The 107,366-nt window shown below is 38.5% G+C and overlaps 1 protein-coding gene across 1 annotated transcript; it reads left to right on the top strand.

Annotated features, from left to right (window-relative positions):
• Positions 1 to 42,083: 42,083 nt before the first annotated feature.
• Positions 42,084 to 106,113, top strand: SPMIP2 (sperm microtubule inner protein 2; the record flags this gene model as incomplete). The annotated part of the gene is given in 5 exon segments (XM_081077360.1): positions 42,084 to 42,147; positions 76,975 to 77,207; positions 85,731 to 85,789; positions 105,894 to 106,080; positions 106,084 to 106,113. Coding segments are annotated over 5 exon segments (573 nt in total).
• Between the last annotated feature and the right edge of the window lie 1,253 nt (positions 106,114 to 107,366).

The following is a 107,366-nucleotide window of genomic DNA, read 5'->3' as shown; positions in this document are numbered from 1 at the left end:
AAAAGAAAATAGAACTGGCCAAGCCCTTGAGAGTTATAACAGCCATCTTCTCTGTTTTCCTTATACCAACATTTTACTTATCATATAACATAAATAGGCCTGGTGCTAAGTGCTGGTAAGACATTTAAAACAGAGTTCAGTTCCACCTTATGCTTATCTCACCTACAAGGAATGAGCCTGTGGCGTCATGGTTGTCTGTAAGAACCAGGAGATAATTAAATAAAGTTAAGGGCCAACATAAACCCACAATACTCCACCCTGACCTGGCCATGTGCCTCACAGACACAAAAGAAATAGGGACGTCAATAAATGCACTTTTATAAGGGCATGGTGGAATACATGATATTAATGATAGAGTAGAAAAACCTTGGAACCTGCTCTCAGACAGCCCTGAATGTGAAAGCCTGTTCTGATATACACGAGCTTTGTGACTTTGAGGAAAGAACTTAACATCTCTGAGCCTTAGTTTCTACCTTTGTAAATGTGGTTAGTCATATCTTCCTTGACAGATTAATAGGACCAGGACCCAAAACAGGGTTTTTAAAAGTAAACACTTTTCTCATCTCTCCTCTCTCCCTAAAAAGAATACCATTAAACAAGCATATTTATGTGGCCCTTCAAGTCTTTGGGGAAGAAAGATTTTAGGTCAAAAATATATTGATCTAATAAACTTTATATATAGAATTTTGAACTTAGAAAATTAAAATAAGTTTGAATTACTTTATGGTAGATAGCCCAGAGCCTAGAAGGCAAATCATTTTCCATCTGGGCCAGTGGTTCCCAGCTATGGATAATCAGCATCTTTAAGATGCTGAGAGTGCTGGCACAGCTGGACAGAGCTGGCAGTCTCCAGAGATTCTTTAGTGTCCCCAGGACAGAATAGGAGCTGCTTCTCACACGTCAGACCTGGATCTGATGGGGCCTCTGTCTGTATCAAATAAATGAAAGACTAGAATTTACTCTTACAAATATTGAACCTATTGCCAGGTTTATGTCCATTTTAAAAAGTAAGCGATACTTGCCATGGACTAATTTTTAATGCTATTGTCCCATTTTTTAAGTGTCAGAATTATTGATTTCACATATAAATATGTTTCATTCTACACATAGCACTCAAAACACTAAATCTAAAAAATGTAAAATCAAATCAAAGGAACCAGAGAGATCCAATTTGATTACATACGTAGATAATAATCACAGTGGTATGTGGAGGACATTTACAACTGCCAGATTTTTAACAGATTTTAAAACCAAATCAATCTGTGCCTTACCCTGGCCCTCCATGGACCAAAGAATGATGCCCAAGAGGCCTCTGAATGCCCTCCACCCATGTGTTAAGCTCTCATCGTGGAGGTTCTCAGGTCTTCCTTACTTCTTAAATTTGAAACATCAAGTGCCAGAATTAACCATTTGTCGGTAATCAAGGTGACTTTTAATCCTATGCCCTAATTTCATCTCTATCTTCAGTTGCTGAGGCATGTGACATTTCCTGAGAAATGTAATTATACGAAATGTGAATTCCAGCCGAGATAACACCTCAGACCTCCACGCTTGGTCACAGGACATCTGCACATAGATGTACACAGACACCTCAAAATACACATGTCCAACAAAAACAAATGAAGTGCGTAGGGATAAATCTAAGAAGATGGCCGGGACCAGTTGTGTTATGCCTCTCAAGAGCTGGATACAGAAAACTGCAAAACTCTGCTATAAGAAATCAAAATTGTCTAAGGAAAATGGGGAAGTATACCATATTCACCAATTGGAAGACTCAATGTTAAGTCAATCTTTCTCAGTTTCATTTATCAAATCAATGCAATTCCAATCAATCCCAGCGAGCTTTTTTTGTAGATATTGACAATCTAATTCTAAAATTCATACAGAAGGGTAAAACATGTCTGATATAAAAAAATAAAGTTGAAGGACTCACCCAATTTTAACACTTTCTATAAAACCACATCCATCAAAACAGTGTGGTGTTGGCCAAGATAGACATATAGACAAATGGAACGCAATAGAAAGGCCAGCAATAGACCCACAGAAATACAGTCAACTGATTTTTGACCAAGGGGCAAAGGTAATTCAATGGAGATAGGAGTCTTTTCAACAAATAGTGCTGGAATAATTTGATGGCCAAATGAAAAATCAACATGTTTGAATTCGAGCTCAACATCTTTCTTTTGAAATCTTTTCTACAAATATTCTCGTATCTTGGAGAATGACATCACCATCCACCCAGTTGCTCAGGCAAAAAACCCGGAGTCATCTTTAACTCACTTTCAGTCCCTGAGTTCAAACACTTATTAAATTATGTTGAATCACATATCCAATCCTCCCCACTCCCTCTACTGACATTGACCTCCTTTAGGCACTACCACACACCCCCAACCTTATCTCCTATTTCCAGTCCCCTCCCCCCAAATGCCTCCTAAAGAAAAGCATGGGAATTTCAGAGTGTACCCATGGACGTAGCAAAGGGAACCATTGTTTCCCTGCACACCACTGGCAAAAGTGGTTCCTTGTCAAGATTTTTAAAAAGAACATGTTGACATGATGGTTTTTATGATTATGATGAAAAGATGTCTCATTTAGCCATGTTGAAGGAAGGGCCATAAGTTGTGTAGTGAATGCAGGCAAAGGGTCAGACCTCTTTATCCTGCCAGGTGCCTCTATTCAAAGGGCACGCCCCACCCCAGTGGGTGCCTGGCCAGTGCCTCGCCCTCACCTCTGGCCAGCTCCCCTCCTACTAGCAACTGCCTGGGCCTTTGCAGTGATCCTTTGAAAAAGCATATCTATCATTTAATTCCAAAGCTTAAAGTTCTTCAGTGTCTTTCCACTACATACTCCATTAAGTACAGGCCCCCTTGGAATGTATTCAAGAATCCTAAGTGTTCTGGCCCTGATATGCCTATCTGGTTTTCTCTCCCACCCCTTTTCACCCGCGTAACTTCTACTCCAATTATTCGTAACGATTGGGCTTATGAGGATCTGCAAATTCCTTAATGCCTTGCATAGGCACCTCTTGCTTAGAAGTCTCTTCTCCACAAGGTTTGCCTGTGAAATTCCCACCCCTCCTTCAAGAACTTCCTCAGCAAAATCGGTGCGCAGATGATGTTACATAACTAGACAGAGCAAGAGTCTGAGATACCTGAGTTGTAACCTTGATTGTGTCTGGCCACATACCAGCTGTTTGTCCAGAGGCAACTCCAGACCTCCTGGGAGCCTCAGGGCATATTGCAAATGGAGGCAATATTATCTAGATAACATATGGGAAGCCTCTGGGAGGGGAGTTTGTGGCAATGGCAAAAACGTTCTACCCTCATAGACTTGCTAAAATTTTTCACCCAAGATTCTTATTGCTATGTCCTGCATCTTCCCTACTGGTAAATTGGATTGGCCTCTGCCAACTGTCAACCTTCCCTTACCCCTCCATCAGGATACCTATCGTATGTAGTACTTGCCTGGCATATGACCTCTATTATTATTGTTTTACAATCATTACTTATTCTTGTATCATTATTCCCTGATTCCTCACCTCCTCCCTCCCTTAGGCTTCCTACTACATGCTACCATAGAGCTTACACCTACCATTATTGTAGTACGTTTTATATTATATTCTAATCGTGTGCCAAATGTCGGTCTTTCCAATGACTCTGAACTCCTTGAGGACAGGACCTATGTATTTTCATTTGAGGATATTCCAAGTCTAACGCTGGCCCTGACACAGAGTAGGCAGTCATTGAATTTTAAGTATTCGGATGAATTAAGGAAGAAAATACATATTATCAATTAGGAGAGTAGAAGAAATATTGCTTTATTAATTCCTAACAGGTTCTGAACTGCTGGAAATGATGATATAGAAGAAATTCATCAAAAGAAACCAGTTGGCTTTTAAAGGGATAGACTTCCTCAGAAAGCTATCGGCATTGGGCCAGTTGGCTTCTGGGGTTGATTGAACTTAGGTCTTTGTGTTTGCCTGTGTATGTGGCTGAATCCATTTATCTAAAATATAAGATTTAAAATGGTCTTTAAAAACTTAGATTTCTTTGATTGATCTAATAAATCAAAGCTGTGGTGTCCCAAATATCTATACAGCCCCAAAAAATAAAAAACCCAGAAATATTAGCTCCATATAATATCAATTATATTTCTTTTGATATTTTACATTCTAGTTTTGATGATTATGTGGGGTTTTTTTTCCCCAGAAAAGTTGAAAGAATAGTACATACTTCAACACATTTTTGTCACATTTGCAATCTCTATGTCTACCTCTGTCTCTTTCTCTTTCTGTCTTTCCATATATGTACACACATAACACACGCATTTTTATTTTTTGCTGAACAATTTGTAAGGTACAAACATCATGACACTAAACCCGATGACATTTCCTACATAATCACAATACCAGTATAATTCCTAAGAAATTGAATTCAATAGTATCCAAAATTCATTCTATATTCAAAATCACGCAATTGTCCCTAAAATACTTTTTTATTGTTGCAATGATTCCAGTCAGGGTTATGCATTTCATTTGGTTTCTTTTCACTTTTGAAGGAAAGAAAAAGGAGCAGAAGTGGACTCATCTTCATGCATTGAGTGAGCAAGGAAATTTAGACATGTTCTCTTGTTGGGATGCAGACTAGTGACAGCTTGTAGGGTCCCCAGCAAACTGGAGACATTTAGCGATGTGTCCATTAGTAGGGATTGTAAAGTATCAGAGTATACCAAATAGATGGACTAAACAAGTATTTAAGGCATCAGCATAGCAGGGGCATTAAAAAAAAAGATTTTGGAAGGATTCAAAAGAAAGGAAGGATAAATGGAAGGGAGGGAGGAAGAAAAGAAGAAAGAGGAAAAAAGGAAACAATATAAAAAAAAGTGTCAGAAAAACAGAATTTGCTAGACGCTATCTTACAAATTAGTATTGTTTTTTTTTAGAATCTCATATAGGGGGTGGGACACCATAAATTTTTCATTGTGTAGGAGTTCTAAGGATCTATATCTAGGCCATGTTAGCTGTCTCAGGGGTCTATGGAAAGAAAGTGCAGCGTGATTTGGGGGCACCTGACCTCACCAGGAACAACTATGTGTTCTGACTGTGATGTGAATCATCTTTTCTTCTTCAAGGACCATAATAGGAGGGTGATGTCAGCCAAAAAAGTATCTAAGTTAAAACGTATGCTCTAAAATAAAAAAAACCTAAATATAATTTTCCTTATATAATAGTCTGGGTGGTGGATTGTCTCCTAGTACATACAGAGTGGTCTCAATCCTGTGTAACACTCAGGTGTCAAGCATTGTTCTGGTTTCTACAAGGAAGTTTTATAGCACAAAATACATTTGATAGCTTTGCCTTCCACATATCTAAACTAAATGATTGCTCATAACTCTATAGAGAGAGTCCATTCATTTTTGTAATTGTACCTCTCCTCTCAGCATTCCTCCTTATTTCACACAAAAAGATAACTTGTTCTCATTTGTATTCTTAAATTTGTGGATAGCTAATTTATAAAACACAACTTGTACATGGATCTAATTCTTAGTTTTTGAACCAAGCAGCTTTGAAGAACTTCAACCTTTCCTTACATCAAAAAATGATACTAACATTTGCAACACTTACTTGTACCTATGTAGTTACACTGGGGAATGTCATCCCCTGTGATTCCAGAAGCACTTTAAAAGTAATAGAAATTACAATGCACTCTGGAGAGATGTATGAGAATATTAATTAAAATGAACTTGTCCTAGTTTTCATCGTTTTTCCCAGAATTGAGAAGGATGATGAGTATGGCAGACTGACATGTTGGCAAAATATGACTGCTCCTCAAAGCGATGGTTTTAAACGAAGTCTTATGAATCTTCAGAAAAGATGATTTCTAGTAGAACATAGCAATTTTACCTCAAACATTATATAAGAGTTTATAGTTAGGATACATGAGGGACTCAGCTGAATTAATGAAAAATGAAAGAAATAAGGCAATTTCTGACAGTGACTGAGAAATCCGTCGCGTTTTATCTCCCAAGGTAGGGCCTATTCATAGTTTTACATTGATGTGCATACATAATATGCATTAACCTTAACAAGAGTTACGCACATCCTTTAAAGAAGAAAATCACACCATTTGGAATCTATCTCCAAGATGATTAATACACACTAAAAAACTACATTTATATAGAAATATAAATCTAACAAAATACCAGGAGCCAAGAAACTCAACTTTGATTATGCTGTTAGGTACTGAGACAAACTGAAGGAGGTGGGGAGCCAGGAGATTCACAAGTTTAATTTCTCTTTTTTAAAAAATATTCTATTAAAATGTAGCTAACATACAGCATTGCATTAGTGTCAGGGGTACGCCATAGTTATTCAACATGTATACACCTCAAGAAGTGATCACGATGGTAAGTCCAGCAACCATCTGACACCTTACCACGCTATCACAATATGATTGACTATATTTCATAAGTTTAATTTCATACATATAAGCACTTAAGCTGTTGAATTGAATCAATGATTTACCTGCCAATTTACAGCTAGAACTGTTCCTGCAACTTCATTTTCCAGTAATGATCAGATTACCTACGTTTAAGAAAATGCATAGGGAATAGCGTCAATGGAACTGTGGCAGGTATATACGATGTCAGAGGGGTCGTAGGTTGGCGGTGGGGGGTTATCACTTTGTGAGGGGTGTAAATGTCTAACTATAACATTGTTTTGTACACCTGAAACTAATTTAAAAACTGGAAAAAGAACACAATTATAACCTATCTAAAAGAAAAAAAATTAAATGCTAAAACAAGAAATTGACCAAATAAAACATGAATGATACCTAACTTTACTAGTAATCAAGGAAATAAATAAGATGAAGAAAACATCAAATAGGCAAAAATAAGTTTTTAGATCGATGTGTAAGTCTGGTTCCAGCCAGGAAAACACAACCTATGCTACAGAGTTCAATAGAGGGACTTTCATACAACGAAGTTGTTGCAAAGCTGTAAGAATACCTAAAAAGTGCAAGAAGAGGACAATGAGACACACCAAAGATTAGCAATAATAGGCCCTTTCATGATGCCAGAGACTGAAGATGTCCTCCCAAAATTCCTATGTTGAAACCTAATCCTCAGTGTGATGGTACTTGGAGACGGGACCTTTGGGAGGTGGTTAGGACATGAGGCCAGAGTCCTCATAAATGGGATTAGTGTCCTTATAATATAATTTATTATGTGTAAATTATATGTGTAAATTTTCTATGTGCAAATAAAAACTAGTTTTGTTTTTTTAAAATGTAATTGAAAAAATTTTGACTAAAATAATACATTATTTATGTGAAGATAATGTTACAGCACCTCCAGCTCATCACCAAATACTGTTCCTAACTTCCCACTCCCAGCCTTTAGTCCCTTCATCTTTTCAGAGCTCATATTTGGTCAACCCTCCTACTACTCACTCAGGTCCAAAAACAGAACAAAACTCTCTCTCTCTCTCTCTCTCTCTCTCTCGTCCTCTCTCGCTCTCTCGCTCTGTCACACACACATACACACACACACACACACACACACACACAGAAGGTGAATTGTCCTATTTAGATGATTCTTTCTTCTGCTTGATTTTTTTAAGTGTTTTTTTTCTCCTCAATTACAGTAGAAACACAACTTTTAAAGAATGCATATGGAAACTAGGTGGATTAAATGACCAAGTGTTGAGTCTCAATAGGGACTTGACAGAAGAAGAGGAAAATCAAGATTCCAACATTATATACACTTTGATTCCAGGCCTTCCTTCATTCATCATTTCATTTCCAGAAATTAGTTATAAGTACATAATCAAGAGTTATTTCCAACAATATTTACAGTAATTTTTAAAAAGTGGTGACAATCTAAATATTCAACAATAAATGGTTTACTAAATAAATTGTGCTAAAGCGATAGAATACTATGCAGCAATAAAAATCACATTTTTAAGATTATTTAGTAACACGAATATATGCTGACATTATATTTAGTGAGAAAAAAGTAAACCCTCAAATCTGAATTTATAATTATACCACAATTTTGTTAAAAAATACGTATATATTTATGTTATATATATATACACACATATATATATGTGTGTGTATATATATATATATATATATATATATATGGAGAGAGAGACAGAGAGAGAAATAGAAATAGGGACAATTTACAATTTTCATGAATTTACTTATATAGAACAGCAAACTAAAGCAGAACCTAAAATGAAAATCTGTATGCACTCCTATGTTTATTGCAGCACTTTACACAATAGCCAAGATACGGAAACAACCGAAATGCCCGTCGGTAGATGACTGGATTAAGAAGCTGTGGTACATTTATACAATGGAGTATTACGCAGCCATAAAGAAGAAAGAAATCTTATCATTTGCAACAACATGGATGGATCTAGAGAACATTATGTTAAGTGAAATAAGTCAGAAAGAGAAAGACAAGTACCATATGATCTCACTTATATGCGGAATCTAAAGAAAAGAATATGTGAATGAACTAATCAGAAACAGTTTTGGGGACACAAAGCAAAAACCGAGAGTTGTTAGATGGGCGGGGGGGGGACAAGGGGAAAGGTGAAGGGATTAGGAAGCAGCCGGTAACCACAAGATGGCCTCAGGGTTTTTTGAAAATTAATTTGGGGAACGTATTCAATAATGTTGTAAAAATTTTGTTGGGTATCCGATGGACATGCGTCCTATTTGGGAGACCACATCAGGGATACTGTGGATGCCTGATCATGGCATTGTACACCAGAAGCTAAACATTAATGAATGCCAACTATAATTTTATATATATAATGTGATGGCTCAGTGTGAGGTCGGAGGGATAGTTGATGGGGGGAGGGGGGTTCACAGTGTGAGGGATATAAATGATGAACGTCTAAGTATTACCTTGTCGTGTACACCTGAAACTAAAAAATTAAAAAAGTTAAAAAATAAAAAATAAAATAAAATAAAAAAAAAGAAAGTCAGTATTCCAAAAACCGTGCTTTAAATACATGGCAGAACTTTGGCTGGTAATACCAACCAATGACTAAGTCATGTTTGAATTGTTTTATGACCACAGAAAAAGTAAGAAAGATTATCTTCTTACCTCCAGTTTTTCCTTTGAGTCCCACCCATACAATCCTCAAGCTTTTTTGTCTCTTCACCCTCATCCATTCTGCACTAAATTATATCAGGCTTAGGAAAAGTTCTCCATAATTCATTCAGCCTAAAATAAAAAGTGCTGGTGAGCCTAATCAAGTACTTCCACCACAGGTATTTGCATTTTAATAAAGAATAAACCATGAAACCCCCAATGTTTCTCAGCTGGGGTATTGCTTGCTTTTGGGGCAGGGCAACTCCAAGACCAACAGGAACTCCCTGCTCCCATCACCTTGAAAATCAAAAGTCAATGTAGAACCAGTGTCATCATCTAGACGCCTGCTGATTGCTCAGGATAATAAATTCATTCATCTATGGATAGTCCAGGGGACCTACTATAGGCCAGGCACCATTTGGGGATTTCAGAGTAGCCTTTGGTGCTCCTGGCAAGACAAGCATCATGGAATAAAACCTATGAAACACTGAAAACTTCATTTAACAAAAATGATTCACATACTGTTCATTTGAAATTTCCCCCTCTACTTACTGGTTGAATTTTGAGTCAAAAGCAAAACACAAAAATAAAATAAAAGGTTAGATTTAACTTGGAAACACTTGTCCCACTAGCCCTCTCTGTCTTCTTTCACATTTCAAACACTGTTTTTAGAGAGACCTTGACTGTTGGTGGTGTTGTTATTTAATATGGACTTGAGACTCCTGATTACATCCCCTCTTTAGTAAATGAACAAGAAAATGAAAGTGCCACCTGCTTGCTACCACAATAGCACTGTTTTGCATATCTAAGTTTCAGTAGTTTATTTGAGAGGATGATGCTTTGTTCCATTAAATTGGAGCCTTTGGGTTGTTGTTTTCTTCCCCCCCCTCAGATGTTAATCACCATCACTCTGTTACTTAAGAGGTTTTATCTAGGTAATTAAAGATCTCTTCATATCGTGCTTGAATATAAAGTCTTAAATGAGTCATGCAGTGGCCTTTGGTGGTCTGATTACGTCTGTTTCCATGAAAGAAATTATATTTCGATACATTTTCAAACCGTAAAACATATTTTGATTATACAGTCTTAACAGAGCTCAATGTAAATAGCATTTAAGCTTATTACATAATGAGGATAAATTACAAAACTCAAACTTTGGTTTAAAAAACAAAGAGGCAACTCCCCCCATCCCAAGAAACACTCTCCTCAGAGAAAAAACTCACGAAACGAAAAACTGTTTAAAGTATTTATTATTGTTTATATGACATCGTTTTTTTATGGACCTCTGGATTTCACCCCTACTTTTCTGATGTTTTAAATTATTCTAAAAGAAACTATTTTTTCTTAATATACTAGTTGTTCCATTAATAATCTAATAATAAGACTGTATATATATTTCAACTAATAGAGATAAGAACTACAAAAATAATCAGAAATAACTGTGCAATCAATTATAGCTTGCTGTATGCTGTATTATAATCTTAATACAGCATACATTTAAGCATATAGCTTAAAATAAACATATTCAGCCAGAATTAAAAGAATAGGTCAGGAGAGTAATGGGAGTCAATAGTCTATAGCCATTAGGATAAGAATTAGAACCAGACAGATCAGAATTTGAAAATGATGTTTTACACTTAATAAGAAGTGTGACCTTGTTTTATTAACCCTCTTTGAGCTGCAGGTCATTCACCTATAAAATGTGGATAATAGTACCTGAGTCATAGTTGTTGGAAGAATTAATATGTGTGAAGACACTGTACATCGTGTCCCATACATGTTGTTAATATCGTCATCATCATCACCATCATCATCGTCATCATGCCTGCCTTTAACAAAACTAGAAGCCAACTATGGGTTTAAAGGCCTCGTTAGGGGCAAAAATTTCTCAACTACATGAAAAAAATCAGTCCCGCTAACCAGGGCTTTTTTCTGTGATCAACTTTTAAGCAGAATTTTTAACATTAACTAGTGCTCATGGATGTTCCTAGCTACAAACCCAAAGCACTCACCAAAAAGCTTTCAGAACTTGAAAAAAAAGAAAGTGAGTCAAATTATATTCTGCTTGATAGTCCTGACATCACTATTTTGATTAGATCTAATCATTTGGAAGTGGCTGATTTGTGTATAGGGGAGGTTGCAGAATATTGGTCTTTGACGCATCTGTTCTGCAGATACGATTGCTTTGGTCTATCCAGGGCTGGCATGTACGAAGTCCAAGTGACCAAAATTAAAGCACAGGATTCAAATCCAAGTTAGTCAGCCTCCAGAGGCTTTCATTATACCACACTGCTTCTTTGAATTTCTTTCAAGCAGTATAGTATATAACACATAATACAATATTTTAATTATTATATATTATATAATATATACTAATATTTATTGGATATTCAATTGCATGGTTGTTTCTATCATATTAAGTGTGTGTGTGTGTGTGTGTGTGTGTGTAAGGCTGTGTTGGAAATTTCCTGTTTGTCCCTCCAGATCCTTACCCTTTTCCACTCTGACCTCTGCACTGGTAGGCTGACCTGTAAGGGATGCATCAATGTTCTCCATTGTCCAGTGGCTTCCAGATAGGTTCAACCAATAGGGACAATGGAGACAATAAGAGATCGGAGTATTTATTCCCCATATCCCTCTCTAAGTGGTCGCTGTGAGAGGAAGTAGGCCATATCCCTTGACTAGACTTAAGATGGGTAAGGCCCTTGCTTTAACTGTCCCCAAAGAATTGCATCACTGGTTTCCTGTCATCCTCCTCACACCTTTGTAAATAGTCCCTTTATTAAGACTTGTTCAAATGAGCCAATATGAGCATCTCATGTTATCTGTCCTGCCCCTTGGATTGCTACAAATGCTTAATAGAAATGACATAATAGACTCTGTAGCTAATATTTTCATCTGCCTCCCAACTTTAATATTCTCCTTCCTCCAGAGAAGTTCCTTCCTCTGTTGGGATTGTAAAATATACGCCAGTTCCACACTGCCTCACTGCAGCAATCACCCCAGGACCACGGTGGGACGGTTGTGTTAATACTGCCCCCGCCCAGGAATAATGATTAGCTCATGTGGTGAAGCTGCACTCTAAGCCAGACAGTAGGGGTTCTTCACCCAGATCTTCCCAAATTAGAGAAAAAGGTTGCCCTATTGCACAGTTCTTGGACCAACAACTATTAAATATGACCTTGGGGGCCATCTGTGGCCATCTTTCCTATTCTCAAGTAGCACGTTCTGTAGAATGGAGCTCAGCAGAGACAAGTAGGAATGAAGGAGAGAAAGATGACACTAAGAAGAGGTTCCTGGAGTCGCTGCGCTCATTTCCAAACTCTGAGCCCCCAGTCCCTGCAGCTCTCTTCAACAATCATCTTCATCATTATGTAAACACATTTACTGTATTTTCTTTTTGCTTAAACTCATTGGAGTTTCTGTTACATGCAAATAAAAAAAATACTGATTAAAACAATGGCAAAACTTTGTAAACATATTATGTTTCTAATATTTGAATCCAACGGCTTTGAAGAATTCATCAATGCTGGCAAGAAATGGATGAGAAAATTCCTGATCCATGTAGACATCAAAATCAGTGGAACTTTTTATTACCGGAAGCCTTCAGAAAGCCTCTACTGAAATTCACTTCGCTTAAGGACATATTTTGGACATACTCCTAGTCCAGATTATTTCCCAGAGGGGAAAATGACAGGGTAGGGAGAAGAGGAATGGTAATGGAGTGTGAAAAGAGGGGAGAGTTTTCATTTCCTCTCATTTTTAAATTCACAAGTATGGTTAAGTATCGGTGATTAATAGTGGTGCTTTGGTTTTACTACTCATTGTGGAATTTTACTTATTTATTTTTTTGGTTGAAGAGAGCGTGATGGAAAAATAAAATTTATTTTTCCTATACAGAGTAACTTCTCGCCATAAGTGTGACATTGTGGGGATTCTAGAAAAGCACAAAGGTATCACAAAAGACAAATGGGGCATATACTCCATTACGATAATTTGCTATGTCTTAACAATACTTGTCACCCACTTCCTTTGTGAGGCTAACAATGTCCTTGAAAGATAGGAGAGGTCCACAAATATTAATAATAGTGTACCTTCCTACATTTAGAAGTAGTGAGCTAACTCCACTCACTACTTTTTATTGTACTTTTTGAAGCACATCTTTTCACTAAATTCTAACTCTAGTTTTAGAGCCTCTAAATCATTGCTGGTACAGTGGTTCTCTGAAAAACTTGGGACACTGAAATAAGAATTTATAACATTAATGATGAACATCATTAAAACCCCATAACAGAAAATAAAATATCAAGAAATAACCACTAAGGAGGGTTGGGGAATATTGGAAAAATATTCCCCAAGGAGAGGACAGGCAAGCAAGACATTCAAATTGAAGTTGTCCTCCATCTACCAAGTGCTATTTTCACTCTCAAAACAAACATTTGTGAAACCATTTGGAACTTAGAAGGAAATGTTTCTAGGGAAACAATGTTAAAAATGGTGGGTGAAAAAGGTGAAGGGGATTAAAGAGTATACACTGCCGGTTATAAAAATGGTGATGGGGATATAAAATACAGCATAGGGAATATAGTCAATAATAGAGTAATAACTACAGAGAGTGCCAAAAAATGTATACACATTTTAAGAAAGGAAAACTGTATTAAAATTGTAATACTCAATATATACCGATAACAAAAGGTGAATGCAAGTCACGTTTGACTTCTGCAATTACAAGAGGTGCTCAGAGTTGTTACCACCAGCGTCCAGACACTTCTGATTATGGCGAACTACTGCTTGAGCAACGTTGACCAACGGTGTCCACTTGTATACATTTTTTTGGCACCCCTGGTATGTATGGTGCCAGGTGGACACTAGACTTATTGTGGTGATCACATCGTAAGGTATGTAACTGTAATCACTACGTTGTACACCTGATTAATATAATATTGCATGTTAACTATAATTAGAAAATAAATTTTAAAAACGTTTGGCTTTCTAGCAGGCCCTACAAGCCTACTAACCTCCAAATAGCTGCACCAAAGAACTCTAGTTCCCTATTGTTCCTGAAAAGCAGCGACATTCCAACCTGCAACCCAGGATGCTGGACTACCTCCCTATTTCTCAAACTACCATCCAACACAGCCCCAGTTTGGAAAGTCAGAGCGTAACCCTCTAGTCCAAGAAAGAAAGAGAATTCATTCCCTCAAGGTGACAAAAGCAAAAAGAGTTCTCAGGTAGCTAACGTTAACAGGAAGGGGTCAGTGACTCATATTTTAGGAATGTTCCTAAGCTAGCTTTCAGGGCTTGGGAGGGGCCCACTTCCGGGCACTTGCTTCATTTTCTTTCACAATAAGATTGTCATTGCTGCACTATGTTTGGCTCAGTTTAATAGAAATAGCTGTGTTGCTTTCTTCTGGGCACATGATAACATCTATACATCCCAGGCTACTCCTCTCCCCTCTCCCCTTAGCCTTTGTCCTCCACAGAACCTCCGGAGAAGCGCAAACCGGGCAGGGAGAGCAGAGGTGCCAGAAACCATGCGCACGTTGCACCAGCCACCCACCTCAGGATTCTCTGATGACGTAACCTAAGCACAATCTCCTTTACATTATTCCAACAACAACAAAAGCCAGAAATAACTCGACTAATGTTTTAAAAAAAATCGAACCTCAAAAGTCTTTCTTTTCCCCCCCAAGACACATTAGCATGCAAATGAGTTAGCAAGTAGTCACTAACAACTTTTTCTGCTGCAACATTATTGGCTAATTATATCAATTATTGCATTCTTAGCCTATCAGACCGTGCTTTGATCATCCAGAGACAAAAATGTTTCTTGGAACCAATCCACGCGGCAACAAATGGAGTCTGTTTGGATAGTTCTTTCTGAAAACCATGTTGCCAGCAGTGCCTCATCACGGCTGACCACCGAGGCTTGGCATGGAGCGAGCGTGAATGGTTACAGCACACCGTGGAGAGGTCTTAGCAGTCCTCACTTGGCAACTCGCCCTTCTAAGACATCCATAAAAAGGAATAATCATCACATAAACCTGTGTTCTCTGACACACAGAGTTATCACTCTGATCTTGCAAATACTAGAAATTCTGATAATATGGGTATGCACACATAAAAGTGATAAAAAGCCTGTCTCTGTTTTTAGAGCACCCGTCCCTATACACTGTATTACATTACAGATTGCCATATTGACGACAATCTAGTAAGACTTAATGTATGAAGAAGCCAAGAAATATCGACAAAGTTAGCAAAAGATTCACATATCTATCATTGGGTGGATATGAATAATTTAAAGTTCTTCCAAATCATGTGTGTATCTGTACATTTGAAAATGTCCAGGGATCATCTGGCATGAAAACTTAATCATCATTCAGAAAAGTTTTCTCCGTGTAAGTCAAAGCTTTGTGAACTATTAAAACAACATATGCTTAGAGTGGAATTGTCAAGATTATACCAGACATTATGATGGTAATATTAGAGTAATATTAAGTTAAAAAATAACTTAAAACATATTTACATCTGATCATTTGCCAGTGTCTGTATTACCTTTGAATCAATTAAATGACTCCATTATAGTCACTGTATTATAAATGTACTCATCATTACATCGTGGTTTTAAACAATTGGATGTCACAAACTATTGTAGTTTTTGTATCTGATGATTTTTTTCTCTCTCCCAGTTTTTGTACAAATATTGTATTTATGTTAGGGCATGGTAATTCAGGTTAAGGGCTGTTTGTAACGAGAACCATCTGTCCTTTTCCCTCATCTGAGCCCTTCTGCCAGGATTAATTGTTGTTTAAAAAATAAAAAGTGAACCACCTCTTTACTGGTATTTTGCAGAGGTTAGCAGTCATTGCCTTCTTTGAGAGTAATGGTGCTTAAAAGATTACATGCTTTGTTCTCTGTGGCACGAAACAGGCAATCTCTGCTATTGTGGTTCCAAAGCTTCCAGTGAACTGTGAGAGACAGTTGGAAGCCACAGAGTCTAACAAAATGGAGACCAAATGTACATGGCTAATTAAGAATGTTACACTTTGTATTAAGCATCTCAGGTAGCTGCTTCATAGAGAATTAAAAAACAAACTGAAGAAACAACACATATGTGTTTACCCTGATAAAGATTCAAAAGAGTATAAGAGAAAGGCTGATATGGCATCAAAGTATATATCAATGTTTGATAGAAAGTAAGTTGAAAACATAAATCCACATTGCCTAAAGACCTCTGCCACTGTTTAATTTCAAAAGCATCTCGAGAGAAAATGAAAGAGGCCCGAGCTGGGATTTAATATTTTATTAAAAGGAAATGCATTCCAGGAGGGACCGACATGGGCGGTAACCCAGGAGATGACAGGTCTGCTCAGAGGTGCTACATTATTAGCTCTGAAGAGGTGGCTTCCAAAAGATCTAGTTCAGTTTGAGTAAAAGATTCACCAAGTTGTATTATAATAATGCTCAAAAATGCTGCACAGCTATTTATTTAACCAGCATTTATTAAGCACCTTCTATGTATCCAGAATTAAATATAGAGAACGGGAAGAAGACGCAAAAGTGATGAAAGATATCGTTGCTATTGTTTTTAATCATTAAGGAACTTTAGTCTAGTTGGGAAACTGAGACATGAAGCCCAGGACAAGCAAGGATTAAAGATAGTTTCTAGAGATGTGATTTGAAGGGCCACAAAGGCTCCCCTCTTTTCTACAACATCCCTTCCCTGAGTCTGTCGATTTTTCTGAAGTCCTCCCTGGTAGAGCCATCCTTCCAGTTCAGGCTTTCTATTTAGGTGAAGATGTGGAACACACACACACACACACACACACACTCTAAAGCCCCTGTTACAATATACACGTTACTTAGAAGGCCCCATACAGTTATCAAATAACATTTCAGTCTTGACATAATGCAAAACAAAGTTCTGAGGTAATGAGACACAAGACCTGAAACAAAAATATAGGTAAGGAAGGAAAAACAAAATGGTCCAGGATAAGACATGGGAAGTAGCTAAGGAGAATAATAAAACTGATAAAGTGCATTCAAATGACAGGTCCAGAACCTCAGGGCATTTCAATGCCAATGTGATAAAGCTGGACTTTTACTTAAGAAGAATAAAGAGCCAGCCGAGGGAGGTGATTACCAAGAAGAAAGTGTCAGTAACCTGGCAAAAGTCGTCAAATGGGATCAGAAGAGATGGAGACGATCAATGCAAAGGCTATTGAGCACTTCATGAATAGAGACAAAACACCTGAATTAAGTGATATTATAATAAGAATAAATTAATATTGTGGAATAAATATCACAAGCCATCATAACAGATTGGATATGAGAATTGAGGAAAGAGGAGCAATAACGATAGCATTGAAAGATATAGGGACACTGGAAAGATACCTAATTTGGCCACTGGTGGCAGCATGGAAAGGTGGGGGAATTGGTAAATGCCACTTTAAACACTTTTAGTCACACATTCAACTGGACATTTCCTGTTGCCTGATGACCCAGGAAGGGATCTTTTGCCCACATCTACCTGGATATGGAATCCTGACATGGATTTTTATCTGAGAACTTTAAAACAATTCCACTGTCTTTTGCCTGCCGGTATTACTGTGAAGAAAGAAGCCTGGTATTACTCCAACGGAATGATCATTCCATTGTCAGTAATTTGTCTTTTTCCCTAATTACTTTTAAACTATTCTCTTTGTTATGAAATATCACTAAAATGTGTTTGTTTGTTTTTTAATTAAAGCTTATTGGGGTGACAATGGTTAGTAAAGTTACATAGGTTTCAAACTAAAATGTATTTTTATTTTTCCTGCTTAGGGTTCACTGTGGCTCATGAATGTCTTTTAGCAATTCCAAATATTTTTCAAATATTACCTCTTTAAAGGTTGCATTTCTCCTATTCTCTTTATTCTCTTTCTTAAGAGACCCACAAGTTTAAAGGGGGTTGTAAGTTAGGTCTTTTTTATTTTCTTCTCCACCTTAACAGACCTCTCTTTTATATTTTGCATCTCTTCACTTCTCCAAGTTATACTATAGTATGGATAATTTCCTCAGACCTAACTTACAGTGTATCAAGGCTTACTTATGCTCTTCAACTTTTCTGTTGCTATTTTATTTCAATTACTTCTGTTTCTCATTTATAGAATTCCTATTATATATATAATAGGAATATTATATATAGGAATAATATATATATATTATTAGGAATTATATATATGTATATATTCAAATCTACAGGTTGGTTTTTCCTAGACTTTTATTTTCTTATATTTTAGAGTGTTTCTTTTATGCCTTTACTCACATTATATTTATTTCATAGTCTTTATCTAACACTTCCATTATCGAACAGTTCCATTAGGAAACCAAATCCTCCTAATTGCATCTGCTGATGCTCAGACATGCTGAACTTTTTCCCTGTATGTTTTGTATTCAGGAATGTGTGTTCGTCTTCAGCAAGGGAATCCCTCCCAACCTGAGCTAACAAGCTGTCCCTTCAGAACCATTCTTATGTTTGCTTCTTCCAGGAGCCTTAGGGTTATCACAAGATAGGAACAATTTGTATATCCATTTTTCGACTTACAGGTTATTGGCCCAGGCAGACAGTGTGTTTCAGCATTCAGCAAACCACCATCTTCTTTCAGAAATGAAGTTTTTAAACACTTTGTTATTACATTTTTGGGGTAATATTGGTTAATAACATTATATAAATTTCAGTTGTACACTTCTTAATATGACATCTGTATCTTCTATGATGCGCTCGCCACCCAAAGTCTAGTCTCCTTCCAGCATCGTGTATTAGACTCCCTTTCCCCTCTTTGTCTTCCCCCACACCCTATAGATAAAGTGTTATTGAAACACAAACATGCCCATTTGTTTACATATTGTCTACAGCAACTTTCATCCTACAATGGCAGAGTTGAATCGCTGCAAAAGAGACTATATGGCCCATAAAGCTGATAATATTTACTGTCTGGCCCTTTAAGGAAAATGGCTGCCAAACCCTGGTATAAATTCAAATCCGAAACCACAGTAAGATTCTCAGGGGAGAGACTATTTCCTTCCCCTCAGTCCAAGCTGACAGGTTTCTTTGTTGACTCCACATACCATTGGGGAGGTTGTTTTGTATGTGTATTCTTAATAGTCTGTATTTTCACTGAGGACATAGCTTTTTGAGGGTCCTGAGTTCATGCAGATTTATTGATTCTCACTATCTTGCATGAGCCCAGACCCCGAGGCCTCATACCTTGAAAGCACGTTTTCCTGCCACACCAGCACCCCCTCCACAGAACTGTAGCACCTACAGCTCCTACCTTAACTTCTACAGGCGACTCCTTTTTGTCGCCTACAGATCTCACTTATGAATCAGCTATGTATTAGCTACTTCTTTTCAGCAATTAGAGGTGTTGTTTAAAAAAACATTTCTCAGGTTATGTAATATGTCATATTTCTGGGAATTGAAAGTTGTGTAAAATGTAACTGGAATTTTGGAGAACTGAAAAATTAAAATTTTTGCTGAAACAATTTTAAGATTTTGAATACGACTATTCTGTGGAATCACAAAGGTGGACACTATTTAGGAAAATTGAAAAAGAAGTGGGCAATCAGGGAAGTAAACACATACACATTGCCACTAACGAGTGGAGGCCAAGTAGCAGAAACGTCTCTGATATCAGACTTGCACCAGTTTGAATCCTACCTGTGTGACCCTTAGAAAAGTTATTTAACGTCTCATAACCTCAATTTCCGTATTGTATGAGTGGGGATAATAAGGTCCACTATATAGCAAAATCTCAAGACATGACCCTTTCAATGAACACGAGTGCATTACAATATCTTTAGAATGTTACTCTTCAGATTACCTCCCTCTGCTTTGAAGGAAGGGAAGAACCGTATTTAACGTGTGGCATATGTAACAGCAAATATTTCTAGCTGAATTTAGCTATTGTCTTCGTTTCCATGGCAGCTATCTTAGTCCAAGAACAGAAGCAAAACACATAAAGATGCTATAAAAGATTTATAGTCACTTGTTTGGGATGATCTTTATGACTCTCAGGGTTGTGAGGGAAGGAGTTATCCCAAATATGGGGAACGAAACCTAAGGGAGTTACCAATGGTTTCCCTTGGGAAACTATTTAGTAATTTTTAATCATCTAACAATCGGGTCTGATTTTTAACCACGCCTACACATGTGGCCTAGAAAGTTATGGGACTGATTAAGTAGTTTGTTACAGTACACACATTAGGTAGACATTAAGAAGGGAAAAATTAGCCAGACAATATGGGGTGAGGAAAAAGGAGATGTTCAGATTTGGGGAAGAAAGGAAGACAGGATGCTGTTTCTGATTGTGGGGGCTGGGAGATGTGGTGAAGCCTAGAATTAGCCACATAACTGGGGGGTAGGGGCAGAGGAGAACTGTCATGAGTACCGCAGTTCAGTGTTATTCTGACTATACAGGTGGTATACAACCAGTGTGAAGGCATTGTCTGCATCTCATTTATTCAGATGTAGCATTTCTCCCCCACCCACCCACTAAGGAGAGCACAGACTTATTTCTCCAATAAATTCTTTAGATTACATTTGTTTTCAAATCCAGTGTTTTCAAGCAATCTTTTCTGAAATGATTTTTTACTGTTTGACGGAACTCACAGAGGACAACACAAATCAACTTCCCAACTGAGTTTCCTATATCTCGCAGTGTTTTAATCAACCAGCAGTTTCGTTCCTTAAACTCTTGGACGTGTTTTCCACTCGAACCTATTCAATTGACTACAGGGATATAGGAAATCCTCTTTGGTTATATATTTTAAATGATTTCTAAACACATTATTATCATGGTATAATTTCATTTTTAACCATGCCAAAGAAAAAGGAAGGCAATACAGTGCATGAATACTTTCAGTCTCTAAAACACAAATACCCTCAGTTGATGTACCATAGAGGAAAATCCCTTCTAAAAAATTAACTAAAGGAATAAATACATCAAAAATCTTAATTTTATTTACTATGAAAATACATTCTTCCTCATTATAGGAAACTTAGGTTATGGTGAACTTTTCTGGAGACATCCAGGACACTTGCTTAGAAGATGGAGAGTACATTCCATCTCATCCCACCCATCCTTCTCCAAAATGGATGCTGTGATTGGGTCTCTATTCATTGTCAAATACTCAAAGTCAGCCATCAGTTTGCCATAGACTGAAGGTTTGTGTCCGCCCCCGCTCCCCCAAATTTATACATTAAAACCTAATCTCCAGTGAGAGGGTATTTGAAGGTGGAGCCTTGGGTAGAGTCCTCATGAATGGAAATAGTATGAAGGAGACTCCAGAGAGATGTCTGGCCCCTTCCACTGAGTCTCCTTCATACTATTTCCATTCATGAGGATTCTACCCAAGGCTCCACCTTCAAATACGTGAGGACACAGTGAGAAGATGCCATCTACGCACCAGGAAGTGGGCTCTCACCAGACACTGAATCTGCCAATGCCTTGATCTTGGACAGCCCAGCCTCCAGAGAAATCAATGTCTGTTGTTTATAAGCCAACAGCCTATGATATTTTGTTGTAGTACTCTGAAAAGCTAAGACAGAGTTCTAACAGAAAATCTACTTAGAGAGAACTAGCAAGACAGCTTTGTTCAGGGGCCTTCTGGAATAAAAGTGCAAATTACTCAGAGCTATGTATTCATGAGCATATTAATACAGGAATAGCCTTACAGTTTATGCGAGTAGGTATAATTTGAAAAACTCTAAAGTCCCCTGACAAAATCCTAGGAATATAAAATTCTATTTGCAAACAACAGCACACATTATTATGGCAAAAGCATAAAACCAAATAGAAAACACAAAAATGTTGTGTTACATTAATGTAGTATGAGAGATAACCAATGTTTTCTTTATATATAAATATGTATATGTATGAAACTTTCAACATTTAATATAATTTCCATAAATTGGGATATTTCATATTTTTCACTATGATTAAAATAACCAAATTTGGAGGAAGAAACCCTAAACATTATAAACGTTAGAGAAGTTAACATGAAAAGCCAATGATGCTTTTTTTAAACAGTCCTGCCACCACCATTTTTGAGTAAGATAAAAGAAAAAAATATTATTCATCTGTATTTCTCTCAAACGAGAAACAGTGAAGAATTCCAAGAAGACCACTGACATCAACAGTGCAGTTTCCTTAGTAATTAACTAATTACTTCTTTTCTAGTCTATTTGACTTACCATTTTGCAAATTAAAACAGAAGATGTCATGGAGGAATTTCTAAATACTAAAATGAGCATTGAGAGAGAAGAGCAACGGGACTAATAGATCACTTTTATTTCCCTACAAGTTTCTCTCCTATAAAGATTTTTACAGACAACCCATTGGAAATGTTTTAAAATTTCCTGGTACATTTTTCTGGTCCCATGTGATCCGTTTGCCTTGGTAAAATCTGAAGAATGCAGCCCATGACACAGTAAAGTATCAGTTACTCTAACCACCGCTCAAACCAATTTTGTTGATTCGAAAATATTCATTGTTCATCTTGCTAGTCATTATTTATTCACCAACTCTTATACATAATACATAGGTATAAATGACAAATCGCAAAGTTAACACTCATGGCTGTCTTTTGACATCATCGCTGCAGGTATGTACCTACATAAACACATAAAAAGGAAAGCATAAGGAATCAACATCAATGAAAAAAGACAAAGAAAAACATCACCGTCTTCAAGACATGTTTATTTATTTTTAGAACGCAAAGAAGCTAAATAACCTCCTGAGTGAGTCCAGTTCTCAGTACATGTGGTAAACCTCCTATTTTTTCTCATTATCTTCCCTTTTGTTGATCTTTAAAACAAAAGCATTGAATCTTTGCTTTGCCAAGCCACCCTAACATCTCCTCCTGCAATTATCTTTGTGGGTTTGAGTCATAAGTAGATAAACTTAAACCAAATGGTAATGCCTTCATGAATTTTTATCAACTTTTTTTTTTTTTTTGGTACAGACCATTTAAAAATGCAATCAAGTCTGAATGAACTACAGATAAATGGACCAGCAACATAGACAATGAATCAGGAGCACTTTTCAAGACTAGTGAAGACAGTCGAGCCACCGTGCTTTCTGTGGTGAAAGTAAAAGGAAAGGGTGTGGGAACAGGAGGGAAAACCTGGGTTTGGGAACAAGGCACCAGACCTGGGTTTTAGTCTCCGTTATCCTTTCTGAGTGTCAATTTCCTTGCCTAAAAACAGGGGAATAGTGAGGTCTTTTACATGTGTGTAAACCCCCTATGCTATCATAATGACAAGTAAGTAATAGGTATTTTAAAATAGTGGCTAATATTATTAATAAGGAAAAATAGTAAATAACTCAAAATGCTTTCATAGGGCAACTAGAGCCAATTATTTTAATTTCAAAGCCATATAACCTATGCTTTCTAGGTCATAGCAGCCTGGCAAGGGACAATCAAGGGACAAATTTTCAAAGATAATAGAGGCAGCCTCTATTATGGTTTTCAGTTCCTCACTGAGCCACTCTCTCTCCTCTGACAGTGTCCCTGCGTGGTCCCATCTCCTCATGGCAGCCTGTATGATTCCCCCATTGTCCTGCTGTCTCCACATAAACCTGGCCTGCTTGCTGCCACTCATTGTTCCTGTGGATATGGGCTGTGTTTCCCCCATTTGCTGGGTTCTCTGGTCACTGCTGGCCTCTGTACCCCCACTATTTCTAGCTGCTGACAGTGACAATCTCATGCGGTTTTGCTAGGCTCCCCCCATCAGTGATAAGACATTGCAGTTTTTCCAGAGGGCTATCCACCCTCAGTTTCCACAGTGCTCCTTCTGTTTCAGCTCCATCTTGTAAGTGTTCAGTTCTCTTACAAGCCCATCATTTGGGTTCAAAGGATTAAGCAAGGACCCTGTCCCACATCTCTCCTTGCTCATCATGAATAGGTGTCCCAGGGTATCACCAAAGGCCATCACTGTCCTAGTTTCAGGGTGAGGCAAATGTCTATGCTTTGGGGAAGGAGGACTGTGGCTTCTGAGCATAGGGCCTGAGGGTTATGAGGGGACAGGGGACAGGGTTGGGGCCAGTCTCACAGCTGAGGGCATGTGGAGTGCTGAGATTCTCCCAGCAGAGGCCAAAGTTCAGGGCCCTGCGTTTTTTTCTTTCTGTCTGTCTTTTTTTTTTTTTTTCTGGCTCTATTCCTCCCTACTACCCCACCAACTTCTCCAGCATAGTCAGTCTATTGGATATGTTACATATACCTAATACTGCTCTATGAAAGGGAATTTGGGAGTAGAATTTACATATGATTAAGGAATTTCACAGGTGGAGTTTCTATCCCTTGGTTTTCTTTGCCCAGGATTAAATTCCAGGATGACACAGCAGTCTCCACCTCTCGTGCTCTCCGGAAGTCCCTCAGATGTTCAAGTGTTAGCAGCCCCTTCCAGATACAACTATTCAAAAAATGCTTTACCTTCCTTATCTACACTACCTCCACCCACTATTCCTTGTTTAAGCCACTGTTTTTTTAAGTTTCTTTTCCAATATTTGGGAAAATGAGACTCTTTCCTGTTTTTTAGTCCCCGTTCCAAACATTGGTCTCCTGGTTCCAGCTCCCCTGACAGTGGATTACATCCACCGCATATGCTAGCCCACTGACACCATTCCAGGCTCAGCTCTACTTTCGTTCCTGATTTGGGCAGAAAGTACAAAGATCCTCAGATGGGCACTAGTATGAACCCCTTTCCTGGACTGACTGGGAAGCAGTGCCCCATTCTTCGGCCTCTAAATTGGTGTCCTTTGTCCCATCCTGGTAATTGGACTCCTCACTCAAGTTCCAGCTACCGAGTCCATTCCCTTATCTGGCCTGGCTGGGGAAATTAGAAATCGGCCTCGGTCCCTGCTACGGTTACTTTAGCACATACTAGATTCCTACTGGAAATGAACTGGGCCCCACCCAATGCTGGGTCCCTGAGCTCCACAGCCAGGTCTGGCAGGAGTCTTGGACACCCACCTATGGCAGGATTCACCAGGCTGTGCCCTGTGTACCTGCCTCCCCGAGATCTGCACTGAGCCTCAGCACGACTGGAGAACACTCTCATGCTGGGTCTCTGTGCTTTCTGTCACTCTAAAGAATCTTTGAGGTCAGCTGCTATAGCCAAGCGCAAAGCATTTGTATAACCACATGGAAAAGAACAGGGCTACTCCAGCCCCCAGCTCCACCTTTGGAAGCCAGTCAGCTATGTCTCATCAATTAACCCTGTGATGGTCTCCCGGCCCTGCTCAGGCATTATGCCAGTGCCCCCACTGTCTGTATGCTTCCATAAAACTCATCAGCATTTTAAAATTAATTCTTATCAAGTTCTACAGTATGTTAAAAATGTTTGACCTCATATGTTATCGTTCCTAGATTCACATTCATATTTCAGAATATGGAAGCCCAGAAAAACTTGCTTTCTGGGATCTGTGACAAACAATAGACTCAACTACAGCCACATATAGAATTTTAGTGCTGAGGAAGTATTGCATTTGCAACTCATATGTGTGTACTCCAGTACTCTTCATGCTATTGTCTTTTCTCTCTTTGTTTTTCGTCTTATGGAGCTGCCCTGTGATCTATGTCATATTATCCATTTTAGAACATAAACTCTCGCCGATGAGGTTTATGTTCAAGATGTATTATTCTGTAAAGTACTTATTACAAATGACATCTGTACTTGGATTTTTTTAAACTATTGCATTTTCATAATAATGATTACCCTAAAATTAAAGTGGGAAGGTATTAAAACCATTTGTGGGTCAGTATTGTACTTTATATAAAACTGTAAAGATAATTGCTTTGTAAAATATTATTCAAGTTATTATTTCAGTTATTCTTATATTATTACATTTTCATAAGTGTGCCAGTTAAAATAAAAAGTGTATTTTCCTTTGCATTATAATCATGCTTTTAACCAGAAATAAGCCACTCTTAGCTTTGCTTCCATTGTTTCCTTTACAATTATTTATTTTCTTTATCCTATTATAGCTGTGAATTTCTAGAATGATAGTCATAGAATTGTTTACCTAAAAGAGACTGTGAAACTCTTGTCCATTTCTCTGCCTTTAGGCAGAGTTGTTCTTAAACCTATTCAGACAGATAAAGACATACGCAACTGGAAAAAAAATAGTGTTCTCTTGATTATAAATATAAGGCATACATTTTTAAAAAGAAGTTCTGTGTCATCACTTCACTCAATATCAAGTATTTCTGGTTTAACAATATAAATAATGATCAAGGCCAAAATAAAACAAACGAAAACTATATTTTCTTTGCTAGTAATTAGCATAAAAAGCGTCAAATGGGGTTTGCTATTACTGTTTTTAACAATGGGTTTTCTGTCCTTTTTCGCCCTAGTTGCTTCTGCCTACAACCATGACATTTAGAAAATAATACCATTAGAATGTGTTCAAAACAACAAAACTAGAATTGTAAAGAAAAAAAGCCCAAGCCAATACAATGACCATTTCTTACATTTTTCTCCTATAGTTACTAATACATACAGTGATTTTTTAAAACTATGATCACATGCTCAATTTTTTTTTTCATGTAACATTACATCATAAATATTTCCAAATTCTGGCATGGTGCTGATATTTTTTATTTTAATTTATGTCATTAAGTAAATGTACTATTATTATTTATTTTCTATTATTATATAATGAGACAACCAACGCAGAGGGTGTCAAAAAATGTATATGCATTTTAAGAAAGGAAAAAAACTGTATTAAAATTGTAATACTCAATACATACTGCTAACAAAAGATGAGCACAAGTCATGCATTTACATTTTTTTGGCACCTTGGTATGTTTGATTACACAGTTTTCTTGAACTGAAGTAGTGTCTTAATCTAAATTTCCAAAAATTAACATTTTCAGAACTTGCTCTCTTATTTCAAATTCTTTCTCCAAATGATCCTCCTAATTTCTCGGCCATCAGCCATGCGTGAATGCTCTAGCCTTGAATGTTCGGCAGTTTTCATTTGCACTAAGTTTGGAATAGGTATCTTGGACATAATTAATGTTTTGGGGACAAATAAAAAGAATAAAACATCAGCTCAGCTGGTGCACACATCAGATTACAAAAAAACCCACGCTAATATTAATTTCAGATTAGAGAATGACCCAGAATCGTGTATCAGATTATAGGTTATCAGACACATTAAAAGGGCAGTCAGGAAATGAGAACTACTGCTCCTTTTCTGCTAACTACCCCATCTGGACCCCTGCTCTGAGGTTCTTTCATGAGAGTAAGAAGTGAACATATTAAAGATGATTCTCTTTTCTGATATGACTGCATTTCTTCCTGGCTGAAAAAAATCTTCAGCGGCTCCAACTGTCCATAAATAAACTCCAAATCCCAAGTCCTGGCTCTGAGGCAAGAGAAAGGACATACGGACAGCGAGCAGTACCCTGGATGGAGCACAGACCACAGACTCAGAAGTCCCACGTTCAAGTCCCACTCCTGTTCTAACACTCAACCTTCTGGTTTGCTTACCTGTGCAGTGAGAATAATAGTATCTACTTTAGATGCTGTTTAGAAGATTAGGTGAGAGCTCATTTGAAAAGGTCCAGAATGAAGAGCCTCCTTAAGTGAACTCCTTTCTTTCATGCCTCTTCAGTCTGGGCTCTTTACCCCACGTGCGGTAGATCCTCAGGCCCCCCTATTGCTTTTCTGTGTCTATCCCTCTGCTTATTCTAGTTCTCCATCAAATGCTTGCTCCTCACATCTCCAAAATCCTATTTAAGACCCAAGTAGGAAGCCTTTCCAGAGTGGTCTCCCCAACTGAAATGAACTTCTCTGGTGCCACCATCTCCCTCCTAGCATTTACCGTACTTTGTTGCATAATAACTGTATGTGGGGTATCACTTGTCTTGTGGCAATGGAGCCCAGGTCTCAGTGCTCTTTGTAGCCCTAGCACGATGCCTGGCACAAGAGAGATACCTGTTTGTTGTCGGTTTTATTTCATTCGATCCTATTATACTCCATGCTTTTTTCTCTTGCTCTTCCTTCTCTGCCTTTATTCTTTATATTTCATATGCAGTGACATTCCACACTGAACACATCCATCGTGAACAATAGAGATGGAAGGCTATGAAGTTCCCCTAACCTCCAAACAGGCACACGAAAATCCCAGTAAGTAAATGAAATGACAGTTTTAAGAAAGGAGGGAAGGTGAGAGGGGGAAACCTAGCCTGTCAAAGAAGCAGCTTTTGCATGTCTAAATCTGTCTGTTTTGGGATGTAAGCCAAAGTCAGGGGTCTAAGACTTTTCCAATTCTACTGCATTCCATTTATTATTTATATAGTGCATATTGCTGTAGTCTCGAAGCACTTTAAAATGAAATACAACATACCTCTGGGAGTGAGAAAGGAAATGAGGAAAGGGGAAGAGGGGGAGGTGATGGAACACTGGTTATCATTGTAAGCCTGGTGAGGTCTAAGCTGAGACAAGCGCTCCTCCCCTGTCTGACACAGGTGTGAATAACGTATTGTTCAATGTCAGTGGCATAAATTTACAATGGGAGCTGGAAGCCAACCTTTGCAAAAAAAAAAAAAGAAAAAAAAAAGCTTCCTTTATCCTTTATCCTTTGCTTGAAAAACACATAGTCCTCAGGGGGGAAGGACTCCCTGCTTCTCTACTATCCATCCGGAAATTCAGAACCTGAACAGACCATAATTGATATCTATGCTCACATAAAAACATCCCCCTTCCAGGTATTTTTCATTCCTTGTGGCAACAGAGACTACAAATGCTAAAGCTTCTGGATGCTGTTTGTGTTTTACTCACATAGTTCAGTTGCCTATGGCGTTTGGAAAGTCTCAACAGGGAGAAGACAAAGAAGGGGTCAGGTAGTGTCATCAGAGCACCATGGAGTGTCCCATGTTCTGCCATGGGTCCCACCGGCAAAGCCACAGATACATGTACAACAGTGGGACCAGTGCTTGCTTCTCTTCTAACTGAACTCTTGCACTGTTTCCTGATAATGTGCCCTCCTTTAAAGAGATCTGAGGAAGCCTCAGGAAATAGAAATAGAAAAGCATACAAAGGCTTTGACCTCAGACCTCAATATTTCTGATGGCTTTAAATAGGTCTTTAGGCAAACTCAAACTTTATGGGGGCAGGGGTATAGGGGGGAAGAGCAGGGGCTTCGATAGGCCTTTTTAGGCATGTAGAGTTGCTTGCGGGAGCCTGGGACCAGGGGAATACGTTTAATAGAGATGGCTTAGCCTGGGGTGTTCAATATTCTCTTTAATGATTAAAAATGCTCGTTCCAGTGGGAGCAGAGTACATGCTGCAGAGATTATGACAGTTTGAAGCACATTTTGTAGGAGTGGTGCGGGCAGCGTGGGAGGGGCTAGGGAATAAGACGCTGAAAGACATCAGCTCCAACAGCAGGGACGCCCAGAGTCTCTGTGATGTAGCAACACAGCTGGAGAAGGACAGAGGCAGGCAGGAGTGGGCAGAGAAGGGGGTGGCCACTGTCCTCTACAAACACGGTTTGGAAAACGTAAGTCTCAAGTGGTTTTCCATTATGTGTAAAACGTCCCTCTGTAACTGCCTACCCTCCAGTAAAGATTGTTAGACACAACAGTTTTCTGTTAGCCCTGCACTAAGGAAGAACAGGGAAGCATGTGTCTGTATTTTGGGAGGGAAGTGTGGATTGCAGAGAGGTGCTAGCAAAAGAGGCAACTGAGGGAAAGTGTGAGTGTGGTGTGGAGTGAGGGTGACAGTGGTGGCCTGGCGGGCTTGTAGGGCATGGAAACAAGATCCCTAGCTTCTTGGACTTAGGAGTTAGGGCTGCATTTCCTGCATCCATGTAAGAATGAGGATGGATAGGAATGGGCGGGAAGATCATTTTTATATCAATTTTAAAGAGACACTTGAGCTAGAATGATGATAAACTGCAATAAGAACTGCTAAAGTATGAATTCATTTTTAATAGAAGAAAAGAAAGAAAAAAGGAGGGAAAGAAGAAAGACCAGGAAGGAGGAAGGGAGACAGGAAGGAGGGAAAAGGAAATCTGCTGGTCTGTCCTGTACCACCTATGGTTTCAATCAGCTGAGAATGGATCCTGAGGAAGGGAACAACGTGCTCCATATTTTCCAGGAATGGCTTTAAATGATGAGGAGTGGAGAGGAACCCAGAAACAGAACACACTCCAAGCTTTTAGGAACCACACTAGACTCTTGGAGGTGACCTGAGACAGAAAGATGGGAGCTAGGGGAACTCCAGATTGTGAGGTGCTGGGTCCCATGCCTAAGGGCCCCCAACCAGTCCCCAGCCATATTTGTGTTCTCCCAGGTGTAATTATGCATTCTTAAGTCAACATATTACCCATCCATATCTATTTGTACTTAAAAAGATTTCACGTGGCGTAGAAAACATAACCCAGAAGAACGACCAACAAAAACTAGCCACCATGCAATTTATTGTGTACTCGGTACTACCATTCAAATCACTTTTTAAAGAAAGTTGATCCTCATGACAACCTGGTGATGACAGAGAGCAGCACCCACAGAAGAGAAGGGTGCGGCTCATCTCTAGAAGCTTACGACACAGTTAGTAAGTGGAGCAGGCGAGTTCTAAATCCAAAACTTTTCACCATTTTCAGTTTGCTTTACCCTGCACAATGGGTTAGTTTCAGTCTGGGTAGATAAATCTTTTATTGTGCACAAGAGTTGTATGTGTGTATGTGATGGGGGCATGGTTTCAGGGTCTCCTTAAATCATGGGGTGTGGGAAGCTCTGCTCAGCTCTAGCTCTTTACTGCCATTCAGGAATGTGGGCCCAGGTCTTCCAATTTTTCAAGAGTAGCTGGACATGAAGTCTACTTTTTAATGTTGGTGCTTTTGAAAAGGAAAATAAATCAACACATTGTGCAAGCTAAGCACACTGGTCACCATTGTGAGACTTCTGCTTTAAATCTGTGCACCTGGCTCGCTCCCAGGGTTATTTGCGGAGAGTGTAAATGTGGTATCCCTGATGTCTGCACTCCCTTCCTACTCCTCTCTCTCCAACAGACTCTCCTGGTCTCAATATCTGCCCCTGGATTCCTCATCTCTTTGGTCTATTTCCCCTCATCTGGGTCATTTTCACTTTTGTGACCCTTGGAAATCAAGTGGTGGCCAGGGAAATTTGTTTGTTTGTTTGTTTTTTAGCATCCTGAAGTGGGGTGAGCTAGAAAGTACATAGCTGGAGGGCACAGGGCAGGAAATGGAGAACAAGGAAGGATGGGGAAACACCATGTATAGGCCCAGGAGAGGAAATGAAAAGGTGGAGCTGATGGCACTCTTGGTAAATATTACATAGTAATGAAATAGAGAGTAATAGGCCACAAAGAAACTGCAATGAGCATGTCAGTGGTCTATTGTATTTCGGCACACAGCTGGATTCTAGAGCTTAACACATCTCTTCTGACATTGCAGACAGTTTTACTGTGCAGGGAGAAAAACCTGAGTAAGGAACGCAAGGCAAATGTGTTTGTTATTATGGAAACAAGTAAATGGTGGAAGAGGAATGACACAATAAAAGAAAGATATTCTATTTCCATTGTTCTAAATAGATGTTACCTCTCGTGGCAGATAAGATTTCATTAATTAGCGGCAAGAGATTTTGGAAATAACCATAGTGTAAAAGGTCTCTGCTCTGCATTTGGTAATGAAAGTGCTTTTGACTGTTATGCTTTAGTAATTCAGGCAACAATATTTCTTAGCTCCTATTGCGTACAAAGTAGCAAGCACTGTGGGGGGAGGCAGGGAAATGCTGGATGTGGTCTTTTCTTTTGAGCAGCTTATAGTCTAGTGGTATTTGATTTGCAGGAAAGACGAAGCTCCCCTAGCCCACATCAAATCTTAAGCTGTTTTAAGCAATAAAAAAAAATCTACGACTAGACACTTCTCTCAGAAAACATAGCACTTTGTATTCATCTGAACATAATTCAAACCACATTTACTACAACTCTGTTACTCTGTTATATGGTCACTTTGTTTTTATGTTTCTGGAGGAAAATACAAAGAAAGAATAGCATTTTCTTAGAAGCATCTTTAAGATTTGAAACAATAAAACAATGTTTATATTTATCTAATCTTAAACCTATCTGAGTCTAGGCTGGAGGATTCAATCACTGATCCTTTCTTCTAATTCCCACTCCTTTTCCCCCCATGCCCCCTTCTTTTTGATTAGTACACTCATACGGCCATGCATTTCATACATATTTATTAAAAATACTATCACTTCTCTCTCCCATTCAATTCAGCAGGCCAACACCAAAGTTAGGTACTCACACCTGTCTTTCCACTTCTCAAGCCTGGTGGGGTTATCAGTACCCGCTTTCAAAAACTAAAACAGAACAGTGGCACTGGCACCCAGTAAGAAGAAAGAAATCCAGATGCTGTCAAAATTAAGAGAGGTTTGATTAATGCCACCATTAACTTTATTTTCATTGCTTCCCCAACGAAGTCAACAAAAGCAGTAGAAGGCCAGAGAGATGTGCTGATTCCGAGGGGCCTCTTTTAACAAGGCACAGTCCTGCAAACAATGTCCAATTTGTTTGGTGGGTTATCAAAAGAGCACCTTATATCTCTCAAGAAGCTTTAATTCTAAGAGTCAAAAGTAGTCCTCAATGCCCATTCCCAGCAAGACTTCTCCAATATCAACTGTACTTTTGTCTCTTCTGTACTTCTGGCTAAACATCAGCCATGTAATACAGTGTGTATTTTGGATCTCTATGACGTTTGTGGAAGTTGAACCCTATTTTCTAGACAGACACAAAATTCATGTGGCTTTTGACTCATTTTTAAGTAGATCCTGCTCTAATATTAAAAAAAGAAAAGAAATTGAGAACGGGTGACCAATACTCCCAAAAGAATCACAAAAATTCAAAACGTTCTAAAGAACAAATGCCTTCAAGAAAAGTTGACTGAAAATCTTACATTGAGATCAAACAAGTGACTGTGTTTAAAATCATTTGGTAGGCATTCCATCCTTTAATCAATCTCTGAGAATCTTGATATCATCTATACATTTCAAGCTTCTTTCTGACATCTCTCAACAGTTGTCAAAGCTATTTATTGTGCTGTTTTCAGGAAATCAATAAAAATGTCTTAGATTTTTGTGCATAGTGAAAAACAGAAAAACAAAACCCTTAATTGGTTCAGCTGTGCCTTCTTTCTTATTTAAACAAACACACAAAAAATAAGGCAATCTGTGTTGAATGCAGAATCCATTGAAATGTCACAAAACAGTGTCACTTTATCTTTCTTGACAGTGATTTTTCAGAAATCCCTATCATTTTTGTAAATTTACAGTAGTCAGAAAGCTCTTATTGTCTTTCTGTGAACATCAGTGATTGGTAATTATAAGTATAATGAACGAATCTGCTACAACTGTACACAGTTGACATCTATATTTTAAGTAATTCAAATAATATATTTCAACCAAAATGCTTATGTTTTATATTCTGATGTTAAATAAGTGTTCGAACTCTTTATCATTTGGTAAATTATCTCAGTTTTTAAAAATTAGTATACAAATTTCTTTGACAATATCTTCAAAAGCAAACTGGTAAGCATTTTCCATTCAGGGCCCTTTGTATGTTGAATGTGGGGGTGGGGGATTGTGAAGTGTCCCCTCCTCCTGCTTTTCTCTTCCATGGCCCAGTGGCTGTGGCTCACGTCTGTGTGGCTCTGTGCCAACAGAAATGCCTATGGAAAGGAGAGCCTGTTCTGTGCAGAGGGCTGCTTGCCTTTGTGAAAGACGAGAAGACAAAGCCCAATACAGTGAAACTTCTTTAGAACATTTTCCAGGGAAGTGAACATTGTGAATGTTCTACGTGGGAGAACATGCGCAGGGAGAGCAGCACAATGACACGTTTCACTAACACTTGCCAAACATTCCAGCACACCCTGCATAGGAGGCTAATAAACTGGCTTAACCAGGAGATGGTCATAGGCTCAGGAAAGCTTGCCTCCTGCCACCTTTGTGGTTACACAAAACAGTCAATTACTTCCCTTCGAAACAGAGGCCAGGTCTGTTCTCAAATCCCGTGCTCTGGAGGAAGCATAAGAATATTCCATGGTTACTTGAGCTAGTTCAGGTGGCTTAGAGAGGGCAAAACAGAACCTTTATAGACTACAAAAACTACTTTCAAAATGAGCAAACATCTCTGAGGGAAGGTAAGTACAGCGACATGTTAGGTTTCCCCTTCTCTAAATGGTGGGAGTTGGAACCGGTTTCTGTTACCTCTGTGCTTTTCTCTGTTAAGTGTGATTCTATTGCATGCTGTCATATCATGGTTCCCATGTTTGGAACCCTCTCTTCTTGTACATTTACATTTCTTCCAGCTCGTACATCACCTCAGAAACCTGAGGACAAAAATCACAGCACCCCAGGGAGCAGGACAGGCCACATTGTGCTTTGATACTGTACTCATCGGGTTCCAGCCTTGTTTTTTTCCTGCTGAGCTTATTTGGTGGATGCAGGAAATTCTACTTGCTGGTTTCTTTGGTTATCTAGGAGCATTTTGGTATTTTTCAGATTACCAAGACTCTGTTGTAATGTGACTTCGTGACAGAACGGATAAAGAGATCAGGACAGATGGCTGATGGAGGCTGTGTTTCCTACGAAGGGATGATAAGCGTTAACAGATAAAAAAAATGTAATCAATCAAGGAATGGGACAAAGCAGGCACGAGAAGAATGCGTTTGAATTTAAAATCTAGTGTAAATTTGCCTGTCACAAAATCAGAGAAATTTAAAATCAGAGGGAATTTAAAAAAATACACAATTAAGAAAAAAAAAGTATTGCTTAATTAGATGAGTCAATTGTTTTAGACATTAAAAATATATGTATGTCCATGTGTGGTTTTTCCTTTCCTGTTAGGATTAAGTAACTTTTAGACTAAATTTATTTAGGAGTTGATTATTTGGTGGGTAAATAAAAATGAACTTTTTATAGCTCTTTTAAAAATAACATTTAAAAATGTACAAGAATGGATGTTTGTTTCAGAAAACCATGAGTAATATTTTTAACTTTTTCCAATGCTAGATTCCAGAATACTAGCCGTCTAACAGAACTGATAGATTCAGGGTCACTAATGCTCCAAAAAGATTCACAAAATGCAGGAAGGAGAGAATGAGACAACCAAATATCAACGTCTGGATAACATCCAACTCTCTGTCTCCCAAACCCACCCCACCTCTTTATAATGGGTCAACCTCCCGACAATTGATGGATGGTACAAGAGTCGGTTTTGATACCTAAGAGCCTGAAGCAGCTCTATAAACAACTGAAAGTTTAATAGTCAATATTCCAGCTCTTAAATTACCCCCAGGTCCACAAGCACTGAGGATTTCTCATTGGCTACCAGTGACAGACAGCCTCTAACGAGCCCCCAATGATCCCTACCTCCTCGTGCTCCTGTCCTTGTATAATGCCCTACCCTTCAGTGTAGACTGGGTTGAGGGACTCATTTCTAGAAAACAGAATTTGGCAGAGGTGTTGGGATCTCACAAGATTAGGTTACATGGTGGCTGTGGCTTCTGTCTCGGGTACCCTCTTACTTGCTCCCTCCAAAAAAAAGCCAGATGTTGTGAGCTACCCTATGTTGTGAGAGGCACACAGCACAACCCAATAACCCCCAAGGAGCCAAATGCCGCCAGCAACTGTGTGTGTGAGCTTAGTGTCAGGTCTCCCACCACTGAATCTTCACATAAGACCTCAGCCCTGGCTGACACATGAACATAAACTAATGAGAGATCATCAGCCTGAGGCACTGAGCTAAGCCATGCCCAGATTCCTGACCCACAGAAACCACGAGATAATAAATGTTGTTTTAAGCCACTGAGTTTTGGGGTAATTTGTTCTAGAGCAATAGATTAACTAATGTACTATTTTTGTTCACTTCCATCCTTCCATCTTCTTCAGCTCACCTTCTCATTTTCTACTTCCTGCCTTATCTCTCGCATTCCCCACCTCCACTGTCCTCTTCCTTTTTTTGTGTGTGGAACAATTAAAAACTATCTCTGTTTCTGTTTCACAAGCTCCTTTAGGCCAGGGCTTCTCCATCTTCACCTTAAATGACCTAAAAATAGTAAAGCAAGTTTTCAACCTAAGAGAAACTCTAGTGCTAGCTGCTACAAGAACAATTTTCAGTTTATATTAAGAAACTGTGAGTCATCCAAAATAATGTATCTATGATTTCATCAAACTTAAAAATACTCCAGCTTGGAGCAGCCCAGTGGCTCAGCTGGTTAGAGTGGCAGCTCTGAACAACAAGGTTGCTGGTTCAATTCCCGCATTGGATGGTGGGTTGCGCCCCCTGCAACTAAAGATTGAAAAGGGCAACTGGACTTGGGGCTCAAAAATTAATATAAGACCCAGTATTAAGTCATATCATATCATATCATATCACATCATATATCATATCATATCATATCATATCATCATATCATATACTTGGTCTTATATTATAGTAAAATAAGACTGGGTCTTATATTAATTTTTGCTCCAAAAGACGCATTAGAGCTGATTGTCCAGCTAGGTCTTCGGAGAAACAGGGCAGATTAAAGGACAATGACTTGGAGCTGATGGGCCCTGGAGAGGCACACTGTTCCCCAATATTCCCCAGTAAAATTTATTTTTTAAAAAGTACTCTACCTTAGGTACATTTTATAAAGCTGAGATTAAAAGTCTTGATGGTTAACCAATTAAGTTCCCGATTGCTTAAACTTTTTATAATATTATAACACATTAGTTTCAAATATTTTAGATTTTTTTGGCCTACCATTTTATTTGGATCATTGCTACATGTTAGTGTGAGATGTGCGCACCTGAAATCCTCAGATTGTTCAGGCTTCTGGGCCCAGCTGTTACTTCAATACCCTAAAGGAAATGCCTTGTGCCATCCCTTTCCCCCAGATTATGGAAATTCCTCTCTCTTCCAAAATTTTTGGAGGCTTACACTCTTCCCATTTGTTGCCATTCTCTCTGGAATGACACCCCACCTTTCTGCCCCCTCTGCTGGCTGACGTGCTCTTCCTCCTGAGTTTTGTTCTGCAATTGGCCCTGCCCTGCTTTCTTCAACTTTCCCCAAATGCCAACAAAACAAGGCTGCCAAATGGAATGACAGCAAAGCACAAGAGAGCAAACAACTTAAAATTAAAAGGAGACATTTCCTAAAATGAGATTGCTTAGTTTCTTGGATAGCCACAGCATAGGGAAGTGGTTATGACCCCATCTTCCTCAGGGCTCTGTGTGGCCCTCCCAGTCTACCTAACTCTTCTCTTCCATCTTGCTGTTTTTCCTTCAACGCATTCCCCACCACAACTTAAATTTTCCTTAATACAGGGCGTTTTGCCTTGGTTGGGTTGAAACTTCTCTCATGTAGGTTGTGTGGTAGTGGGACCTGGCGAGGGGTCTCGACTTCTCCCACCAAGGAGGTTTCGAACCCATTCATATGTTCTTTCCTAGAGGGTGTCATTCTCCGCAGCTCAAATTGCTCCTAGCCACTTACAATAACATTTCAAAATGTTACATTCGAGTTCAGTAAAAAGATTAAGTTTTAAAAAATCCTAATAAAATATATAAGAAGTTATTTTTCCCTTGAAAGTTTGCTGAATTTGCTTACAAAAATAAATATTTTCAAGAAGTGGAATTTTTTCTTAAGACTAGACCAAAGACCCATATTATAAACCCATGTATAATCCACTTCAAGTAAAAGGTAAGAGCGCTTTTTATGATTGTAATTATAAGGCCCTCTTTGAGGATCAGCTCCCATGTATTCAAATGTTCATTCTATGGCATGGCAAATGATAGGCAAATATGAAGAAGCTCTATCACCTCTCTCCACATCAGGGGTTGGATATTGAAATGAAACATTTCAACATAGAACTGCTGTAAATTATGCTTCGTTTCAGAAAGGTGAAAATAAGATACTGAGCCTCACACATTGGTTCTAAGGAGAAATTTTAAAAAGAACTCATATATATCATTCTAGGTGACATTTAATATTCCCCCTAGTGAGTGTAAGTATTTAAATTCCATTATAAAAATACATGTACTCAGAAAAGAAGGGTTGGTTCCTGGGTGTGCACTAGGAAAAATGTTGCTGCTCTGCTTCTCTCCTGGTGGCTAACTGATCCAATGTTTTCACAGGGAGCTGGGAGTTTCTAAAGAAAATAACATGAAGCGTGTCTGGTGAACTGCATGAGGGATAAGAAAAAGGGCGTTGGGTAGAGGGAGGGTGCTGATGGAAGAAATTTTCCACAGGTAGATTTTTCCAGGCAGGAGAAAGAAGTCATTAGGAGCGCAGATTAAATACAACCCGATGCATTGGAGGTCACTAAAGACCTGAGGGTTGAAGTGGAAGGGTTTCCAAATCTGAAATACCAGCCGTGACCTCACCCAGTCACTAGTAGGCTAGATAAATAATCGAAAGAGTGGTTACACAAAATGGTGCTGCCCTTCGGGGCCCAAGGATCTCTAAGAGATCCTCTTCTACAGGAAGGGAACTGTCTCCCTTCCTGTAGCGTCATATGAGTCAGAATGGTAGGACAGGGAATGGAATGGCAGCCAGGAGCCCAGTGGCAATCGGGGAACAGAGGTTCGCAGAATTTTACTTTGGCCAGTGGCCAACGTGGAGAGGCACTCCACCAGCTTAAGCAAAATGTGTTTGAGCAACAGCCAAGTTAGAACTTCCAGAGCACCCTAGGGGGCAGCAGAGAAGGAAGTACAGGCAGGTGGGGACCTCCCAAATTCACGCTGGTGGAGGGAGAAGATGAGAAATTCAGAAGGAGACTGATGACAAAGGTGATGATTACAAAGGTGATTACAAAGGTGGTGGGGTAGTAAGCTAGGAAAACTTGGGACAGAATGTCACTGTCACAGACCCCCATTTGCATTCACAGGCTGGGAAGTTGCAACAGCATACAGAAAATCATTTCTCCGGTTGATCACTTTTTCGTAGGGGAGAATTTCACTCATACTCAAAGTACTATTTTGACAAATGTCTTTGTTGACAAGCAAACTTAGATTATAGCTCTAACAACTCAGAAATAATTAACCAGATTTGGGATTGCACATTCTCTGTCCTGGATAGACAGTAAGACGAAATAATGACACTAAACTCTCTGGAACTCACTGACCTTGTCAATAAATGGGGGAGAATAAGTTTCTGTCATAGCATTATTGTGAAGACAATGAGAAAACTTTGGGGAATGGGTTTAGCACAATCTCTGGCACATAGTAAGCATCCAATTTTATCTGTTCATTATTCAGTGAAGAAGATTTCACCAGAAAATTAAACTGGTGGAAGAGAAAGACCACATAAACCATTAGAGCAAACTCCAAGCACTTTTGATATCCATACCACCATGCCTGAGGAAAAGAGATCACAAATTCTTTTCTAAGGTGCAATAGGGAGAAAAGCACCCTGAAGTGAGGAAAAGAGGGTGGGGTTTCTGTCCTGGCTCTCCTTCCTGCTCCCATGTACCGTTAGTTGGCTCCTTAGCTAACCTCTCCCAGACTGTTTGAAGGAAAACAGGGGCTCAGTTTCACTAATAGCTAAGGTCCCTTTTAACAATAACAATTCACACGTTTGTAAGATATGACCATTATTTTTGCTGAAACACTTGCTTTAATTATTTGTTGTTCTTTAATGTATAGTATAGCAATTAAGGGATAGCAATCATAATGTTTTGTGGTTTTAATTTCTTTAAATTGTGTTTTTATAGAAAAAGGATACACATGCTAGAATCCCCGGTTAAATTAACTACAACTGTGGGAAGATGGGTTGATGGGATGGGCAGGGAATAGCACCACTGTACTTCTGGTACGAGCTTATCCAAATTCCAGCTAAGTGAGTAGGAGGAAGAATACAGATCCTTTTGTGAGCTGGCCTTGCAAACCCAAATCTAAACAGTAAGGTTATGATGTCACACTGTACATTTACATGAGTTGTGTGTGTTTTCTCAGGGAAGATTGAGGATGGCAGAGGTGCAGGGGAGGGATGATGAGAGTAATACGACAGCGAATATTTATTGAGTACATACTATGTGTCAGGTACCATGACAAGCATTTTACGTATATTATGTTCTTTGCCCTGTAGGCAGGCATAATACTTCTCATTGTACAGAATATCAACTTGCCAGTGTCACACAGAAGAGCTGTTGGGATCTGAAGCCAAGTCTGTGACTCCATTCCCCATCTTTTCCAGATTGTTGCCTGAAAACAGGACTATAAGGAAAGGACATAAAAATATTTGGTGTTCAAAGAAATAAAGATTTATTGGTACAGGGGTGGCAAAGCTCCCCAGTTTGCAAAGTGTGCTTAGCAATAGTATATTTGAACATTAGTACTATGTAATTTTAACAAATTCTGACCTATGTTCACCTGGAGATATATACCACTGCTGCATTATAAGAGTTTCCAGTTTGTATTACTTCTACATCCCTAAAATGGGTACAGCTTGATGCTTTCCCAAATGTGAGAACGAGATGTCTTTCCAGGGCCACTGCAGGGTCTCCATAGTTGTACTGCTGAAACGGTTATCAGCTCTGAGGAGTTGTTAAATTAGCGAAGCCAAACAATAGCCAAAATGGCATTTGTGCCGAGCAGCAAACCCTAAGCCCCACCAGAGAAGATTGATTCATGAACAAGAGCAATTCTCTCTAACAGAAATGGATCTGGTGGTCACGGGAGATTCTCCTCAATCCCCTACAATGAGTTCGGAACCTGTCACAACCTTTTATGATAATTTGGGTTTAGCTGGAAAACTGGGCTCACCCTGACTCCTTACAACCGCTACTCAGTGGATTTCCCAGATGTGTCTCTTCTCCATTCTTGTCACTTCTGCCTTAGTTCTGGCCCTTAAGTCCATTGTCTTAGACCACTTCAACAACTGCCCCAGGCTTTTCGCCTCAAGCTCATTCTCCACAGTAAAACATCTTCTATTTAAACCCAAAGCTGGTCAGTCTCTGCCTGTTTAACACCATTCATGGGGTCCTCATTGTCTACAGAATAAAATCCAAACTCCTTGTGTGGCTTTGAGAGCCATCTCACCCTCTTCTCCATGACCATGACCTCCAGTATTGCTGAACTTCTCCTATTTTCACTATGCATAGTTCTGTTGGGTGTTTCTCCCCGTTGAGCCTTTTGTCAAGCTGTCCCTTGTCTCCAAATGCCCTCCAGGCCCACCCCAGCCTCTGGCCCCTCATTCTTTGCTGAGATCCTCGAGATCCTCGCAATTCTTTGAGACACAGTTTAGATGGCACTTCTTCCAGGAAACCCTGCCTCACCAACCACATCGGGAGCCCTCCCCCTCCAGGCTGAAGCAGGGAATTCTTCTCTCTGTTCCCATGTCTCTGGGAACAAATTCAGTATTTTTAAAATGCATTACTGTAACCATCATTGCTTTTACTACATTGTATTGCAATTCTCCAGTTGGACTATAAGGCTGGAAAGAAATCTATATACAATTCTCTTATTCATGTATTAATATAATTTTTATTGTATTTTATCTACCCTATGTTTCTTCAATGTATTTGACCCTGGTTTGTAGTTTTTGTTTGTTTTTTTGCCCCTCCGCAGAACATTCTTTGAGAAATATTGAAAGTGTTGTTTGAGCCTACCAGGTCATCTGTGACATAGGCCTGTTCTAGGTCTAGGACCTGAACGCGTCTGTTCTGACTTGCTATAGACAGATAAGGAAAAGATATTATTGGATGCCATTCCTAGGAATGCTACAGATTTATCCGTCTGTTCTTGGAGATTGGAATACTGAATTCTGCAGGAAGGAACACTCTTACCTCCTGGTCATAGAGTCCTTAGCAACCACCAGCTTCAGGACACAGACAAAGAGTCAAGACTCTTTCTGGTACAGATAAACAGGTCTGAGGCAGCAAGCCAGTGACACAGTTGAGACCTTAGCCATGGCACGTGTAACACATTCAGAGCCAACACCTCCTCTGGTGGGAAAGCGCATGATTTTTACAGGTAAAGAGATTTTCCGTATGCTTTCTCACAAGGAGGCCTGAACTTTCTTTTCCCTCACCCATATTATGCTCACCTATGATACTCACATAATGGATATAAGAATGAAATAATCACGTATGTTTATTTTATATGATACCGCTACGCTTATTAGGCATAACCAGTTTGGGCATCAACGCCGTGTGCCATCCACAGATCTGTGACACCCCAGCTCTCACGATAATCTGAGTTCACTTTCACAAAAGAACGTTTGTATATCATAAAGGTTATGTTTTGCGTAAAGGGAACTACCTTTGTGTAAAGGGAACTACCTGAGGTTAATAAAAGGTATGCTTTGATCTAATTTTAATTTTTACTGATTGAAGTTTCTTGTACTTTTATAAACTTGACATGTTTGATGGATTAAAAACTTGAGTAGGATGCGATGTGCATTAATCCTAGTAAAATTGTTGGCTTCCATTTTTTCCTTTGACTTGTAAATGATTTGGGTGGTATGCGTGTGTAGAATTATAATAAAATGTAATTAAATAGAGTATGACTAATTGTAATAAGTCTATAAGGAAAAACTAATTGATCTTGTTTCCTTTATATTTTAAAATAATGAACATATTTTATAAGCATATCCCCTGGCTTATCTGTAAATCAGTCATGAGAAATCTGACCCCAACTATTTGCCATCTATTAACTTGTTTAAGTATACATGTATACAAGTATCAGAATTGTTAACTTGTACCCCTTGGCAAAAAAACAAAAAAAAAAATAACAAAAAACTTAATCAACTGGAGAACAGTGCCTCTTTGCAGTTTCTTTTGCTTTACGTACAGACTACATATTTCCAAAGTTACTTAGGTCAGCTCCTTTTCCCTCACTCCCTTCAGTGGGTTGTTTCATACATTTGTAATGCAGTTAGATTCTCTCGTCACAGTCTGAATTCCTTTCTGGAGTCTCCTACATGATTTCTTTTTAATTTGAAACATATCAAGGTTTGCTGTTTGTGCTGTAAAGTTTATAAGTGTTGACAAATTCATAAGGCTAATTGTAATTATATCCACTACTATGGTATCATACAGAATAATTCCACCACATTAAACATCCTCTGTGCTTCAGCTCCCCGTTTCCCTCTTTTCTGTCCCTAAGCTCCTTGCAATCATTGATCTTTTCACTGTCTCTACAATTTTGCCTGAATGTCATAGAACTGGAATCACACACTTTTCAAATTGGCTTCTTTCATTTGACAATACACATTTCAGTTTCCTCTCTGCCTTCTTGCGGCTTAATAGATCATTTCTCATTATCACTAATATTCCATTGTATGATTATACCACGGTTTGTTTATCTATTCACCTATTGAAGGACATTGTGGTTGCTTGCAGTTTTTGGCAATTCTGAAGAAAAGCTTCTAAAAACATTTCTGTGCTGACTTTTGTGTGGATATGTTTTCAAATCAATTTGGTAAATATGAATGTGATTGCTGGGTCATATGGTAAGACTATGGGTAGCTTTGTAAGAAAATGCCAGGCTGGCTTCCAAAGCTGCTATACCATGGTGCATTCCCACCAGTCAAGAGGGAGAGTCCTTGTTGCTTTCATCCCTGACCGCATTTGGTAGTGTCTGTTTCTTTTCTTTTTCTTTCTTTCTTTTTTTTTTTTTTTTTTTTTTACTTTTAGCCATTCTAATAGGTATGTAGTTACATCTCATTGTTGTCTTAATTCACAATTCCTTAATGAACAGTAATCCTATACTTATTTGTCACCTATAAATAATCCTATACTTATTTGTATATCTTCTTTGGTGAGATCTCATAATGTCTATTTTCTAATTGGGTTTTTTGTTTTCTTATTGAGTTTGAAGAGTTCTGTGTGTATTTTAGATACAAGTCCTTTATCAGATAAGTGTTTTGCAAATATTTTCTCCAAGTCTGTGACTTGTCTTTTCATTCTCTTGACAGAGTCTTTCATAGAGCAGAAGTTTTCAGTTTTAATAAAGTGCAACTAATCAATCTTTTCTTCCATGAATCACGCTTTTGATGTTGCATCTAAAACCTCAGTACGAAACCCAAGGTCACCTAGATTTTTCTCTTATGTTTTCTTTTAGAAGTTTTATAGTGTTGTGTTTTCATTTAGGCCTATGATCCATGTTGAGGTGAGTTTTGTGTCTCAAACTTTTCATTTCCATCAGCCAATAAATTTCCTTGTTTCCTTAAGTAGTTTTCTGTCACTAGCAAATGTGTGTCTAAATTGGTACTTAAAATTGCTTCTAATTTATGTCGGTGTATTCTTATGTGTGTTTACATAGTTCAAATTCTTGTTACCTTTGATAGATGTATGGTCTTTCATTATATTTATATATAATAATTACATATTGATTGTTATGTAGTAAGCATTTTATTTATGTAGTAATAATATATTAATTTTTTTATGTATTAATTGTATTGATATATATAATAAACTTCACATTCTATATTTTATGTTTAATTTCCAAATTTTCACTATAATAAAAAAGCTACGTGAATTTTTTTGCACAAACTATTTTTCTCTTTCTTTTACTTTTTTGTGGTATGTTTACAGAGCGGGTGAAAAATACAGACTTTTATTAATGCCACGAACTTTAGAGGACTATGTAAACTACTTTGAAAAATGTATTTAAAGCCTGCCAATATTTTGTAAATCACTTTTATTTATTTTTAATAGAGAGGTATGGATTAATATTTTTTGGATGTAACTTTTAAATTTTTTATTATGAACATTTTTAAACATATGCCAATAAACTCCCACTTACCTATCAAGCATACTCGACAATTACCAAAATTTTTCCACATTTGATTTACATCTTTTTTCTTTTGCTTTTGCTGAAATAATTCTAAAGTGAATCCCAGATAGCATATTATCTCACACCTATATATTTCAATGTGCATCTCTAAAAAATATGAACATATTCTTACATAATCAAATTGCCATTATCACACCTAACAAAATTAACACATTTCCTTTGATATCATGTAGTAACTAGTTCACAATAAAATTTCCCTGATTGTCTCTAAAATGTATTTTTAGAGTTGACTGTGAGATAAGGATTCAAACAAGGGCCGTACATTGCATTTGGTTGTGTTGTCTGTTTTAGTGTCTTTTAAGCTGGTTCGGTCTTTCTTCTTTTGTTTCCTTGCCATTTACTTGTAGCAGAAATTAGGTCAGTTATCCAATAGAAAGGCCCAATGATCTGAATTTGTCTATGGCTTGCTTGTTGTGTCATTGCTGTATCCTCTGTATTTCCTGTATTGAGTTTGGCTCGAGAGCCTTGATTACAATCAGATTCAACGCTTTAGGAAATCTTGTGTTTTGGATGCTGCTATGGTCAGTACGGGAGACACTAACTCTTAAGCACATAACATAACAAATTCAATTCCTATAAGCCCATCACTTAGTACCTTTCTAACTTATTGGGTCTCAGACCCCTTTCCTCGCTATTTGGAACTGTTTTTAATAGAAAGCTCATGTTCTTATAAAAACATTGGCAGAAATGGTTATGCACTCTCGTTAGGCAAACAAAAAATTGATTTGATCCATAGCATACATTAAATATTGTATAGTTGCAATAAAAACAGAAGCTACTTTGTTACTATTGATAATGAATGTAAAACAACAAAATACAATGAAAATAATTTTTAAAAAATTATCTTGAATGCTGATATGCACGGAAAAACTAGCCAGATAGTAGGCTAGGAAAATGGCTGAGAAATTTTGTGGCAATTTTGAAGATGATTTCAGAGCATTTTAAGGAGTTTTGTAGGATTTTTATTGATGTCTGATTTAATTTTAAAATAAAAAAGTCTTTCTTTTGCTATAAGTGTAATATTACTCATACTTATCACTGATAGCTAGAGTTCTTTTAATTTTCATTTCTTTGATTTCTAGTGAGATTCATTAGTCTATGAGACAATTCACAGTGTGTATTAGTATATCTTGACTACTTCCCTAATTTGACCACTCATCAAGTTTTATTTTTCTATCAAACTTTAATAGTTCTCCTTTAAAAGTATATTTTTGATACTAAATTTTTTATCCAATAGATTTGAAATACAATTTAACAAATATAAATCAAATCCCTATTGAATACTAAAAATTTGACCATGCGCTTTGGAGAATCCAAAAAGGAACATAAGACCTTTCTTTTTAGAAGCTTATAATCTATTGTTCTGGTGAGAACATGATAGGTTATCTTGACATCCTACTTGTTTAATCTAAATATCCATCACAGCGAAGTGTGGCATTGAAAGAAATCACAGATCTAATACTCAAGGCCTTGAGTATTAGAAGTGGAAAGAAGTGGAAAGGAGGAAAATTACCTCATCTTACACTCCACCAGCTTCAGCCATATGTTTTGGCTTATTTCGTTTTTCCTACTCATTTCTTTTCTTTTTGAATATTGTAATTAGAGCCTCCTACATTATAGATGGATCCTAGGGTTTATTTAATTTGCAATTAATAGAAGGATAGAGATTCTTTTGGGAAAAAAAATGTTAGTGAGTCCAACTTTTAAGACTTTTTGAAAAGCTGATATGTAGCATGTACTCTATTAAGTACATGAATCTAGTGTTCAGCTTGATAACATTTCACAAAGTGAACACACCTATGTGTCTACTTTTTAGAGCAAGGTAGTGAACATTTACATCACCCTAAAAAGTTTCTTTATGTCCTTTCACAGTCAATCCCCTCCAATTCAACCACTGTTCTGATTTCTATAATCCATATGTTTTTGATAACTGTGAGTTTAATCTGATAGGGTAAATTATTGTTTATATTTAAAAAAAAATTTATTTACTGGCTTATTCTTCCATATAAGTTTTACTATTAATGTGCTAAGTTTTATTACAGTGAGGAAATTTTTATAGATGTTATTTTTGTGTTACAAAGATCTTACTATAAAAACTAATATCATAAACATAATCATGAAAAGGTTTTAAAAGTATTTTAGAACATGGTTATGTATTTCTAAAATATTTGTTTACATATACATGATATAATTTGTTTACCCAGTTCCAGGTCCTATGCTGTTGTTTTAAAGTTACAAAATCATGTTTTTTAAAAACACATTTTTACATTCAGATTTTTTCATGAATTCTCACTTGGTCCAAACTAAAGAGATTTATGGGCTACCTAATATGAGATGTTAAATGAAAAAGGCATCATAACAGATCATCTCATTTAACCTATCATTTTACTGAAGTTAAAAAAGCTAAGTCAATTCTTTAAGGTCACACAGTCTTGATCAGAAAAATATAAGCCTCGGCCTGTTCCCTGTTTATGTATTTATGTGCATTACCTCCAGGTATCTAACTAAATAAAAATGTTAATGTAATTTAGTCAGCCATCATATATCTACTAGAAAATCCGCTCATGTAAATCAGGAATATTGCAGAATTCCATCTTATAAAGGAGTGATCACAACATGGGATTTCTGTTAGGAATACATTAGAATTGGAAATACTCTCTAGGAAATGGCCAAAAACAATATGATGAATGAAACTGTAAGTGGTAGGAGAAGTACATAAATGTGCATGTAATTTTGAAAAGCATTGCTCCATTAGCCTGGGTTTCAGACCCATTTATTCATCTCATTTTTTTGTCCTGTGAAATTGTCACACTAATAGTTATGTCTCAAATTCAATTATTTTAAAAATAGAAAATGACTTCACACTGAACTGCCAGTGGTTTCCTATTTGAAGAAAGAATAAAACAGTCCTAACTGCAAACTCAGCTGAAGTCTCACCACTACAATTCATGAAGCAAATATTTTAGATTTTAAAAAACTAAATCATGACAAAATCTTACATATTTTAATAGTAGTGACACATTTGGTCGACTAATCTGCATTTTATTCTATAATCATATAGTGTCATTTGCCTGAATCAAAATTTATCTATAAATGACAGCAGTCCCAAATCAATTCTACCTTAAATTGTTGGTCATCACCAACGTGACATGCAGGAAAACAAACAAACAAACTTGAGTTGTTGCCACACTTTGAAAGCATCTAAACCAAACTCTTAGAAGAGAACTTCTAAGGACATGCTTTGTCTTATACTCTAGTTTTTCTGTTTTTGTTTTTTTAGAACAATAAACACCTTTATTACATGAACTAAGATGGAAAGGAAAAGGATTGTTTGCCTTTCCAGGTCTTGATTTAATTTTCCAAAGTTGATACCTTGTAGGTTATATTAATATTGCTTCTTCATGTCAGCGAGAAATGCTCAGGATTAAGCAAAAAAAGTTTTTGCTGTTAAAATAGGTTTGAAAAAATTCTGTCAAAGATTCGTTGATTGTTTACTGTGCAATCTTCTAGGAAACAGAGATAAGCATGAAGATTCTGCTTCAGCAAACATGGGCATCAATCTTGGCTTTTCCTATCAACCTTTTTTACCTCAGCTTTCTCATCTGTAATTTGGGGGTAATAGTACCTATTTCATAAGATTTTCTATGATGAATTAATGAAAGTGCCTGCATACAATATGAATTCAATAACTTTTTGGCAGTTTCTTTTTTTTTTTAAGGAGTTGTACTATGTCTTTTTTTGAGAAGCTGATTATCTGGAGGAGGGAGGTACTGGGAGAGGACACAAAAATTATCTTAAAATCCTAGTTTTTCATAATAAACCAACCAAGCACACTTTATTCCCCAAAGTCTGAAACCATAAGCAGATTTTTAAAGGGTCCAGAGAAGTAATCTAAAGTTACCTAAACCAGTGGTTTTTAAATTGTAATGTGCATATTACCCACCCGGGGAGTCTTGTGAAAATGCAGATGCTGATTCCATTGGTCTGGGAGGTGGGGGGCCTGAGAATCTGCATTTCCACTAAATTCCCAGGTGATGCTATGCTGTGGTCTTGCGACCACACTTTTGAGTAACAAGGATCTGAACTCTTCTGGCTGCACCACTTACCTACTGTTGGGGCCTTGGACAAGATATTTACCTCTCTGTACCTCAATTATACCATCTGTAAAACAGCAATAATATTCACGTCGGGTGTTTCAGTTGAGTTAATGTACTCAGAGTACTGAGAACAGTGCCTGGCGCGGGGTAAGCTCCATGGACGTGTTAACCCTTGTCATCTGATGTCGATCACTAACGATACAGGAAAACTGCTGGCCACGGGGCCCGGAAGATGCAGTCATTTGTGATCCTAATAATTAGAACCCACAACACAAAATATATATTTTTACCTGCTCACTATTGGTCTTCCGGATTTTCCTATAAACTTGATCTGAATAACACGAAAGAAAACAAGTGCCATTTAAAAAGATACTAAGGTGGAAAGGCAGATTTTGAAATATTACCTGTAAACCTCATAATTTGCATAATCTTGGTTGATAAAATCATATGTCATCCTATAGTCAGGGAGAATAGAATAGAATAGAATAGAATAGAATAGAATAGAATAGAATAGAATAGAATAGAATAGAATTTGCACAGGGAGCCCTGAGTAGAAAGTCTTTCACTACAGATCATGTCTGTTTGTTTACCGAGAGGCTGTTTCCCACTCCTTTCCTGCCTTTCCTGCCAGAGGAGGGGTAGCACTTGCTGACCTCCAGCAAGGAAGCATTCACCCTGGATACCTGCTGTGTATCTTCCTAGTCAATTTCACTCACAGCAAGTGCTAAAAAATAAAGTGCCTCGCTGTCTTGCTAACCCCAGTTGCCAGCAATTATCTCAGAAAAGGGTGAACTTTTCACAGAGACGATTAAAAGGTCCTTTTGACCACAGATACCATCTTTTAGAAAAAGGCATTCCAGGAAAAGTCTGAGGCCGATAGAAGATTATCCACATCTTTAAGGATAACGGCACTGGAAGAGACCTCGAATCATTTATGTGGTCAAATCATTTATTTGGGGCAGCACTTTCTAAAACAAAGGAGATCATTTCGGGAAACTACAGAATTGCAGGAGAGGCAGTCATTTAAAGGAAAGAGATAAGTAGACTGATTGTTCCTGTTCTGTAATAGGGTTGAAGTAGACAGAAATCACAAAGAGACCTACTGTCTCATTTCCAAGCACAGTCTGAGCAGGATGGAGTTTCTCTGACAAGTACCTAGAACAGCCTTAGGAAATCTGGGGTGGAAAGAGGTAGTTTCATTTATTTCTAAGCCTCATTCTTGGCAGTCAGGTGAACTGCCCTGGAAATGGAGGTGGCAGTGCCAGAGGGTAGAGCCAGGAACCCTAAGTGGCTGGAATAAATGTAGCAGCTCCCAAGTTTACTAAACCATAATCGAAACTCACCAATGCATAATTGGGGGAGGCAGGAGCCTCCTGAGAAGAAAAGAGACATGGTGTGCCATGAAATGGGAACCAAATCCATTTGGTGGTTCTTTGTCACATCCTACTGTCAGTGATGACAATATCTCCCTGAAGGGGTGTATGAGCTAATCACAGTCCCAAATCTTGGGCACTGATTCTCGAAATTTAATATGCATGAAAATCACTTATGGAGAGTTTGGAGAATGCAGGATGCCCAAAATTCTGAGTGAGATTTTCTGGGGCCCTAGGAACTGCAGATTAAGGAGACTCTGATACCAATAGTCCATGTGACACACGGGAAACACAGAACTCAGGGCAATAGGAACTGGACTCATTCTGCTCCTGGAAGCTCACACGTGCCCCAAGTCTGTTACTCTGTCTGGTCTAACTTGCCTGTAGTCAGAAGAAGATCAGAAGTCTCAAGCTCACAACCACTGATTTTTAAAAGCAATTTAAAAGCCCACAATTAAAAAAAAAACAAGAATAAGAACATTTACATAATTCAAATTCACATGTGTTATTTCATTCTGTAAATGACTATATAATACTGAAATATGCTTTTCAGCTCAATGAATTACATGTCACTGATGATAGGATAATTAGACATCTAAGTAGTCAAAACTTATGCAAACAAAGCTATCTGAAGTTAAAGGAAGATTAGTGAATAAACGCTGGCAGCATTTAGGTTAGATACATTCTTTGTTCATAGCAAGGAAATAATACCTCCCACACGTCTTTCTATTAGAGATTTCTAGACTCTCTTAAACTTCAATTTACAAACTAAGTAGTGATCACCACCCTCTTTCACAAAATAGAAGCAGAAAAAAGTAGACATGCTAGTCATGTGGACTAAAGAAATTTTTTTAAAAGTTTGATTTTATAAACCATTTCCTATTCAGAGGCTTGTGTAGCTGCTTAGACTATGAGATCCACCTCTGAGCTACACTTGCTTCCCTATTATCACCCCTCACAGGGTGTGCATGTACCTATGGGTGCACACGCATCTTCTAACATGTGGAAATGCCCTGAGGAATGTCAGGTCCTCTTATCTGCAGGGATGCAGAAACAAACAAACAAATAAAAAAACACCAAGAAAACCAAACAACCCCAAAACTGTCAGTTCTAGATTGCAGAAATTTTTCTTTTTTTCTTTTCTTTTCTTTTCTTTTCTTTTCTTTTCTTTTCTTTTCTTTTCTTTTCTTTTCTTTTCTTTTCTTTCCTTTCCTTTCCTTTCCTTTCCTTTCCTTTTCCTTTCCCTTCCCTTCCCTTCCCTTCCCTTCCCTTCCCTTCCCTTCCCTTCCCTTCCCTTCCTTTTCCTTCCTTTCTCTTCTCTTCCCTTCCCTTTCCTTCCCTTCCCTTCCCTTCCTTTTCCCCTTATCATTGACCTGGGTGGGTATATATTTACTCAGAAGATAAAGATTGAAATGAGAGTTTGCAGTGAATCCCCAACTCTGTGGCAACTCTACCTCTGCTTCCGAGGGAGGGAAAGTACTGTGCAAGTATTGTCTATGTGTATGGGTTGTTTTCTGGGAGGACTGTAATGTAGGAAGTTATTTACATTAGTCTACACATTGGTCGGGAACCCCATCCACCACTGTTACGTCAGCACCTCCCTGCTGCCCTTCTCCCAGGGCTCTCTGGGGCATGAGCAGCAGCCAGGAGAAGCAGTCGTTCACAGTCAGTGTAGGAGACCAAAGCCCCTGCCTTTGGGATTTGGGGTTTGAGGACCACATCGCCCTGGTCCATAGCATCTTCATCTGACTTTCTCTGATTGGCAGTCACAGTGTTAATAGCCTTGGAGGATGACTTTGGAAGAGTGAGATACTGATTTGCAACATCCAGCCCTGAAGTCAGACTGTCTCAAACATTATCTCCAAATTTGGATAAGAGTTTGTCCAGCCATTTTTGTGTGATGATGTAATGAACACAGACAGAAACTATACATGTAAACGTTCACCTCGCCACTGTGAATCACCTAATATAATGACAGAGTGCCTTCACTTAAAATGTTTTGAAGTTGAAACATACATTGGGGCTGAGATTGTGCCCAGGGGATAATTAGGTGTTGTGCAAAATGTTAGGACCATCTATTAAAATAGAGTTCACAGACGGTGGGATAGGGTGGACCCACAGATAAATGGAAAGGGAATGACATCCCACTCCTGCCTGTCCCAAAAGGCAGAGGGTCCCAAGTCAGGGATACTTCAATTTTCTGGCACTCTTTTTCTCACATCTTAACTAGACACAATTGGGTAGATAAAATTTTGAGCAAGTAACTCCTACATAAGGCAGCTTCAAAGACATAATGGTTATTCCTGTAGCCCGTTCATCAAAAGGAATCACAAGTGTTTGGGTCTTCTACTATCTCCTACCTTCACCAAATGACTGGTACAGGCTGTGCATAGATAATCACAAACCCTAGTTGGTCTCTGTTTACTTTTTTTTTTTAAATTGCTACCAAAGGACGTTTAGGGAATCTTGATTAGAGCTTTGACATTCAGCTCCAATACCTAGCCAATTGACTGTCTCTCCTCCCCCCACAAGCAGATCCAGCAGGCCAGATGGCTGGCGCCATCTCCTCATACATGTACTCTACCCTCTCTTCTGTTTTAGTTTCTCCTGTTGTCCAGATTGAGATCTACTTGTTCCAGCCACACCTTCGTTCTGTCTTAAGATGACTGACAATCCCAGTTTACCCAGGAGGAGGCGTGTCCTGGGACACAGAATTTTCAGTGTTAAAACCAGGATGACTGGTCACCCTAACTCTGGCCCTTAGTTGCTGCCCTGGCCAGGCCAGCCTCCGCAACCCCAACACATCCAATTTCAGGCGCAGGTGGAGTTCATTATTTGAATTCTGCACAAAGCAGGATGGGGGAAGTGTTCAAAACGTCAGGGCACTAGGCCAGAGTTCCCTCACCTATATGCCATTTCTAACTTCCTGCCCTGCAATCAATCAGAGAAAGAAGAAAAGGTCCAACGCTATTCCACAAATATCACTCGGAAGATATCCACCTACCTCTACTCTGAGGAAATCTTGCCCAATTATAAACAGGTGATAATCACTGGCCTATTTACCTCTGTCTGATTTGGGATTCCTCTCGACTAAAGACTACTTGTATCAGACCATCTATTGGGTTGATTGTAAACCCAAGTAGAAGGCCCTGAATCTATCTCAGATTGTTTCCAGCAACTCAAGATGGCCTCAAATTTTGCAAGGAGGGCAAGACTAGCATTCTGGGCTATTATACTTGCTTAGGGGAAAAACATAAATAAAATATTTTCCTTTTTATGTTTTTGACTTTTTTTGTGTCCTGTTTAATGATCAGCTGTCCATGTATTCGTCCAGTTTCTACCATTAATTGGTGTGTATTGCCCAATATTAGTTAAATAAATAATGTCAAGTACAAATGACAGGCCCACCTTAACATGTGTTAGCTAGACTGAACTCGTTGCCACAAACTAAATGTGTTGAGTTTGTACTGTGTCAACTTAGTTGAGCTGGAACTACATTTTCCAGAATTCCGTTCTCTGCCTAGTTTCGGGTTAGTCTGGACCACAAGAGACATTTTGTGTGCAATTTAGAAGGCAGAAGTGAAGCAATAGACAAATTATTTCTATGCTCAGAAGGCTGATATGGGCCACCAGGTGATATTGTAGCTCATGCCTTCTGTTGCTGATACGCTGGCTCACCTTGTTGGTAAGGGGCAGCTCCTAGCCTTCCAAGCCTCCCTCTTTAGCTTCATTGACTTCTAGGCCAACTATTTAATCCTATGACAAAAACTACAAATTTTTACTTCAAGTCATCCAAATCATCAAATTTGGAGGCTTGGAGGCCACGAGAGACCAACTTGGGTCCAGTTAATCCTTGTAGGCTCCAGTTTATCCTACAACCATAAAGCCCCCTTCAAATCTGTCAGGACCATTTCCAAACCACACACGGGACAGAAACAATAGCCAGCATCCTGGATTCACGTGATTCATTCTTATTCTAAACCTATACCTCTTTCTGTCTTGCCTCCCTGTATGTCTTATTGCCCCAACACTCTCTACCATTTTCAAACCCACGTTGGCATGACCCATTGCCTCTGATCTATTGTTTCAATCTATTACAGTGATTCCCTGAATCACTTTTCTAACCTGGTGGTGGTGATGGACTGCCTATCCATGGTGGGTATGTCATAGCCAGAGTCTTTCTTATGAAGCTGTGAATTTGGGCAGCTCTGGCTGGGAGACCAGGACTTCAGGACTCACCTTCTTTCTGGTTCCAGCTCCAGAGGATAGGGAGACAGCACAAAGGGTGGCCTAATGCAGAGTACATTCAAAAATGTTTGTAGAAGGACGGGGTAAATGATCTGAAGAACTGACAACTCTTTGAGAAGTTTGCAATCTATGGCAAACTTTCTTTTACCACACTGTTCATAGGCACTAACTTACGTGTTTCACCAATTAATTATTCTCCTATTCAGAGAGTCATTCTGTGTATCTGTTTATCTCTAAACTAGGTCAATAATTATCTCAGCATAAAAGGACAATGCAGAAGGAACACATCATTGTTCACTGTTTTTGCTTACTTCTTTGCCTAGAACAGGTGTGTGTTGGTGGAAAGGAGTCCCCAGGAGTACCTACTTCCTCTCTCATCCAGACTTTCTCTAACATTACTTTCTCAATGATTTATAATTTGTTAACTAATAGAGCACTACTGAGAGCAACATCCAGAAACAGATTTCAGACAATTTCTACCTACTCCCTGCAACCTATACTCAAGTCACCCCGTCCATTCCTGTCCCACCCATCCCTACAGAGCTTTCCAGGGCGCTGTTACTTTGGTTCATGCTCCTCTGAGACAGAGATTTGCTTTCGAAAAGTGAAGATTTTGCAGATGTATTGTGGGAAGCAATGGGAGGGACTCTTATAAGTTCAAAAGGAATGCATTTAACTCCCTCCTTTTCCCAGGTGCCCAGCAGCTGCTCACCCAGTGTCTCCTGGTGGGGGGCAGTCTGCTATAAGAAAATAAGAAATTGAGAGCACAGTAGGATTCCCCACGTTAGCTTTTTAACAAAAGGCGTGAAGTAACTAGGCTGCAACGGCATGGGGTTACCAAAGAAAAGGTAGGAAAATAGAACATAAAAGATGAAAATCTAGAAAGCACACCTAAGAGAGAAGGAAAAAGAAAAAAAATATATATATATATAGCGGAATTAATTCTCTCCACTTTTTTGTTAACTAGACAGTGAGAAACTAGAAAAAGCTCTGTCATTTTTAACTTGTTGCATTTTTCCCACTAATAATTAACACCTGATGGAGCAAAGGTACTGTTAGTTTGCAATTTGTGAACTTCGCAGGATTGAGTGGGCTAAAGAGAGTTCAGCTAATTGGTCCCTGTTTATCGCTTTCATTTCTGCATCTGCTATAAGGAATAGCCAGCGTTGGAAGAGGGTGGAAACCTATCAGGTGTCTTATATGAACCTATACAAGTCATAGTGGTCTGCTTGATGACTTCGCAGTGATGGTGGAAATAGGCTTTACATTCCATTTCTCTTATACAGACAGCATGAAGACTGAATACATTCCCTTCTCCACATTTCACATGTATTTGATTGTCTATATTTCTTAAAATTACAAATTCTAATTTTTCAAACATGTGTGTGGACCTCATCTATCTGTCCAAGACCTGATCAAGACCCACATTTTCCATGAATACCTCTCATGGAGGTATTCCTTCCTCCCTGAATTTCTTTTTCAGTGAAAGGCAGCCCCACCCAGGTTTACTTTAGCTGTTCAGTGTGCAAAACTTTTTCTTACCTAGATTACAAGCTCTCTAAGGCTGGACCACACCTTATCCTTTTGCCATCTCCTCATTCATCAACATACCATTGCACATGTAGTAAGCACTTAATGTAATTTTTAAACAGCTATAATGATCACTCTGTCTACATAAAAGCCTAGGTTTTTATCTTTTGCCAGTATTTTCATATACATTATTTCTATTTCTGTGTAAATTACAATGCAAAGCCTTACAAAAAGTGGAATTTCTTTGTTCCAACCCTCTCCCTTTCTAATAAACTATTTTGCTTTCCTTTGTCTAACAAACCTAGAAACTTTTGTGTTGCAGAACTTGCAAAGGCATTATTAAGCCTGGAAGTCATACCATTGTCCCCGGTTTTGCTTTACAAAAGGGACTAAGGGATACTGAATTAAATTTCATTTCTAAATGCTTTGCTACACTTGAAAAAGAAATTCTTCCTAAATGGAAAATCATGAGCTGTATTTCAAAAATTGAATTATTCCTGTAACAGTATAACACTACTTCAAAATGTGTTGCTTAGAGGTCTGTACCTGACTGATTCACATGAGACATTGGATTTCTCTCTTCCTTGCATAAGGACACTCTTTCTATCACATGTATATCACACATTTATTCATTTATTCCACAAATATGTATCATGCATCAGTCCCCAAGCATTCCCTGTATATTGGTTGAGGAAGGGAAAGAGACCAGAGGCAGAACAAATCTGGGACTTTCCAATTCTGCTCTTTTAGCATCAATTAACACCTAACAATATTGTTAAATTATTTACATTCTTATAGGGCTTGGAAGTCCCCGATCTGATTTTCCCATAATTCAGTAAGTATGTGGTTTTATTACCATCTCTCTGAGGACAACACTTGAGAAAAATTAAGTTGCAATTCATACAGAAAATTTTGGAGATTGTAGAGAAAAATGGATGATGAAATACCCAACTTATACATTTGAAAAGACAATGTAGGAAAATGTATTAAATAAAGAATTAGACTATTGGTTGATAGACTGATGGCCATTGTGGCAATGTGGTGTGTGTGTTTTGATGTGTTTTGGGAGGACTAGAACCACCAAGAGTGAGTGCCATTTGAGGTCACATACGAAAGCATGAATGGTTTAATCTAAGAGAGCTTTTCTAATTTTTTTCTTTTTAAAAAATGTGGTAAAATAAGATGATAAATTTAAATTTTTTAAAACATAAAATGGTAGATACTTAACAAAGATACAGTTCTGTAGCACTAAGTACATTTACACGGTTGTGCAACCATCGCCACCACCCATCTTCAGAACTTTATCGTCTTGTAAAAATTGAAACTCTGTACCCATTAAATACTAACTCTTATTTCCCCATCTCTATCCCCTGGCAACCGCCACTCTACTTTCTGTCTCTATGAATTTGACTATGTTAGTAACCTCATATAAGGGGAGTCAGACAGTATTTATCTTTATCTTTCTATGAAAGGCTTATTTCACTTGGCGTAATGTCCTCAAGATTCACCATATTACAGCTTGTGTCAGAATTTCCTATCTTCCTAAGGCTGACTAATAATTATATACAGTTATGGATGAAATTGTACCCCTCACACTCCCCCAAAATGTATAATGTGACTATTTGGAGATAGGTTTTTTTGGGTGGTAATTCAGGTTAAATAATATCATAGGGTGGAGCTCTAATCCCATAGAGCTGGTGTCTTATAAGAGGAAAAGCCATGTGAGGACACAGAGAGAAGGGGGCCATCTGCAAACCAAGGAGAGTATGTAGTCTCAGAACCTGACCCTGAAGTCACCGTATCTTGGACTTTCAGCCTATAGAACTGTGAGAAAATTAATTTCTGTTGTTTAAGCCACTTAGTCTGTGGAATTTTGTTATGGCAGCCCTAGCAGACACATACATGATACATCATGTACTTACCACATTTTGTTTATTCATTTTTCCATCATCAATGCATGCTTGGGTTGCTTTACCTTTTGGCTATTATAAATAATGCTGCTATGAATGTGGGTGTGCAAATACGTGTTCCAGTCCCAGCTTTCACTTCTTTTCAATATGTAAACGCAAAAGTGGAATTGCTGGATCTTATGGTTATACTTTGTTTAATTTTTTGAGGAATCATTACACCATTTTCTACAGCAGCTGCACCATTTTACATTCTCACCAGCAACGCAAAAGAGTTCCAATTTGTCTGTATTTCATTTTTTAAACGTTTAAACATAATCTTTGGTTATTGTGAAGAAACAGTGACCACTCAGTAATAACTTTAGATTTGGGACTATTGACCACCTATTCAAATGTGTAAAGTTAATTTGCTTTTCTGTAAGCAGTAAGGCAATAGTAGACAATACTGTATGTCGGAGGGATTCAAAATAAGCAGGGTTGTTGGGTGCCATTTTGTATCAGCATCACTTCATAAAAAATATTTCAAAATTCTGTGGTGCTAAGTTAGCCAGGGTTCTTCATGTTAAAAATGACAGTTACTTTCCCTTACCCCCCATTGCCCTCACCTTTAGTGTCAACTAAAACATACGTTCTAATTTTGCCTCTCTGGATGGTCTAAAGGTATCAGATCGGATAGCATTTCAGAGAACACCCCTGAATTGAATTATGGCATTTGCGATCATGTTATTTACTTTCAGCTCCACATTTTACATAATCATGTAGCCCATAAATGGAGCTTAGGAATATGTTTCTTCACCTAGCCTGTAATCTCTAAGTGTCAATACTCTGTGTTAAGTTGGATATTTTAAAATTTTTCTTTATAATTATTTTCTGTTTTTATAGTTTTAAGGAGCCACTTGAGGTATCATTTTCATAAACATAAAAATAATTCAAAGAAAATTGCAAAAAACCCCACAATTTTGTACAGTATCCCACAAATTTTTCAGTATAGAATCAATACTCTCCAAATACTTCAACTAATCCAGGATCATGATTAAACCTTTTAATTAGCCTATACTATTCTTAAACTGTCTTCTGCACACATCAAATAATGGAGATAGATATTTCAATTATTTAAGATCTGTTAGGTATTCTAAATGTTCCTTTGGAATTATTAACAGTGATTGCAGCATTTTTATTTTTCAGACTACTTCAGCTGAAAAGACAGACTTAAGTAAAATTGGCAAGTGAAAGTCAATATTTAACTGGTACTTCACTTGGACATTTTATTCTAGTTTCAAGCTTTGGTGTTTAATAATTGATTGAGAAGGGGACCAGGAGTTAGCTTTGTTTTGTTCTTAGTGATTGGAATAGAGGAAGAGAAAGCTTGCTGTTAGCTTTGCAGAAGGCAAAAATCTGGGGGTGGGGTGGGGGGGAACGGGGTAAGGGAGAGGGAGAGAGAGGGAGAGGGAGAGGGAGAGAGAGAGGGAGAGAGAGAGAGAGCCATTTGGATTGCAAAAGATAGTATTTTAGAATTAGAGAGTGAAAATACCAAGATTATAATTTAACAGGAATAAATACGAACCTTGACTTAGTGTTAAAAATCAACAGAACAAGTAAAGGATAGTAAGACATTGTGTAATCGGTTGGTGAAGAGGTTGTGAGCGAGCCCAGAGGTCAGCCTGACTGCTGACAAAGCTGACATCGTCACTGAGCTCTGTGTTCCATAAACAAGCCGACTCTGCTGACTGGAGCACAGGGCATTATTTGTGGTTCTGAGTGACACATTTTAAGGGAGATGTTAATGAACTAAAGAGCATCAAGAGGCAGGATGGTAAAGAGCCTGAGAGTCATGTTGCATGATACCAACATGGGCAATACTTTTGGGGGAAAAAAGAACTTCATTGAATCAGTTTGCACAATATTGGTTATTTAGACCATTTTATTATCTGTATCTTCAACTTGTTTTTTTTTTATGATAAATATCTTCTAAACCTTAAAGATTATGTGTCAGAATTTGTATTGTCTTTTGTCAGATCTGCCTAACATAATCTGAGATTGAAGGGTCATTATCCTGCATCCCAAGCCCTAAATTCTCACCTGGTAATTTATGGACACTGAATCAGTGAGTCCTTGGAAATGATGGTTGCTAAGTGTGTGCATTTAATTAATATAGCAATGTTACATGTAAAATTTATTAAAACGATTTCTCAGGTTTTTTTTTTTTTTTTTTTTTTTAAAAAAGAGCGCCTGAAGAAGTGGGGAAGCCTCCTTTACAAAAGCCACCAGTGTCAGCCGTTTTCAGTATCTGACAGGCTGACCAATGAGCGAGGGACCATGAAGTAGGATCCAGAATTCAGACTACTGTGTGACTGTGGCAGCAAAGCCGATTGCAGTTCAGCATATGGAAGAATAATTAGACCTATCCAAAAATAGAATGTGCTCCTGTGGCTGGAATTATTTTGGCAGTTGGGTGAACACCAGCCAAGGTAGGGAACCCTACCCAGGGTACAAGGCCGTGCCTGCTGACCGTTACAAGCCGCATGAGTCCAAACTCCCCAGAACACACTGCCAATCCTGTGCGTAGTGTAACTGGATTTAGGACTGCATTAATGGGATTTCCAAACAACCAACTGACAACCTAAGTGATTGATATGTCCGCTAGGACAACAGGGCATCTATTTATTTCAGCACAGGAATTTTGCCCATGGTCTGTACTGCAGAAGCCAGCAGAACTCACAACAGTAGCACTTAGTTACCCATTCTCAGAGACTCTCAACAACAGATGACACATGGAAATATTTGAAGATGGAAGTACCTTCCTACCTTCCCATAAGAGTAGCAGCTTGATATCCTTTCTTGATTACAGGAATATGGACGTTACAATTTCAGAAGCCATAACTAGATGCTTTTAAGAATCGAAACGCCACCATGGTTAGTCTTGATACGCTAATGAACATATGTCAGAAGCTGCGTGGCACTAATGTTTCTTCCGAAGCAGTAGCAATGGTACAAGGCAGTGCTTCTCAAACTTGATCATATGTCAAAATCATGCGGAGGGAGTGTGAAGACGCGGATTGCTAGGCTCTATCTTCAGAGTTTGTGTTTCAGGCGATAGGAGATGGGGCCTGAGATTTTGCGTGTTGAGTAAGTTCTCAGGTGATGCTTACGCTGGCTGGTCAGAGGAACACACTTTGAGAAACACTGATATAATGAATGAGTGAATGAATACTGTATAAGAAGCCACGTTATAATGAGCAAGTGTCTATGAGAGTGGTGTGCACGAGCCGCTTGTACCTGCCGACGACTGTTAGCAACCCTTTCCAATTCTGTATTCAGTGACATCAGCTTGGTAGTTTGAAATTGGCCGTGGTGGGAATAGTTATACTACAGAAACTGGCAAATGCTAAAACCATCATTTTTTTCCTCTGAGAGCCAGTTGTTAAATATTTACCAGTAAATCACTGCTATAGACTTGACTCGGAGCAGAAAGAAAATATTGGATGATCTAATGTCTAATGCAATATTGCTCCAATTTACTTCACTTGTGGATTTAATGCATACTTCTTGAATCCTGGCTACATAAGCCCAGTGATATTTTTTCAATTATAATGTGTTGAAAGGATTTAATAAGGATGGAGTTCATGAAATAAAGTATACTGTTGGATGAAAGCAGACAATGAAATGTGGTTTCATATATTAGTCATTTGCTGCAAGAAAGATTCAACTTTTGATCCATTTCATAAATGTGTATTAAAGTTATAACATGAAAATGAACATAGACCAGTGATTATTAAAACTACGTATCAGTGTGCTGTACACCTGAAACTAATACAAAACATTTGTTTAAAAAGTATGTATCAGGTCATCATTTTCATCGTCATCATCACCATCATCCTTTAAAATTTACTGCTTAGAATATGCCAGGCACTCTTCTATATTCTTTACATGAATTATCTCATTTAATGCTTATAAACATCTGTCACTTAGATATTGGCATCTCCACTTTACAAATAAAAACACTGAAACACAGTAACAGGCGTATGATACTTATGTATCACTGTGTGTCTGGAATATCAGGCAGCCACATGCCAGGTGATCTGCCACGTGATGTACTGGAAACCTCAAATACAGCATTTCTTAAAGACGGTTTACTGATAACAACCACATTATTCTATAGTCACTAGATTCTTAAATATATTTGTAAAGATTGTTAGAAGAAAATAGTGCTGGCATCAATATTTTCACAAAACAATACGAGAACAGCACTGGCATTCCAGGAAAAACAGCGTCAACCTTCAGCTTGATGGCATTAAGCCCTAATAGTTCACCATCCTAACTCTCCTCTCTTGAGCTACACGTCTCAGGAGGAGACCCCTCAGCCGTTTTCATGGTGGGCGGACACTATTAACGTTTTCCATTCTGATTCCCCAGTTTCTATGTTTCCATGAGGTTTACCTACCTATACTGGACATTTTTTTCTATCTACACATCATTAATTAATATCAGTTTATCAGTATATAGTTCTATGATTGCTCCGACTTAAAAACCTTCTGTCTTTAAGGTTTTTTGGTGTCTGTTTCATCACAACTAGCATCGATCCTGGGGACTTCTACTTGTCACCACTTCGTATTGCCTACATTCATCTTTCATGCTCCGTATTTTGTTCCAAGCCACAATATGACCTAAATGAGCATTATGTGGAGTGAAAACTCAGAAATTCTCAAGATGTCAGCATGTGCAACATATCCTGTAGGGAGTGTAATCTCACATTAAAAGGAATCCAACTGTGAGCAATTAGCTATAGAAACCTGGGGGGCAGGTTTCAGGGATGAGTAACAAGTTGAACATTACATTGCAGTGACAGGGCATGGTACACTTATCCACACGTTAAAGCCACTAGCTTTCCCCCTGCCTAAACACAGTTGTCAAATTAGTTTCCTTTGGGTTTACTGATGGGATCCTTGCAGACTGCTTCTGACTCTTCAGTGAGTTATGTGTACCAAAGACTTCGCCCTCTCTAACAAACCTTGCAACAGGTTTTCCCACTTTTAATAAGCCACAGTTAGAATTATCTACCAGCTTAATCATCACAGAATTTCACAAGTTTCCAAACTCTAGGCTAGCACTGCTCAATAGAAATATAACACAAACCACATATGGAATTCAAAATTTCCTAGTAGCCACATTTCAAAAATTGAAACAATTGAAAATAATTTTAGAAATATATTTTTTTAATCCAACATCTCTAAATTATTGTCATGTCAATATCAAAAGTTATTGAAGAATGGTTTGCATTCTTTCTTTTGTACTAAGACTTTAAAATCTAGTATGTGTTTTCAACTTACAGCACATTTCAATGTGGACTGTCCACTTAGAAGTCCTCAGTAGCCACATGTAGCCGGTGACTACTGTATGGAAAGTGCAGCTTGAGACTTGTGAAATCTCAGATTAATATTCTCTTGGAACATCCAATATCCAAACACCCCCCCCCCCATTGATAGGTTTCTAATTAAGATTCTAGAATGAAGTATCAATTAAACACTCTTGATTTATAACTTCTATACTAGGTCATTGTTTATAATTAGGATTAATAATAATAAATGAATTATGGTGAACAACAGCAAGAAGCGTACTGTATATAAATAAAAACAAGTAAAATTACTAGCTGTTAGAATTTCAATTATTTATGATCAGGTAGCGTCCACGTAGGCTGGCAATCTAGGAATGCACAAAGTGGCTCCTTGATTATTTTTAATAATTAATGAAGAAAATAAAACAAATACAGAGGCAGTTCAAATGGCCTCCCTTTCCTCTTTACAAAAAACTAAATAGGCGGTAACTCTTAGACAGTGGTTCAGTCTGAATCTCTTTCTAGTGCCCAACATTTTCTTACCTGGTATAAGTTAGAATATTCTTGCCCCCATCAGCAGACACAGAGCATTCTTATTTTTGGGTTGTAGGTTCTGAGGAATGGGTGTTGAAGCTACAACTCTGGCCTTCTTAGCTGAATGGATAGCATTTCTAGCGGCTGTGTTCTCTTTAGAGAGGAGTACATCTCTGTCTACCTTGACAATGGGAGGGAGATTTTTAAAGTCTCTTGTGTGGAAGAAAAATCTTTCTTTTTCTGAGTAAAAAGAAATCTGATCCCCATCTTTTTGGCACCATCATACTCCCTGCATAATATTATTAAACATTTCTCACTATAGTGTCTCAGGGCATGATATTTAATCATCGAGGCCTAATATTGTATAGGATACAATAGTATTAGCATAAAAGAAGGTATGGGCATGAGGGAATGTGATGGAAATAACAGAAATGGTTCGAAGTTACATAATATGCTAATAACTCTCATTAGGCGTCTGTTCTGTGTCAGCTTCAGGTGCAGACATACCATAAGTATGCTACATACTCTTAATTCTTACCTCAATTGTATGAGGCTGTTAGATGTTTTATTTTTCAGATAAAGAAACTGAGTCTGAGCAACAGCAAGCATTTTGAAAAGGGTTCCAAGCCTATTATGAAATAGAATTCAGGCGAAGTACAGTTCATTTCTTCTCCACACCATGATGCCTCCCAATAAAGAAAAACAAATGAAAAAGGACATGGTTTGCTGCAAACCAATTGCAAACCACAAGAAATATTGAATGAAAGGTGCAGAGTGTGAATTACATAGAGTGATATAAACTTGGTGGGGAGAAATACAACATTTCATCGTTTCCCTGTATAGTAGAGAGAAGAGAGGGAAATTGAAGAAGCAGTGAAAACAGTGGTTTCCTGAAGTGATCATACATATGCTTCCACAGAAAGTGAAGTTTTAGAGGAATATTGGAAATTGAAGAAGTAGAAAGGACTGAATGTATAGAAGTAATAAATATGATTAAGAGACTAAAGCAGAGAGAAAAAAGTAATTCAGATAACCATTATATCAGTGGCTTTCAAACTTTTCTGACTGCAGCCCATAATAAGAAATACGTTTTATACAGGGACTCAGTTAACTCTGTGTGTGTGTGTGTGTAGTGACATATTTAGTGCTATATGTATATTTAGTGATATTATTAATATTTAGTGGTAAATATATATATTTAGTTATATTTGTATATCACTAAAACAAGTGCAAAGGCCATTCAGTGAAGAAAGAATAGCCTTTTTAACAAATGGTGTTAGAACAAGTGGATATCCATACACACAAAAATTGAACTTCAATCCATCTCTCTCATCATATACAAAAATTAACTTGAAATGGGACCATAGACTAAAATGTAAAAACCTAAAACTATAAAACTTCTAAAAGAAAACATAGGAGAAAATCTTTATGACCTTGGGTTAGGCAAAGATTTTTTTAGAGTCAACACCTAAAGTATGATCCATAAAAGAACAAATTTATAAATTGGTCTTTATCAAAATTAAAAACTTCTACTCTCCATGAGACACGGTTAAGAGGATAAAAACACAAGAACAGACTAGAAGAAACCATTTGCAAAGTACATATTGGCAAAAGACTTGTATGCAGAACATACTCATATAAATAACTCTCCAAATTCTTAATAAGAAAACAAAGCAATTTAAAAACTAGGGAAAAGATTTGGATGCTTCATCAAAAAAGGTAGGCAGATGGCTAATAAGCACAAGATGCTGAACATTATTGGTCATTAGAGAAGTGCCAATTAAAACTACAATGAGATACCACCATACACCTGTTAGAATGGCAAAGGTTACGAAGACCGACTCTACCAACTATTGGCATGGGTGTGGAGAAAGTAGACATTGCCGGTGGCAATGGAAAAGGATACAACCACTTTGAAAAGCAATTTGGCAGTTTCTTAAAAAAGTTGACACACCTGCCCTACGATGCAGCCAGTCCCCTCCGAGGTATTTACCTCAGAGAAGTGAAAGCATCTATCCATAGAAATATGTGTACAGAAATGTTCATAGTGGCTTTATTTGTAACAGCCCCAAACTGAAAATAAGCCAGAAGTCCATCGACAGGTAAATGGCTAAACAAACTGTTGAATATCCACACAATAAGATACTCCTCAGCAATAGAAAGGAATAAACTATTGGCATGTTATTTATAATAAGGATGATCTCTTATATATATTATATAATGTCATTTATATAAAATTCTAGAAAATGTAAATTAATCAAATAGTGACAGAAAGCAGATAAGTGGCTGCCTGGGTGTGAGAAAAGGGCAGGGAGTGGAAAAAGAGAGGACCTACAAAGGGGCATGAAGAAACTTTCAGGGGGTGATGGGTATATTCTTTACCCTGATGGCGGTGACAGTTCACGGATAGGCTTGCCAGATTTAGCAAGTAAAAATATGGGACTCTTAATTAAATTTGAATTTCACATAAGAATTTTTTTTTAGTGTAAGTATATACCATGAAATGTTTGGAATATACTTATACTAAAAAAAATTATTCACTTTATCTGAAACTCAAATTTAACCGAGTTTCCTATATTTACCTGGTCATCTTGTTCATGTATATACACATATGTAAAGCTGAAGAAATGATACGCTTTCAAAATATACAGTTTATTGTATGTCAGTTACACCTCAATAAAGTTATCGGGAAAAAAGAAGACATTGAGGTTAACTGAGGAAGGCGAAATGACTTTCCCAAGTCTCAGACAGTGGCAGCAAGGCCAAGACCAAAATCCCAAGGACCATTCTCGCCATCCAAGTGCTCTTTCTGTGATACCAAGTAGATTGTTGAACAAAATATTTGCTCACAGGGATGGAAAACAAATCCCTAAAGCAAGGATATTCACACATGGACTCATCAGGACATTTAAATTAATTTATAATTTATAAATCTCTGCTCTCATGTGGCTTTGTGAGTCTAATATTTCACCCTGTTCACAAATCCATTTTTAAAATCAGAGTGCTGCTGCATAGTGAAATCTATTCTTGGAAGAAATGAGTCGTTTTATTTCAATCCTCTTAATTATCTGGGAGCACAACCAGCCCCCTGGCTGTCTAAGTCGAGAAGGGTAAAGGTGGAATGAAAGATACAAAAATGTAGAGAGTAACTATCTGCTGATCACTGCTTCCTTGCTTTTTACAATGAAGGAGTTCTCAATAATCCAAATAGCAGGTTCACCTGTTTTTCTGACACATACTTTCAGTCATTTTTTTCTTGATTATTATATAATTTACAAGATTGAGAAATGTCCCTTCCTAGTATAAATTGCCCTTGTCTACACTGATGTCCCTTCCTGCCATCCAGAAAGACACAATCCTTTCCTGATTTACTGTTTATCCAGGGAATAGAGAAGGAAATTGATATATTTCATCTAGGCTAAAAAGGGTTATTTTAATAAATTACATTTTCACAGGTCTGTAATTGTGATGTGCCTTCCCATCAATGCCTACATTTGAAGTAAATTTCTTTTCTCTTTTTAAAGGAAAGCTGGTATGCAGTGAATAGTACATTTTACAACCCGCCCACAGCACCACAGCTCGGGTAGTTGTGTTAGTTATGCTCTTCTCTGTGGATTAGGCAGTAATAACCATCATTGCTCAGGGCACCAATGGAGCAAGGCATTCCCTCTGCGCTCTTTCCAGTGTGGGTAAAACCAGTGTAATTTTTTATCAGATGTTATTATTTCTGAGCTATCTGTATAATTTAGTATCTCACCCCAGTTTTCTATTTTTCATTTGCACTGACAGTGTAACTATGTTTGCATCTCCTCACTGGTCACTTAAGCAATTCTAAATAAGGAAATCAATGATCACAGGGTCAAAAATGACATGGGGCCAAATTAACACAGCTAAGTTGAATGAAGCAATATTCTCTACTGGGACCTACTGTGCAAATAAAAAGTGAACTTTCTCTCTCATGAGATACAGTATATAAATGAATATTTATTTTTGCAGTGATGCTATCAACTCTTGGACTGTAACAGATAGGGAAGCTTCCTATCTAAAATATGCCTGGAGTAGTTATAAGATCACAGGCCAATCTGAGACATACTGGAGATCTGGGGTTAGAAACTGTGGCTTGTGGGTCAAATCTGGCTTGACACATGGTCTCGTGCAGCTGTGGTCTCTACCTTTGTAAATGGTTGAAACAATTAAGAGAAGAATATCTGGTGATACATGAAATTATATAAAATTCTAATTTCATTGTTCATAAATAAAGTTTTATTGGAACATAGGCACGCAATAGTTTGCATATAGTCAGTGGCTGCTTTTGCACTGTCCTGGCAGGCTTGAGGAGCTGTGAGGGCAACAATTGGGCCCGCAAGCCTAAAAACATTTACTCTCTGGCCCTTGATAGAAAAGGTTGCCGACTCCTGCTCTGATCAAAGGGTTTGAATAGAGAGGAAAGCCAACAAATGCTCTGTCTCCCCTACATTTTGTAAAGATGAGTTCTCAAAGAGATACTGGCTTGCCTCTACTCCTTTGTACTGTTTCACTATAAAGCCATATATCCTCGAGCACAAAAGCATAAACACCACATAAATTATAATTTAGCACGTGACCAAGAACCACAGGAGAGCCAAGTAGTGACTTTAAATAATTTCATGTGATCATGAAAGTAAAGCAATAAAATGTTGCATTCTGTATGTGTGGGAGAGAGAGAGAGAGACAGAGAGAGAGAGAGAGAGACAGAGAGAGAGAGAGAGAGAGAGAGAGAAATTTCTTTTTATTTCAAAGAGATGTTTCAAAGCATAAAGAGAAACGTGTGTGAGCAGTGTTGCTCTTTATGCTTTGCAGCAGATAATTCAGGCCAGTATATCCTCCTTCCTTTCTAGAGAGCTTGCGTTTTGTTTGGGTGTCTACCCTGGCCTCACATGACTCAGGATTAAACCTGTTTCACCCGAGCCAGTCATCGAAATCCCAATGCTCTCACCAATACTTAGTTTTAGAGAGAGATGAATGACTCAGTCCTTCAAGGGAACGAGAGAGGAATTCACCTGGGGTTTTCTAGGAAAAGCTTCTGCACTGATGAAACACAGACACCCTCTCATGGGCGTACGGGTCTGCACAGGACACGTGAAACTGTGACAGACTCCTGGGGACCTCGAGGAAAGCTTCCTGAAGGATGCAGAACAGAGATGGACGAAAACTGTGTTTCTGAAGACATCACTGACTTACTGAATTCAAAGGCGCTGAATTCCTCCTACCTCAGAAGATCTCATTATATGACATAATAATTTTCCTTATTATTTAATCCACTCTGTGACAGATTTCCTGTTACTTGTAGTACTCTGATGAGGTTTTATTAGTTCTATGTAGAATGTTGGATTAGTTCTATGTAGGATGTTAAAGGATATTAACATACATGGTTAATATCCTTTGTCATAGGAACATCTGAGCCCATCTCCATGAATGATAAAAGAGTTTCTTATATGAAATTGACTACTTCACACACGTTTATACTATCAAAATTCCAAGCCAAGAAACCCCCAAATTACTGAAACCTACTTATTATTATGTAATAATCCTTCTGGTGGGATGAACATATGGAGAATCACACGGCTGCAAAGTTTTGTCAAGATGAGTGTGTCAGTGTTATTTTCCAAGTAAAAGTCTAGAGATGTTTAAAAAAAAGTCTGATTCTGCCTTCTTTCTCTACACACCAGGAAAAATACAGAATGTTGTATTTTTGGATTATGTCAGCAACTTTAAATGACAAAGTAGTTGTTCTTTCAACAAATTTACCAAGCATTTGCTTGCACTGTTGCACTGCTCCAGAATGCTATGGAATTTACAAAGCAAATAGAGCAACAAGACACACTCTCATTAAATAGCTAGGAAACGTAAGCATGCATAGGAATCATAGATCAAATTGTACTTAAAAGTTTCCATGAATAATAATGTCTGTCTTGAGAGTGGACAATGTTTCCTCAAGGAGGTGAACGTGGTGTTATTTAGATTGCATGGTGTGTTAGTCCACTCGGGGTTGCTATAATAAAATACCATAGTCCGGGGACTAATAAAGAGAAATGTATTTCTCAGTTCTGGAGACTGAGCAGTCCAAAATCAAGGTGTCTGGTGAGGGGCAGATTCTGTGTGTGGTGAAAGACAGCTTCCTGGTTCATAGATGACCATTTCCCCCTATAACATCACATGGCGGAAGGGTCTCTTTTATAAGGGCACTAATCATCTCTCAAATGCTGTACCTCCAAATACCATCCCATTGGGCCTGAGGAGTTAACATATGAACGTGGAGGGAACACAAACATTCGGTCAATAGTATACGAGAAACCAGAAAAACAGAGGCCAACTCATAATAATTTTTGTTTGCACGGAGCTAGTGCTGGGTACAGAGTAGGGTGCCATCAGTATTAGTAGAGCCATTGGCTGAACTATGCATAAGTATCAAATGAATTCTCTAATTATTTGTAACTCTGAATTCCAATTAGTAATTATGCTGTAAATTACCCTACTGACACAATAATCCCATGAGTTTGTTGGAGCCAGTTTGAGTTTATTGGAAGCTGTCCCTAACGTTTTCAGATTGTCCACAGGTTTATCGTTTGAAAGAGGAACAGATGTACGTAGCAAGGGTGTTTTTGCCTGATGTTTATTTAACTCTTTGAAAAACTTGATAAACGGAATCTTTCAGTTTCTTCAACGGTTAGACTCCTTGCATAATTGTACCAACTGGATTGAAATGCAGTGTTTAAAAATATTCCAGTTCATGAGTCCATTTTGTGGTAACTGTCAGAATTGGGGAGTCCTATTCACTTTAGCAGTTGTAGTCATTACTCTCTGACATCATCTCCTCTCTTCTTGCCCCGACATGCATCTGTGACATGTGTCCATTAGAGTTCATTTCACAGCTTTATATCCCCACTACCACCACCTTCTGACCTTGGCCATGCCTCGATTCTCCTGACAAGCCCAGCTGTTCTGCACAGCACATCTGCAATGGCCAATTGATGCCCATACTGTCAACAGATTTCCAAATATACTTAGTAAAACACTCCTTTCCATGTTCCACTTGATTCTTTTTAATTTATTTCCTTGCTATGTTTTGTTTTGGTCACTGAGGTGGAGCATTGGCCTCATGAGGCAATATTATAGAATGAAGTAATATTACTATGCACTCTCACCCTTCTCTCAGCCTCTAGCTATTAAGTATAAATGCTGTGAAAATGCACTTGTCCCACTGACTTCATTCTTAAGAGTTGTATCATAAAGTCCAGAATAGGAGAATTTAAGGCAGTTCTGTAAGTTAGATTGCTCTTTAGATATTTAAAGAAGTGCTTATTGCTCATTCAGTATGACTTTATGTACTTCCAATCTTATGATGGAATTCTTTATTTAATTCATTCATGCAACAAACAATTCACTTCAGCATTCAACACATATTCCGTGAGGACCTACTATGTTTAAAGGACTGTGCTGGCAACTAAGAGTTTACAAAGATAATGTATACATATATAATATATAATACATATATTATCTTTGTAAAAATACATTATCTTTGTAAAATATATGTATTATATATTATATATGTACTATATAGTGGAATATTACATTGGAATCTATACAAATTGGAATATTATTCAGCCATGAGAAAGGAGGACATTCTGCCATTTGTGACAATATGGATGGATCTTGAGGATGGTATGCCAAGTGAGATAAGTCAGATAGAGCAAGACAAATGGTGTATGATATCACTTGCATGCAGAACCTAAAAAAGCCATCCTTGTAAAAACGGAGAGTAAAACGGTGGTAACTAGGGGCTGGAGGGTGGGAGATAGGAGAGATGTTGTTGGAGGGTACAAACTTGCAATGAGTAGTAAATAAGTCTTAAAGATCTAATGCACAGTATAGTGAACACAGACAAAACTACTGTGTTATAATCTACAAACTTAAGAAACTAGATATGAATTATCCTGCTACTAAAAAGAAATGATAATTATGTGATAAACTAGAGGTTCTAATTTTCACAACAATGACAATCAAACTACAACATATAAATGTTCAATTCAACGTGTGCACCTTACATTTACACAATGTTATATGTCCAACATTTTTCAATTAAAAAAATTGCTTTAAATTTACAGAGATAAATAAGATACAGCTTTTACCCTCTAGGACCTTACAAATAGAAAAGGTCCAATAAGTATAACACAAAAAAGAAACTGAAGTGAAAAGAAACCCCCGTGAAGGCAGCATACTGAATGTCTAATTTCGAGTTGGGGGATTGAAGGACGTTTTCCAGAAAAGGCAGCACTCACAATAAGTCTTGACAGATGAATTTTGATAACGAGAAAAGGTGATAGAAGCTAAGAATCAATAAGCAGCCTGGGGCAGAAGATGAAGACACAAGCCAGCAATTCTAAGAAATCTGGATGAAAAGATGTTTAGGCCCGAGAGGAAACCATTTCATGGTTTTTAGAAGAGGACATATTTTATCTGAGTTTTAGATCACTCTTGGCAGCTATGTGGAGGATGGATTGGAAAGGAGAAAAACTAGAACCAAGGTTAATTAGGAGGATAGGTGACAATCCAGGTGAAATATAATGAAGGACTGTTTATTTTAATTGCCTGTCTCTTAATTAAAACGTAAGCTCTATGAAGGCAAAGTCTTTGCTTTGTAGACTGCTGGACCCCCAGCACTCAGAACAGTGCCTGGCCTATAGTTCACTAAGTATTAGTTGAATAAATGAATAAATAAACCAGCGAAAGAATGAATGAATGAATGAATGAATGAATGAATGAATGAATGAAATAAAACAATGCAAGTGCAGAGAAGAGGTCAGAAAAGATGTTTGCCTCCAAGATGAATTCTCTTTTCCTATTGATGCATGCCATAGCCAGGTCCTTTTCGAGTGTTGGCAACAGATGCAGTTTGTTGGAAAACCTCCCAGATTTGCCTGTCTGTGCTCTTTCCAGCGTCTGTGGCATCTGCTCCCTCAGCGCCCACCATCTTCCTATCATCTAGAGCAGAGGCTGGCAAACTATGGCTCTGAATCAAATTGGTCCTGCCACCTGTTTTTGTGGGGGCTTGTGAACAAATAATGGTTTTTACATTTTCAAATGGTTGGGGGGAAAGCAAAAGAAGAAAAATGTTTTGTAAAATACATGAAAATTACATGAAATTACAATTTCAGTGTCCATAAATAAAGTTTTATTGGAACACAGCCATGCTATGTTTATATATGGTCAGTGGCTGCTTTGGCCTTACAAGGGCAGTTAAGTAGTTGAGACAGAGACTGTAGGGCCTGCAAAGCCAAAAATATTTACTCTCTGGTCCTTTACAGGAAAAGTTTGCCAATTTCTGTTCTAGAAGAGCTCTCAGAAAAGGATGTGAAGTTTACTCACAATAAGGAATAAATTGTTCCTCAGTGAAATCTCCTAAAATATGTATTTTAAAATGTAATAGGTAAGACAAGGTATCAAATTAAAAAAGAAAAACCAACAAAAAGGGAGAAAAGATACTACTAATAGTATTAGCTGTGTATCGTGTGCTAGGTTGTAAAGACAAACAGTTCTTTACATAAAATTGAGTGTCTCCTTTCCTTCCAACAAAGCTGCAAGACAGGCACCACTTTTCTATAGATGAAGAAGCTGAAATTCAGAGGCGGGATCATTTTTCCCTGGGTCACAAAAGCAACACAAGACAAAGTCAGTATTTGAATCCACAACAGTTTAGCTGAAAAACCACATCCCTAACTGTATGTAACTTTAGAATTTCAGATACAAATGAGCAACTAATGTTAGGTGTGCACACAGGGGAGAGGGGAAGTGGGATGTACCTTCTGTCCTTGAAATTGCAGTTCTGGGGCAGGAAGATGGAGAACTGTGGAAGCATGAAGCCGGGTGGCTGTTTTAATGGAAGAGCATCTCCTTTCCCAGCATAATGCAGCTATTGTGGCAGGAGAGGAGTTAGGGCTGATTGAGCAAGGCTGGGCTGCTCAATTTAAACATTACAGCTGCAAAGCATCCCACTAGATTTGGCCCTAGGACATGAATGAGAACTCCAAAAAAGATGGGCAGATGAGGCTTTTATGAACCCAGAAGGTACCAACTTCATTATTGGCAATGAAGGGCTGGAGTTTTTGGGAAAAAGATGAAAGGGCCAAGAAAAGATGCCATGGGATGAAAAACAAACCAAACAAAACTAGAAACACCCTAAGGGATGTAGCAACATTAGTTGAACAGAGACGATCATTAGTAAAGGAAATATAAAGAGACCACAGACTGGACAGAAGTCGGAAGTTTTAACTGTTAAGCATGGAATCAGATCCAGTATAGAGTTTGGGTCTCTGGAGGATGAGGTTTGGGAGAGGGAAAAATGGGTCATTTAAAGCCAAACACCTATGACACATTTCTACTTGTTGTTGGTTGGGTAGCGATGTGTGAACATTTTGGTCAGATAACACTGGGCTGGCTATAGGAGGTCCTCCGTGAATGGGCTCCCCCTCAGACGATGGCAGCCAGTGGCCTCTTCACAGGCAGGTGCCTGAGTCAGCTGTGTGGCCTGCACAGGATCTTCCCAGAAATCTCCTCTGCCATGCACATTGCATCACTCTATTTCTAAAGCAAGATGAGGAAATGCGGGTTTAGAAAAGTCCAGAGATTTGATGAAACCACAGAGAACACTGATTGGAGCCCCCCCCCAACACACCCACTTTTGTGTCCTTTCCACCACACTGTCTAAAACTAGGTGCTTTTTTTTTTTTTTTTTTTTTTTTAGATTGGGGACTATTGGGGAACAGTGTGTTTTTCCAGGGCCCATCAGTTCCAAGTCAAGTTGTTGTCCTTCAATCTAGTTGTGGAGGGCACAGCTCAGCTCCAAATCCAGTCGCTATTTTCAATCTTAGTTGGAGGGGGTGCAGCCCACCAGCCCATGGGGGAATAGAACCGGCAACCTTGTTGTTAAGAGATCACGTTCTAATCAACTGAGCCATCCGGCCGCCCCCTAAAACTAGGTGCTTTTGATTCATCTGTCAACTGATGGCTCTCTTTAAAAATGTATTGCACTCCACAGAGTGGAATTACTAAGGTGGTGATGGCAAAATTTTAACCATAATGGAAAACATGACACACAGGATCAATATTTCCCCAAATCTGTTGGTGAGTGCAGGATTCATATACATGACCCTGTGACCCAGTGGGGAAAAATGTTCCATGTTTGAATAAGTTTGCCAAATGCTGGGTTACATAATTGTAAACAGGTTTATTTACCATGAGACTTCTCAGAACTTTTAATATGCTTTCTTTCATATGCTGTGAGTATCTTCAATTGTAGCAAGCAGTGTTCCCAAATGTATTTGACTAGGGAGCACCCCCCCCATCCCATCCCACCCCCACATGTCTTTATGGTGCACTCATGGGAGCAGCATTTAATGAAACATTTGGAAAAATATTGGCCTAAACATACACTGAAATTCCAGCAAGACTAACACAGTTTTTCTATATTTCATCTTGTTTAGAAGAGGTTGCAAAAATTTCCTTATGACAGGAGTTTTGTAGATGAGACCTCAATACCTGTCACCTTGGGAGAGAAAACAGATTTTCATGCTCTGGTCATTCTATCCTTTACCAAAATAGTTAAATACCTAAGTGAAAACTGGAAGCGCATAAAACTGAAGCCATACTGTATTCATCATGGGAAATTAGCCACAGTGAATACTCAACACATCATGGGCAGCCATGACAATTAGGAAGCTATGGAAACATCTGCCAAAATCATGTGTCTGAAGGGCGATTTCTCATGTTTTCAACTTTCCTAGGAAGCTTAGATTACTTTTCTGAGCAAAGACTTGTCGCCATATTCACCATTCCACCAGAGTAGCTGGTCAAAGCACTTGCCTATCTGTGCTCTCTGCAAATACTGAGCTCGCTGATCCAAGAGCAAAATGAAAGGAGCCACAGGGTCAGAAGGGCCCCAGGGGACGTTGTGACCACAGATGGTTTGTGCCTCCAAGATCTCTGGTCAACTTTTGGTAACAGGAATAAAGTTTCTTGTTTGAGTCCCAAATCTGTCCATACAATCCTGCACCCATATTGATCCTGGGACTTCTGAATCTCTTCCCAAGCCAGCATCTCATTGTCTATTTTCAGTAAGTACCATTCTTCCCCCAAATCTTAGCTCCCCTTTATATTAGGTTGGTGCAAAAGTAATCGCGGTTTTTGCAATTATTTTTAACCTTTGAACTGCAATTAGTTTTGCACCAGCCTAATACTGTCACACCATCAACTTTCAATACCAAATTCACTTCAGTAATCTTTACCCAGACCTCCTCTTAGTTTTGCTTGTTTTATCCACTGTCACAATCTACTGATTTCTTCTGGTTCATTGTCTTCCATTTAAAACACCAATATTAACACCAGTATTAAATACCCATGCCTTTGGTATCATCTCTTGTAAGCTGTCCTTCTTACCTGACAGTTTTCTCCATTTGCCAATTGATTCTGATACATTTGGAGAATTTTTCTAATTCTCATTTCAGATTTTATCTAGCTAGATAAAACACCCAACACCTGAAAGCCCACATCCTGCAAATGTGGCATAAGTGAGGATTTTTAATGTATAAAACATGTCTGTATGAAGCTGATTATCAACAAAGCAGTTTAGTGGGGGAAATTAAAGGCCCAACCTGTGAGACAGGTTGTTGGGGAATAAACAGCTTGCCAGCTGTGACCCTGGACAAGTAACCGATCTTTCTGTGCCTCATTTTCCCCACCTGCAAACTGGGGAAAATAGACTACCTTTCTCATTTGGTTATTATAAGGATTAATTGAATTAGCATATGTAAATGGCTTATAACAGCAACCAGAACATAGTAAATGCCACATAATTATTAGCTATTATTATTTCTACCACTAAAAATAACAAAAGCATCTCAGAATAAAATGTGGAGATTTAAGTGTTTTTTTAATTTCTTTTTAAGGCCCAGATTATAAAAAGGACCATCTACCTAAAGTTCACCAGCACACTTACTATATTGGAGAAAAGCGTCCGGCATTAGAAAAAACTGGAGATCTTAGATACTTATGGCGGCCTGCCTCAAACAGAAGCTTACCAGCAAAATACAAACACGAGTATGTGGGTGAAATTGGCTGGGGAATACCAGAGTATGATTTTCTGAACAAAACAAGGCTGGAGAGTGGCTTTCACATTAAGGTATTGCTCTTAAATTTATGTTCTTCATAGCATACTGTTTTCTGATTTGAATTCTTTCCGAGGTTGCTTCCGTAGGAAACACCATGCTCTGAGTCTGTCATAGGAAATAACATTGTGGGGATTTGAGTTTTGCAGAAAAGCAAATGTGTGAATAAACGTACTTGCTACCATCTTTCCTGTGTAGTTCCCTTAATACATGCGAGGAGAGGTGTGAAAAAAATGAAGCCGTTGGTAATCCGCAAGCATTGGTGTTTGGCTTGTGGAGGAATTCGGTTTCACATTTATGCTGCGCCATTCACACACGTCCCCCTGCCAGCCCGGCCTTATGAGTGGGTGGTGTGATGGGAGAAGGCTGTGCTGGACACATCCGCAAGAGAACACATGAGTCCCGGATCTCTCAGACCCTCTGTGTTGATGATGCCTTTCATCAGGTAGCCCAGAGGATGCGTAGGGACTTGGTCTTCTTTCCCCTTGGTATGTGGGTGCCAGCATGAGCCCAAACAGTCTCCCCTGAAACAGGAGATGGCACAGGGGATTTTAGAAGTTATATCTGAGAATCCAGACTATTTCCCAGGCAGGCCTTTGCATTATGTGAAAACGGAACATGTATCAATTATGCCATAACAGGATTGCCTCAAATGCTCAAGGCAATCTAGTAGTATAGCCTCATAAGGTAAAGGTGAAAAAAGAAAGAGCCTTTTCCTGGCCCAACCTGCACAGTAGTACTAGAAAGTGATTGGGAGCTCAGTCTTTGCATCAGACAGACCTGGGTTCAAATCCTCACTCTGAGGTTGCTCTGGCTCTGTGACCTTGAGCTGGTGAGTTCACCATCACCGCTCTCCTCGTCTTCCCCATGAGTGTGTAGAGTGCCCACTTCACAGAACCGCTGGATTCCTATCTTCTTCTGCCACCTGTGAGTCGCCTTAGGCAAGGACCTTCACCTCTGTGTCTCAATTTCTTCATTATGAATCTTAGTGTTTACTTTACCCGACTGTTGTAAACATTTAAACAAGTTCATATTTGCAAAGTGCTGGGAACAGTGCTTGGCACATATCAAGCACTCTATGCGTTTAATATGATTGTTGTTATGTTGTGAGGATTAAGTGTTAGAATACGAGGCAGGCACCAAGCTGGATGTGTTGCCTGTGGGCTGACATCCAAACTTCAGCTCTTAGCACCGTCGTGGTTGTTGTGCGTGTTCTCAGAGCCCATGAAACGAAGTGAATGCTCAGATTCTTAAACTGAGTCCTGTTCCACTTAGGCAATAAAGATGAAAATCTGAAATTTGGTTAACTATCAAAACTGGCTACCAGCAAAAAGAGTACAGCCCCAGAACAAGGCAGCTGGTGGGAGAGCATCCAGAGCTTTCCTGGACTTGTTGCCTGTCTTTGGGCGATGCCCTGCTTTGGTACGCAGCCCTCAATCTGTGTGCCCAGCTTGAGTGTGTATAGCTTCTCGTCCTTCTTCGTCTTTAACTTCAGAACACATTTGTTTGCTTGAATGAAGCGCATTCAAGCATTCCTTGGGCTTTGAAGCAAGCTGGAAATCCAAAAGAGACGTCAGCCACGACTTAGCATTCCGGGAAGGTATTTATTCCATTTCCTTTGTTCGTATTTCACCAGTGGTTTTAAGTCACCGCTCTCCTTGGCAGCGCTGTCTTAACCCCTGTGGGATCGAGTGTCAGCCATACAATGATCCGTTCCCCCAACTCGTGGCACACTCAGGAGTTGGGCTGGTTTGACACAAGCTGTACGGGCCATTGATTCTCATGTGTGCAGTTGCTTGGCCCTGGCATTTTGACAGTAATTGTTTTCAAGGATTTGCCTATCTCAGGCAACAATCTTAAACAATACCTGAAAGGATTCTTTGGACTTAGAACTTCATAATGAGAGCAGACAGATTCTCTGAGCATGACTATACATATGAGCAAAGAATCAAATATAATTTTCCCATCAGTTAAGGCCGAGACTTGGTCATCAAGGCTGCCAATCTTCCCCTCAGCACCCAAGGTAGATGGCAATATTTGTTTTTGAATTTCGCCTCAAACTTGGATTCCTTATCAACCCAGTTACTTCCGGTCAATAAGACTTGGCATGAATTGATGTGTGAGCTGACACATACACACACACTCTAGGCATTAAAACAAGCGCCTAGTTACAAATAATACGTGAGAGTCTGTGGCATTAACTCACACCACTCCTCACTAGAGAGCTAGTAAACTCCCTAGCGTGAGGTAAGGTAGGGAAACGTCTAAATCCGCATCCTATTCTTTCTCTGGTTCCTTGTCATTGGTGGACCTCTATCACATCCTCTGCTGTCCTTATCCAGAATAGTTCCAGCCAAGATGGCACGTTGTTTCAGTCTAACTTCAAAGGCTCCTCAGTGTCTCTGACTGTAATTCCTCAGAACTTTTACTTTAAACACAAACCTTCATCTAGTGGATTTTTATAGCAGCCTGAATAGCTGCTTTTCCTAATGTATTGCTCCCGGGTTCTATTGGCTGGCAGCTAAGGAAGCTCAGGCACCTCGAGGAGATTTCGGAAAATGCCTGAGCTAGCTGCTTCCTACCTGGGAATGGTCTTTCCTGTTTGTGGGCAATGGGAGGGGTTCTGCAGATCATCTAGATTTTGGTAGAAAGATAATAACTTCCAGGCTGAGTGACATGTGAAAAATTTTCTCACATTGCACAGGTCAATAAAAATCACAATATTGAGTTTCTCTTCTGGATCTTTTTTGTGTTTAGCTATTTCCTACTCATTCCTATGTGGGTTACAATGCCATAATAATACATGTGGATATAAGCCAGTAAAGATCACTGCTTTTGTTATTATCTCAGATTTAAGAGCAGCACATTCTTTTTTTTTTTTTTTTAATGGATTTGGTCTCTGCCAAACTATATGTGTTGTTTCTGGAAGAATGCGTGGAGACCATTGAAAAAATTCCTTTGGTTTCAACGTCATGCTAAACTGAGGATAATTTTGACTGCTTCTTAGCTCAGCATGTCTCCTCTCCCCTGGCTTTTCTTTAATCCAAACCTCAACAGTATCTGCTGGCTTCCTGATGTCCATTTTCTGCTCCTCCACTCTGACCTCATGACCAAATGATTTCAGTCATTTGATTTTCCCCCAGAAACAATGTTATGCTGGAATTGATGACGAACTCTTATAGGTGTGGACCCAAGGACAGTATTGCATCAATTAATCATAAGGTATATTACAACCAATATACCATACAGTATAACAACTTGAAAAATCTATAGAAGGTAATAAGGAGAACTGTGGGAACCCATTAGCATATTTATATGTGATACAGTAGAAGATACAGTATAAGATAATAAAAAGTAAACTCTCCAAGGCTTTAAAACTTCTGCCCCACTTTTAACTGCAGCAAATTCCAGCGTTATGAAATACAGAGGGCTTCCTTGTGACAGTTTTATGGACAATTGAACAGATTTCTGATGAGATGTTGAGTTTCTTGATGGTTGTTGAATAAACCAACCCCAAGTTGGTTGTTTCGTTAGACATTTTTCTCATCGTGATTTATTTAGAGAAAAACAGACATAAAAAGAGCTACACTTGACTTAGTATTTACTATGTGAGGAAGGTACTGAAATTATTTCCATTTTACAAATAAGCAAATGGTGGTATTGACAGGAGAGGTTACTTGTCTGAGGCCCACAGCTAGTAAATGGTGGAGCTGGGATTTCAACCCAGGCCATGAATTTAAGGACTTAGTGAGGAGTAGTGTGTATCTGAGACGAAGTGACAGAAAAGGAAGTCAGAACATTAGACTGAAGCACTGTGCAAAGGGTGTGTTTTTGTTATCATTTTTTTTTTAATGCAAGGTCTGGCTGGGGTCAATTCCAATCGCCTTCTCTTATAAAGTCGGTACCCTTTTTTCGTGGCTGTCTCAATTTTCTCCCAGCGTCCCATTCTGTGTTATTTGCAGCGCAGCATACTTCATTTATAATATTAAAATGAATTACTAGTACATATCGCCCACTTATTTGATATAATATGATGTAGCTTAGTAATAGTAATTTTTGAACTTTTATTTAATAAGCACTGTATAGTGTTTCAAAACATACCAGCAAATAAGAAAAGATAGACAAGACAGGCAGGTCCTATCAAACCACACCCCTTTGTGGTCCCAGCCTGACCCCATGCATTCTTCCAAACTGTCCATCTTCACACAACAGTGCCCAGGAAAAATTTCAACTTCACCTGGAAAAAAGCATTGCCAGTGCGGAGCTGATCAGTATGTAGACCACCAATCACATATTTCAGAATTTCTGGGTGTCTTTCACCCAAATTTCTCATTTACTTTTGGGTTCCTTTGGGCAAGTCACAGTCACCAATGTTGGGTCTCACACTCTTAATTTCCAGATGTTGTCACCAGTATAGAAGATTTTTAAAAAGACCATAAAGCTTCCTTTTTCAACCACGTTATACAAGCAAAATAGAAAATAGCTTTTCTAAAATTAGGTACGTCTGTGGATTGCTGCTGTTCCTCCCCAGATGGGAAGTTCTCACTTTATACTTCTTACAGTTATTTGCATCCTAATTGTTTGTGGTTTAATATAAAAATAATGTCATTAGCACCTTTTATCCTGAAGTGCTATATAAGTGATGCATTTTCTGATACCACAGGAAGCTTTCAGTGAGGGAGTGCCACATGCTGACCATCTGTGAGGGAGGAGAAACATCGGGGAAAGAGGCCCTCCGTTTTCTTGAAAAAAAAAATATATTAACTCCATTAACCTCCTTGTACACAGATGTTATATTTTCCCCATTTTACAAAACTTGGCTTCATAAGATTCCTCAGATAAATGGAAGGAAGTAATGTCCTTTAAAATTTTTACTTGTTTCTGAAGTTATGGAAATAAATTTTATGTTTGAGGCATCCTTTTTCTAATAGACCAGGAAAACAACAGGGAGGCATGTATCGCTCCCTGTACTGTGTCCACAGCAGCTGCGTGAAAAATAATGTGTTTGAAATGGAAGCACCTCACTCGCCAGGGACAGGCCACCTCCACATTATCCTGGGCACCCCAGCCCCAGTGGCCTTGCTCCTCAACAAAACACAGGGCTTTCTCTCTCTTGTGGAGATGACTTTAAAGATAATTATTGGAGAACTGGAAAAAAATACATACTGTGTTTCCCCCAAAATAAGACCTACCCCAAAAATAAGCCCCAGTTAGGATCTCAGCCAGACGGACGCATTTAGTACATTATGAAGATGTTCCAGAAGATGACATGACTGTAATTGAATAAATGTAGATTGCTGTACATGAAAAAAATAAGACATCCCCTGAAACTAAGTCCTAATGGAGCAAAAATGAATATAAGACCCGGTCTTATTTTCGGGGAAACACGGTACTAAAATTCACACCTTTTGTTAGGATGTGGAAAAAGAAAGAAAAGGAAGCCAGTGTAATTTAGAGCCTAGTGGGTGATCCTTAGTTAAGGAGCATTAAAAATATGCCATGGTGGTTTAAAACTTTTGAAGGGCTTGACATAACAAAATCTCTTTACAGCAGTACCTTGATCAGTATTTGGTTGAATACCTGGGAGAAGGTGTGTAGACTAAGGGTGAGAATCTTGGGGGTCATCTCAAAATTCTGCTTACCACCAGGATCATACTAATACTTTGGAAGATTGTTAAATGGATTAAGTGAGATGTGTGTGCAAAGCACTTAGCATAGTCTCTAGTGTAATAAGTCAGTAAGTAGGATCTAGTATTATTAATGTCTATATACACTGTATTTTCTTGCCTACATAGATTCTTGAATTGCATTTTTATAAGTACATTAGAAACACGATGGCATATGTTGTTCATTATTTGGATACTCCACAGAAAACAGAGATACTGGGGCATTAACTGGCAACAAACTCATAAAACCCAATGTTTAGTCTACTTGCTGAAAGTAGATGTACATTTTCAAATTATTTAAAACCACTGCAGTTAAAAACAACAACAACAAAACGACCAGGACATAATTCATACTGGTACTGCAGCCCATATACAATGTGGCCTGAGAAGTATGGGTCTCTGCATTGTTCTTTTTTTTTTTTTTTTTTTTGCTTTTTTAATAAGAAAATTGCATCACAGGACCCATGCCTTAAACACTGACATTTTTCAGAAAGAATTGTTTTGTTTCTACTCATGCTCTGAATATAAAATGAATACTTCAAATGCTTGAGTCACACAAAGCCCTTTATGCCCCCTTGCTCCCTTCAATAGTTCCAGACTAGAATAGGCAACATTATGCAATTTGGTGATCCAGCTACAACAATGAGAACACTTCTCACTGTCTGTGGGAAGAAAGACACAGAAGGGGTTAACAAGAATATTTTGCAAATTGAGGCAAGTAAAGAAAAAAATCCATTAGCATAAGAAAAGGCAGCCTTAGGGGATTTTCCACTCAAAAGTGTGGTACTGAGGGCTCTGTGTTACCACGGAGAGGATGGAGAAGAGAAACCGTAGTGTCTGTGCATTCTTAAAGCACATCTCATTGTATTCATTCTACTGGAGAGAAAGACCTCATGGTTATAGGGGTGGAAAGAGGTTCTATCTAGTAAAGCCAAAATTGGATATGTTAAGAAAAGCATCTGGAGTCACGTACAGCAACAAAGCAAAAGGATTCCTTAGTAATCAATCCCCAGAAGATTTCCTAAGTGTGTCAGGACGAGACTAGAGGGGTTTTGAGATTTCAAGTGAAAGTATTAAGCAATGATTGTTAACTAGAATGGGCGCCAAAGGTCTGCAGTTGATTTAAGTCAAATTGAACAGTTTTTAAACTCATTCAGAAATTGTGTCTAATTCACAGTATTTGAATGTAGTTAGCAGATATTTCCCTTTTATTAATACCTACATTTTTTGAAAGTTTGCTTAATAGGAAATATCCAGTTTTGAGTTATGATTATTTTTGGTAGATGAAAAAATTCAAAATAATTTAAAGACATTTTCAACTGATTTGCTTCATATGAAGAATATACTAATTAGTTGTTATCTGCTTCTACGAATAAGTTTTTGAATCAGTTTTTTTCTTTACTCTTATGAACAACTACCAGTGAAAAATGATATTTTTGATTCTGAATTTCACTAAATTTAACACGACAGTGAGCATGACTGTCCAAATAAGTCATGATGGATTTCATTAATGAATTACAATAGAGAAGGTCCAGCTTATTTTAAATAACAACATTTTTATGATGTTATACACGGATATCTATAGAAGCAATAGTGGGGAGGGAAGAATCTGTCATTTTGTTTCGAAGTCTTTCCAAAGTAAGAAAATGCAATTTTTGGTTATAGAAAATGGGAATGAATATAAAAGAAGATTGCCCATGTCCTGGAAAATGTGTCCAGAAGCTGATAATAAAATTATTTATAAATCAATTGATAAGGTCAATTTTCAGTGAATCAATGTGTCAGAAATCAACTGAAGACACGAAAACTACACTGTGATGTTTCCATTATATACAGCTGACTGTTTTTCAGATTATCTGTAGAATAGTGGGGCAACCTTACATTAACATCTTGTTTATCTTGTCACTTTCTTTGTTTATTGGTCTGAAGCACTTGATCAGGAAAGTCCTTCTAAACTAAAATTTGTGGGAAAAGAAAGAAGAAAGAGAAATTTTTTTCTTTTTAAAGTAGTAGGTAATTCCTCTAATGTTGAAATTAGCATAATATGATTTTGCTATTTTTTATGACTATAGCATCACATATCAATGTAAGCAAAAATGCATTTCAAAACTGAAGGAACATTCTTTTAGTAATCCATATCATCGCTTCCCAACCCTTGTATGGAAAACTGAGAAATGATTATAGACTGAAACCCTTGTCAGTATGAATCTGACAACCCTATTCTCCATACTTATTCACAAGATGTGGCACTCATTTACTATTTTCGGAAAAGGAACCAGTATTTATATAGAGGTCACTTACTGAGTGATAACAGATCATTTCAGTGTACATGAGAGGATGTGGGGATGTTTCTTTTCTTAATGTGGGAACTGATTCTAAGCTGCTAAATATTTTGTCAATATTCTAAATTATGCTTTCTGAAAGGAGTTATCAGATCTACACTTTACTACAGATATCTATAACCCAGCTCTTTCCTACGTTATAACCACCACATTTTCTAATTCTGTGAAGGTAAAGTAAAAAGACCTAAACTGTTTGAGTCTAAATGGTAAGACGTAGTCTAGAATGCCTCTTTATTTAGACATGGAATCATAAAGCCAGAAAGTCAGAGATTACGGTCTACGCTGTTCTTGCTACCCAACACCTGTCCTTTTACAGAAAAAGTAAAGGACATAGGGTCCTATTTATTGCACTTCTTGTACATTTTTTTCTCAGTTCGAGAATCAAAAGACCATCTTCTTTTGACTGAATGTAACATTTCCTGTTTGATTTCCCTCCCTGACGTCATTTTGTCTAGAAACATAGACCCTTAGACATGTTGGTGCCTATTTACCTTGGAAGGACGGTACATTAATTTTCTTCCTTTTACAGTGTAAAGAAATAAATCAAGCTGCTATTGATGAATTAAGCCACAGATACCAAAACCCATGGTAAGCACATATGTATACATTTTTAATTAATTAATTAGTTTTCTTACTAAATTAGTAAAAGGATTAATTAAAAAAACTTTTAAGTATATTAGCACCTTATTTCCTTTTTATTTCAGGTAGGTTTCTTTGTAAAATTATGAATTTTTATTCCTAATAAACACAAAGCATTTTCACTATCTGTAAGAGGAAGAAAGCAAGCATAGAGTAAGCAACTGTTAGAATATAGTGGAGAAAAAGAGAACCAGCCTCTGGCAATTAAGAATAGCAACTGGATGAATAGGATAGCTTTATATAAATAATTCTTTATGTGGAAAAACAACAATCTGATTGTTTTTGGTTAAAAAAAAAAAAGAAAGCTCATTTCATGCTGTTGGCCTTGAAACCATCATAATGGGTAATCTTGGTTAATAAATGTAATCCTACTGAAGTCACTCACACAATAGCTTGAATTCATGAATTCATGCTATTTTAAGGCAGCCTTTAACTTAAATTAAACATGTCTAGCTCAAGGTATGTTAAATTACAGGAAAAGAACATATCTAGGCTTGTCATCTAGATGTAACATATAATTCAGATTCCTAAGAGGGGAAGGATCAATCAGCATTGCTCTTATAAGACTGCAGATTCAATAATGCCTTTGTTATCCTTAGATGTTTGGAGGTGAGGGTTTCTGGAGCCTATTTCATGTCATTTTTAATTGTTGAAGGATACAGCATTTGCATGTGCAAAATCAATGGATTTTAGCCTCTTTCTGCTATCCCACAACTATATAAACTGCACCCAAAAGAGACGAACCCTCAACCCCTATGTCAAAAGTCTATTAGTTACTACAACACAATCCCAGGAGAAAAAAAGATCACACTGGGCAATTCCTATAACTTATATATAAAGCATACCTTATGTTTATAGCCATAGAGAAATAGTTATAATTTATTGCATGCAAAGCACACGTTTTCATTAAAATGTACCACTTCATTTGTTCAGATAACATTGCAGACATCTATCTACAAACTACAAACTATCTACAAATCTATCTACAAACATCCTATCAAATATTTCCAAGCAAAAAACGAAACAAAAAACATTAAAGGCCATTGAAAATCAAAGAAACTTCAACAAGCATTGGTGACATAATTGTGAGAACTTTCTGCCTTTATTTAAATGTAAAAAACTTATTAGAAAGTATCTGAGAAACACTGAAGCTTGGAACATTTCCCTTGGATGAGAAAATGTTGGCTACATTCATTTCTAGGGAATATGTTATGGATTATACCAGGTCATGAAGATGCAGGAAAAAACACCTTGCACTTAGGGGACTGTGGATTCAATTGGAAAACTGGATATATACGAGAAGAAAAATAAACCCAATTTGCATAGGTTGAGTGACAAATTAATAATGAAGACAACTATAAATAGAAAAGTTAAATTTTTTTAGTATATTGGTGAGACCCTGGCCTCATCTGTAGCTTCGCTAGTCAGAAGTCAAAAACCTAAATGCAGCCTGCCTCTAGAGCAGGGGTGTCCAAACTGCGGCCCGCAATACGTTTTTAATTGGCCCACAGCAAATTCCAAAAATATATTTAGTTTACTTAAATAAACCAGGTGAGGCAATACATACTTCACCTCGAGTGAGTGGCCTGGCTGTTTGTGTTATTTTACCGCATGTGGTCCTTGGTAAAAACATTGAAAAAAGTTTGGACACCCCTGTTCTAGAGGCTTGAAGCACATCCAACTGCCCAGAAGCCTTCCTGTCCATCCTCAGGCTGGGAAGATGCCCTTGAATAGGATGAAGACGAGTTCAGGCCCAGGTGTGCCCTCTCCCTTGGATTTTCTACGAGTAAGTGCGACCGAGGGCCACTCTTGCCTGGGCAAGGTTAGTGCTTAGCCTCCCAATTAATTTTCATGTTCTATCCTTCTCGGTCAGAACATTTACTCAATAAATGCAGCACTTCCTGAGCTGGGAAACAGTATATCATATTAGGTACAGTGCAGCTGGACTGCAGAAAGCAATGGGAGGAGAGCAAGATGAGGGTTCGATTTTTGTAGAACCTGGTGGCTAGGTTAGAGCATTTGGAATTTAATCCAGGAACAAAGAGAATTCATTCAAAGATTTAAAATAGGAGGCAACATGATCCAAATTTTTTTGTAAGCTCAGTGTGGAATGTTGGAGTGGTGTGTGGAGAATGGATTGAAAGGTGACAAGAATAGTGGTAGGAAGATCAGCTAGGAGACTCTTTCATTTTTAACAGTCTCATCGTGAGTTTTCAGTGCGCTTTGCAAATGATCCAAAATAAATTGTGATTCTGGAGGGCTGTGGAAAGGAGGAACTTTCAAAGGAACGTAGGCTTTACATAAATGGAAAAAAAGAGGAGACGATATTTGCTGTAATGATGGGAAGTAAAAATGTATTCAGTGCTGCAGTGAAGCCGATTTTAACATTATCTTAATTTTACAGGTGAAGAAATTGAATTTCAGAAGCCAAGTTACATGACCAAGGGCACAGAGCTAACATTTCCATCCGAGTTGACTGATTCCATTGACCTGGGTTGGGAGCTGGGCTTAGACATTCTGCTGTGCAGGCAGGGATGAGTACCACCAGTGAGGACTGAGAAAAGATGGGGGGCTTGTGCCCACATTAAGGACAAAAAGAACGAGAGCTTCTATAGGGGAAAAGGAGCTGGAAGTTAGGGCCCTTAAGACAACAGAAAGCTATTAAAAGTCATTGACAACTTTCAAACAAGAGCGGGTAATACAAGGAAATGGAAATCCAAGAAAACAATAACAGACACATCTTGGAAGTTATGAGTGGCCTTAGAAAAACATTCTAGGAAGAGGAGGGTGATTTGAGTCAATACAACCAATGCTAAAGAATTTTTGTCTGTTGACATAGTGGAGGCAGGAGTCCACTATGTTTTTGAGATTAGAAATCCAGTAAAGAACAATGACAGGATTTCCTCCATTCTGAGGACTACTTTTTAAAATTTAACTTTCTTGAAATCAGGATATGTTTTATAATAGTTGTTTACAAATGTTGTGTACAAATGTGGTACCTCATTTTTTTCTCCCATGTAAAGCTGTTATTAAGTCAGTGGTGTGTTATACAATTTATTGAATTGTAAAGACCAACCAAGATATACTTCAACAAACATTAAATGAAGACCTGCTGTATGCCAAGTGCTCAGAATCTTAAAAATTAATAAGCAGAGTCTTTATTGTCAACTAGCTCACAGATTTTCAGGACAGATAGATATAAATAGAAGATTTCAATACAATGTCCTTTGATAAAGAATGATTGCAGTAACTGGGTGTGGGTTAATTTTTGTTTTCTTCTGAATTGAAACATTCTCTTGTTTTAAATATCTTAAGTTTCTCTAGATATGTGTCCTGCTGATTAACTCATTTTCATATAATCTCCTCTGTTTGCAATTGTTTTCCAATATACACATATAGTATTTCTAATTTCAACAAGAATAAAGAATGCAAATAGGAAATGGAAGAATAGTTTACGGTTGAATTAAAGTCATAGTAGAACACACTGCAAACAGTGAATCGACATGGCTTTTTGTTTCGTTTTAAGGAGTGAATTCTCTAGAAGCTACACACCATTACTGAAAATTGGGGGTGGGGTCATGGAAGTATCTTGTTTTGTTTTTCTTTTCCTTACATTTAACACAGTGCTTGGCATATATGGGGCATTCAATACACATTAGCACTCAATACATATTTGCAACTCCTACTTCATGTGGTCATAACAGCACAAACTGTTATCGTTCAGGCTGGAGAAGCTGGAGTCATAAGGACTTGCTGAGAAAGATGAAATTTCAGCTGGTTTTAGAAGGAACATTTTAGGAAAATCTCTGGCTGCTTACTTGGATGAATGTTTTATCCATGCAAGTGAAAGTGTTGCTGAGATTATAAAATCAACAGAATTATTCACAGGCAAACATCATTCTGTAAAGGAGCTGCTGACATGCCTCTGACCTGATGTTACGACAAAGCTGCCTCTTTGCCAACTGGGGGCTTCAGATCTTTCCTACCTATTTGCCAATGTATAGATTTGTCTTAAAATAATACCCGATGGAACACTTCAAGTTTCTATCGTCTGTCATTGTCAGTAGATGGGGGGAGGTGTTGTCCAGAAGGCTGTAAACTCCGGGGTAAGGACAATCACACTGGATATCAACCATGGAAGAGAAGAGCAATGTGAGTTTCAAAGGATCAGAATTCATACAAACTCCCCTGACTTTTCATTTACTCGAGAGTCACAGAAACACTGCTCTTTTCAGAGCATCGGGCTCTCCCAGTCTGCTCTCTTGTCTGCCTTTTCATAATCACAGGATTTGTTAATAAGCACCCACCCTCAAGACGTGCATGGCCTGGCACAGTTGGAAGAGTGCTGAATCAGGAAAGCTGGTTTCCCTGGGAATTTCTCTTTCCCAAGGAAATAATGCAGGAGATGCACAAAGGTTTAGCTAAAAGGGAGCCCAACAGTGTTCACAGTAATACAAAGTCAGAAATAACTGAAGAGTCCCCCAAATAGGGGATTGTAAGCAGTTATAAAGCAGTATGAGTACAGTGATCAAGAGCAAGGCCTTGAGGACAGACTTCCTGAGTTCAAGTCCCAGCTTCTCTACCTATTAACTGTCATACCTTGGGCAAGTTATTTATGCCTCAGTTTCCCAATCTGTAACATGATCTACTCCACTAGGTTGTTGTATAGATGTGCTGTTACATATATAGCACTTAGAACAGCACTTGGTACCTACTAAGTACTCAGTTGTAAATTGTATTACCATATAATTTATGACGCAAAACAGGGCACTTTTAAGAATGAAACAGGAAGAGGATTGAAATGGTCACAAGGACAACAGACTAAACTTAAACTATCCTGAACAAATCAGGGCATCCTATTAACAAATATTATCTATTAGTGAAATAAATGAGGTATATTGAAATAATATAGCAAAATGCATCTATTAAAAGTCATATTATTAGCTAAAAACAATCAGTATGGAGATTCAATACAGGCTTAGAAATTTCATACTATATAGCTGAATTAATCTCCCAAAAGTAGAACAAAAAGTTCAAGAGATAGAAAAGAATAATGAGAAAAATATAAAAATTAAAAAAAAATCAAAATTATATCTAACTAGTAGGAGATCAGAGAAAATAGAAGAAAATCAGTAATACAAGAACGTTTCTCAGAAGGGAATAATATGAATATCCATATGGAAAGTCTCCATCAAATTAAATTGGGGAAAAACCACATCAAGGCATGTCACTATGAAACTTCATTCTACTGGCATAAAGAGACAATGCTAAAGCCTTCTAGAGAAAAGCTGGGATATTTTTACAGGATCACGAATCAGTAAGGTACCATACTTCTTGACAGCAATACTGGACTCTAAAAGACAATGGGGCAAGGAGTTCCATGTCAGACAGAAAGTGACTTTCAACCTAGAATTCTGTACCTCCACAAACAATCAAGAGGGACAGTGGAAAATTTTCAGACATGTATGTGTTCAAAAACATGCACCTCAAAGCATCATTTCCTGGGAAGCAACTGGAGAATATTATCTAGCAAGACAAGAGGGATAAACCAAAGAAAGAGAAAGGAATATGATTCAAGAAACAAGTGACCCAACAAAGGTGACAGGCAAAGGGAATTCCCAAGATGGCATTAATAAAGAGAATGCCATGTGGCCATGCAGGGGCTTAGAGAACTATCAATTCAGACAGGAGCAGGACAAATGGGGGATCTAGAGGGAGCCTTTACTATATACCAATACGGGTTAAGTTCCAGAAGGACCAAATAAGCTAAAATGTGGCTGCATTTGGAGAAAAGAAAGTGGAGGCAGGGAGCAGGGAGAGGAGGAGCATTCTTTTCTTTCTTTTTTTATAAGTGCTTTAGCATTATTTACATGTATTATACACATGGACCTAAAGTATTTCATTGAAATTGAAAAAATTAGTACATTATGTACTATGTACAAGGTTTTTTGTTTTGATAAACCTAATAAGTACATTATGTACTATGTACAAGCTTTCTTGTTTTGATAAACCTAATAAGTAATTATAAAATGGGACAAATAACAGTCAACTATAATTTTAGTAGTTAAGGGCTCCGAAGTTGAAAAACTTTCTGTTTGAAACCAAGACTCTTAGTACTAAAGAAATATTCATTGACCTGAATAAACAGGGTTTTCTGTTGATGCAGAAAGGGATAAGGTGTGCCTGTATTTGGCATTGATTAGGTGCATGCAGAAAACTGCCTCTTTCATTTCATAATGAAATACTACTGCCAAACCAGTTGTCACACTCTCACAGACTTAAATGACAGCCACTATTTAAAATATATTGGTACCCAAATAAATGCTTTTTACTTGGAGTTGTTTTCCTCAAAACATCCACAGACCTTGACAGCTTTCTATTTTTAAGGTTGTAGTTGCTGGCACATTAGAGTGATTTCCGCAAACATTAAGCAGCAAAATTCTGCAATGTTTGAGATCATTATACCCATTCCCACTTTGGGCCTTCAGGACTGTTACTGAAAAACTCACTTCACATTTCCTTTTCCCCAGAGCAGAAGGGGTCTCAGGAAGCTGCAGGTGTAGTCAGGTCAGCACAGAGCTCCCATGTCACTGCTGCAATGCCACATAGAGAGCTGGTGCCCATTTATCCATTCGATAAATACCCAGCTGCCAACTATGTGCCAAGCACCATGCTAGGCCTGCGGTTTCAGGAGTGAACAAGACAGATACAAAGCCTGCTTTTTATATCCTATCAGGGTAGGCACGGCAAAAACAGCCTGATGCACGATGGATAATTTCATTGCAGGAGGTACCATAAAGGAGAAACGCAGGGTGCGTGTAAATGTTTGTTGTTGAATGAGTATTGCTCATCTCAGGATGGAACACTCACAGTGAAAGGGTAAGATGCCATTATTTTAGAGAAGCTATTGTTTTTGAGAGAAAAACTAGCTAAAGAACAGACAGTGCTGGTAATAGGAAGAAGAAAACTTACTGGGTAGGCTATCACTTGTTGCCCAGGTAGGGGAAAGGACAGTTCATTTCAGAATGTGGCCCTTCACTGCAAATTACTTTCCATGCGATTTATTAAATGAACTGACTTCTAAAGTGTGTTAGAAACAGGCACTGTAGATCCATTGGCCTATCATCTCTATAATTTCTTAGCATTGCAGACACCAGGACTGTAGCTATTGCAGCCTGTTTCAGGACACCAGGGTTACGGACAGAGCAGATGCTGGACCCAACAAAATGGTTTACGGCAGTGAAATTCAAGCATGGACTGCAAACTGAAAATAAACAGATGAGCTAAAACTTTAGGCTCAGGCAAATAAATAGAGTTCACGTACTGAAAAGAATACCAAAAAAGAAAAAAAAAGTATTTGGGTTATTTTTATTTCACTATTGTCTATTCATTTTTATAAAGCTACAAACATGTAATCATGGTAATTTCAAACATTATATTACCAACATTTACGTAAGTAAATGTTCACAAAAGATCAATAATATCATTTAGCTTAGATCTGGATTACCAGATGAAACAACAAAATAATAATCATCCATCCCATTTACTGTGTGTTACTTACTATCATTTCTGCTTTTCCTTACTTCTTTTTCTTTTTCTTTTAAGACTGCTGATAATTTCAGGTTTCCGTAACTGGGAGATCCTATAAGCAAGACTTTGGAATTGGACAGAGTTGGGTTAATTCCTTTATCTTATGAAATGTAGATACTTTCTGAACCTCCGTTTCAAGGGTACAAGGGGGAGCAATAATCGCTACCACATGGGGTTGTCTTGAGAATGAAAAGTCAATGTATGGAAAGTACCAAGCATGGATCTGACACAGAGAAGGTCGAAGGAACAGGGTTTAGGCTGTAGCGGTGAGCCACAGTTGAGAGTATGTCATTACTTACTTTATCTTTAAATGTTGTCTCATACTTGTAATATGATTCTCAAGAGCATCTTGTGTTTCTCCTCTATAATTCTAAATCAGTTTTCAATGGTATCACTTCTGTTCTCTATTCCTTCCAAATTATGGACAAGTGTAGAACCAAGGCACTAAGACACAGTTCCTGCCTCAAAGAGGTTATAATATAGTGAGGGGAAGGGAAAAAACATAGATAGATACTTATACTGGCATGTATTAGGATACAGTGATATATTCGGTCAACCAATATTTATAGATTACCTATCTGTGCCTGGCACTATGCTTGGTGCTGAGTTTAGATACCTGACAAAGCAGAACCACTAAATACCTGTTACAATATGGAGTATTTTAGAGGGGGCAATGGAAACATACCTGTGGGAATCTAAACACTGAAGGTGGATCAGGAAAGCTCCATAATGTCACCCAAGCTTGAAGGACTGGTAGGAGTTAGCTTCTAGAATTCTAAATTTAGATTCCGAGACGCTGTCATTTTAGAAATGGGACTTCATATGTTTGGACGAATTACCGTGGAGAACAATTACCACATACTTGACTTTTCATTTCTAGCCTCTACAGCAATGCATAAAGATGGCAGGGTTTCTACAGAGTGCTGCAGCTTATTTTCTGCCTAGCAGCGTAAAGGCTAACTCATTACAATTCAAAGATGAATTACATGGCGGGTGGCAGAACAAATGTTTTCTTCATTGAGCAGAGCTAAGGCCTTCAAGGCAGTTTCTCCCAGAATCGAAGTCACTTTTTGCCGCTGTTCAGGAAGACATGATTCAGGCATCACCTTCTTCAAATCTACTGGGACACCACCCAACCCTTTCTCTGGGTTAGACACACAGGTAATGACAGCAAGAAAAGAATAGGAATACAACACTGGTTCCACACCAAGTTTGACATATCTTACCTATAAGATATACCTTATGTCTTATGTCTAATGTATAAAACAAATACAAAGTGAAAAAAAATACTAACTGTATATCCCATTGATGACTTAACCCACAGAGAGGAATTATTCCAAGGGATTTTAAAGCACAGAAATTTGAGGATAAATCTCTAGTAGGGTATATTCTAAGAACAAAAAGTATTGCAAAAAGCTTGGTGGGAGCATTGGTCGTGTTACTGTGACTGCTGTGGGTATATAGTGGGGTAAAGCAAATGACCGATGAAGTGATTACTCAGTCAATCCTGGTTTGGCTGAGTACCCAGGATTCTTGGAGTAGGAGAAAGAAAACACAGAGGTTAAGATAAAAGAGCTGAAAAAACATATCCTTGATTGGAAGATATGTATGTACACATAGGTTTGATTGTGCGTGTTTACATATATGTTTTCATAGCTCTATTCTCTATAAAGGTCTAGACATAGGAACCAACTCAGTATCTGTGAGCTCCCCTAGTACTCAGATTCTACTCTTCAAATACCTTTTCCGCTAAAAGGAGTCGGGGCTTCTTGGAGAAATGGTTGAATCTGGATTTGGAAAAGGAAAATGGAAAATGTGAGCCTAGTACATCCTGCCATACCAGACAAGCAAGCTATCCAAGACTACTACCGTCTTGTCTCAGGGACTTGGGAGCCAGCCTTGAAGAGACTCGCACTGGCCAAAAATCGGGCAACTTCCAGAAGAGGGTGGTAACTACAATAAATTAATAGACATCTACCTAAATATACATATGCATAAACATTCCTGAGTTCATAATGTCACTTAAAAACACCACAGCAAACTGGTTACATTGGAGGATTCCAATGAACCAACTTATTATTTTGAAAATGAGTAAGTAAAAGGAAAGAATGAAATATTAATTCTGCCTTTCCAATACAACTATTCCAATACAACTATTTGCAAACCAAATAGATGATGAGGTGACTTTAAAAAAAAAAAAATCAAAGTAATCCAGCTAATACAGACAGAAGAAATAAAGGAATTAGGATACCACCATCTTGCAAATTCTAATTAATTAAGGAATCGAGGCACTAATCATCAATGGCTGCCAAAACCAGAAAAAAGAGAAATGATCAGATATTATGTACCTCTTGATAAAAGAGTACACCGCCCCCTGGAAAGTAGTTATGGACTGAATTTTGTCCTCCCCAAATTCCTATGTCGAAGTACTAACCCCCAGTACCTCAGAAAGTGACTGTATTGAAAGAGTCTTCAAAGCAGTAATTATTAGGTTGGTGCAAAAGTAATTTTGGTTTAAAAGGTTAAAAATAATTGCAAACACTGCAGTACTTTTGCACCAACCTAATACACTAAAATGAGGTCATCAGGGTGGGCCCTAATCCAATCCAAAAGGTGTCCTTTTAAAGAGAGCAGATTTGAACACAGACGCCCACAGAGGAAGGACCTTATGAAGACACAGGGAGAAGATGGCCATCTACAAGCCAAGGAGAGAGATCTGAGAAGAAAGCAACCCTGCCGACACCTTGATCTTGAACTCTGGCCTCCAGAATTGTGAGGAAGTGCCTTTCTGTTGTGTAAGCCACCCAGTCTGTGGTACGGAGTTATGGCAGCCATAGCAAACTAATATAACAGTCCTGCGCAAAAAAACCAACCCAACTTAGATCAAGCCTCTAACTCCAACTGACAATGTATAGGCAATAAGATGGCAACAGCAACTGTTTAATGACAACATGGAGATGTCAGGAAAATGTATCGTGGGAAATTTTACAGGACACATGGAAGTGAAATATTTATGAAACAAAATTTGTTTCTTCAACAAATAGTGAAAAAGAGAAGGATGAGGAGGAAAAAGAGGAGGAGGAGGAGCGGGGAAGAGAAGAAGAAAAGAGGTGAAAGGGAACCTATGAATTAAAAGAAACTTCAAAGACTTATCAACCAGTTGTGAGATGTGGAAACTTATTTGGATTCTGTTTTTACTACACTGCTAAAAACCCATAACATTTATGAGACAATTAGAATAGAATTTTGAAGGTTGAGTATTAGGTGAAGTTATCACATTTTCTTAGGAGAAAAACATGGCATTGTGATTATGTTAAGGAAAAAGAGTTTTTATATATTTTTAGAGTTTTATCAGAAAGATAGGAAGTCTTGGCAGGGGGAGGATTAGTAAGTAGGATAAAAATGAACTAAGATTGGCTATAAATTGATAATGTTTGAAATTGGGTGATGAGTCCTTGGAGATATTTAAATTATTTTGTCCATTTTTGTGTATATAACATTTCCAAAGTAACAAAAAATAAATTGTATGAACTTTATCCTTAGTTAATGGAGGTCAAGATTTACCATTTGGATAGGTAAGCTTGTCCCCAAACTAAATTGAATCAATACTGTTAATGTCTCCCAACTAACCTTCACCAGCACTGCTGCCAAACAGCTGAAATACCTGCAGCTCTCCTTTCTTCCCTTTGTTGTTTTCTGATTCACAAATAAGCAAGTGATGCCCAGGAAGTGCCTGCACGAACAGAAGCCATGGAGTTGGTGTTTCAGAAGCCCTGAGCTGCTGAAATTGGCACAACTTCTCGGCTAGAACGACCTATACAAAGTCTCCCCTATCTCTGGCAACATCAGGAATTCTATTCAACATTCCTAATAGGTGACCCTAGACAATCTAATACGCTGCATTTCTGGTAAGATTTCGGACAGCTGCCCCTGAGCTTATGTGCACGACAGCCACTTCATATAAATCACTTAATAATACCGAATGAAAGTAAGTACCTCTGTGTATTTCCACATCGTGGACAAACTCTTGGCAACAGGAACTTTTTGGAGTATGTTATTCTGCACAGGAAGACATGTTTGATTTAGATTACATAGCCCCGGTGACTGGAAGCCCAGCTGGCGCCCATTAGGGCAACCGGCAACGTGCTGATGACCTCACTGTGGCAAGGACAGCATTTTTCACGTTCTGGAGCCGGGGAAGACAATCTGGCCAAGTAACAAAGAAGTGTTCACTTAGGGTAATGTGAGATCGCGCTTGCTTCAATTAATTCTTTACTTCAATGCTGTGGTAGAGTATTTAACGAGCCTTTCAAATAAAAGCAATAAGTCAAACCCCAAATAATCACAATCTGAGGTCTGAAGCATATGGTGTGTGTAATTTTACAGAACTGCATAAGCCTTCCATGCTCTCCTTCCTTCTAGAAGAAAGCCCAACAGAACAGGCAACAGGCTTTTTCTACTTAAAGGAAAAATAGTCCTACAGTTAGTTATCTTTTCTGTCTTTTAAAAAGAACATTCAAGCAACGTTCTTATGTCTATGGTAGTTACCCTGGCAATTTGGGAAGACTTCGTTTATGTTTTCCCAAACACTTCTTTGGGAAGAGATTTCATTTTTGTCCTTGAAACAGTAGTGTTTCCTACTAATGTAAATTTCAGTTTTGTCGATACATTTAAATGATCTTATCTACTTCTGCAAAATAGTTTATGCCCACAGATAATCCAGACTCATTTAATATATTTTTCTGAATTGTTAATGACAGAAAACTGATCATTTTTTGCTCTTTTGGGAAGAAGGGAACTACTGCACAAGAATGAAAGATTCAAGCAGATATAAAATTGCATCTTCCACATTTTATCACAAATGATTGACCTGGGAGGTTTATTGCAATCAAACAACCTCTTAGCAGCCATGTCCCTCACATATAGGTACATTAGTAATGGAGCAATTGTTTATTCGCATACGAATATCCTGGTCCTCTGCTCTGGGACTATCTTACAGACTTTTGGCTTTCTGTGTGGTCTCCCAGCAGACTCGAGACACACTGCTCCATCGACCCTGGCTAAGACGCTTGTTATTGAAAGACAAGATGAACAATACAAATGTCTCCTGGACTGTTGAGGCCATCAATTACCTCAAATATTGTCCTAATCTTTCAGTTGAACATTACTTGGGACCTTTACCTTAAACAGGTTAAGTTACAACTCAGAGGCAGAACCTCAACTTTCCAAGCATCCTGAACACTGAAAATTAAACAAGCAAGCACAACACATGCCCTCTAGATAAATCCCTATAAACTCCTTTGGATAGGAATTACGAAAAATTAGCTTCTTTTGTAAGCCTCTCTTTCCACTCACTAAGAATCTCCTGGGCAAAAACTAACCTAGAATAAATTCCATTAGCATTAAAATTTTTCTCTACTGATAATTGCTACATTTAGTCGTGTACTCATCTTGTTGGTCCGAATATGAAATATCAAGAAAATTGCATGCTTCACTCATCTCCAGGACAGCTGTTGATTCGGCATCAAATAAATGTTATCCTACAGGATTAAGAAGAAATCTTTTGGAAACAAGACACATCATCATGACATAAGATTCTCTATCAGGGCAGGGAGGGAAGGAAGATCAATGTGTGAGATGTAAAGTTGGATTTAACTACATGACAATATGGCTAAAACTGACCTGCAGCTCCCCAATTTCCTCAGGTCTTCCTTTGTGGCCTAGCCCCTCAAGATATGTTCTCTAGAGAAGGTCCAGGTAATAATGCTTTCTAGTACTTCTCCTTGGCTGTGGGCACTAGAAGCCTGGTCTCTGGTTGTAGAATAAAAGGTAGCAGCAAGGGAGGGGTAGAAGGCAGTATTTTCTTGGGCAGCCGGTGTCTCTGAAGTCATACCACATGTGTGGCTGCCTGTGTCACAGAAACGCACACTCCATCTATGTAGAAGGTCCATTCAGAAAACAAAAAGTTGATGAAATCATCTTTAAAGCCCTAACTGGGGTTTCAATTTCTTGGCAGGTTCGGACTTTAGGTGTAGACTTCTCCATAAACGCAGAAAGATCTTTAAAAAACAGGGGACTTGTTTTCCTCCACATGTTCCAAAGAGAAAAAAACAGGGAGAGAAGGGCTGTTCTCTCAGAAAGCACAGATCCTGCCAAATGGTTTCTAAATGTGTTTCTCAAAAATTTCCATGTGCCATCAATGGCTTTTGAGTACTTCCGGAAATGAAAGGAGCAGAACTCAACGACCCTGGGAGAAAGCAAACATTGAAAGGAACTGGCTCGCTGAGAAAACAGGTAGTCATGCGTTTAAGTCACAATGTAGATAAGGTGCCACTCGTTGTTGTCAGAAGCTAGAAGTACAGTTACCTCACTTCACAATGCTGCAAAGAACATGCTGAAGCTCTACAGAAATTCACGAGAATAACTGTTTCTGGGGTATTTATTAGGCAACCAGACGGACTCACTGGAACTTACACAGTTAGAAATTTGTTTTCTTTAACTTTGGAATCAAAAAAAAAGAAAGAAAAACACCCAGTAATTTTACCACTTATTAGAACTATTTTTAGTCAACCAGAGGGAAGCCAGGAGACATCCAAACAGTAGAAAAAGGTTTGTTCGTGGGCGAGACTGATGCTGGGTGGTCAATCTCTAGAATACTTTGATCGATTTAAGTAAACACATTAATTCAAGCTGGCTGTTTCATGAATTTACCGAGAGTTCATTGAACTGTTTGCTCATAAATCCAAGTGGCTGCCCCAGCGTCTCCCGTGGGCCCAGCTCAAGTCACAAAAAGATGGGAACCCAGAAGACCAAGCAGAGCATCACCCCTGAGCAGGGCCCCTCTTCAGCTGTCCAGAATATTTTCTCTGGCACAAGTGTCAAAATGAAAGTCAAGTTCATCCCATTGGTTTTAGACAGTTATATAAGCAAGGTCCAGCCAGTCATTTCCTAACTCAGTGCTGAAGTCGGTTTTATCTTCTTATCCCATTTCTCTACTGTCCAGGCTGCTAGGAAAATTTTGGTCATTTCCCAAATAACCAACTGTTTTTAAGGAAACTTTAGACATGTTTTATTATAAAAACAATACATGCTCACCATGTATTTTAAAGACTCAAATAGCAAAAGAGTGCAAGTTAAAAATCAATTCCACCTCACTGCAAACCGGCTACCATATACAATCGCAATCTCTCACGCTGGAGATAACTACAAAACATTGTTTTATATCATTATAGAAGCAAGCCAAATGGACTGACCATGTGTTCCATGTTCAGGAACTCTGCTAGATACTGGAAAAAGTAGGGAATGGATTCTTCCCTTTACTCACAGAATTACTGAGGGGAGGTGTCAGTATCACACTGCCACGTGTAATACGAATGAACAATGTACCATGGGGGACACCCGAGGTCATGATTGTGGCCCACTGTTGAAGGTAGGGTAGCCATTCAGGAACGCTTTGTAGGAGGAGTAACATGAGTTGCATTTTTTAAGTCCGAGTGGTGAAATCCAAAAGAGATCTTGGAGGTGAAGCCAGGAAAGGAGTTCCAGCCATAAGGAATTGCATAAGCAAAGCCACGGAGAAGTGAACCTTCATGAGGTGCTGAGGAAATGAGTGGTTGTGTGATGTGGCTAAAGTATCGGATATTGGTTTGGGGAGTATGATGGAAATTGCAGTAAAGGGCCCAGATTGTGTAATGCTTTAAATTCCATACTAAAGACTTTGTGCTTCATTCTATAGGCAACAAACAGTTGTTTTTAAAAATTGTAAGTAAGGAAGTGATATAATCAAACCTGTGTATTAGATAGAATATCTGGCATGCAATAGGTGTAGAACACTTTGCTGAATGGATAGAACAGAGAAAGGAGAAATTGAAGGAAGGAAGACAAGTTAACTGACGTTGCAATAACTGCAATGAAGGGAGACTAACTTAGAGAAGTGGGGATGATGAGACAGTTTAGAGAAAGACGCAGTGAGACTTGGCAAACCACTCTATGTGGAGGGATGGGGGAGATGTAAAAGGCATTGGCAATTCTGATATGTTTCTTGAGTGGCGGGGTATATGGTTATGTCATCGGCTAAAATAGGGAATCCAGGAAGGAGAGGGTATTTGGGGGAAAGTGGAGGAGGAAGTGGGGAGATGGGGAGATGAGTGGAGAGGCAGCATCCTATAATGATAATATAAACAGCCAACATTTATTGCATTTTTACTATGGGCCAGACACTGTTTTAAGGGCTTCATAAGTATTACGTCATTTAATCCTCATGAAGAGTAGGTGTAATAATGTACTGTCCCCATTTTACAGCTGAGGTCATCGCATAAGTTTAGAACCAGACAACTGAGTTCAAATCTCAGATCTACTGTTTTTTAACTGACTTTGGATACATGAACTAACTGATTTAACCTCATGTGAAAAGTAGGAAATGACACCTATTATATGGCATTATTATGAAGATGAGAGATAATATGTGTGAAGCAACTAGCATAGTGTCTGGAACCTCATCTAGCTCAATAAATGCTAAAATTATTATTATTATTATTATTATTATTATTATTATTATTACCTATGAGATATTCTGGCACTGTGTTCACTAAGAAGCTGGAAACTTATGTTTAGATTGTAGAGCTGAAAGTAAACATTTTAAACATTAGTATGTTGATACTGGTTGAATGCTTGTATATAAAAGCCCTCTTGGCCTGGTTTGGAGGTGGGTGGTAGTGCACTAAGAGATGAGAACCAAGGGCGGAATTCTGGGGAATACCAATGGTAAAGAAGCAAAAATAAAAAATAAAAAAGATCCTTAAAAGAAATGTAGATGAAGCGAGATGAGAAATAAGAGGGGGTGGTGGTAGCCATGGGAGACTGGTTATAGACAGGCAGACTTGTTAAATAGGTAAATACTTAAAGAGAATGGGAGCCAGGCTTCCCACTGTAGAAAAGAGTTACTAATATGAAAACAAGCCGTAGCATCCAGGTCTCAGTTCTAGCTACCATTTTCCACTAAAAGGAACTAGAACTAGGGTTCCTTCAAGAAATGGATTATTCCAGGGCTGGGGAAGGGAAAGATGAACCTGGGACATCTTTTGTGCTAAAAAGTAAGGAAATGCTCAAAGAATGACAGAGACATGTCCAAAGGACACAGAAGCCAGGTTGAAAGGGCCCCCAACAGCCAAATTTGGGAGAAACTGAGCATGAAAATGAATGGTATACATGGATTACAACCCACAGAATAAAGTAGGAAACCACGAGTCCCTACTGATATAAATAAATTGAAAGTTAGACGTGAGATGAGATTTTTACATAATTTCAAAGTATTTTTTCACAAAATATTAATAACAAAAGGGAAAAGTAATCTTACAAAGGAGAGGCCTGGCAGACACTACCTTAATCAAGTGACAGAAGTGAACCTCACCAGAAATGGGACAAGTCACACCATTGCCATTCTGTGTTATTCTTGTTCCAAGATGCATAACCTAAATCTAATCAAAAGGAACAAAATAAACCCAAAATGAGGGGCATTGAGAAATAAATGGTCCATGTTCTTCAAAAGTATCAAGGCTATGTGAAGGTCACAGGAAGACTGAGCAACGGTTCCAAGATGGAAGGAGACGGAAGAGATGACAAAACTAAATGCAATGTGGGACTCGGAACGGGATCTTTTTGCAGAACAGACATTCCTGGGACGACTGGCAAAAACCTGAATGGTGTCTGAGGATTAGATGATGGATATACAAATATGCATTTTCTGAGTATCTCTGCTTTTGATGGTTATATTGAGGTTTTGTCCTTGTTTGTAGGAATGACACACTGCAGTATTTGGGGATGATGGATAACACATCAAGAAGGTACCTTGAAATGGTTCAGGGAAAAAAAAGTTTTTCTACTGTGCTTCCACTTTTCTATAAGCTTGAGATGATCTCAGAAGGAGATCATTTCTTTATCTCCTACTATTAACTCTTCCTATTAATTAGTCAATAGTAAGAATGTTATACTAAGAATGTTTGCTTGCTGTATTTGTTTTGGGGCGTGTGCGTGCACGTGTGCATGTGTGTGTGTGTGCATGCTTCCTGATGTGCATTTGTCACTAACAGGCACCATTACCGATGGCCCACATTCACCACCAAATTAGAGCCCAACCTTCTGCTTCTTGGTTTAGGAGATCTTTTGATTTTTGTGACTCATTTGTAAGTTCAATATAGTGTGTGAAATTCCCCATATGTTACGTCGCTAATATTTCTACAAGATCCTTAAAATCATTGATTTACAACTAATTTTTAACTTTCCATCGCTTCTCCTGGTGAGTTCAGATTCAGGGACGTAGGACATTGTGATGTGAAAACATGTAAGCACCTTACATGAAGACTATATGCAACGGTGTTTCTAAACTATTCAGTGTAGTCACTTCTATTAACACATTATTTAAAAAATTGTGACACATTTGCCAGAAGTGGTTTTCCCATGAACCATTTATCAAGCTAATATGAACAAAACAACGCCTGCCCCATACGTTCTAAGCATGAGCTATCGTGCCCTTTCAACCATTTTGAAATTATTCCCAGCTATTACTCTGTACTTATGAAAAAAACTCAGACAACCCAGACTGTCGCTATCCGTTCCTGCACACCTGCCATTGGTGGGAGGGCACGAGGGCTGCGGGTGAGCAGAGGGGAGTGGGTGGGAAAGTAAATAACCTTTAAAGCAATTCAGTTCTGATCTTCTCCCTCCCTTCCTCCTGCCTCCATCCATCCCTGATTAGTTGAGTGTCAACTAGGTGTCAGGCAGGGTAATGGGTACTGGGGGAGCTGAGGATGAATGAGACATACTCTGGGCTGTAGAAGGAGGAGAGAGCCTACTGTACTAGAACTATAAGTATATTCTAATAGTTCCGACAAAAGAATTCACATATAATGTGCTGTGTGTGGAAGGAGAAAATTTGCTGCTTCACAGGAACAAGGGGAGGCTTCAGAGAAATGCTGACATTTAAAGCCTTGGCTGCAGTTTGTCAGGAAAGGAGGAGGGAGGGCGTTCCAAGCAGAAGGAAAAGTTGCAGCACAAGCCTGAAGGTCTGAAAGTGGTTCCTTCAGAGCTCAAAGAGGGAGGCTGAGTGGACCATGAAGGGGTGTGTGTGTGTGTGTGTGTGTGTGTGTGTATGTGTCTGAGAGCAGGGACGGGCTGGAGAGCAGACCAGAAAGACCCATGTGGGCAGCCCATTTAAAAAAAGAAAACCGACAAAAAGCAAACAGCAGCAACAAACAACCCTGTGTCCTAAGCTAAGGAGTTTGAACTTTATTCTAAAGGCCATGGGGTGTCTGGGGCGGATTTGCTGGAGAGTGACGTGGTCAGCTGCCTCCCCACGTGGGGATTCTGTGATTGCGGGAGAGGGAAGGGATGTCTGACCCTGTACTGCTCAAAGGTTACCTCCTCCTCTCCTGCCTCCACTCACAAAAACGGCATGCCTGGCGTTTTCTGTTCCTTATCTGGATTGGTTTTCATTCATGGTACTTCCCATCCATTTGACTTACTTATCTGTTTATTGTCTGTCTCTCCCACTGGCATATAAACTCTGTGATAACTAGGAATTTGTCCCATTATTGCTGCCTCCCGGCCCCCGGTACTGTGTGGTATATAGTACGTGTATGTATGTTCTTGAAAGAGTGAAGAGCGATGCCAACCTGCCGCAAATCTTGGTCCAAAGAGCTTGGGACCCATAAAACTCAGATACTAGGAAGGGAACTTTGCAGTGGCCAAAGGGCTCTGAGCCCCCAGCTGGACGATGGTGAGGTCAAAAGCCCCACGAGGCTCTCTAGAGCAACACCGGCCTTCCAAATGACACTGCAAACCCTTATCCTACGGTCCTTTTCGTCTTTCTCCCAGAGCTGGCCCTTTATGATGGGAAGGCAGTACTCAGATAATATTCTAAGTTAGGGGTGTTGAAACCCAGACAGGGATGTCACCAGGGAAAAGAGAATGAAACCTAGTTCTTTCCTCTAAAACACAATGTCCAAAACCAGAGTCTGGAAGCTGGTGTTTCCTGAATTCCCGAGATCTCAAAACGGGCAGACCATGTCCTGCCATGTGTGGGTCTCATGGAGCCGCAGCCTGAACACCTCACCTTCCGCTCCCCAGCATCGTGCATGCTTTGGCCTGTAGGACACGGGGGTGGGGGGCAGCCATGACATAGGGGTGAATTCATCAGCAGGGTTCTTAGGTAAGTGTCCATCTGGGAAGGTAGGGAGTCCCTATCTCCTGCAGGCGATGTTCAGGGAAGCGGAGTGGATAGTCGGGAAAGTTTTCAGAACACAGGCTGATGGCTCAGGTCATTAGCTTTCCCACAGCGGGGAAGCCACATGGATAGAAACCACCTCGAATCACAAGCGAAACAGACAACTGTCAACTATCTGAAAACTGGTGGCCTTGCTTTTAGGTTCTTCTAATTTGAGAACCAACCAATTTGTTCCTATTTCAGGCAACCCAAACCCTGTATTATGGATATGCTAGGAAGGTTCAGTCGTGGTTCCATTGCCTGGCATATGGGTGATTATGAGGACACCAATCGAAGAAATTCCAAAGTGGCTACCCTCATTAGGCAGAATAAGGCAGCACTTCCGGGAGCTTCCAGGCCACCTAAGCTGCCACCGAAAAAGGAGGAGGTATGATCGTTTGCTTTTCTGAATCATCACAGATAACATCAAGCTCTTTCAACACATCAATTAGTGACTGCTATTTAACAGTACTACTACTACTACTACTGTTTGATGACTCTTTTTAACCCATCAAAACATTTCCGTAATTTATATGGATGGGATTTCCACAGAAATGCCTAGGCTGTAGGTAGGGGGGTATTAGTCCCATTTTATAGCTAAAGAAAATGAGGGGTTGTGGCGTTCGGTCTTTAGGACTGCTTATTGAGCAGATGGTTTAACCTGGAGACAATGGCCATGCCCTTGATTTCCCAAACTCCAGCAAGCTCTCAGCCTGTAAAATGGAGGTCAATCTTTAACCCCTCTTAAAACCCTTACAGACTGGCTGGCAGAGTGAGAATACGAGTATACCAGGTCAAATTCAAGTTGTTTTCCCATTACAATCTATGAAATCTTGAGCAAGTTGTATAATTTCCCTATATGGGGTTTTTATAAGTAGAATAGGGATATGAGTAGCTGTCCTGAATACTTTGTCGAGTTATCATGAGAATCAAGTAAAGAATGTATAAGTATATATTCAAATCAATGACTATTTCCCGAGGTCTTCTTGCATAATCCCACAGCTAAATGCACTTTGTAGTCATCCAGTATTTCGAGTATGACAACAAATGTCCACGAGAGAAAAGGAAACAGAATAGCTGGAAATAGAATAGAGCCTCCTGGTCCTTACATGAAGACAGTCTCCTTGTCCCACTGAAGAATTTGGCCAACTTCCTAGATTATGGCTTTCCCTTTGTGGCCAGAAATCCGATTCTTTAGCAATTAATTCCATCTTCGGAAACATTCTGTGAGGGAGCTGTGTAAGTCCTCCTTAGTAGGTCCTGACCCCCGGGGTACTTTGTATTGAAAAAGGCAGCAGTTCAGCTGCTAACATTCCTATGTGGTCTGACTGTTGGGCTGGGTCCAAATGAGACGATTTACTGCAGTGTGTGTGGAGGAGGTTTGGATTAGTTACTTTCCATCCCTGAGCTAATTTTCTGTAGGATTAAAGCGATCATGGGTTTAAATGATCCCGAATGCCTCCTCCTATCATCCACTAGGTCCAACTGAGATATTTTTGTGCATTTAAAAAAAATCTGTTAAAAGACTTTTCATTTTGAAATGATTTCAAACATGCAGAAGAGTTGCAAGAACAGTAGAAGGTGAACTCCTGATACATTCTTCACTCCACGCGATCAGTTGTTAATTTGCTTTAATGCTTTCCTTCTCTATGTGTGTGTGTATTATACACACAGGCA

The sequence above is a fragment of the Rhinolophus hipposideros genome, assembly GCF_964194185.1.
Source record: "Rhinolophus hipposideros genome assembly, chromosome: 16".
Classification (NCBI taxonomy): domain Eukaryota; kingdom Metazoa; phylum Chordata; class Mammalia; order Chiroptera; family Rhinolophidae; genus Rhinolophus; species Rhinolophus hipposideros.
Note: the sequence above shows the minus strand (reverse complement) of the source record. Positions and strands in the feature narration are given on the sequence as shown.